General features: G+C 43.9%; 2 protein-coding genes and 1 pseudogene across 4 annotated transcripts; 2 read left to right on the top strand and 1 right to left on the bottom strand.

The window, feature by feature from the left end:
- Positions 1–21,709: 21,709 nt before the first annotated feature.
- LOC147432924 (putative gamma-glutamylcyclotransferase At3g02910) lies at positions 21,710–22,923 on the bottom strand. The gene has a single exon (XM_086492670.1). The coding sequence runs from the start codon at positions 22,839–22,841 to the stop codon at positions 21,906–21,908; it is 936 nt and encodes a 311-aa protein (XP_086348796.1). The 5' UTR covers positions 22,842–22,923; the 3' UTR covers positions 21,710–21,905.
- Positions 22,924–69,457: 46,534 nt separating this feature from the next.
- LOC147432922 (uncharacterized) lies at positions 69,458–135,200 on the top strand. 3 transcript variants are annotated; one of them, XM_086492668.1, is made up of 6 exons: positions 69,555–69,688; positions 70,229–70,379; positions 125,397–125,464; positions 126,319–127,462; positions 131,901–133,640; positions 134,655–135,200. In XM_086492668.1, exons 3-6 carry the CDS (start codon positions 125,462–125,464, stop codon positions 134,849–134,851), a joined length of 3,084 nt encoding a protein of 1,027 aa, XP_086348794.1. In that variant the 5' UTR covers positions 69,555–69,688; positions 70,229–70,379; positions 125,397–125,461; the 3' UTR covers positions 134,852–135,200. The 3 variants fall into 3 exon arrangements, with proteins under 3 accessions (XP_086348795.1, XP_086348792.1, XP_086348794.1); XM_086492669.1 differs by lacking the exons at positions 70,229–70,379; positions 134,655–135,200 and having other exon boundaries at positions 69,458–69,688; positions 131,901–133,088; positions 133,196–133,384; XM_086492666.1 differs by lacking the exon at positions 70,229–70,379 and having other exon boundaries at positions 69,459–69,688.
- On the top strand, positions 93,527–95,879 carry LOC147432923 (uncharacterized; annotated as a pseudogene).
- Positions 135,201–144,179: the final 8,979 nt, after the last annotated feature.

The raw sequence follows: 144,179 nt of genomic DNA, 5'->3' as shown, positions 1-144,179 counted from the left end.
CTACCTCCCAATGTTTCTTGCCTGGGTTTGACATGTATCGACTTACTACTCCCACTGCAAATGCAATGTCTGGGCGAGTAGCAATCATTGCATACATCAAACTACCCACTGCAGACGCATATGGAATCTTATCCATTTCAGCCTATTCTTCCTCAGACACAGGACAATCTTGTTTGCTAAGTTCACATATGGTGGCAATGGAACACTCAATGCCTTTCCCTTCTCCATATTGAAACGTTTCAAAACCTTGTCAATATACTCTGTTTGAGATAACCAAATCAACTTCTTTGATCTGTCTCTCTCAATGCGCATACCAAGTATATGACTTGCCTCACCCATGTCTTTCATGTCAAATGATTTTGCCATCTTTGACTTCAAAGCTAAAATTTCTTCCAAGTGCTTTCCAGCATACAAAATAAGGATCAGCCAACTACCATCCTTAGCCTTCTTTGTATATAGACAGTGATCGAGCTCACTACGTTTGTAGCCTTGAGAAAGCATAAACTTGTGGAATTTACGGTACCATGCCCTCGGTGATTGTTTTAAGCCATAAAGACTCTTTAACAACTGGCATACCAAATCTTCCTTGCCTTTCTCAACAAACCCTTCTGGCTACTGCATGTAAATTTCCACATCTAAATCACCATGCAAGAACGTTGTCTTGACATCCATTTGGTGCAACACCAAATCTAATATGGCAACCAATGCAAGAAAGCATCTCAATGTAGTCATCTTGACCACCGGAGAGAAGACTTCATCAAAGTCAAAGCCTTGTTCGTGCTTAAAGCCCTTGGCAACAAGCCTTGCTTTGTACTTTGGCTGACTATCATGAGCGGTGATCTTATACCTGTAAACCCATTTACAAGGTAGAGCCTTTTTGCCCTGTGGTAATTTAACTAGCTTCCATGTCTAGTTTTTATGCAGAGCTGTCATCTCTGACTGCATGGCCAATTGCCAATTCCCGGAGTCCTTCATTTGCACTGCTTCCTTGTAACATGAAGGCTCATTGCAATCAGTCAACATGACATAGTTCATAGATGGAACAAACCGATCAGGAGGTTGCGTGATACGTCCAGATCTACGCAAAATAGGTGGCTCAGGCTCAGCCACAACCTGTGGTTCCAATCTATCCTGTCCTTGCTCCTCTTGAGCCCTGACATTTTGTCTTGCACGTGCAGGTCCATCTTCTTGGAAGACAACTCTTCTAATATCCTCAACCCTCTCTGGTTTAGAATGATATTTGGATTCATTAAAGTGAACATCATTTTTGCGGATAACCTTTCTGGATTCAGGATCCCAAAGTTTGTACCCCATCTCACCAGAATTACCATAGTCTAGAAAGATGCACTTTCTACTCTTTGGCTCAAGTTTGTTCCTAAATTCCTTTGGAACGTGAGTAAATGCCTCACAGCCAAAGACTCTGAGATGCTTGTATGAGTGCATTTTTCCTGACCATACCATCTCTGGCATTGAATCCTTCTACAAAACCTTGCTAGGAGATCTATTTATAAGATGAACAACTGTTGATACAGCTCCAGCCCAAAACCCATTTGGCAGCTGTGCATTATACAACATACTTCTGACCTTCTCTTGTATGGTCCTATTCATCCTCTCAGCAACACCATTTTGAGGAGGATTGTAAGGAGTAGTAAGTTCACGTTTTATACCTTTTGACTCACAAAAGTCCTGAAAGGCCTTTGAAACATACTCTCCACCATTGTCAGTGCGTAAGCATTTAAGCTTCTTGCCACTCTGATTCTCCACAAGTGTCACAAATGTTTTGAAAACACTAAACGCTTCATCCTTGTGCTTGAGAAAGTAAACCCATACTTTCCTCGAGTAATCATCTATAAATGTCATAAAGTAAGAAGCTCCCCCTAGAGATAGGTTAGGCATAGGTCCACACAAATCACTATGAACAAGTGCCAACTGTGTATCTCTTCTACTGCTTCTATGCTTATGTGGCTACTGTGTTTGCTTACCATACAGACAATGTTCACATAATTCAAAATCATTAAATGAAAAGCCAGGCAAATAACCAGAATGACACAAGATCTCCATTCCCTTCTTGGACATATGTCCTAACCGGCTATGCCACAAAGAAACGTTCGGCTGCTCGGTTACATTGATTACATTTTTAGAGACATTTGATACATAAATCATGTAAAGTCCTCCAGACTTTACTCCATGTGCTACTGTCATAGAACCCTTGGATATCTTCCACATGTTCTGTCAAAAAGTGGTGATGTAGCCAGCATCATCAAGTAAACCTATGCTGATCAAGCTCTTTGTAATTGCGGGAACATGTCTCACATTCTTCAGCGTGAAAGAAGAGCCATTCTGAAACTTCAATTGAACATCTCCAACACCTAAGATTTCACATGTCTGCCCATTGCCTAGTCGAACATGATCTTTAGTGGTCACATAAGAGGTAAACCACTCCTTGTTTGGAGACACATGAAGTGATGCCCCTGAGTCTATAATCCAGTCACTCAGTGCATGTCCATCAGATGTTGTAAGAAGAGTTGAGTCCATTGTATTCTTCAAGAAGTAGATGTCTCCTGACACTAGACTGTCATCCTCTACAACAGTGTTTGTCACATTTATTTCTTGAATCTTCACTGAGGACTTGTTCTTCTCACCATGGTCTTCAGCTTTCTCTTTGCCTTTTTCTGCTTTCCATTCTCTGCAGTCTCTTTTCATGTGACCCTTCTTGCCACAATGGTAGCATTCTATGTCACTCTTGCCTTTAGCACTGCGGGACTCGCTACGAGACTGATTCCTCTTTCCACCTTTGTACTTTTCTTTGGTCCTTCCCCTGACAACTAAGGCTGTTCTTTTGCCTTTGTCCATTTTCTTTCTGTTGGTTTCTTCAGTAAGCAGACTGCCTTCTACACCTGCTATGGTCAAACCATCTGGGGGTGCAGAATTACTCAAAGTTGTGCGAAAAGTGTTCCAACTTTCCGGAAATGTGATCAACAGGAACATAGCTCTAACACGTTCATCAAACTTGAAACCTTGAGCTGACAACTGACTGTAGATGGTGTTGAATTCATTCAGATGATTGGACATAGGTGTCCCTTCTTTCATCTTCAAGTCAACAAGCTTCTTAAGCCAGTATACCTGTGAAGCTGCACTCTACTTCTCATAAAGATCACTCAGCTTTGTCCATGCTTCATAAGCCGACATCTCGTCTGCTACATTGAAGTAAACGCTTTCTGCCAAAGTCAGCATAATGGTAGAAAGTGCCAATTCATCCATTTCGCTCCATTCATCTTCGTCCATATCTTGTGGTTTTATCCCCTTGAGCTTTATAGGTTTTATCTGCTTCTTTTGTAACAAAACGTGCCAAATCTGCTTCTTCCACAATGGAAAATTGGTTTCATCCAGCTTCTTGATATTGTAAAGAGCAGTTTCCTGTGATGCAGCCATAGCTACGCTTCACAGTAGTTTACTTTCCTGGGAAAATTCGGCAGAGTTTCCCCTGTAAGCTGACCTCTGAACCAATATCAACCTGTCAAATGAACCAAAAAAGCTTCAGATTCTGCAAAAATTTTGGCAGAGTCTCCTTTGTAAAATGACTCTGGTGTACTCAAAAAACAGACCAAAAATAGCTCAAAAAACCAATATCTCTCTAACAGTGTAAGCTATGGGTAAACCTGTCCTGCACCTGTACTGTCTCTCACTGTCCTGTAAGCATAGACTGCCACAATGCCTCAACGGCAGTAAAGCAAAGATGCAATCCCAACTGTCTAACTCACAGTCAATACATCCTAGCTGCCTATCTAAGGGTGCTCGAGGGATCGCTCCAAGACCTGTATCACCGAAAGGATCTCAACATTCGAGAATACCCCAGCTCAATAAAACCTCACTCGACCTTCAACAAAGGCTGCAATAAATCTGACAATACATAGACTTCCCACAAAGTCATACATCCACAAATTTCCCATTGTATGTTGTAATTGCTACGGCGGTTGTTTGTTGCGTGACTCACAGCCAGCAAACCCTCAACAGACATACATCATCTCTGACAATACATCCCATGTGGAAGTACCTGCAATGTCAGGATGAAATCTGGAATATCAAGCAGCAAACACAAGCTACCTGATGAACTAGTGGATGTCGCCTACAGTCTGTGTGTAGATGCGCCCGTGTCGTATGTGACACGCCTCCAAGAACTGTGAGCCGTCCTTCGATGTGTAGACAGCCACAAATCAGCACTCTGGGAGTGCCGATATCCTCAACACCTGCAGTCGTAGGCCGAAACCCCAAATTTGCAGAGTCAGATATGCACCCGCCGAGACCACGTAGTCGAAATTGGCCTACGCGCAGAACTTTGTCGAAGCCGAACAGTGGCCAAGATGACCTCAGAATGAAATTCTGAGAACACCAAGGCCTTCGGGCTTGCCCATAGGATTTGGGGCCATGTCTTCGCCTGTCGAATCTCACTCCAATCTGAGCAGGTGACTCTAGCTTCCTGCAATGCTGCCCCCGAGCCTCGATCTGAGCTCTGATACCAGTTGAAGGAGTACGAGCGGAAGTGCGACGCGAGAGAGAGTGCGAGAAGAAGAGCACGACAATATGGTGAACTCGCTCTGTTGTAATGTGTAGAGCATAGTGAGTTCTTATTAGGTTTTTACAAAAGAATATGTGTACACACCTGGCGGCCCGCCCACTTACCTGGGCGACCACATTGGGCTTTATACCCCAACAGCCATAGAGCTGCCAATGATACCATAGAAACTCAATGAGTTCATGAGAAAACCAGAGATAGTGTCTCTCTTGGAAAAGCTGGACTTACACAATTATTTTGAGGCTTTACCAGCGAGAATTGACATTCAAAGAGTCTGGGAATTCGTCACCACAATAAAGTTGCATAGCCAAGGTAACAGATCTGCAAGGAAAGAACAAAGTGATTGTAATCACGCCAGAGGTGGTTGCAAAGGCCTTGAACCTCTCTAATGCAGGAGACAGTGTCAACAAGAGGCGAGAAGAGTTGAAGGTATACAAAGAAACCAAGAAGAACTACACCTTCAAGGATATTGCGAATCCAATGGTGGCAACCATGTGCCAACTTTACAACCAATATTTCCATGTCTGCACCAAAAGGCCTCAAAAGTACACTATGCCACCTGTAGCAATTGGAACAACATTCACATGGGCAATGAAGACAAGCAGGCCAGGAGAGATAGATTACGTACCTACAGTACAACATTGTGAGGATGGGAACCCCGAATCCTACATACATTGCAGCAAAGGAGATGCTCACAAAGGTGATATATGAAGCTCTACATGCTAAGGGCCAGTGGCCTCTTCCTCCATCACACAATGACTGGTTGAAGCTGACAAAGGACAAGGAAGAAGAGCAACCTACAGCTCCCAGGGTAACCACCAAACTGAAGAGAAGGCTAGAGAGAGTGGAAGAAGAGCCGACTCAGCCAAAGAAAGGAAAGAAAGCTACTATTTAGATGCCAGCTAAAGAGACCAAATCCCAAAAGGCTGCTTGGCTAGAAAGGTTGATAGAGAGTTTCAGAGCCCAACGAATGCTTAAAGGAGATCTAAATGAATTATGGAAGCCCTCACTTGAGGCCATATCTGGATCGTCTCGAAGGACAAATAGGGATCGCTTGGAAGACTACATAAAGAATTTTGAGATCCTACATGCGATGGTTGAGAACATTCTAGTCATGCCTTTTACTGAAGAAGAGGTTGATGATGTGAGGCGGCAGCTGCTAGAAGAGCAGGAAGGGGAAGAAAGAGAGAGGAAAACAAAAGCTGACCGAGACTTCAAAAAGAAGCCATCAACCCCACCATCAAGCCGCGAGTCAAGTCCTGCACCATCACCACCTCCTCCTAGTCCTCCTCAACCTCGACAAACTGAGGAGTTGAACAAATCTTAGAGGCAACAAGACTCCAAGAAAGAGGAGAACAAAGAGAAAGAGCAAAAGGCAGAAATTGAACCAAAGGCTAAGAAGCAAGATCCTGAGGCAAAAAATTATGGAATATTCCTGGATCTGCTAGCTGTTGGATACACCCGAGAGGAGGCAGCTCAGACAGCATTTCAATTATCAACACCTAAACCAAAAAAATCCACACTGAGCCCTATTTTGGTGGAGCTAAAGGAGACTGCCACAGATACCATGGATTTGCAACCACAAGCGGAAGACTGGGAAGAAGTTATACAAAGACTGCAAGGATTGAGAGCCAGATCAATGGCTAAAGAAATGGAGTATGAAGGGCTTCTGTTGAGTGAAGAAAAGGTGAAATCTGAAGTGGAAACACTTTAGAAACAAAACCAAAAGCAGATGCATGGCCAAGCACAGATGCAAGCTAAATTAGAAGCAGCACTACAGAAATGTCAAGAGCTAGAAAAGCAAAGCCGGGAAAGCAATCAGAAGCTGCTAAACTCTGAAGAGGAATACCAAAAGTCAGCAATGCTCTTTCTGAAGCTGAGAAGGAAAGGGATGAGCTATCCCTACAATTGGCGGAAGAGTCAAAGCAGACGGAGATCTTGAAAGAGGCTAAGGACAAGGCTGAAATATCATATGAAGCTAGCCAAGATGAGGTAATTGAACTCAAGGATCAAATCAAAGTAAAAGAGCAAACAATTCAGAGGTTGAGAGCATCTCCGGGCAGAGCAAGAGCTGCAGCTGCAACTAGCACTAGCCAAGATAAAGATGCGTTTGAAGCACAGATGATAGAACTTCAAAAAGAGCTGACGCTTGAAAAGAAGCAGAGAGTGATGCTGGCAGAAGGATCAAAGGTGATAAAAAGAAGATTGGAAGGTGAGAACGAATCTTTGAAGGCAGAAATGATGAAGCTTCAGAAAGGACTAGAAGATAATTCACAGATGCTGCAGACAGAGAATGTTGAGATAAGACAGAAGCTAAACGAAGCTGATAAAGTCAATGCAGAACTCAATGACCTATTAGTATCCGTGACAAAACAAGCTCAGATAGCAAAAGACGATTTACAGAAGAAGCTGGACGAACTTCAGAGCCAAAGAGGTGAAGAACGTCAACCAAGTCATGGGCCGACTGCTATGGAAGGAATTGATATAGAGAATGTGTCAGATCCAATGGACACAATAACCCAAGAAGACATTCCTGAGGGATCATTACAAGAGCCCCGGGATTTGACACAAGAAGAAGAAGACAATCTACAGAAAGCCATAGAAGCAGCCATAAAGGACACCACAAAGGAAGCAATGTGATGGGAGCAAAGGATATTGAAGTCGATGACCATTCAGAAATTAGATGCAAATGTCGTTCGACATGAATGGCTACAACCCTCTCTCCCCTATCCTCTTCTCAAATATGAGGCTGCTACAATCAACAAGAGAATCAAAGAGGAGCCCATAGTGCCGATGTACAATGAAGACATCACCAAACCAGAAGGGGTTAAACTCATTGTAGATTCTCAACCAAGATGGAGGAAGGCATAGCTCACTAAATACCCACAGTATTTAGTACATTTGGTAGAGGCACCTAAAATGATCAGAGACGACCTCAACTTTTGCCCTCTACCAAGGATGCGGACATGGAAGGAGCATGAATTGCTGAAGAGAAGCCACCCCACGTGGCTCAACTATCCAAAGCTACCAAGCTTGAAGGCAGGCGAGAGAATGAGTGAGCAATACATGGTGAAAACCCTAACGGGCCCCATTAAATTGTTCACTGGCTTGCCTGACCTCTCTTGCATTATGCTCAGGAAGATATGTAAAACCCTTCTGGCAGTCTTTGAGGTCTTCAAACCTGGACAAGCTACAGACAGCATATTCTTCTTCCAAGATACTTATAGATGTGCTTATGAATTGTCTGCTCAACCTTCCCATGAGGTGATACATGCCCTCTACCAAAGAATAATGTTCTTGCCCTCATGCCACCTCCAGGCCTTTGAAGAAGCCTTCTACACGGCTTCTTCACCATCGACAGATATATTCGACCCTACATTACTGGCCCAGCATGCATGGTATGAGTTTGTTTTGAAGATGCACGACAGCCTCCACTGAAGCACCATCTCTACTGTCATGTCGGGGACGACATGAACTAGGAGGGGGGGAGTGTTAACTGAAGACTGACAGCTACACTCAACTAAAGACTGGCGGAATGCGAAAAGAAAGAAATCCTATGTAGTCATTCTCGGATCAAGAAAACATGTAATTTCATTTGTAAATACTTGGGGCTTGCAGAAGTTTTCAATTTTGTATATTATTTTTGCCATTAGACTGAGTAGGATTTTACTTTGGAACATGAGATATTGTATTTGGAAGGTATTTATACCAAATTTTGACCTTAATGAAAGAAGCCCTTTTGTTCATTTTATCAAGTATCTATGAGAAGCATATTCGGTGTACGAGAGAGAGTGAGAGTTTATCTTGACGCTATGCGCACACTGGTGGTCGGAATTGAGTGCGGAGAAGTGCAGCGTGTTGCCCCCGGAGAGACCTACGCACCAACACCTACATTGCGGGTGTACGGCTCGGCTTCGCGAGATTGAACCGCGAGCTATTTTTAGTGATTCGGTAGCAAATGGTATCTGTTTTCACATTTCAGCATATCCACGCGTTCGTATTGAGTAGAGCTACACATTAAGCACTTTAGTTTTTAGAAACGATGACCTGCAAAAACCTGTCACACATCCTACATGATTCTGCATTGGGTCTTTTTTGGGGTCACGCACCTTAGGGAGAGTGGCCTATTGGTGCTAATAGGATATCCCTCAAGTTTCGTAGCGTTTCGAGAACGTCTTATTGGTATTTGACTCATGGAAGCGTTGTAGGAAATCTCCTCCGATGCACTTTTGAAGGCTGTAAGTTAGACATTGGGTAGAGACCTCTGTAGAAAGTAGTCAATAGTCGATCGAGTGTAAGTTGACACCCTATGCTTGCTTCCACGCACCTACGGGTCGAGCTTTGTCTTAGCTGACAAGTTTTGTTAGGTGAGTTCTCGTTGTGCTTGCGTCCATCGCAACGTATCCGCCAACAACAAACCTTTCTAGTATTTATAAGAATATAAGAAGATGCTAGGGATTAATTTCGATCCGAGGAATGAAGAAGAGGAAAATTTGGTCCCTTTCCCTTTGTCTAGGCAAGCATAAGAGGCATGATTTCTTTAGAAGGTATAGTGGATCTTCGTTTAGGCCCTTGCGTCAGGCGAGCATCCAAGAGAGTGTAGAGTAACAATAGCTTATCCTAAGGGTCAAAGTCCTTTGCCCATAAATTTTACTAAGCCTAGAATCATATTCCATTTTTGTAGGACTATGGAAATACATTAGATCCCCTTGCAACTTTGAGCCACTTCCTTTGTAGGGCCTATATAAGACACCATAAGGCTCCTCCCAGTTTTATTTTGACAAATTTACTTCTATTTTGTACTCAATCTTTAATTCATTGATTTTTTCATTGTGTGAATTTATATATATGATGTACACTTTCTTTACCTTCATGGCCTCTACAATTGGTATCATAGCTACCGCATTCAGGCCATTCTTCTTCCAACTCTAAGACCCATCGTTAGCATACATTGGAATTGAATAAGCTTCTTTAGGTATTGCATGTAAGGGTTTCTTCCTTTTTCAATTTGTGGGCATTGTCCCTACCCTTATTTCTTTAAAAAATCAGGTAGGCGGTTTTGTCTTATTTCACAAAAGAATCGCTCGAAAATGTCTCAATTTTAGTTACCCCCACAAGATGTACGCTTGCTTTCAACTTTGAGTTTCAACAAGAAAAATGTGCACAATATCAAAATGAAACTCTTTGCATGGCCAATTGCTTGGGGTTCAAAAGTGCATTCTACTTTTTGTAGTTTGGGAATAGTCATAGACCATTGTAGCATAATTCTTCTTCCATGTAATAAGTGAACACATTTAAAATACATATGACTGCATTTTGGTGTAAATTTTGTCACACTACCACGAGTTTGATCTTCCCTTATCACAAGAAGTTTTGGACAAATTCTCACAATACTTCCCACATTGTGACTTACCTCAACATCATGAGCTTCTGTGAGAGAGGCTCCGCATACCTTGCTAGGTGCGATTGGGGGCAGGGGACCGCCGGCCCGGTGGGGGGGGCCGGCGGTCCCCTGCCCCCAATCGTACCTAGCTAGGTATGCGGAGCCTCTCGAGCAGAAGCTCATGATGTTATTCATTATATGGAAAACACTGGAAAAGACTCCAAATTTCTAAATCTTCTTGTGTATACTAAGGCTAAACTTTTTCAAGATTGACTGGAAGCTCTATCTTGCAATTTTCCGCTCTTGAAGTTCTCGATCAACTCTTTGTAAGAGGACAAGAAAAAAAAAAAAGCCAATTGAAGATGCATGTGGTAGCAAACCTCAAAGATGAAGTGATTTCATTGTGGCAGAGACATTAACTTAGCCGAGGACCGTTATTTGGTCAGCACATGTGAGCATTGTTTGAACTCATTTATTTTTCCATTGCATTCCAAGGACAAGAATAGACCTAAGGATAAAGGCAAGGGCAAAATTCATGTTGCAAAAGAGCTCCATAAGAGGAAGAAGAAGATACTATTTCCAATTTTTGCTATAAATCAGCTCAAATATGAGATTTGCAACACCTTGTTTATCTCATTACATTTTAATTCGAGGTATAAAAAAATTTAGTTGCAAATAAACCCATTTGCTTAAAAATTTAGTTGCAAATAAACCCATTTGCTTAAAATGCTACACTTCTCTTTGCTCCATGCCTTCTCCCAAAAAGGGACATTATTTGAAAGGTGAGGCCATTTCCCTTCTTTGTTCCCTTATTAGAGCCACTTTCATTGAGGTATCATTTTCAGCAAACAGAAGGCTTCCTTACATGTTTAGATGGAGGTAAATTTATCTGCAACCTTTAAAGGGTGCCACTCCTATCAAAGGACATGATCATTTCCCATCGGTCGGGAATCATTGAGAATGAACAAATCCAGTTTAGAGGCTTTTATTGATGCATCTGTCAAACTTAGAGATGGTGCGAGTTAATGCAAGGAGGCATAGACTATCGTAAAATATGCATGTGATGTAAGAGACAAGACATAGTATGTAGAACCCCAAAATCCAAAAAAGTTTTATCAAATCAAGGCCCTTATAATGGTAGTGCTCCCCCCCCTCTTTTGCTCTAAGTACCAACACCAACAAAATGCTACGGATAGTACATCGGCCACCACCCACCACTAGTTAGCTACCTATGCAATGGTCAAGTTCTAAAGGAAACCACCAACTTGTTTGACTCAAGATTGCAAAGCCAAAAGCAAATATATGAGTTCACTAGAGGACAAAGGCAAAGGCAAACTAGAAACAGATAACAGTGATAAAGAATTCACAAAGGAGATCGGCATGGCACACATGGTGGCGGCCACAATGGCCACGATGCCAAATTTCTACTCAGTTGATAGCTGTCACCACTAGCTTCAGCCAGAGAGAGGCTTGTGAGTGGCAGAGAGGGGCAAGCATTGTTCCCTATAAATAATTTGGACCCTTGTGTTGGAGTTCAAGTTATCGGTTTTTGAGCCCGTGGATTGGAGTTTAAGGCACATGCATATCGCAGGGAACCAATCTTACGTATCTTAAAACACTATGGATGAGAGCAGTAATCCATTGTTGTTGACCCGATTATAGAGAGGATGTGTTTCAAAGTTCATTGTCTGCAAAGTCTCGACGTGATGTGTTCAAAGTTCACGATATGGGGATTCTTGGACATAGTATGGTCTACAGTTCAATTTTCTATGAGGCAAACGGAGCTAAAGATGGCATTCTTCTAAGGTAAAAGATTGGAGGTAACAAATCCTTATACAATAGTGGCCACTGTTAGAGTGCCCATGGTAGCTTCTTCATCAACTTGGTCTCACTATTTATGTCCATACATATTTGTCAAACTCTGGGTAGGGCAATTTGCTAAGGGGACTATATAAGTACACTTAGCCCCCATTGTATAATCATCAATTCATTGCCAAGGTTGGTTTGTTCAGTTATCTCTCTCTCTCTCTCTCATGTATTCTCCCCCTTGCTCTATGCTTTCGCATCATCAACTTTAACATGGTATCAAAGCTCTTGGCTCCTTCATCGCAAGGGAGAGAATTAGCACAGTGTGGAGAAGAGCTGAAGTTGCTGGCGCTTCCCTAGTGGGCGGTTCAATCAAGAGCCCTTTGGTTGTGTTTTATGGTGGCGAGCCGTGTCTCTCATAGGCGGGCGTCCAAGCATTTTTGAGACGCCGTCAACCGGAGGAGGCAAGCACATAGGTGTGTTTTAAAACACTAGTAGAGACCGGCAAGTTCCCAAGCGATTGGCGTTTCGGCAATGTTTCAATATGCAAACAGCATTTTAGCAACGTGCGGCTTGGATTGTTGTTGCGTTTTGAAATGCATACAATGCTAGGAGGCGATTCGCGACCGACAGCGCTTCTTGACGCCTTTTGAGAGGCCCTCCTACTACCACCCCCCATCCCACCCCTTCCCTTGCGCCCAAGGCATTTTGAAACGCTAGCAGTCTAGGGGCCTTGGTGGAGTGGACCGAGGTGCCCAAAGTCATTGAAAGGAGTTCTACGGAAAGTTAGAAAGCTCAAAAGTGTGAAGAGGAGATTGAATAGGAGGAGTTTTTGCAACGACTTGGGGGATTTTTTAAAGGCTTTTGGAGTACCGAGGAGGAAACCCTACTTTCTAAGGAGTGTACCCAAGAGATGCCCCCCCCCCCCCCCCCCAACCCCCCCCCCCCCCCCCCCCCCCCCCCCCCCTTTGCTCTGAGTACCAACACCAAGTAAAGGCTATGGATAGTACATCGGCCACCACCCAGTTAGCTACCTATGCAATGGTCAAGTTCTAAAGGAAACCACCAACTTGTTTGACTCAAGATTGCGAAGCCAAAAGCAAATATACGAGTTCACTAGAGGACAAAGGCAAAGGCAAACTAGATAGAGATAACAGTGATAAAGAATTCATAGAGGAGATCGGCATGGCACACGTGGTGGCGGCCACAATGGCCACGATGCCAAAAATCTAGTCAGTTCATAGCTACCGCCACTAGCTTCAGCCAGAGAGAGGCTTGTTAGTGGCAGAGAGGGGCAAGCATTGTTCCCTATAAATAATTTGGACCCTTGTGTTGGAGTTCAAGTTATCGGTGTTTGAGCCCATGGATTGGAGTTCAAGGCACATGCATATCGCAGGGAACACTATGGATGAGAGCACTAATCCATTCTTGTTGACCCGATTATAGAGAGGATGTGTTTCAAAGTTCACTGTATGCAAAGTCTGGACATGATGTGTTCAAAGTTCACGATATGAGGATTCTTGGACATAGTGTGGTCTACAGTTCAATTTTCTATGAGGCAAACGGAGCTAAAGATGGCATTCTTCTTAAGGTAAAAGATTGGAGGTAACAAATCCTTATACAATAGTGGCCACTGTTAAGAGTGTCCATGGTAGCTTCTTCATCATCTTGGTCTCACTATTTATGTCCATACTTATTTGTCAAACTCTGGGTAAGTACACCTAGCCCCCATTGTATAATCATCAATTCATTGCCAAGGTTACATTGCATCTCTCTCTCTCTCTCAGCTAGAGAGCAACGCGCTCACTCTCTCACAGCAACGCATGGTCTCTCTCTCAGCTGGACTGCGCCCCCCCCCCCCCCCCCCCCCCCCCCCCCCCCAAGCCCGCAGGTACATTACATTGGAGATAGCGCGCAGTCACACCTACAAATTCTTTGGACCTGCAAAAAAAAAAGACATGCAGATTTACAAAATACAAAATTTACATTTTCAAAATTCTCACGAGTTGCAAACCTGCAAGGAAATTTCAGAATTTCAGAATTACATAAATTTCAGCATTGACAGAAATTAGCAGAAAAGGAAAATCAAAAAATGTATGATTGATATGGGGAACACACATGTATGCATTATGCGGGACAGGGATGTATGTGTGATGTGGACATAGTGGGTTGACTTGGCAGAAGTGCAGATTGTATTTTTGATGGAGGTCATGACTGCTTCGCCGGTATGTAAGCCCCATCCGAAGGCAACCTTTGTGCTTACAAACAAGCGGATTACACAAATGGAGAGGGAGATGAAAGACTGGAAAGCAGATATGGAGGGATGGTGGAAAGAGAAGGCCAACCTTCTTCAAATGTTTCTCAACGAAGGCGCGCAGTGGAAGAAAGAGAATGAGGACCTGCACGCAGAGCTACAAGCACTTAAGGCGGACTCCAAAGCACTTAAAGAAGAGGTCTCGGCTCTCAAGCAAGAACTTGCTGATAGAGCGAGCAGTGGACTAGAGGAGGGGGAATTCCAGCCTTCGGTAGTAGAGCAAATCAAGGTCATCAAAGAGCATGTACGGATGATCAAAGAGGAGGAGAAACAAAAGATGGTAAAGACGTCTTCGTGGATGGATGTGATCACGAAGACGCAAAAGAAGGCGGATGAGGCCGAGAAGTGGATAGAAGTCGCTAAGAAAGGCAAAGGGAAAGAAACGACATCTATTCCCACTCCTACAATCATCAACATGACTTTAGAAGAAGAACAACGAAGGAAAACTAGAGCTTTGCATATAAGAGTAACCGGTCTAAAAGACCGAGATGATGTGGAAGGAGAAGTTGAAGAACTTCTCCGCATGATGGGTAGTGAGGCTACTCATACAAAGGAATGGAGGGTGGGGAAGAAGACACAAGGCAATAGGGAGACTTCAAAAGGGAGAGCTCTAATCATCCGTTTCCCATCCATGGACGCAAAGAAGGACTTCTTGAAGAAGAGTCCTACACTAAAGAAAACGGGCATATTCCTTGGAGATGACCTCACTCTCACATAGCTTGCGCATATGAGAGAGGTAATGCCAGACATTCAAGCGGCAAGGGAGAAGGGATAGACGGCCTTCTACAGAGATGGCCGGGTTGTGATTGTAGAGCGGCGCTCCACATGACGGTGCGAGACCCATGGGACCACCCTCAAAGTTGCTACGTGGAATTGTAATGGATCTATGCGACTTGATGTGGGCGTCTTTGAGGATAGTTTCAGGGGAAGAGACATCGTCTTCTACTCTGAGACACATCAAGCCCCTGGGCAGTCTATGCCTCACATTAGTGGATATAGATGGGAGACTGTCTATAGACAGGAGACACGATCAGAGCGCAGAGGGCGGGGATCAGGAGGAGTGGCAGTGTTATTCAGGGAGGAGTTGCAGCCATTGATACATATAGCCCGCAGAGATGAGCAAGCTAGGTACATGTGGGTGAGACTGAGAGCAGAGACAGACAGATATCTTTACATTGCTATTTGCTACTTTCCCCCGAGCACGTCAGTGTATGCACCACCCAGAGGACAGTCCCCTTTCTCTATTTTGGATGATGACATATGGGAGTTCTCTAGAGATGGTGACATCATCATTCTAGGGGATTTCGATGCTAGGACTGCCCATCATCAGACAGTATTTTATGATACTTCAGAGGAGATGCTGAGAGAGTTGGATGTTGCAGAGACAGGCCTATCCAGACTATCACAAGATGGAGAACACACTGAGTATGGACGACACTTGATAGACATGGGGACTGCACATGGATTGGCCATCTTGAATGGCCTACAGAGATTTCCCGCTTCAGGGGGTTTTACATGCTTTCCACACAGACATGGAGCCAGCACAGTGGATTATGTCATGGCAAAGCCGAGCCTCATCTCTAGTATCCAGGATCTCACGGTTGGACCCAGACATGATGGTGTGGCAGTGGATCATGCTCTTGTGTCAATGACCATCTCTTTTCAATTTAGTGTAGCACACAAGCTACGGACAGCAGCCCCTACTCGCTACACCTTCACGCGGGAGACAGACTCTGTATACATAGATGGGATCTACAGACGCCTATGCACAGAGGAGCCAGGGCGACCTCTGGAGGAGCTTACTACTATATTGACACAGACACCAAATGATGCAGCAGCAGAGGCATACCCACATACCCAGCCTGAGCAGAGACGACGTTCGAGGAGCATGCCCCAGAACAGTTGGTATGATGAGGAATGCCGGGACACTAGAGCTAGACTTCAGAGGGAGGTGCTTTTGGGGGACATCACTCACAGTCAGTCACAGATTGACTTCCGACGCCTAGTGCGGCGGAAGAAGAGGGCATTTTTGGCTCGGCTAGAGCAGGATCTATATCAGCTGTTCTTGAGTCAGGACTCACGTGAGGCATGGCTGCTCCCCGCCATCACTTCTACACAGGACTGGTGCCAATACGCATCATCTCTGTACACAGTTCCTGAGCAGCCCCCCCGTCCCGACCCTCCCGATCCATGCCCACACACATGTGCTTTTTTCACCGTGGAGATGGTGAGGAAGGCCATTGACAGGATGAGGACTGGGAGAGCATACGATCATGATGGTTTAGTGGCTGAGCATTTCACGCATGCCAGAGATCTACTAGCAGAGCTTCTAACAGTGATGTTTAACTGTGCCATGTGTGAGGGCTTGCCTGATACTTGGAGCCTATCTACTATTGTACCTATCTTCAAGTCGGGAGACCCTATGGAGCCTGGGAATTATCGCACTATCATGATTGGACACACATTGGCACAGTTGTATGCATCTATTCTTGAGCAGCAGCTGAGTAAATGGGCAGAGAGGGAGGGGATACACGCAGCCGAGCAGGCAGGGTTCAGGAGGGGTTTTTCTACTCTTGACCATATCTTGACACTCAGAGCCATCATTGAGGAGGGTTGATCGGGGGAGACGGATCTATTGTAGCTTTGTGGATTTCCGCAAAGCATTTGACGCAGTGCCTAGAGCTAGATTGATGCGCAGATTACAGCAGATGGAAGTACCCACAGAGCTCATTTGGGGGGTCATGGCATTATACAGGTCAGTAGTGGGGCAGGTATGCACCTCAAAGGGACTATCCACACCAATTCACTCCACTATTGGGGTGAAGCAGAGCTGCCCGCTCTCTCCTACTCTATTTGGTATGTATGTGGATGAGGTTTCTGACTACATTGAGAGAGATGGTGATAAAGGTGCACAGCTGGCAGGGACATGGATTCCATTATTGTTATATGCTGATGATATTGTGTTGATCTCCGACTCTCCAGAGGGGATGCAACGTCACTTGGATGCTTTGAATAGGTTTGCTCAAGAAAGTGGTTTGTCCGTCAACCTTGGTAAAACCAAGGTCATGGTATTTAATACCACCCCATAGTGGATCAGGAGGTCAGCGCCAGCATTCACATACGGCCAGGAGACTGTGAAGTATACAGATGCATACACTTACCTCGGAGTGGTTTTTAGTGGGCCAGCATTTTCATTGAGGAGGGGCAGCAGAGACTAGACTGACCAAAGCCCATGCAGCATTGGGTAGATTGGAAAGGATGTGTTCACAGGTTCAGTTTCAGGAGCCTCGGACGAAGCTCTGGCTCTTTGACACTCTAGTGGCTTCTGCATTGCTTTATGGAGCTGAGATTTGGGGACCTTCATTAGATCATCACGGGAGGACAGACCGCAGTGATGGATGGGGGAACATGGAGAAGCCTCTGGTCTCTATGATCTCGCGGCTCATTAGAGCCAAGGCCTCAGTACCACGTGCTATTGTTCGAGCAGAGCTAGCTACCCCCCCACTAGTGGTTGAGGCGCTCACCAGATCGGTCTCCTTTATACACCGCATGTGGGAACTTCCCAGAGACAGATATGCCCGCCTTGCACTTGAGTCCTCTCGACAGTTAGCCATGCAGGGAGATACAGCATGCTGGTATAGGGAGATAGCATCATGGTTTCGAGCGCATGGGTTCAGCATAGACAGATTGCCTCCCTTCCAGTACTCACTATAGATGCACCCTCTCTGACTCTTACACAGTCCAAGATCACCAGGCTCATCCGCCAGGACTTGACTCAACTAGACACCAAGAGGACATGGATACAGCCAGCACAGGAGCTGGGCACAAAGATGGCTTTCTACAAAGAGCATCTCCTCCAGCTTACGGTTGATGGTTTTGTGACGAGGCCCAGATACATGGACACCCACTTGTCTCATGGGATACGATGTGCTATCGGCCAGATACGTACATCTTCACACCAGCTGCGGATCGAGACTGGGAGATACAGCGGAGTACCAGCAGGGGCCAGGACATGCCCCCTGTGTGACATCGAGCCTGAGACAGAGTTGCACTACACATGCCATTGCCCCGTCTACTACGAGATACGAGGCCACTTCCATTGCTTGTTCAGAGAGGGCTTTGGACCATTCTCCATAGTCATGCAGTACGAGGATCAGAGATGCTTGGGTTTGTTTTTGCTCGAGCTACGTAGACACAGAGAGAGCCTGATGAGAGGAGAGGCTAGCCAGTCCCAGAGACAGATCACAGATTTCTTTAGAGCTGCCACTGGACACCCGTAGGAGTTATTAATAAGAAAACCTCGTCGTCTCACACCAGAGGCACACTGATCGACCGAGCGACTGAGGTGGGAAGATCCAGACACCCACGACTGCGGAGGACTACACAGCATCAACAGAGGCTGCAACAGAGGATTCGGATCACTTTGGCTCGACATGCACGACGCCCGGTCAAACTACTGACCATGGAGGAGATTGATGAGATCCACCAACGTCTGATGCTGGATCTCTTGTGATCTAGCTATCCCAGATAGCTGCTTAGTTCACACCTAGTAGTTTAGGATTCCATAGTATTTTATTGTGACATTTGTCATTTCATTTTTGTCATTGTTGTCATCTTGTTACTCTGACTCTGACTTTGTATCAGATCCACCACATTGTAACTTTCTGGTCTCATAGTTCTCTTTGGCCTTTTGAAGACGTTAATACAACATTTCATTTCATTTCTCGTATCCTCCCCATTGCTCTACGTTTCCGGATCGTCAACTTTGACATTTTCCTATGTCTAAGTTGACATTTTCCTATGTCTGTAGATCCAAGCACTAATGCTAGTAGTCACCACCTGAACATCTCTTGCTATGTCTGTCATAAGCTGACGTCTTCTTTGTATAAAGCTTTCCTTTCCACAGCCAGCTGGACAAGCTACTCTTGTATCATTTCCACTTCTTCCTCTACGTAGGGAGGTGCAGACAAGGTAAAAGAAAGAAGCTGAAGAGACATATGCCTCCAGGACAGGGCTGCATAAATCTGCCCAAGACAGGACAGGACCTGCCACAGTCCCAAGTGAAACAACTCTACCAAGAGATTATGCTTTGTATATTCCACGACTAACTAGTGGCACACACCACCACGACAGCAGCAAGCTGTACCAACACACACCAAGAAGCTCATCCCATACTGAAGATCTTCGCAGGATTGCTTGTCACCTCAGTGTCAATACAATTTTCTTTTGGCCTGTTTAATGTTTCACTTCTCTCAAAATCAAATACATCTACATTGGGCTTGGAGTTGATCAAGCCCATTTGACAGAACTCTTTGGGGGGTGATCCTGTGGATGATGATTCAACAAGACCTTTGCAAGTTCCTTGTCATTAGTTCCTTGATTGCGTTCTCTTGGTCCTGTTCCTGCATGAGACCAATGTTAGGGTCTGTTTCCTATCATTTCTTTCTTTGGTTTCTTTTTCATGACTTGCTCATCAGCGAACTTAGCTTTCTTTTTCCTTCGTAATTCACCTTCCTTTGTAGTATTTAGCTTGAGAACATTCGGCAGTTCCTTGATATAGAAAGGAACACTGTTGCTTTCATTGCGCATCTTCAATGTTTTCTCTCCTGACACACCTTCTGAACAAGGGGGCTCCTTTCTTCGCTTCTTTTTTTTCTTCCTACACGCGTCGTGTTGCTCCTGACTGTGTTAGTCTCTCCTGCAGAAACAATTCCCCTCGCATGGTTTCACAGCCTCTTTTCGAGCTGACTTCAATGCACTTCTCACTACTCTTCTTGGCCAAAGGGGGATCGACCAAAACCTTTTTGAGTGCCACAGTTTCATCACCTGCAAAAGAGGATACTTCACAGTTCTGTTCATCAACATTCAGCACAGTTGCATTTTGTTTCTGCATTTCCTTAGGATCGGCATCGACAGTTCATAATTGAGTTGGAGCATGCTCTTCTAGCAGGTGACAGCTCTCTCCTCCCTTTAATGTTGCATAATTCGTCAGGTTTTCCAACAAAACGGCAATCTCTTCAGCTTTTCTGCGATCTGCAATCCCTTGAATATCTAGGCCAACAAACCTGCAGCCCTCTAGCACTGACACCTTGTCTACCTCGAGTACCTTTTTCCTTTGCGTTTCTCCTTCTTTTGAACTATCATGTCATGATTACCACCTGCATGGGCAATTTCATGCAACTTCCCATGGCACTCCTCATTACGAGCACCCAAAGTTTGGTGTCATCGCCTGCATAATTCATTTAAATATTTAAACTTTTAGAAAACGGATCCAGCGCTACATCACAAGGCTTTGGATTCAAGGTTCCCACACATGCAAGATTTGCAGTGCCATTGTTCCCATCTATGGAAGTCGTAGTTCTCATATCTTCATGCAAGGGCAACTCAGAAAGGCTTCTTTTTAGCTTTTGTAAAATCCGAGCTCATCAGTCACAGGTACCACCGGAGAGGAGGTGAAACTCTTAATCAGATCCCCCACTCTAGGCTGTCCTTGGCGAGTAATCAAGCTAGAAGGTGGTAGTGATCCCAAATTAATCAGAGTGCCCTCACCATTCAATCCACCTCAAACACACTCAAATGACGCAGAAATATTGGAATGGCTGGCAGCAACTGAAGCACTCACTTGCTATGGGGTCACCAGTGCAACCTCTACCAGACAAGTCTGACCCTTCTAATCTAGAGCTCAAGAGCCTAGTAGATCCAAGTACCATTACTTACTGTAAGCTAGACACCAACCCTCCCACTCAAGTGCCTAAGCGGCTACAAGCCTCAAATACTATCAGCCTCACTTCTCTGAGAGCAAGCCTTAGTTCTCAGAAGCAGATGGATTTGGATACCTCTATGTTCACTATATCCCAATGCAGATATGTCATTAAGGGCTGCCACTATGCCTTTCTCATCTATCAACATCTGGCCCTTCCCCTAAAGTCCCAACCAAGGCATCAAACACTGCTAGATGTTGATATTCTTATCCTAAACAAACCCTGGACTGGATCACCATCCAAAGGCACTTGCGGCTGGGCATCATAAGTGGCCTCTCAGAGAAATCTTTCCATGGGAAAACTATGTTGTTACAATGCATAGGCTACGTTGTCAAAAGTCTTATAGTATCCTACTAATTGAAGGCCCATGCAGCAAGCCAACCCCCGCCCAAGTAAGGGCAGGGGTCCTGGCTACCTGGTATCTTGTCAGCTGTCCTTTTCACCAGCAAATAAACTGATGATGGTTGGCTTCCACGTCTGTGCACCCTAGCTGGGGCGGGCGCTGTGTAAGCAGCCTAAGTTCCCAATCACATAAGCACACCAACTTATATTGCAATTTAGATACTAGAAGAAAGAAATGATAAATGTGGATTAGCTGCAATCATCTTTGAAAATCAGGGAACCAAAATCCAAATGACCATGGCTTCATGATAAGGGGTAAAATAACAGACAAACTTGACGACACAACGATCCCACAACTATGTAAATATACCTATCCCAATGCTTAGGAGAAACGAACAGCGATTGGGTAATTTCTAAGCTGTAGGTACGTCAAAGCCAAATTATAGTGATCATTTCACATGCACTTACAAAGGAAAAGCCTCAAAAGCCTACTCCAAACCCACATCCAGAATGTGCGAGAAATCCCCGTGAGCAAGCATAAGGATTCAGACATTTTGCTGATCAATAATTTGAAACCAGAACTGTTCATGATACAAAAAGAGAACGATCATTCCCATCCAGCTCTTACTCTCAAAGCAGACTTCATGCCAAATGAGATGCAGACTACAATGTCATGCTATCATACAATTTGTGAAACCTTCAAAAAGGCTTGCACAATTACTGATTTCATGAGTAAGTGAGGCCCTGCTTCTCTATCCAAGCAAGAACATGCTCTAAAAAAGTCCGATTATGAGGGCGATCTTTTCTGCGAACATATGTCAAGGCTTCCTTTTCAGTGTAGCAGGGAATGTGAGGAGCACGATCTGCCATGCGAAGCCCATAATCAGCACAGGCAAAATAAGCTTCAGCAGGCATGTACCCAGAAACCTCATTAGAAGACGACATTGAGTCTATTTCATCAGGTTCAGGAGGTTCCATGTACATTCTACAAGATGATAAGGGCCCCGCAAGAGTGCAGCATGATGCCGCATCATCCATAGCCCCATTACTTTGATCCACATCATTCTGATTTGTTTCCATATCAGTTTCTGCAACCCCATTCCTTGGATGGGTATCAGCATCAAGCAATGGGGAGATTATCCGAACATAAATTGGGCAGCGCTCATAATGACCTTTACCAACACCCTCGAGCTCATCAAGTCTGGATATGGCCAACGAGTCGACTTGATAGAGCTCCCCGCGCACGTGATGACCAGAAGGGGATGGTGAGTGAAGTAAAAAGGGCACCTGGAAGGGGCCACAGACAAGGGGGAAGCGCCGCTTCGTGAGAGCATATCCTAGGAAATGTGCATGTGACCCGGCCATGAGCTCCTCCATGAGCCAGTGGTTGCCAAAGCCACGCTTGAGGGTACCATAGACAAATGCGAGGCGAGTAGAGGAGGGGGCCGATCCATTGTCACAGGAAACGCGCAGAGGAGCAGGGATCGAGCTCTCTGTGGATGGGCCCTTGTTCATCGCTTGTTGGGCTGCTGCTGCTGCCTCGTGGGCGATGGTGCCCTCCATGCTGCACACGGCGCCTTGAAAGCTTCTCTCGGGACACAAGCGCCTGGCCTCATCAAGCACGGGCTTGGCGCTTAAGGGCAAGAATCCCGCAATTGTCATTTCTGACCCTCTGCGTTTCTGAAGCGACAATGGAGGCAGGCAAGAAAGAGACAGAGGTTCGGGGAGGAGAGTCCTTTGTGCAAATGGAAAGGTACACGAGATAGAGATAAGATTTCTATATAGAGGCGTGTGAGCGATGTCCAACTGGCACTGACCAAAATTGTATGGCTTTCAGAACCTCTTGTAGACTTGTCGTCGTATGACACCGAAAGCAAAAAAAAACTCATCTCTTTGAAAGGGTTCACACGGAAAGTGAGACCCAAAAAAGCTAGCGTGGCTCCAAGATTCCAAACACCAGGGGATAGTAGGACTGAGGACATAGTTTACTGCTGTGACAACAAAATTTTTGCAGCACGCCGCCCAGTGACCAAAGTGTGAGAGAGAAGCTTTTGCGGAAATTATCAAAGCTATGTGTGTTCGACGGCTTTGGCGGCAGTTTCCAAAGCTGAAGGGCTAGAGGCCGCTAGACTAAGGACTACATATAATGCGCTTCATCCTTCCAAGTTAAATTTGTTTGCGAACATAAGGTGTGCTAACGCTAGCCTTGCGAGGTGAGTGGATGGCGAAGCCATTAGAGCTTTGAGGACAAGCCAACCATCATAGTCAAGAGAGATGGAGAGAGCACACGAGCTTTGCAGCAAGGATGATAATGTACCAATATGGGAGGATGGTGAGGTGAGCATAAACCAAAAGGGGATAAGCTGCCATTTCTTCGTGCCATCACGAATGAATGGGTAACAAGATGAAGTGTTCTTGAGGTATCTAAACTTAAAGTATAACAACAATGTGTGTTCAAAGGGCCATGTGTCGTTAAATGCCACCTCCAACAATTCAATCAATTTTTGAGTGAAGGTGGTGGGGTGAGATTTTTGTTTGGGCCCATGCCAAAGGAGCTTGCTCTACAATGTTAATCCAATGCCACCTACTCTAGGCTCCAGCAAACTTCATCGTCAAGGATGCTTATGTGACCCATTCTACAAGAAATCACTTGAAAGTTGTGATCACATGCATGGACACAAAGCCATCTAAGCCTGTTGTGATACCACTCAAAAGACTATTAAAAGGCTAATTAAATCTCCACCCAATAAACTCCTTTTATAGGTTGACCTCGCTCCTATAAATAGAATGCTTTACCTTGTGTGTGGCTCTTAAAATAAGGATACCTATAGGCCCCTATGATTTGGAATAATACATTTTGTTTATGACTAATGTGACAAGCATGCACTGGGATATATTGATGAAATCATTGACTTTGATAAAATTTGATAAAGGACAGGGAGTGCACAAAGCACATACTACTCATTGTGTCCTATTTCTCCCTTAAACCAGATTCTACATGCGTCTATTTTGCAATTTGAGCCACCATTGTAGACTTTATGGGGTATTTGGGGGCCATTTATGTCCTTTTCAGCAATGATGGCAGTTGTCGTGCATAGGCTCTAGCTTGCGTAGGTATTGTAGGTGGCAATGAACAAAGAAGGATCTAGAATCTTCTTCAAAAGGGCCTCATGCTTCTAACAATCTAACTAAGCATTTCATGTACAAAGTTTCTAGATAGTGCCTTGTACTTATGTGTGCTGCAAATTTTGCCATTTGGTTGCAATTGTCTTTAGTCTTGGCTCCATAACCTTTTGTGAGGTTCATGGTGAGTTTTATTTAAGCCAGCAATATGAGCAAGGTTACCCAGTGTGAGGTGAATTAATTGATGGAGCTCCCTTATCACAACCTAGCAAATAGGACATGTATAGGAGAATTAGATGTTGATAGCCAAGTTGGATTGACACTATATTGAGTCATTTTAGATTTTGATTATGCCAAAATTTTGATACACGTTTCTACTCATTGTTTATGGTTGCCATAATTTGAGATTTATGCCAAAATACTGCAAAAAATTGATTCAGTAGTTTTCTACTTGGTTTATGCATTTGTTTTAGCAATTTTTGGTTGAGATGTTTGTCCAATTACTCTTGAAAGTCTGAAAAATCCATAATCTTGTCTTCAATATGGCAACTTTTGCATCAGATAACAAGCTTTACAATGTACGTGAGTTAGATGGTGACAGTTTTTCCTTGTGGAAAGAGAAAATCCAAGTTGTTCTTGTCCAAAAGAAGTAGTTGAATCTTTTGTTTCGCTTGTTATCCAAGCCCAATACTATGTTTGGCAAGGATTGGCTTGAGTTAGATGCACATGCAAAGTTTACAATTACATTTTACTTGGTAGATTTTGCTTATTTCATAATGATTAATGAGAAGACCATTCCATCCTTATGGAAAACGCTTTGTAGCACTTATGAGATGGAAACTGTTTGAAATAAGGTATATCTTATGAAAAAACTCTTCCATTTGAGAATGAAAGAAGGTATCACGATTGCTTCTCATTTTAATGATTTCAATGTCATTCATGCTCATTGCAGAGCCTTAATGTATGCACATTGCATGTGTTGGCTCTAGAACCTTTAGAAGCAGGTCAACTTTAGTAGAGTACATCAATATTTTTGAAGGCAACTTGGTGCACTCTATAACAGTAGTGCTAGGAAAAGCCACTCAATAGATATGTTTATAGGGTAGTACACTAGTAAATTGTTGAAGAAAGCTAAATTAGAGTGCTTTCGAATAAGGTTTGGAAAATAGCAGCTCCCTAGGTATGTTCTGTAAGAGATGATGAACTGCCACATGCTCTTCTCCACCAATCCATGCCATATATAGACCCTTGGCTTGCTAAATATAGGCCTTCATGTACCGCATGCGCGTCCTGGCCCTTGGCGTGCACAGCCTTACCTTAGGCTTGACATTACTCCCCCCTTGGAGATCGTTTTTGTCCTTGAAAATAAAGGTGGTGATAACTTCATAAGAACACTAACGTTTTCCATAATGGCATCCCTCACAGATCCAACTATCCATTTTATTGATACACAAGTCAGTAGGAAGTTCAATGAAACCAAGAACAACAACTTGATTTTCCAAATTGTGGTCCCTTTGTAACTGTTTGTGCAACTTGAGTATTTTAAATGAGTTACAACAACTAGAGGTGTCTAAATGAATGACCAAGTTTCAGACTTTCTGAAGGTATTGGAACATGCAAGTACCTCTTCTCAACTTTCCATGAAAGTGACACGCTGACATAACTTATCAGCAAAGATCAAGTCCTTGACTTGCTATCATTTCTTATCAATAGGCAACCCCACTAGAACTGGTGATTGAGGTTGACAACTTGACCTAAACATGAAGAAACTAAACCTAGTCGCAACATATATTTGCACCATGGTAAGAAAACTCCAACTAGAGAGATAACCTTTCAGATTTGATTTCTTTTTGCTAATGTATGCTCTTAACATATCCTCTAGTAGGAGATTAACACTTGTAAACTCCCTATCTGCATCTAGATGACTGGCAGCACTGAGTTGTGTTTCCCAATCATTTACAAACAGTCCTCTAGAAATGACTAGTAAACTTGGGTCAATTACTAGCAACATTGCTGAGTAATCAACAATGTTATGAATGGCCAACTTGGTTAACATTAGAGATTGGATAGGGAATTGAACAAATGTTACAAAGTTTAGTCAACTGATCTACAAGCACCCAAACCAATACATGACCGCTTATGGTGATTGAAAGATCCACAATAAATCTCATAGACATTATGCACATATGGTGTGAAATGCTTCAAAAGCTATCTGCATGCCGCTCCAAATTTGCCTTTGCTAAACACTAGGGCCCATAATACCTAGTGTGCATGCATTTAGCAAAAATTGATTTGAACCTACATTTTCATGACTATAGTTGCCAATACTCATGGCAGATGTATGCTCATAGCACACATGGAAGAGGAGGGTAAATAGTTATATGAAATGAAAGTAAATGCTTCCCATTGCAATCACTTGAAATCCTAGCTAAAATATTTGGACCATAATAGGATGTGAAAATTAATCACATCTAGGTAGCAACAATGAAACGTTTTCATATCCATGCTATATGTGTAAACAACCACCCATTAATGTTGTTCAAGAGTACTTGTAACCGTACAATTCTTACAAAATATCCGAAAAAATTTTCCACTAAAATTCTTCATGATATGTAATGCTCAAAATGGTCAAATTAACGAATTTGACCAGCACCAAGGGACTTTGTCGTGACACATAATTGGGAAAAAAAGCGCTAGTGTCAGTCCCAGAGACTCATATTCTCCACATGTGGAATATGCCTCATATAATGACGTTAAAACGAATGACATCAATCAAGTATGAGATGAACTTGTGTGTGGAGGTAACTAAAAACACTTAGCGACAAAAGTGAGAGGGGCCCTCATAAACCTTGCTCTACACTAGCTAAACTGAACTCTATGAGTTCCTAAACCATGTTGCACACCTTGTGATGATCACAACATGTGTCAAACAAAATCCTACCATGTAGATCTATAATTGTAGGGTGCAAAAATGGAAGGACACTACTTGCCCAAAATTCTTTGCTCCTACATGACTTTGTCATGTGTTTGAAGAGTGAAATGAATAAAAGCATTTCATCATATGCATCCCACTTGGAAAACTCAATCAAACATTTACAAATGAAACTAAACCAAATCATATGCTTACTAGGAGGTGGAAAATCTCTTACACTTACCCGAAGGTGAAGTGCACTTTTCAAACTTGAAAGGTTCCTTACCAAAAGCCAGTCTCAAAAGGTCCAGTATTTTGTTGACCTGTTAAACACTAAATTAGAGATTAGTGAAAAATAAACCAATATGTAACTAATGATTGTGGATGTTGCCTTGGGAAATCGAACCCCTTGGTTAGGTTCTGTAAATTAAAACCCCGTGGTTAAATTCTACATGGAAATTGATTAAACCATCAGTTAATTATGGCCATTATAGTCTATCATGTCGAACAGTTGTCATACGTAAAATGTGAGCTCATATCCACTTAGTTGCCCAATGTGGAAAGGAGATAGCTCAGGATACTTTGTTATCAAACTTCCTCTCATTGCAAAACCCTTCTTGATTGAAGCAACTTTTTCTTGCCAAGCTGGCTTTGTAGAAATTTCTGCAAGATCTAATAAGTTTAAAATTGTAAATTGTAAATTTAACTGGCTTACCAAATTGCTGGAATCACCGCCCTTGATCGACCTGATGAACTCAAAGTCTTGTTGATGATAAATACTGATCATGGTTGTTTTTTACTCCATCTAGTTTAGAAATTTGCCTAGAAGCCATGCCCTAGGACAAAGCAAAACTCGAACACGGAAAGTGAGAGACTCTTGTTGGCTTTGTGAACTGTAACAAATAGCTAGTCATGTCGAGCATCTTAGCACCTTTATTAATTCTAGCAACAGGCCTTGCCTTTGCATCAAAAATGAGCTTTTGGAAACCTCTTGGAGACATCATACAATATGAAATTATCATAAAGCTAAAAACCCACAAAGAACATGAAATCTCAAACCTTAGTATCATTCGTCGTCGATGTTCTCTACTCGATGCCATGCATAGGAGAAGTCACTCTTCTTGTGCAAGGAAATTGAAGAAATTTTCTTTTCAGAAGACTGTGTTCTTGTCAAGATTCTTTATCGAGACCACTTTGCTAAGATCTCTTGCCAAAATCTCTTTGTTGTTCAATAATTGGATGGATATCCGTAACATATGTATCCCACTTAGAAATCTCAATCAAAGCATGTTCAAACAGGAAACAAAACCAAATCATATGCTTACTATGAGTTTGAAAATACCATATATTTACCTAGAGGTCAAGTGCAATTTTCAAACCTCTAAGGTACATTACCAAAACTTCAGCCTCAAAAGGCCCAGTATTCCTTTGACCTATTAAACACTAAAGTTAGAGATTAGTGAAGATATAACTAATAACTTTGGTTTTTGCCTTCGACAAAGAAACTTATTAAACTATTATTTAATGAAGACTAGTTTATCCTACTGTGTCACCAATAGTGATTTTGGTAGGGTGAACTTATCTACTACCCCTTGGTAGAGTGATAAATTCTTCCTTGAAAATACAACCGTGAAGAGGCCAATCAATGAAAAACACTTATGGAGTGATTTTTCATTAGTTGGGTCATACCCCTAAAAATACCATTCCTACAAGCACAAACAGTGTTATAAACTAAGCAACACATCCTCTCAAGTTAGAATCTTATTCACAACTGGATCTTGAAACATATCTCCTCATGAAAAGAAGAGAAAGATTTTCAACACCAAAAAGAAGTTAGTCATACTAGATTTTCTTTGGTTTTTAAAACAAGAGATTACCTGCCTTGAGGCTCTCTTAGCAGATTCAAGATATCTCATGAATTAGTTGCTTGATAGCGAGGCCATGTTTGCCTACTACAGATGAGAATTATCATCTGTAGTGCATGGACCTTATGCATAGAACCAATGATATAACATTTAATGGCCTAGTAACTTGTGTGTAGCAGAAAATAGCATGAACATAGTGAGCATTTCATTAGAATAGATTCCTAATGAGAATAACAAGAGTGCTTGGGTGGAGAGAGCAACAAAAAGTATAACACCTAGTTAGATAGCATGAACAATACTTCAAAAGAGAGAGAATTTAAGCAATTGACAACAATTGAGGACCGGATTTGCATGGAGCCGGTCCCCCCTCCAAAAGGCTTTGTATTATGGTTTCTCCCATCAAGACATTTTACAATACAATTTTTTCTGTTCCTTCAATACTAGCTAGTGTTATGAAGATGGAAACTTCAAGCACTAAGCACAACACTTATTAAACACAACATCAATTCCCTCATGGTCTTAGACACAAGACCTCACATACCTTCGAAGATGGTGAGAGCTAGGGGGGTATGAGAGTAGATTGAGAGGAAGAAGGAGTATTCTTACGAGAAAGATATACATCTCCTCATATAATCACTCTTATTAGCATAGCTTAGCTTAGTTATTAGCATGGTACAGGAGATGAGCATGCATTGAAGCTTGGCTCTTGGTTGGATCTGCATCACAAAGCCAAGAGTTGTTGGTGTAGGTCTCCCTTCTCAAGAGCTTGGAGTCGGTGATAAGCTTTCCATTAAAGCTTGAGAAGGAGAGAAAGAGAGAGTCTTTTTGCTTCACACATAGATTGTGTGAGTGTGTAAGTCAATAATGCCTTTGAAAAATCAGCACCCTCTCTCTCTTGGTCGACCCCTCTTGCTATTTGCTCATGCTCACATCCTATTCGACCTCCCCAGCCTCAGCCAATGGAAATTAAGCAGCATAAGTGATAGCCTTCTGACATGTGTCCCCCTTTCCCCTTTTGTGAGAGCTTTAGGTAAGTAATATATGCAACTAAACTCTCATTGGACCCCTTTGCCTCCTGGCCAATAGGAATCAGGCAAGCCATTGGACTGTTGAATGCTCATTGTGGACCCCTTGGGAGACTGTCCAATAGTCTTCTAGAGAGATTAATTCTTATTGGTTCTTTTATTAAGTTTTTGTAAATTGATTAAACTAGATTTACTCTAGCCTAATTCTCATTGGTCCACCTCCAAGGTCATCCAATAGGATTTGAGTACAGCTTGTGGGCATCTGGGCTAGGGAGCTGACATGTGTCCCTCATTCCCTTTGTGTAAAGGGAGCTTGTGTGTGTGTGTGTGTGTGTGTGTGTGTGTGTGTGATTTTCTCTCTCATCTCCTACAATTAGGGCTTGCCCCCTCCTATGTAGGGATGCATGAAGACTTTTGGGACACACACAAAGCATCCAATTTCCCTGATGTTTGACCTTTGGACACAACCTTTGAATTTTGGAACCTTAGCATTTTGGAAGTCTTAATGGGCTGAACCTTAGGGTCTTTTAAGCCCCTTGTTGCATATTGCTCTTTTGTAGATGGCCCCCCCTTTGGATCCCTATTTTCCCTCCTTTGGATCCCTACTGTGGTCGGTCTACCAGCTTAACCAATATTCTAGCTTTTTCTCCCCTGGCACTTCCCCATATTAACTGATCAGTTTAGCATGAGAAAATCATTTAGGAGAATTAGATATTAGTTTTTATGACATTACCTCTCTCTTGAAATCATATTCGTCCTCGACTATGGGGTAGAGAAGATAAAGCATTTTCATTTTTCCTTTTTCTAGCGGGTAGAGAATCCCTATGTTACCCTACGACATCGTTCCAGAATGGATGACTAGTCCATTTGGCGCTTGAGAGCCTAAGCTGCCGTAAGCATGTCTGCACATTAGTCCTATCAATCTTCCATAGTAGAGTGACAAGCTCTACTTGGTGTTTGGGAGACGTCGTCTCCGCAAACTAGATCTAAGCATGCATACTAATTCATTTTTGTGCACAATAAAGAAAAAGAGAGTCTTATAAGACAAAAACTTTGTTCATTTTTAACATTTGTACATTTGCTTACTCTAGGGAAGCATTGTAAGCGTTGACAAGGTTTAGGTTATCCTTTAATTGCATGCCTTGCATCCATCTAGCATCTTCAAAAGGATAATTCTTAAACTTAATAAGATATCGTTGGATAGTCTTACCATCTCTTAGTACCTTGTCTTCATGTCGGAGAATGGACTCGAGCTACAGCACCTCTTCTTGGTCCTCGATCTCCGGTGGGTCTTCAATAGTTGATTCTTGACGTGGCTCTCCTTTGTAAGGCTTTAATAGGCTCACATGGAAAGCATTGTGTATGAGCCAATGGTTGGGAATCTTGAGTTGATAGGCCATCTCATTGATTGGCCTAAGAATCTGGAAGGGACCATAGTACCTTTTTGCTAACTTGGCATAGTACTTTTGGTGTTCCGTAGGATTCTTGCCCGTCGTGTTCCTTAATCAACCTTGGAAAATTTGAGTAAGACCCAATCATTTTCTTTAAAGGCTTGGGCTCTTTTGTCGACGGCTTGTCAGCAGCAGCCTTTTGCGTTTGCTGTGAGATAGAGATACCATCCTTAATCTTTTGGAAAGATTCTTGTAGGTCTCGGCTATACTCATCTACAGTGAAGATCTTCCCGTGTACCTTAAGTAGCAGGGGACTTTTTTATCTTCCCTCAATTACCTCAAAAGGTGCTTTTCCCGTGGAAGTATGTATAGTGTTATTGTAGGCATACTCCACTAAGGGTATGTACTTCTCCCATTGGGATCTTTGATCTACTTCCGTTACATAGGCTTTTAGTAGAGCGAGAATTGTTAGGTTAGCTATTTCACTTTGGCCATCCGTTTGCGAGTGATAGGCCGAAGAGAAATTTAGCCTTGTTCCTAAATTCTCAAAGAGACCCTTCCAGAAATTAATGGTCATTCTAGGATCTCTATCCGACACTATAGACATTGGCAAGCCATGGTACTTGAAGATTTGTGAATTGAAGAGGGTTGCCATTTGATGGGCTTTGATAGTCTTTTTGACAGGTATAAAATGAGCTTGTTTATTGAACCTGTCTACTATCATCCATATGCCCGTATTCCCATGGATAGACTTAGGCAATCCAAAGATAAAATCCATGATATGCTCTCCCATGGTGAATTAGGGATTGGAAAAGGTTGAAGCGATCCAGGTTGCTTCCCTCTATCAAACTTCGTCTTTTGGCATACCACACATTTAGAAACATACTCTTGTATGTTTGCTTTCATGGTAGGCCAATAGAAATATGTTTCAATCCCCTTTAGGGTAGACTAAATCCCTCTATGGCCCACATAAGGAGGAGCATGAGATTCATACATTACTTTCTCATGGAGTGAGTTAGTAACGCATAGTCTATTGTCATAGAGAAGATAAGCATCTTGTAAAGTAAATGGTTCCTCTTTCTTCCCTAGTGCAAGGGCTGAAATCACATCTCTAAAATCGCGATCAATAGCATACTCATCTATCATAGAAGATAGATCATTGTGAGTTGCTATGGAAACCATTCACTCTCGGCCGTCTTGAGAGTGCATCAGCTACTTGATTATGCTTGCCAGCAATGTGAGCAATATGAAAATGAAATTGCGAAAGGAAATTTTCCCACCTCATTTGTTTGTCGGAGAGCTTGGTATGCGTCATGAATTACTTAAGACTTTGGTGATCCGTTCTCAGAATGAAAAGAGTCCCCAATAAATAGTGCTTCCATGAGTTCCCAATAAATAGTCCCCAATAAATAGTGCTTCCATGAGTCTAAGGCATGTAGAACTGCGAGGAGTTCCTTTTCATATATGCTTAGAGCTTGCTCAACAAGGTCGAGCCTTTGACTTTCATAACCTATGGCGTGCCCTTCTTGGAGCAAAACAGCTCCAAGGCAATCATCACAAGCATCACATTGGACCTCAAATGGCTTTGAGAGATCCGGTAGTGTAAGCACAGGTTGAGAGATAAGCTTTTCTTTAAGCTTTTCAAAAGCATTGTTCTCCTTGGCAGACCATGTATACCTAACATTTTTCTTTGTTAGGTCATGTAATGGTCATGCTATTAGTGAGAACTTTTCTATGAAGCATCTATATTATGCACACATACCTATAAAGCTTCTTAGTTCATGAAGATTCCTTGGTTTAGGCCATCCTTTTATTACCTCTAATTTTGATGGATCCATTTGGATGCCATCTTGAGAGATAATGTGACCTAAATACTGAATCTCTTGTAAGAAAAATTCACTTTTCTTTCGATTAACATAAAGTTTATTCTCTCTTAGAACTTGAAATATTACCTGGAGGTGTTTCTTGTGTTCGTCTCATGAATTAGAGTAGATGATGATATCATCAAAGAACACTCCAATAAAGGTTCGGTGAGGCCTGAATAGCTTCTCCATCAAGCGGTTGAATGTGGTTGGTGCATTGGTCGCCAAAAGGCATGACAATGTGTATTTGTAAAGACCAAAGGTAGTGCGAAATGCGGTCTTTACAATGTCTTGATCAACTATCCTTATTTGATGATAGCCACTTTTTAGGTCGATCCTATTGAAGTAGGTGGACCCTTGTAGCTTATCAAATAGGTCTTCTACCCGTGGAACGGGAAACCTATTCTTGATAGTGATCCTATTTAGTGCTCTATAGTCGACACACATGCGATATGTGTTGTCTTTCTTTTGCACTAATAGCACATGAGAACAAAATGGAGATGAGCTAGGCCTAACCATGCCTTTCTCAACTAACTCATGCACTTGCCACATAATCTCCTCTTGTTGAGCTTGGAAACTCTATAAGGAGGTTTGTTAGGCGGCGAACTTCCTGGTAGAAGTTCAATTGCATGGTCATCATTGCCTCGTTCAGGAGGTAGCTCACAAGGGATGTCATCAATAAAGACATCTTGAAATCCCTTGAGAAAATTGGATAACTCTGATTCTTTTGATTGTGTATATTTTCTTTTGCTAAAACATTAGGTTCATTTTGAGAGTCTTTAACAAAAATCATGTACACGGAAATAGAGATCTTTATTGACTTATTGAAAGCTTGTGTATGTACAATGGGTATGGTGTTACCCATTTGCTTAGCATCTATGTACATATCTTTTTCCCTGAACTTAAAGGAGATTCTCCTTTCAGGGAATTTAACATTGGCAGCCATGTGATCAAACCATGGTGCCCCTAGGATTACATCCTCATACTTGAGAGGAGAGATAAAGAAGTCCTCTTTGTCCACATAGCTTTGGACATGGAGCCTCAATTTCCTAATTAAGGGAGTGATTGAAGCTTCTTGCCCCTTAAAAAGCATCGTCTGCGGGTAGGACATCTCCCATGTCGTAAGCTTGTATGCCTAGCTTGGTGGCCAACTTTGTGGATATGAAATTGTGAGTAGAACCAGGGTCAAAGAGAATAAAAGCATCATGTTCTCTTACCTTTCCCCAAGCATGGCATAGAGGAGATCCTTTGTGGTGAGTTTCCTCCTCTTGGATTTCGACCAAGGTAGCTCTAGGAGGCTCATGGAGGGTGTTCTTTTGGGGACAAGCGCGGTACGCATGCCCTTGCTCGCCGCACTTGAAACAACGGTTATCCTTGCGATAACGCTCAAGCTCTTGAGGAGAGAGTTTATTTTTGCCTTTATAAACTCCCTTCTCTTTACCTTTGTTGGAATTGCCATTAGGAGACTTTTGGACATTGTCCTTCCCCTTAGGCTCATTGGAACCCTTGTTTTCCGTGGGCTTAAAATTTCTTTTAGCCCCCATTTGGAGATTGATTTGAGAAGCCACCATAGTATGGTGTATAACTGCCAATATGGTGCGTGGCCTTTGGGAGTTGACATACTCCACCATTTCTTCAGTTAAGCCCGCACAAAATTGTTGCTTTTGCTCTCCAAAATCCAACTTCTTGAAGACAGTGGCTTTGAGTTAAACTTGTCTACATATTTGTGGATGGATTCATTGGGAGAGAGCTTTAAGCTTCGCCATTCGGTGAGTACTTTGTCTTTGGCATCGATGGCCAAAAACTGCTTCATAATGGAAGCTCTTAAAGATTTCCATGTTTGTGGAGCTTCACCATTGGCCCGTAGTCTAGACAACCATTGTCTGGCGGACTTTTGAAAGTGCATAGCTACATGGCATAGCTTAGAGGACTCCATGAAGCCCTCATCTCCAAACGCAGCATCAAACTGTTGGATAAAGGCCAAGACTTTGTCCGTAGCACCAAAGGTGCCATCGTAGGTAAGGAAAGAGATGCTCTTCCCTCCCTCTTTGAACTTCTTGAGTTTGGACGACCTCTTCCACGTGGCATAGGATTTCCTATGGCCTCTTCTTTTCTATGGTTCAAAGGTTGCACCATCACTTTCTTCAGAAGGTGAAGAATTTGAGGAAGATGGAGAAGAGGGTGACCTCTTTCCTGCCTTTTTCTTGCCTTGATCTTCTTGGTCTTCACCATCACTTTCATAAGAGGAAGAGCATGAAGAAGATGGAGAAGAGGGTGTCCTCTTTCTCGCCTTTTTTTTCTCTTGCTTTTTGCCATCCCTCTTTGAAGTAGGGTGTGGAGAAGTATGCGATGGTCTTCTCCGTTTTGGAGGTGATGGAGAGCGTTTAGCCCACCGTCTTCGTGGAGCCATCTCCGTCGAGGTGGCGGGAGACTCACATCTTTCTCGTTCCTTCGGCGGAGGCTCTTGATTTCTCCTTTGAGAAGGAGATGCATCATCAAGGAGTAAATTTTTGAGCCCTTCGTATGAATCCTCTTCTTCTTCCCGAATCGGAGAGAGGCCTCTTTTGGAAATCTGGCAAGGAGGCTTCCTAGGTGCTCTCTCGTCATGGTGGGGAGCTTGGAGAATCCCATGAGCATGCAGCTACCGTTGCACTTTACTTTGGAAGTATGGATTGCCCATGGCTTGTTGAAGCTTAGAAACAAGATAGTTAACAAGCATCGGGGCATCATTAGTAGCCTGTTCATTAGCAAAATCAAAGTTATCAACATTAATTTCACTCTCTTTACTATTGTCAACCATTCTAACAAATTTAGGTGTAAACTTTTAGGTGTACTTTGGCACTTCAAGCCCTAGTTGCTACTCCTCTTTACCCCTTTAGAAAAATGACTCAAGCTACTGTACCCGTGGCTCGAATACCATTAATTGCAAGTAATAGAAGAGAGGGTCGTTCAACACCAAAACAGCACCGGCTCCTGTCAAGCTTCTAATAGCTCAATAGTGGTTAAGCTGTAGGCAAGCCTTGTAGGACTCCACTATTAAGACCATAGCTCTCAATGGTGATGCCTCATTATCTGCACGAAGACAGGCGCACTGTAAGGCTGAAAAATCCCTATTCTACTTACTCACATGCAATTAATAATACCAACCATTTATAGCTAGCTTGAGGACCTCCCTTCTTGAGCAAGAAAAGAGAAACCTTGTGCTCTAATACCAATGTAACATTTAATGGTCTAGTAACTTGTGTGTAGCGGAAAATAGCATGAACATAGTGAGCATTTCATTAGAATAGATTCCTAATGAGAATAACAAGAGTGCTTGGGTGGAGAGAGCAACAAAAAGTATAACACCTAGTTAGATAGCATGAACAATACTTCAAAAGAGAGAGAAATTAAGAAATTGACAACAGTTGAGGACCGGATTTGCATGGAGCAGGTCCCCCCTCCAAAAGGATTTGTATTATGGTTTCTCCCATCAAGAGAGGCATTTTACAATACAATTCTTTGTGTTCCTTCAATACTAGCTAGTGCTATGAAGATGGAAACTTCAAGCACTAAGCACACACACCTTTTAAACACAACATCAATTCCCTCATGGTCTCAGACCCAAGACCTCACACACCTTCGAAGATGGTAAGAGCTAGCGGGGTATGAGAGTAGATTGAGAGGAAGAAGGAGTATTCTTACAAGAAAGATATACATCTCCTCACATAATCACTCTTATTAGCATAGCTTAGCTTAGTAATTAGCATGGTAGAGGAGGTGAGCATGCATTGAAGCTTGGCTCTTGGTTGGATCTGCATCACAAAGCCAAGAGTTGTTGGTGTAGGCCTCCCTTCTCACGAGCTTGGAGTAGGTGGTAAGCTTTCCATTAAAGATTGAGAAGGAGAGAAAGAGAGAGTCTTTTTGCTTCACACATAGATTGTGAGTGTGTAAGTCAATAATGCCTTTGAAAAATCAGTCCCCCTCTCTCTCTTGGTCGACCCCTCTTGCTATTTTCTCATGCTCACATCCTATTGGACCTCCCTAGCCTCAGCAAATGGAAATTAAGCAACATAAGTGATAGCCTTCTGACATGTGTCCCCCTTTCCCCTTTTGTGAGAGCTTTAGGTAATTAATAAATGCAACTAAACTCTCATTGGACCCCTTTGCCTCCTGGCCAATAGGAATCAAGCAAAGCCATTGGGTTGTTGAATGCTCATTGGACCCCTTGGGAGACTGTCCAATAGTCTTCTAGAGAGCTTAATTCTTATTGGTTCCTTTTTTAAGTGTTTAAAAATTTATTAAACTAGATTTACTCTAGCCTAATTCTCATTGGTCCACCTCCAAGGTCATCCAATAGGATTTGAGTACAGCTTGTGGGCATCTGGGCTAGGGAGCTGACATGTGTCCCTCATTCCCTTTGTGTAAAGGGAGCTGGTGTGTGTGTGTGTGTGAGTTTCTGTCTCATCTCCTACAACTAGGGCTCGCCCCCTCCTATGTAGGGATGCATGAAGACTTTTGGGACACATAGAAAGCATCCAATTTCCCTGATGTTTGACCTTTGGACACAACCTTTGAATTTTGGAACCTTAGCATTTTGGAAGTCTTAATGGGCTGAACCTTGGGGTCTTTTAAGCCCATTGTTGCACATTGCTCTTTTGCAGATGGCCCCCCTTTGGATCCCTATTTTCCCCTCCTTTGGATCCCTAGTGTGGCCGGTCTGCCAGCTTAACCAATATTCTAGCTTTTTCTCCCCTGGAACTTCCCCATATTAAATGATCAGTTTAACATGAGAAAATCATTTAGGAGAATTAGATATTAGTTTTTATGACAAATGGTATAGAGTGCTCGCCACTTGTCTTAAAGAATCATGTGATTCCATTGCATGTGGAGACCATGACGATTTGAATCCACCATGGTCAATAGGTGAATAATGATGTCCTTGATAGAGTAGTTGGTGTTACAGTGAAAGCGTAGACAATGATGGGGTGGAATCAATTCCACCTTACTAGCATGCCATGCATGCAAATCAACAAAATAAAGGGATAAACCCTTGGCTACAATGATGCCTCAACAGTTTGAGCCAATACCATAAGTGCCTTGCACAATTTGTATTGGCATGGATACTTCACAATTTGATGTTACCAAATTTGAAATGTGAGCTTATATCCGCATATTATCAATGCCTCAAACTTTCTATGATTGCCTTTAATCCTAAGTCAATGAGCAGTATCTTGGCATGGGTTAGAAGCGTGTTGCTTGTTTTGGCCCTCAAAGCAAGAGCAAAGGGTCTTTTCCAACTTAAAGGTTAAAACATAGAAAAACAATAATAATTTGAAACTGCCTAACCTTGTTGCCCATCGGTGGCCAATTGTCAAAAAATCTAGAAACACATGCATGATCAACAGTGAATTTCAGTTTGATTTTGTTGCTCTTCCTTAAATCTGGCTCATAGTCATGTATGTTGATAGATTACGAGCCGTCGTTTATACCATGGATGCTCCATGGCTTGTTCCATGTTGACACCTGGCCAAAGACCATTTAGACTCATTCCAACCCCAAGTTCGTATGCTCATAGCATATCTCAAACATTGGAAGCTACTATGCGAAACTCCAAAAATAGGAAGTTTTGCTTCTAATAGTGACATCTCAATTGGAATCATCTAGGATTATTATTTGGGACCTTTCCCGACAATAACAACCGGCCACTTCACAATGAAAATGAAGAGACTATGCGTACCTATTTTGTGACATCCTGTATATCATCTCATAGACTAATTTGTGATGGAAAACCCCCAACTTCAAAAGAGCCCTTGTGAATAGTGTGCTAAATTTTCCTTGCCGATATTTATTGCCAAGACAACCTTGATGAGAGCTTTGTTCAAGACCTTGCTAGCCTTGATCTTGTTCCCCTTCTCGATCTTGAAGTCTTTTTGCCCCAATTCTAGAGGAAATTTTATTGCCTGCTTTGGATTCAACTCGTAGTTGTGTTTTTTTTGTTTGCAATCCTGCAATCTTTATATGCTTTAGATTATATATATATATATATAGATAGAGAGAGAGAGAGAGAGAGAGAGAGAGAGAGAGACTGAGCGTCGCATACCACCCGGCCTCACCTCCTTGAGGCAACTTGGTGTAGTCCTAGCCTCTCGGGCTAACCACTGGCACTCTGCGAGTGGGGGTCGATAACCTCGTGATGAGGAACGTCTGAGGATGTAGGTGTGCACATGTAAGACCGAGCATCCCATACCACCCGACCTCACCTCCTCGAGGTGACCTCACGCACTCCTAGCCTCTAGGGCTAACCACTGGCACTCTGCCAGTGGGGGTCGATAACTACAAATGAGGCCTAACCCTCCCTTTTATAATAAGGGCCGGCCACATTGGCCGCGTTCACACTACGTCTGCCCGGACATCGGACACCCATTCCGACGGTGTCTTAGACCAGATCCCCTCTCCTGTGAATGGGACATAACAGGAGCTTTCATGAGTTTAGCAATGCCATTTGGTTTATGTAACACTCTAGACGATGTATGATGGAGATCTTTAGTGAGTTTTGCACAAATTTTTGGCAATATTTGTGGACGATTTCACAATTTTCTCATTTGAAGACATACATCTTCCTATTTCTAGAGATGTTATTTGAGAGATGTAGAGAGAAAAAGATATGTCTGAATCCTTTCAAATTAGTAACCATGGTCTACAAGGGATAGCTATTGGGATATATTGTTTCCGAAATTGGCATAGAGATGGCTAAAGATAAGATCCAAAGTGTCTAGCAAGCCAGAGCATCAACGAATGTGTTTGAATTGAGTTCAGTCTTAGGGTACATCAACTTTTATCGAAGGTTTATTCATTACATATGTGTGTGTGTGTGGTTCTCCTGAAAGCCTTGCTTTCTTGTCCTTCTCAAGTTGTGGCTTTGATGCATATAATTTCCCTTGCCAAAGTCATGAGGAAACGACCCTTTGCTAGCCAAAAGTTTCCTTGACAAGCACCCCTTGGAGAAAGCTCCTTGAATGCAAGCAATAGCCTTGAAGCCCGCTTTTGCTTGTGCAAAAGTTTTTGCAAAATTGAAACGAATGAAAGATATAATTTTAAATTTAGTATGCTTATTGGTCATCAAAAAGCTTTGTATCAAGACCTCTACGACATATGAAGTAACTCTCTTGAAGGGTGTCACTTGTATGACTAACGATGGCCCTAAAGTTTGCATGGCCATTAATCTTTACATGGCATTCACGAGCCCTTTCAAATTGAAATGGTTTTGCATGGGATTCCTCGGCCATCATACTCAAAATTGGCTGCGACTTTGTCGAAACTCGTGAGCCCATGCAATCGTATGCGATGTCTCATGCTCTTGGTGAAACAAGGGGGAGTGGGAAACACTCTGAGCAAAGGTCATAGCCCCCAAATCTTAAGGGTAATGGCCCTTTGAGTATGAACTCAAGGGCCCCTATGCCAAAGGGCAAACGATGAGAGAGAGAGAGAGAGAGAGAGAGAGGGAGGTGGGTAGGGGCGAGGGAGAGACAAGGGCTGGGTAGTGGCTAGAGAGAGTGTATAGGGGGTGAGGGTGTGGGTAGGGGCAAGGGAGAGGTGGTGGGTAGGGGTCGAGATGACGGCGCCTCGGAATGGCCCTAGCACACAACATTGGGTGCAGGTGACTTGCACTAAATGAACCAAGTCTTGGCTCGACTGATTCACCACAGGCTAGTCTGGAGGGTGTTATTCAATTATGCATCATGTCGAGGAAATCGACATCTCTCTCTCTCTCTCTCTCTCTCTCTCTCTCTCTCTCTCTCTCTCTCTCTCTCTCTCTCTCTCTCTCTCTCTCTCTCTCTCTCTCTCTCTCTCTCTCTCTCTCTCCCCCACTCACTCTATCTCTCTCGACTTCACCTACCCTCTCACTATTACCCACGCTATCGCCTCGAGTCTATCCACGTTCTCCAACCATCCCCTCACAGTGTTCTTGCAGAGCAGGTTCTCTCCAGTGTTCTCCTCAAATAGAATCTCTCCCCCAATAGGTTCTATACAAGAGTTCAAGCACGACAAGGTCTACACACTTTGTAAAGCTCTCCATATGTATGCTAATGTGGGGTTTTGACACCATCTGAGAGTGTTGTATGTAAGCTTTTGTGATCTCAACACCATCTATTGTACATCAATCTTCCAATGAGTTTACAGTGTGTCAGTGCACTATAGTCTATAGTGTGTTCGTGTCCATATGGCAAGAAAAATAGGGAGTCGTGCAAGGAAGCCTTGAGGAAGAGGCTTACCCCTGCTAGAAGGAATATTAGTTTTGGAGATGAAGAAGAATCCGACCACGGTAGCCATGGCCTTACAGAAATGACCTCGAGTGCCCCTAGTGATGAAAGCTATAGGGCGTCTTCATAAATAGACATGCTCAGGAATAGGCAGCTCCACCACTCATGAAGAAGATCCCAAAGGTAAAAAGAAAAGAAATACTAGCTGGCCTACAAAAACCAAAATCCAAGCAAAGTTCTCCCTCAAATTTCATTGGCAACCACCTAGTCCATCCCTTCACAACGTCCTCTATAGCAACCAAAGATGGCTATGCTGACCTACCAAGTGATATACTTGTAGGTATGGTACATGAGCTTCTAAATGCCTTTCCAAAAGTATGAGTCCACACTCTTATTGCAATATGAATTGGTCATGCCATGGGGATAACAAGCTTCCCAACTTTGAAGCCAGCTACACATACATACTCGTAGCTCTCCAAAGCTTTTAGTGGTTTTCAAATATTATTTTCTAGTTAGGGAAGCCAAAGAGCCAAAAGGGGGATGTGATGGCCCCACTACCTTGCCACATTGTGATGGCCTCTATTGCCTAATGAACACTATACCTTATGGGTTTCATCAGATATTGTATCATCACCACAATCAAGGGCAATGAGAGTTAGAGCCCAGGTGTAGTCCACTCAGTCGAGCTTCCAATGTTCTACCACCGCCATGCTGGGATGGTCATCAACATTCATGTTAGCCCTATAGAACTAGATGATGATACCCGATGATTGACTTCAAAAACAAAAAGAAATTCTCCTTAAAGGGCATAGATCAACCACGAGAGAAAAATAAGAAAGGGCCAAAGTGGTGAAAGACATGGCAGAGCCAGTACTTCCTTTGCCATTCTCAGATAAATTCTCCTTAAAATGCATAGATCAACCACGGGAGAAAAAGAAGAACAGAGCCAAAGTGGTGAAAGACATGGCAGAGCCAGTACTCCCTTTGCCATTCTTGGAGATCCAGACTAGGGTGACGCACATTCCATGACGCTCTCCTTCTACTTCTACCCCTGGCTCTATTATGCCGGTGGTTAGCTCTGCCATTCCCGATCCACCTCTTCGTGTTACATATGTGGCCTCTCCCTCACATGCACCTCTACCTACTACTCCCATCTTCACTCCTACCACATGTACTACTTCCCACATATCACCTATAATTCCTTGTCATCTCCCCTATCTCAGGTTCACCCATTGAGCATGTTACTAGCTCACTATAGTGCTCATTAAGAGCCCTACACCACCAAGCACTATTGTTGGATCTTCAATTGTGGCAGACTCTACTTTGCTATTTTGGCTATCTGAGGACATCTTGCAGGAGTCAAAGAATGTCATCGTTGCCATTGAGTTTGGAGCAAAGTGGTTGGTTGCTACTCACCAACGCTACTCATCCACATATGCGACTATGGAGGGATGCATGTGTATCGTTGAGAGTGCAATAGCGGACAGAGATGCTACAATCTTTGCTTTGCACCAAGCCTTGAGAGTGAAATGTCAAATCATCAACAACCTAAAAGCTCAAGTTCAGGGATTTTGAGAGATGCTATTATAGGGAGATATGGGGACTCACAACCCAACCCTAGAGATTGGCATACCCAGGTTGCTATGCACTATGGATGGATTGGTCCAGTGAGATAGTACATACTCCTATGGGTTTTGGGCAGCCAGTACTTCTACATAACTTATGGGAAGTGCTCAGGCTCAATAGTTTGACTAGTATCCTTAGGGGTTTCAATAGCCCGCCCACATGACACATATGCAATCCACACAAAGAATTCTTTGTGAGAGATTTTCTAGCACATGTCTCCATGGTTGTGTCCATCGGCGGCCTCAATGCCATCGAGGATAGGTGCTTCCATTTTCTGCTCAGTAGGTGACAACTACTTTCATAGCGGGCTAGTTTGTAGAGATCAAGGTGTAGCCACCTCCTTTAGTCCATCAAGCTCCTACGATTGATGCTTATGGCTCCACCTCCAGAGGCAAACTCTTCTGGTGCTATGATAATAGCGATGACACTCTCTATGTTAACACAATCAGGAGAGGGTAGCTTAGCGTCATTGTATGTAGATATGCAGATCTTTTTTGGCTTACTCAATACATGCAATTTTCTTTCATAGTTTTCTTTGAATGAGATGGTGAGTGGTCTTATGACAGGAAACCTATAGCAGGGCCACAACCATGTGGTTCACAATGGCATTGTGAGAGTCGACTCTCACCCCATAGGTAGTGAAACATAATAGATATGGGTGGTGGTCTAGTGGACACCGTGGCTAGATCACCATCACCATATTTGGAGATAGACATAGGTAGAATGTAGAGGATATTTTGCTACCCGTTGGTGGCTCTTTATGATTGTATATATGTGTATTTGGTTCTAGTTCTCGATGCTTCACATAGTTTCAATGGTCTAGTGTCTTGAGTCTTGTGTTCAACAGCGCACATTTGCACTCTTTCTATATATTGGAGTGTCATAAAATCTAATATCTACCTATTCCAAAAAGACTTTCTCATATTGAACTGATCATTTAATATGGGGGAGATGAATGGGAACAAGAGGTAGAATATAAACATGTGCATATAATGGAGCTTAGAAGACCTTAGGGTTAGCTTCATTAAAGACCTCCAAAGGTTAGTGTTAAAAGTCCTTAGACCTAGGGCCTTAGGCAAGTTGGGGTTGACCTTGAGGTGCTTGTCGTGCTTGCTGACTAAGGTGCTTAAGGTGTTTGTGGGAACCTTGCCCAAGCTTGAGGTGGTTGTCATGTTTAAATGACTAAGGTGCTTGAAGTGTTCAATTCGAACATGATCTCTCAAAGGGCATAAAAGATTGTCATGCTTAATTGACTAAGGTGATTGAAGTGTTCAATTCAAACATGATCTCTTAAGAGGCATAAAAGACACATGTCAAGATCCTTCCCATTTTGCCCTCATGATGTGCTTGAATCCAATAACAGGCTTTAAAGGGGTCCAATGAGAATTTAGATGCATTTAAATAAACAATTAAGCTCTTTCTCTTAAAGAGGGAAAAGAGCACACTTGTCCAAATGATATAATTAATTAATGAGAGAGAGAGAGGGGGGGGGGGGGGGGTCAACCAAGCATGAGACGGGGGACTGTTTTGGGCATCCTTATTCTCATTCACACACACACACACACACTTTGATGGTGTGAAGCAAAGAACTCCATGTCCTTCTCCAAGCTTGAGAAGTTGAGAGCCTACACCAACAAATCTTGGCTATGGAATGCAAATCCAACCAAGAGCCAAGCTTCAATGGCATGCTCATCTTCTCTACCATCTATATTACTATGCCAGGCTAAGCTACAAGAGTAATCTATGGTGAGGAAGGTACTTCTTTCTTGTATGTTACTTCTTCTTCCTCTTCCCTACCCTCATTCCCTGCTAGCTCTCTCCACCTTTGAAGGTGTTTGAGGTCTTGGGACTGAGGCCGGGGACAAGTTAATGCTTTCATTAAGTTGATTAAGGATATAATTTTGATGCATGAAGCTTTCCATCTTCATTGCATCGATTAGGTCTTAAGGAACACAAAGCTTCTATTGTACCAAGTCTCTCATTATGGGAGAATCTATAATACAAAAGCCTTTTGGAGGGGGGACTGGCTCCAAGTAAATCCGGTCCTCAAATGTTGTCTACTTCTATAATTCTCTCTCTTGCAAAGTATTGTTCAAGTTAAAAAAAGAGATAATTCCTTTGAATTTTGTGAAGCTCCTCTTTACCGTCGGTGAAGCCCCTCTTCACAAAAGTTCAGACCCGAAAATTCAATGCAACGCGGTTGAGTGCCTTTCTTCAGATCCGCCAGTGGGTGCCCCAAGTGTGGCCTGTCTTCAAAAAAGTGGTCAACTTCTAAAAACAGGAGGTTCCCACACAGTTTGTTGGAAGATTTGCCTCCTTAAGACAAAAAAAAGGAGTAAGTTCCTCTTTGGCATTAAATGCACCACACACACACATACACACATAAAATTATGAACTGTTGCAGGGATTAGAGAGACTAAGAATGCACTTTGAGTGAAAAGTTGATTAAATGAATAAGTGCTCTAACGGAGCCCGATTTGAGCAAGGAGATAGTCGGTAGAGAGCTCTTGCGACAGGCTACACACACACACCAATCGTAAATGACAATTTCACTAAAACAAGGAGCAGATTTTGGATGCAAAATGCAAGTTCCTAATGGCAAATTAATGAACTTTGACGCTAATTAAGCTTCCAATAAGCCAATGAGTAGTGGCTCAAGAGTCTTTAGCTCAAGAACATGCTCATGCTAGCCAATGGAATACTAATTAGGCATGCATTATGCAATAAAGGAGCAAACCTAATGGATCTATCTAATGATGATCAATGAATGCTAATTGTACAAACATGCCAATGCATAATAGCAAGCCTAGCTAGCGTACCCAAGCTCTGATACCAAATGTTAGGAATTGGATCATGCTAGCTATGGTGGATGAAAGAGAAACATAGCATCAATGTGTGAGTGTGTGTGTAAGCAAGGTTATCACTCAAGTGAATTAGGTTCCAAGATAGAATTAGCTTGGACTCATAAACACAATCTTGAGTATTGACTTAGCTTAGCACAAGCTCACCATAGACAAGCATGTAGTGCAAAATGGAGTTGTCATTCATGAAATGAGCTTTAAGTAGCTCTATAGCCTTGCTCCACAGCATGTGGGATAAATCCACTCTCTTCTCCTTGAATCACACTTGAGGACAAAGCTCACACTTTACAGTTCATGCCAAGCTAACTAGGTATAATGAATATGTTGCTATCTATCATCAAGTCTTCTCTTTATGCTCTTGAAGAATTCTCTTAAAAATGATAACTATAGTTATTTTAATTCTACTACTTTCCATGTTACAAGTCCAATTCCGTTACATTGGTATCAGAGCTATTGGTTTCTCTTTTTTTGCTTAAGAGGAGAGGTTCTTAAGTTGTCCACGAAAGGTTGGACTTGTTAATTGCAAGAGGGTAAGTGGGACATGGATCTATTTTCTCGGTGGAAAGAACTTAGTTCGAGGTACACCGTTGAGAACTATAGCCTTAATAATGGAGTCTTTCGGGACTTGCCTTTGGCTTAACCATTATTGAGCTAATAGAAAACTCGATAGGAACCATAATCCATCGGGTAATGTTAGACCCTCTCCACTAGTCTTTGCAATCAACAATCTCTAAACCAAGGGTGTGGTTGCTTGAGAGCCGATTTTTAAGAGTCGAGAAGGGTAGCAACTACGGTTCTGAGGGTACCAAAGCACAAAGTACTACTTACATAAGTTCAATTAGCATGGCTGACAATAATAAAGAGAGTAGAATGAATGTGGATAACTTTGATTTTTCACATGAAGGTGCTACTGAAGATGGCCCCATGCTTGTGAACTACCTTGTCACTAGGCTGCAACAAGCTATGGGCAACCCCTGCCCTACAAGCCGAAGTTATCCAGCAACTTCGCAGCTATGTCCTCCTTCAAACTCCCCAAGATGAGAGAGAGCTTAGGAAGCCTCTTAATGAGACTTCCAAAAGAAGACTCTCTCCGATGCGGGAAGAAGAAGAGGAAACCATTGAAAGATAAAGAAGTGATTTGGAGGATGTGGCTCCTCGAAGATGGTGGTCTCAACAATTACCAACTCCTCCTAAGAGGAAACGATCGTCGCATAGTCCTTCTCTTCGCCATATGGACAAGGAAGGTAGGAACCAAAGGAAGAAAAAAACGAGAAAGAGGTCACCCTCTTCTCCATCTTCATCATCTTCCTCCTCTCCCGATGAAAGCAGCGGCTATTCTCCTGAATAATATAAGAGGAGAGGACATCGCAAGTCCCATGCTGCTTGGAAAAGGTCTTACAAGCTAAAGAAGTTCAAGGAGGGAGGAAAGAGTATCTCTTTTCTCACTTATGATGGCACATTTGGTGCTACAGACAAAGTTTTGGCCTTCATCCAATGGTTCAAAGCGGCCTTTGGAGACAAGGGATTCAAAGAGTCCTCCAAGCTACGCCATGTAGCTATTCACTTCCAAAAGTCTGCCCGTCAATGGTGGGCTAGTCTCCATGGGAATGGCAAAGCCCCAAGAACATGGAAGACTCTACGAGTTTCCATAATGAAGCAATTCCTTGCAACCGATGCCAAGGACAAAGTGCTCACCGAATGGTGAAGTTTGAAGCTACTCTTCAACGAGTCTATCCACAAATATGTAGACAAGTTCTGGGATTTACATCTAGCTACAGTCTTTCAAAGGATAGACTTCACCAAACAAAAGCAACAATTTTGTGCGGGGATTATCTGAATAAATGGTCGAGTATGTTAACTCACAACGGCCTAGCACTATCACCGAAGTCATCCACCACACTATGGTTGCTTCAAGGATCAATTTCCAACAAGGGGCAAGAAGAAATTTCAAGCCCATGGGAAACAAAGATAAAAATGAAGCTAAAGGGAAGAGTAATGCTTAAAAATCTTCCCAAGACAACAACAATAAGGCCAAGGAGAAATGAGGTTACAAAGGTGAAAAATAAGCTCTCTCCCGAAGAATTAGATGCCTTTCGTAAAGACCATAAATTCTTTAAGTGTGGGGAGCAAGGACATGGTTATCGTTCTTGCCCCAAAATAAATGCATGCAATGACACTCCTAGAGCTTCCAAGGTTGAATCTCCAAAAGAGGATACTCATTGCAAAGGCTCACCCCTTTCCTGTGCTTGGGGAAAGGTGAGGGAGCATGATGCCCTTATTCTCTTTGACCCTAGCTCTACTCATAACTTATATCAAAGGAGTTGGCCACCAAGCTGGGCATACAAGCTTTCGAGATGGGAGATACGGTCACTGCTAATGAAGCTTTTAAGGGACAACAAGCCTCTGTCATGCCCTTAATTGGGAAGTTGAGGCTTCATGTCCAAGGCTCTGTCGACAAAGAAGATTTCTTCATCTCCCCTCTCCAGCATGAGGATGTTATCCTAGGGGTACCATGGTTCAATCGCATGGCTGCCAACATAAAGTTCCCTGAAAGGAGAATATTCACCTACAGGCAAAAGAGCATGTATATAGATGCTAATAAGTCTAGTCGTACTATACCACTTGTAAATTCACCTGCATTTGATAAGTCAATGAAAAGCTTGGTTTCTACGTACATGATTTTTGTCAAAGATTCCACTAATGACCCTAATGTTTTAGGTAAAGATGATAGGAATCAAGAGGAATTAGAGATGTCTAATTTCTTAAACGGATTCCAAGATGTTTTTATTGAAGACAACCCTGGAGAGCTACCTCCAAAATGAGGGAATGATGACTATAACATAGAGCTTCTACCTGGGAGCGCACCACCTAATAAGCCTCCTTATAGAGTTTCTCAAGCTCAACAAGAGGAGATTATGAGGCAAGTGCATGAACTGGTAGATAAAGGGATGGTGAGGCCTAGTTTCTCTCCCTTTGTTAACCCTCACGGCTCACGGACACCCCATCACCTACGACGGACGTGTATTATGTATTTGGTAGAGTCAGGTACCGGGCTTGTCGGACCAATAGGAAAAGGGTAAGAGTGATCGCCGATGAGAGGCGCACTCTAACTGGGACATTCAAGGGATTAGTTGGCTACGCATGGGCGCCCAAGTGTGAATGGGGTGAGCTCATATAAAAGCCAACTAAACCTAAAATTCATTCATTCTCTCATTTGTGCAATAGAAGAGTGCTCTTGCTCCATCTCCATCTCCATCTTCTTCTTCTTCACCTCCTTGTGTGTGTGTGTATGTGAGAGAGAGAGAGAGAGAGAGAGAGAGAGAGAGAGAGAGAGAGAGAGCGCGATCGAGCATTGCGGCGGTACGACGGCGGTGAAGCGGTTGAGCGCGACGTAGCGGCGTCTTCTTCTTCTTCGCGGCGAGGAATCCTCCACGGCAAGAGCATAGAGCGGTGAGTGACACACCATTGCCCTCTTTTGAGCTTACTAGTTAAGCTAGTTGTGTGCTTGGAGCCGTCTATGGCTCGCACACAGTGTTAGGCAAGGCCCTTGCTTCGACAGTGCGGCAAGGAGCGCACATTTTTGGCGCCATTGCCGGGGAATCGACCTGCACTAAGCCCAAGAGGCACTTTGTGCTTCTCCTATGAGTTGTTTGTAGTAGGAAAGAAGAGGAAGAGGAAGAGGAATGAGTTGTTTTTCTGCAAGTTGTTAATTTCTGTGTTGTCTGCAAGTTCTGTGATTTCTGCATAATGTTGTGTTTTCTGTTTGCACACAGTCTTTGCACAATTAGTAGTCGTTAGCTTGTTTGCAGTGAATGAATAAGTAGGAAGGCAGTTAGCAATTTCTGCTTGCACACAGTCTGTACACAGTTTTCTGTCAAGGTTTGCCTGCACAGTCTTTGCACAGTAAGGTAGTGAGAGAGGAAGTAGGTGGACAGTTAGCTCACTGTCAGTAAGCAGTTAACAAATTAGTTAGTAGATTAGTTAGTGGTTAGCAACACTGTTAGTAAGTAGATAAGGTAGTGAGCTGTCTGTGAGCTGTTGACTGGGAGGTTAGGTAGGTGACAGTGTGTGTGGCCAAGAAAGGGTCACCAAAACCGCGCGCGGGCGTCGCCCAAAAAAAATAAAATTTAAAAAAAAAATAAATAAAAACCGAAAATATTTAAGCGTGAGTGACTGGGGGGCTACACTAAAATTTTGATCAGGATCGGGATCACTTGCCCAAGCCCAGGCCCAGGCCCAGGCCTCAGGCCTCAGTCTTATGATATATACTAGACTCACTCTTATATATATACCCTACCCCCTCAAGAGGGAATGAGAGCATGTGGGGCAAGTCCTCCACTCTCCTCCCTTCTCTTCCCACTTGCACCCTTAGACTTTCTAATTTGGGCCTAGTTCCCTACTAGAAATTGACGGTTTTTGGAATTCCGAGGGCATAAAGTGACCAAACGGAGGGCTGTAAAGCACGGCACGTCCCTCTGACCGAAACGCTCGTTTTGAGCTATCATACGTTCTATTCTATAGCTGGGTCAAAAAAAAAGGGCCAAAAAATCAATAAATAAATAAATAAGAAAAGACTTGGGTTGCAAAACACCCAAAATTACTAGGTGAGCAGCCTTCACGGGCCCTCACTGACACTTCTAGGGGATCCAAGTCATATGAACCTACGCTCTGGACGAGTGTTAGAGCACGAGCATATTGGTAGTGCCTCCATTTACGCGGGCACCCATTATTCCTCCACCCTAGGTTCTGGACCTTCGGCCGGGACTCAAGGTAGCGCGACCCAAGATCCTCATATCGCGTCTAGTGATTCTTCCTCTGACTACGAAGTCATGGAGGGGTATCCTACACCAAACCCTGATAGTTCAAGTCAAGACATGCATGCCATGGGCCCACGGCCCGGGTCCAGCGTGTTTAGCCGCTTAAAAGAGACCCTTAGTAGAGCTACTCGCTTCGAACATGCGGTTAATGAAATAAATGAAGGGAGTGGGGAAGTAAATTCGTCATTCATGCCTAAAATGGACCCTATGCTTCTTGAGAGTGTGCATGTGAATGTTCCATCCACTGCACCTCCTGATCCTTTAGGACTATCTCCCTCTGAGGTTTTACTACCCAATGGTAGGAGTCTTGCCGAAGTGCAAGAGATCGAACGCTATATGCAAGCAACAAGGGAGAGGGAAATTGAGAACCTACGAGGGCTAGAACAAAGTCGAGCCCTGAAAGCAAAGGATCCTATGACAACAATCATGCCAGCCGAGCAATCGAGTGCTCCCAAGGTAGCAGTCACGGAGGGGCAAGCTATGGGGAGCAATAATGCTTCCACTTCAAGGGAAACCTCCAGCACGCCAGGCCTAGATGGGATATTCCTAAACGAAAATTGGGAGTATGACCTACAAGCAGAAGCTTTAACTGATCGGTACATAGGACACACCTATCATGTGGGTTGGTTAGATGTTCTACAATCCACATCGGGTGCTACTAGCATAGATGAGCAACAACAGAAAGTTTGTGATGTCCTCCATAGGATTGTCGAGTTAGAAAGACAGAACACAGGGATCAACATGCCTTCAACAGGCCTAATGAGATTCTTGGATACGGGAAAGGCCAACCAACCAACCCTGTCACAAATGGAGACTCCCTCAGTGAGCCCCATTGATCCTCCATATGTTGTTTCGCCAGGAGCCTCAGTACAATCTGAGCCCACAAGTGGCAGCTTTACCTTCCCAAATCTACCTCATCTTTCTCTTAATGACACTACGGCTACCATGCATATCCCAATGGTGAGCATGACAAGAAGTACACCATGGAGTTCATTTGTTAACACTGCGCCGATGCCTAGTAGCACAGTGCCCCCAACTATACCTACATGTATGTATCAATCATGTGCACCTGTCGTACCTCAGCCTCATGTAGCTCCTACACCTCCGATTATTCCAAGAGCTTACAATCCACAATGGAATTATCCAAGCTCTTATACAAGTGGAGCCATGCCATTTAATAATAACATGCCATATCAGGCACCCCCTATGCCTAGGGCCACGCCTGTAAACTTTGGACCACCGTCTGGTACACCACCATACGAAATATGGGACCCAAGAGCCGCGTGTATGCCAAGGCCAAGGCCAACTCCCATCTCACATGTGGTTCCAGGAGCACATACACCCATTATACCTGCTCAAATAGGAGATTTGGCAGCATTTGCTCAAACTATCAGTCGCTCTATTGCGGAAAACATGCGTAGTGCACCTGATAGAGAGCCTAGGAGCAAGGCAGTTCAAGTAGCTAAGCTCACACAGAAATTCAATGGAGACGGAGATGCTAGAAAGCATATAGAAGTCTTTGAACATGTGTGCGATTCCTTGGAAGAGCACAATGAGCTACATAAGTGTAAGGCTTTGAGTTTGACCCTAAGCGGAAAGGCTGGAGATTGGTATAGAACCTTAAGAGTAGAAGAGAAAACGATCTACTCTACTCTTAGGAGACTGTTCTTAAAAGAATACATACGAGAGGGAGTACTCTGGGGTGTAGCCTCTCAGCTCCAGAAATCCCAACAAGAAGAAGGTGAATCCGTGAGAGACTTCATTAGTCGCCTAAAGAATTTGAATTCTCGATGCAATCCAAATGAGCGATTCAACAACAACCAATTGCTCGATAGATTCATTAGGGGACTACGACATGAAAGTATCTATAATGGCCTAATCATTAGAGGTATCACTACTTGGGAAGCAGTCACCATGAATGCAATCCAATTGGAGGATAATTTAATGATTGCAGGAGAAAGAGTGTCTGCCGAGCCGAAGTCTAGTAGCTCGCAAGCATCAGGGCATGAGCCAATGAAGATTAAGCCAATCGTGAAAGAGCAAACGATATCTGAGATGACTTTGGCAGATCTCACAAAGGCCATCCAAGAAAGCCTTAGGGGTAATCGTGCTCCACAAAACACTCATATGTATCCAAGAAGGGAGCAACAATGGTGCTCAATTTTCTTGGGCCCACATACTACGAGTGAATGCCCTACTTTCAGAGTAAAGTTTAACGGGACTTGTAACGCGTGTGGTAGGTATGGCCATCAAGCAAAGGATTGCCTAATGCTTAAACGCATCATGGAAAATAGACCGCCTATAGCTTGGGCAGACTCACCTCGAGTTCCTGCATTGATGCCTACCCCACCCATGGAGCAACAGTGGCCATTACAGCACATGGTCCCTAGAACCTAAAATGTGGTCCAAACCACACCGTTGCCACCTCCAGTGCTAGGACCGCAACCCCCTCATCCAAGAGTTACACCTATGAACCAAATAGGTTGCGAGTCATCTAGTACTTATGTAGATTGCGAAGAATACATAGACTCTAGTATCACCTATGGAGTCGACATGCTTGAGGAGTGTCCCATGTACTATATGGAAGACCATTGGGGACAAATCAAACCGGTATATCAAGCTACTGCGCTAGCAGCAAGAGGCCAAAACATTAATAGTTTTACCAAGAGACCACCTCTTCAGTGCTACGAATGTGGTGGACCACATCGAGTAGTTGAGTGCCCCATTAGAATGCAAAAGAATGCAGCACTAATGCAAACAAGTCAAGGGAGTGCATTGGCAATGCCAATACTCATTTGTAATCGTTGCGGCATAGATCATTTGATCGCACAGTGTCCTAACAATCCAAACGCACCGAAAATCACACCATTGAACATAATAGAGATTGTTGATGGGACACCACCAACTATAAACATAACACCAGTGAATGCACTCACACGGTCGATGCTCCAAAAGAAAAATTACATCCTCGGAGAGAGAGATGCTGCATCCATTGGCCGAGCGAGAAAGAAGAAAACGCGAAGAAAGAAATCCCTTAATGCTTCTAGCTCAAAACCTAGTTCAAAGACTAACATAGGGACAGCAGGAGAGGATCTTGTGTATATGAATGACCCTGAGGATGACTCAGATTCGATAGAGACCACGGAGACCAAAACTGTTACTACAAAGGAAAAAGCTAGTGAGGAGGATCACGAGAGGGAATTACGATGAACACCAAAAGAGTATTCAAAGTTAAACTACCCAGTTGTGAACCCCCAAGATAATCCACGAGAGACAAAAAATGAGGATTGCAAGAGAAAGATTGGAACCTATCCAAACCCAACAGTGGAAATTGAACGAGAACTGAGGGGTTTGGTGGAAGAAACTCAACGAGAATTAGAACCTGAACCCAAACATATCCAGATGTCGGACACAGTGTTTCCCACACAAGTTCAACCTCACAAGAACTACAGGCCGTTAGCTATACCCAGTATCATTCGGGAAGAGAGTGAGGGTAGGACATCTGAAAGTGGAAACACACCTTTCCTACTAGAGAGAATGTTTGGTGAGGGAATGCCCGAACCCCTTGAGGAAGTGGAGATTCCATCTTCACCATTCTCTTGTCAGGGTCCTACGTCCCACAAGATGCCATTAAATGTTGCCAAATTGATGGATTTCATGTCTTCAGAAGTTAGAACCACCATCATGTCCAAACTATATAAAGACCCCGAGCTAGTCTTAGCTCTTCGAGCCTTCCTCAATGGAGAATTACAGGCCGGATTACCACAGTTTGCACATATGAACAAATCTGACTCGGTAATGAATGATGAGGAACATTTAGCACCACCATCTGACCTAGCGGGACATGAATCTGTAATTGAAGTACTCGTTAACAAGTTGGGGCAATACTTTGAAGGTGATGAATCTAATGCTACTCTACCAATCACTACTAAAGGATTAACTGTAAAGGGGGTCCTTGACGGTGGTGCGGGAGTCAGCATGGTGACAAAGAGTTGTTGGGAGTCTATGGGGCGACCTCACCTCGAAGCCACAAGCGTAGTGGTAAAAATGGCTAATGGATCTATTGTTATGCCTATTGGAATGCTAAAGGATCTCAGAATCAAGGTCTTGGGACACAAGGTAAGGCAAACTTTCATTGTTATGGATTTTTCCAAGCATCCTATGTCATTTGAGATGATCTTAGGGCGTCCATTCATGAGGGAAGCAAAAATGGTGCATGACTGGTCCAAAAACCACGTCTACTTACAGTTCCAAGACTCTGTCATTCGAGTTGATCTTTTAAGTGGTCGAACGCATCCTCTAGGAAATAAATTCATCATTGATAATCGATCAGACACAACAATTCACTGAGCTCCATTACAGTATTGTTACACGTGTAACGAAGACACGGATATTGGGGAGAACTCTCCTTATATGGATATCCTACCCGGAATGGTTGAGTCAGACAATGTCGATTGGGTACACCTAGCGGCAACTATAGATACATGGGGAGCTAGAGGAACAACCTGGGTAACACCAGATGGGGAAGAGATACCACACATTGCACCAGTAAACATATTAGGTGTAGCGCATGTAACATCCGATGATAAGAAAGAGGCACACCTACCTGAGAGTGAAACCGATGATTCCTCAAAGGCTCCAGGCCAATACACATCGGAAACGGAATCTCAGAAAGAAATGGATTCAGAACCTGAGGAAACATCGAGTGAACCAAGTATAGAAACTGAACACTCAAGGCCTAGTACGACCATCTATGGTAATTCATATGAGAGTGAAGAAGATACAAGCGAAGACCTATCAGGTGAGTCGAGTTCAAACATTTACCAAAATCAAAACGTTAACAAGAAACAAAGGTCATATAAGAGACGACGATATCGAGCAAATGTGAGAGCTAGGATAAACAAGGAAAGATCTACTGCAGAATGGCATAGCTATCTAGGGGCATGTGATGCTCATCGAAAGCTAGTAGAAAATTGGGGTGAACATCTCCAGAGTGTCATGTGGTGCAGCCCGCGACCCATTGACCTCGCTCAATTGGAGGTTACAGAGCCGAAATTGAGTCGAACTATAAGAAGACGTCAAAACCGAGAGTTAGCTCAACAACAAAAGGAGGCAGAACTAAAAGAAAGGTCTCTGTCAGTACAAGAGCCTGCTGACTTACATACGTCTCCTGAACATTTTAAATCTTATACCACGGGGGAGCGAAAGGTTGTGTATGCCAAAGCCCAATGAATACCTACCAATGGAAGCAGTGGAGTCTATGATGGTCCAGTGGTAGTTAAAGAGATAGAATTAGCAGAACCAGGTGAGGAGTCTAAACCAGTCTTTATTGCTCAAGACCTTACCGAAACTGAAGAGGCTGTACTTAAGGAGCTCCTCAAGGAATACAAGGATATCTTTGCTTGGACATATCATGACATGAAGGGCGTTCCACCTTCTGTGGTGCAACATACAATTCCCATGATCAACACTGCTAAACCCGTCCAGCAACGACCCTATCCAATGAATCCTAAGTACGCCAAAATTGTACAAGAGGAGATTGAAAAACTTATCCAATGTGGATTCATATACCCTATTGAGCATTCAGAATGGGTTTCTCCAATAGTCATTGTGCCAAAAAAGAATGGGAAACTAAGAGTGTGCGTGGACCTCAAGAAAGTTAATGCAGCCACTAGGAGAGATCATTATCCCTTACCATATTCAGAACATGTGCTTGAAAGAGTTGCGGGCAAGGAAGCTTATAGCTTTTTAGATGGGTACTCTGGTTACAATCAAATCACAATTGCATTAGAGGACCAAGCTAAAACTGCTTTTATCACAGAGTTTGGAGTGTTTGCATTTCGTGTTATGGCTTTTGGCTTAACAAATGCCCCTGCTACATTCCAACGATTAATAAACACTACGTTTAAAGAATTTCTAAGGGAGTTTTGTGAAGCTTTCCTAGATGACCTTTGTGTTTATTCTTCTTGGGAGAAGCATTTGTTATATCTACGAAAAATATTTGAAAGGTGCAGATTTTATCGCATCTCATTGAACCCTTTCAAATGCCAATTTTGGGTTAAGCATGGAGTCATTCTAAGGCATATAGTGTCCAAGAACGGGATATCCACAGATGAGAGTAAGATTAAAGCCATTGCCGATTTGCCACCACCTACTAACTATAAAGGAGTTCAAAGATTTATGGGCCATGTTGGTTATTATCGAAGGTTTATTTTAAACTTTGCCGAGATAGCGCGTCCATTGTACAAGCTTCTTATCGAGTTTCACTGGACGGAAGAATGTCATCAATCTTATGAGTTATTAAAGAAGGCCCTAACAAGTGCTCCAATCCTGCGAACACCTGATTGGAATGTACCTTTTCATGTGCATATTGATGCATCAAATTTTGCTATTGGGTGTATTCTAACTCAACCAGGAGAACATAAATTGGACTACCCTATTAGCTTTTCAAGTCGCCAATTAAATGATGCCGAGATGAACTACACTACTACAGAGCGCGAAGGTCTAGCTATGATTTACGCAGTAAAGAAATTTTGCTATTACCTTCTTGCTACCAAGTTTGTGTTTTATGTTGATCATCAAGCATTGCTATATTTGGTAAACAAACCGTGTTCCACAGGTCGAATAACACGATGGTTGTTAATTCTTCTTGAGTTTGACTTCACCGCTGTTGTGAGGCCTGGGAAAAAACATGTCATGGTGGATCATTTATCTCGTATCCCTAATGGCAAAGCTTCTACGGGGGTTGATGATGAATTGCCTGATACTTCTTTGTTCATTGTTGAGACAATGCCTGAATGGAGTGAAAAGATTGTTAACTTCTTAGTCAATGGTTTTCCACCCAAAGAACTGCGAAAAGATATAGCTCGAAAATTAATCAAGGAATGCGAACCCTATTGCTTACTGGCTCGAACTCTCTATAAGAGAGGAAAAGATGATGTTCTTAGACGCTGTGCCCGCGAGGATGAGTATTTATATATTCTACAAGAGGCACACATGGACGTAGCTGGTGGTCACTTTTCAAGAAAGTTGACTGCCCGAAAGATCTTACAGTCAGGCTATTGGTGGCCCACTCTGTTTAAGGATGCATCACTTTTTGCAAAGGGATGTGATGAATGCCAATGCTTCAAGAAGCCACAAAGAAGTGATAGGATGCCTCTACATCCCATCAAGGTAACCCAACCATTTGAAAAGTGGGGCTTAGACTTTGTAGGACCGATTAGTCCGGCTGCACGTAACACGCAATCACGATATATCATTGTGGCTACCGACTATGTAACCAAATGGGCTGAAGCAAAAGCAACACGAAAGGCGGATGCAAAAACAACAGCTAAGTTCCTCTTTGAGAACATTATCACACGTTTTGGATGCCCCTTTGAACTTGTGAGTGACAATGGAACTCATTTTATAAATGAAGTAATAAAAGAACTCACATCAAACTTCATGATATCTCACCACAAGTCTACACCCTATTATCCCCAAGAAAATGGCCAAGCTGAGAGTACCAACAAAACTCTCATCTCCATTTTGACAAAGACAGTTGAGGCTCATTGCACTGATTGGGACCTAAAGCTTACATCAGCTTTATGGGCTTATCGTACTGCGTATAAAGTTGCTATTAATTGCACACCATTTAAAATGGTGTATGGCCAAGAAGCAGTTATGCCATGGGAGTTTGTCATTCCTAGTCTTCGAGTAGCTTCTCAAGAAGGTTGGGATGGTAACCCCTTAGTGGAGCGATTATATATCCTGGAAAGGCTAGATGAAGAAAGGCAATTAGCTGTGCGAAATGCTCTAGTGGAGAAGGATAGGAGAAAGAAGTGGTTTGATAGCCATTTAAAGGATAAAGACATCAAGGTTGGTGATAAAGTTCTTATGTACGGGGTACGTAATGAAAAGAAGAAATTGAAATACGCTGGTAAGGGACCATATCGAGTGTGTGAAATTACTCCGCAAGGTACCATTCGTGTGGAGACTCTAGATGGAGTTGAAACCATTGGATTCCTTAATGGGAGTAAATTCAAAAGATATTATGATCCTCTAAGCCAGGAAGAGTTGCAAGCCATCCATCAAAAGAAGGCTGCCAAGGAACAAGCAGAGCTTAAAAAAATCCAAGCAAGAGTTGAGGCTCGAGAACGACAACAACGTCTTAGACGCCAATGAGAGGCTAATCTGGGAATCACGCAAGCATTTTTCGAGGACACAGATGACGACTCATTAGAATCTGAGCCACCCCTACGATACCCAATTGAGCTAAATAGCCCCTATGGGAAAGTACTATACAATGCCTTATTAGATACGGGAGCTAAACACAATTTGTTATCCTATGGAGTTTGGTGTCAATTAGGGAAACCGACCCTATCCCCGAGTACAATGCAAGTCAAGGGCATTAATAAAAAGAAAACTGCTATTCTTGGAGTCCTTCAAACCCCTATTGTCTATGACAATGGAAGCATAGTGCAGAGGTTTCTAGTCATGCCCGCGGGAGCTATGGAAGGCAACGTAAACCTGGGACGCACGTGGATGTTGGCAACCAAATGCACTATTGATTGGGATACTGGTAGTGTCATGACGCGACCACCGACTCTTACCCCTATCATTCAAGCAAAGTCACCTACGTTGCAAACTCTAGCAAAGTTGAAGGATAGCCAACATTCACAAGCTAAGGTGGTTAACTCGTCTTTGCCAGCTACCCATGAACCTAGCACTTCAACACTTGTAGTTGCAGCAAGCAGTAATATTGCAAGTACTCAACTTGCACAACCTAAGAGTACATATCAATGGGTCCCCAAGGCCTTACTTCCAACTACCTCAACCCCCCCATCCATTCCAAGAAAAAATTTCCCCGGAAAACCAAGAGCACGCCCTAGGAGAGTCAAGACCAAATCACGATGGATTCCAAAACAACTATTTGAAGCCCAAGGCTACTATGATGGAAATGAGCAAATTTGGGTACCTAAACGTAAAATGTGTCCTTCCCTATCGACAACAAACCTATATGAGTCAAACAGTGTAACACTACCAATGGCAGACCGTGGGAAGGGAAAGATCACAGAATGCTACACACCTAGTCCAGAGCTAGTTTGGGCTCCACGGCAAAACCAATTTATTCCACCTAGCTCAAGAAGGGGGGAGTTCCCTGAAGCTTCTAGCTCCTCATGTAATTCATCCATAGAGGTAAAAGCTTCTACACAGCCTCCATCTATAGTAGTGGACCTCCATGAAGCTACCAAAGAATCCACACCTCCCAGTGTTCAAGAATCACCTGATGAACCACTTCAAGTTCGATCCTGGGAGAGTACCTTACCACCCTTGCAACTTGACAAGGCACCTAGGGTAATAGAAAACTACTGGCAAAAATCCTCACCTATTACCAACTGGAACAATTGGTTTCAAAGGGTGACGACATCATTTCAAACGGTATGATCTATGCAAGGAAGGGGGGAGTGTTTGTGGACATCCATCATTCACTTGCTTCCCTCTCAACCTTTCTCCCTGACCTCTTAATCTCCGATCTTAGGGAATGTATATATAAAGCCTTATAATCACAAAAACAAGATAAAAAAGTAAAAGAGCAAGAGCCATAACACAAATCATAAAAACAAATTATGCACAAGAACACGACCCTTGTAATATTTGCAGTCTAACCATCATCTATTTGCGTGTACAGATATGGCTAGTACGCTAGAGTCATCCAATCCTGCCTTGGGTGAGAGGTACCCTCGTTACTTTTCACAAATATTTCACATGGTCTTTCCAGTGCTTGCATGTGAATGGGATTTGATAGGTACACTAGCATGTGAGAGAAATTTTGAGGAGTTAGAATGGCTGATACGTCTGTTGACCACGTCTGATCCATACTTAGTAGAGAGCGTTTCTCCCATTGCACAAGCCTACCCTTTTGACCAAGATGACTATAGGCGTCTAGTGACCTTCTTAGTAAACATGGGCACCTATGATGAAGAAGAAAATTTACACGACTACACGGATGGCACATATGGTCTCATGGATGATGACTTTGTTTATCTCGACGACGAGGATAGAGGTTTAGCCTTAGGGTTTCCCCCCAACCTCTACAATATCCTATTCCCTTGACTCTCTAGGGGAGTGCAAATAATTAGGTTAGGGTTCCTTATGTTTTTTGTTGTGTTCAATAAGTGTTGGTACCTTTTCCACTAATGTGCCTCCTGGAGGTATTCCTTTTGTTTCCTAGTGTGTACAGGAGCATGTTGCTATTGGTAGGATTTGGACCTTCATGGAATCTTTATCTCGACTCACTCTTCAAATCAAGCGCGACCATCGACACAAACAGGTGTTTCTTGTCCATTAGCATTGCCCCTTATCTTTTTTGCATCTATGATTGTCTGCTTTAATTGTGATTGGTAGGATAATATCCAACACATTTGCTTAGTAACAAACATTTAATTCAATGTAATTTTTTGTGATAATCACTTGTCTAGGTTTAAAAATCAAGCAGTCCAACTAAGCTAGTTTGACCAAGTTAGGTGTTAGAGATCTTCTCTTAATACCATGGGGAATGCCTTCCTAATAATCAATGGTTACTTAGGTTCTTAATCTGATTTAGGAAGCATTGTGTGAAATGTACTAGGGCTTTCTAGTGGGCTTGACCCTATTGACCTTTAGCTTAAGTATTATAAAGGGAGTTTACTAGTGTGATGAGCCTGGGGAGGTGTATCAGTGTTATATGACCCCCCAAAGTTACAAAATTAAAATGCTGAAAATGAACAAACAAAAAATCAAAGTGCCACACTGTAAAATCTTAAGCTGGAAGAGAAATCTCAGCTTGATTTGGTACTTCACTCACATGTATTGCCGATGGTACTAGAGCCCTAGAGGTTCCCAGTGTGGGCGCTTTTCCTTGAAAAGCAAAAAACCCAAGGCATACAAAATAAGCACACACATCAAATTGAATCACTGTGAAAAGACTTTGGGGGGTCAAAGAAAAAGTAATCAGTCAGGCGATGATTTTATGAGAAATTCCTTTTATGGTAGCTTAACTATAAGGTCTTCTAGATATAGCCTCTAGTCAGCCCTCGAACATGAATACTTGGCTCTCGCGATTAAACAACTTAATTAACCACAGAAAATTAAGAAGCTTACCCATGGTATTAATATTCGATCTCTAGTGCCTTTCGACCGTCAAATTAGCGACCCCATACTTGTTTAATTTTTTACCTTTACATATGTTTATGCATTTGATTACATTGCAATTTAATGTTCATTGCTGACAAATTGTTTGAAATTCTTTTACCAATCAATTTGTCTACCTAAAACTGCATATGCTTTTTACTCACTTATGAGAATGCAATTACTGTGCCAATGTTGTTTGATTTTGCAGTGACTGAAGAAGGCTAAGGACATTCATCTCAAATGCTCTTCCACCTTGACGAACGAGCTTCAACTCAAATAGCTTCCGAGGACGGAATCTACATCAGGAAGGGGGGCATGTTAACCCTCACAGCTCACGGACACCCCATCACCTACGACGGATGTGTATTATGTATTTGGTAGAGTCAGGTACCGGGCTTGTCGGACCAATAGGAAAAGGGTAAGAGTGATCGCCAATGAGAGGCGCACTCTAACTGGGACATTCAAGGGATTAGTTGGCTAAGCATGGGCGCCCAAGTGTGAATGGGGTGAGCTCATATAGAAGCCAACTAAACCTAAAATTCATTCATTCTCTCATTTGTGCAATAGAAGAGTGCTCTTGCTCCATCTCCATCTCCATCTTCTTCTTCTTCACCTCCTTGTGTGTGTGTGTGTATGTGAGAGAGAGAGAGAGAGAGCGCGATCGAGCATTGCGGCGGCACGACGGCGGTGAAGCGGTTGAGTGTGACGTAGCGGCGTCTCCTTCTTCTTCGCGGCGAGGAATCCTCCACGGCAGGAGCATAGAGCGGTGAGTGACACACCATTGCCCTCTTTTGAGCTTACTAGTTAAGCTAGTTGTGTGCTTGGAGCCGTCTATGGCTCGCACACAGTGTTAGGCAAGGCCCTTGCTTCGACAGTGCGGCAAGGAGCGCACACCCTTTTGTTCACCAGTCCTTCTAGTGCAAAAGAAAGATGGCACGTACCGCATGTGTGTGGACTATCGAGCACTACACTGTATCACTATCAAAAACAGGTTTCCTATACCACTGGTAGAAGATCTGTTCGATAAGCTACAAGGCTTGACCTACTTCAGTCGGATTGACCTTAAAGTGGCTATCATCAAATAAGGATAGTGAATGAAGATATCATAAAGACCGCGTTTTGCACAACGTTTGGTCTTTATGAATATCTTGTCATGCCTTTTGGCTTGACAAATGCTCTAGCCACGTTCAACCGCCTGATGGAGAAAATCTTTTGACCCTATCGTATGTTTACTGGAGTGTTCATTGATGATATCATCATCTACTCCAGCATAAGCAACACTTCAAGCTTTGAGGGAGAATAAACTTTTCATTAATCCAAAGAAGAGTGAATTTTTCCTTCAAGTGATTCAATACTAGGTCACATTATCTCTCAAGATGGTATCCGTATGGATCCAACAAAGTTAGAGGTAATAAACAAATGGCCTAACCCAAGGAATCTACATGAGCTACGAAACTTTATTGGTATGTGTGCATACTATAGACGGTTCATAGCTAAGTTCTCCCAAATAGCGATACCATTACATGACTTGACAAAGAAGAATGTTAAGTACGTATGGTCTGCCAAGGAAAAAAATGCTTTTGATAAGCTTAAAGAACAGCTTACCTCTCAACCCGTGCTTACACTTTCGGACCTCTCCAAATCTACCCTTGTGATGTGCTTGAATCCTATTGGATGGGCTTTAAAGGGGTCCAATGAGAATTTAAATGCATTTAAATAAATAATTAAACTCTTTCTCTCAAAGAGGGAAAAGAGGACACTTGTCCAAATGATATAATTAAATAATATGAGAGAGAGAGAGAGAGAGAGAGAGAGAGAGAGAGAGAGGTCCACCAAGCATGAGAGGGGGGCTGATTTGGGCATCCTTATTCTCATTCTCTCTCTCACACACACACACTTTGATGGTGTGAAGCAAAGAACTCCATCTCCTTCTCCAATCTTGAGAAGTTGAGAGCCTACATCAACAACTCTTGGCTATGGAATGCAAATCCAACCAAGAGCCAAGCTTCAATGGCATGCTCATCTTCTCTACCATCTATATTACCACGCTAAGCTAAGCTAAAAGAGTAATCTATGGTGAGGAAGGTACTTCTTTCTTGTATGTCACTTCTTCTTCCTCTTCCCTACCCTCATTCCCTGCTAGCTCTCTCCACCTTTGAAGGTGTTTGAGGTCTTGGGACTAAGGCCGTGGACAAGTTAATGCTTTCATTATGTTGATTAAGGGCATAATTTTGATGCATGAAGCTTTCCATCTTCATTGCATCGATTAGGTCTTAAGGAACACAAAGCTTGCATTGTACCAAGTTTCTCATTATGGGAGAATCTATAATGCAAAAGCCTTTTGGAGGGGGACCGGCTCCAAGTAAATCCGGTCCTCAACCGTTGTCAACTTCTCTAATCCTCTTTCTTGCAAAGTATTGTTCATGCCAAGCTAACTAGGTATAATGAATACGTTGCTATCTATCATCAAGTCTTCTCTTTATGCTCTTGAAGAATTCTCTTCAAAATGATCACTATAGTTATTTTAATTCCGCTACTTTCCATGTTACAAGTCCAATTCTGTTATAGGAGCCTCGATACCCTATTGTACCTGTGAGTCCGAGGGTTGGAGCTGAGTGTGTTGCCAGTCAGAGTTGTATTGGTTCTTGAGTTCTAAGTCTATCATTGTGGCTTGAGTTGTTTGTTCCATTGCTATGTTGTGTTTTCTTTCTGTTGGAGTGAGGTTTCATGTATATTGCACTGTGGAGCACCCACAATAGAGAGCATGACACACTTTTCTCGCTACAAGTGCCCTTTTTTAGAGTTCACACTGTACGGACTCTAACCTAGTTGGTGGCATGTGATAGAGATATGGGTGGTGTCTAGAGGACACCATGGTGAGATCACCACGACCACAATTTGGAGATAGATGTAGCCAGATTATCAAGGATATTTTTCTAGCCATTGGTGGCTCTTTATGATTGTATATATGTGTAGTTGGTTCTAGTGGTGGTATGATTCATCTACTTTCTATGATCAAGTATCTTAGGTCTTGTGTCTTATGTCCAACATTGCACATTTTCACTCTCCCTGCAAGTTGGAGCCTGGACACCTCCATTGTACTTGTGAGTCTTGGGCTAGCCCGAGTATATACTGGTTCCATAAGTTCATCGAGCTCCATTGAGTTCTATATCTGTTGTTGTGCCTTTGAGTTGTTTGCTCCATTGTTATGTTGTGTTTTCTTTCTTTTGGAGCGAGGTTCATGCAAATTGCACTGTAGGGCACCCACAATAGAGAGTATGACACACTTTTTCTACTATAGGCGCTCTCATTTTTGGCATGCCTAGTGGAACATGTAGTTACAATTACAACTGTGTGGGGTTCACACTTGACGGAATTTACGCTCATGTGAAGACTTGTGATGTTTGTCAACATTGTGCACCTAAGCCTAGCATGCAATTCAACCATCATTTACAGGTTTCAATGGCATGGGTGCCATTTGAACAATGGGATTTAGATTTTGTTGGTCCAAATCTCTCCCCCTGATCAACCAAGCAATGCAAGTATTTTCTAGTCGCTATCGATTATGCCACCAAATGAGTAGCAGTACTCACTACCATCAACTGCATAGGTAACACAGTGGCTACGTCTTTGTATGAGGCTATCTTCTCTCTCTAGCTCTACCCACCCAACTCCCTTTAGTGATACCCACCCCCTCTTCTCTCTCTTGCCCTCACCCACCCACTCTCGCCCCTGCCCACCCTCTTGCCATTACCCAAACCATTGCCTCGCCCCTATCCACATTCTCTAGTGATTGCCTCGCTATCCAGTCCTCCAGCATTCTTTCCGTGTACGTTCTTTCCAGTGTTCTCTTCGAGTAGATATGTACAAGATTTTGGAGTAGGATAGTAGGTCTACACACTTTGTAAAGCTCTCCATGTACGATAATGTGGGGTTTTGACAGCATATGTGAGTGTTATATGTAAGATTTTGTAGTGTCACCAATTTGCAATGAGTTTACAATGTGTCAATATACTACAGTTTGCAGTGGGTCCTTGTCTTATGGTAGGAGCAGTAGGCAATCGTGCAGGGAAGCCTTTAGGAAGAGGCCTATCCCTGATGAAAGACATATTAGTTCTAGAGATGAAGAATAATCCAACCACAATAGCCATCGCGTTACATACATGACCTCTAATCCCCCTAGTGACAAAAGTTATAGGGTATTTGCACAAGATTTGGATTTGGATTTGAGCTCAAAATCAAGAACAAGATCCCAAAGGTAGAAACAAGAGTAATAATTACTTATTAAGCCATGAGATCAGCACGCCTACAATCCCCTAATCCATCTCTTCACAACATACTCTCTCGTGATCAGCTTTAGAAAATAGCTTTAATGGCATTAATTGATGCAAACTTATCAATTTTTGTCCCTATCGATATGGTTCATGAGATTTTATACCTTATTTACAAAAATACAAGGGCACGCTCTCACTACAACATGGATTGGTCATGCGCTAGGGATGACAAGCTTCCCATCTTTGAAGCCAACTACACATACATACTCTCAATGCTTTAAAGACGCTACAAACCAGCCATGTCAGGATTTGTTTCAATCTGATCACCCTCACTATGTGAGGAACAAAGCACTTGTGGTAGTCTTCAAATATTAGTTTCTAGGATGCCAAAGAGGTGATGTTCCCACAAATTTTCCACTTTGTGATGGCCTCTGTTGCTTGATAAACACTATACCTTGTGGGTTTCATCAGGTCAGGTGTAGTCCACTCAATTGAGCTTCCAATGTTTTGCCACCCCCATGTTGGCGTGAGTCATCAACATCCATGTCAGTCTTGTCGAGGTGGATGAGGATACACTAGGTGAACTTCATAAACAAAAAGAAAATCTTTTGGAAGTGTTGCAACTCAACCACATAAGAAGAAGAAGAACATGGCCAAAGTGGTGAAAGACATGGCAAAGTCAATGCTTCATTTGCCATTTGCAGAGAACCAGACTAGGGCGACACACATTCCACGACGCTCTCCTTCTACTTCCGCCCTTGGTTCTATTGTGCCAGTGGTCAGCTCCGCCATTCTCGATTCACCTCTTCCTGTTATACCTGCAATCTCTCCCTCGCATGCACCTCTACTTATTTCTCCTATATCCACTCTTGCCACAATTACTATTTCCCACATACCACCTGCAGTTACCTCGCCATCAAGATAAGTACAACCAATCCAGACTTTCTCTTTGTCAAAGTAGATCTCGACAATGACTATGATCGAACTGAATGGGATTTCATCATCTAATCCCTAAGAGATGTGGGCCTTGGCCAAGGCATGATCATGGATATCCTAACTCTTCTAGCTCTTGAATATGTATCAATGGCAAGCTTTTTGCATCAATCAACCTTGTTCCATCATTCAGGCAAGGATGCCCACTGGCCCCACTTCTCTTTGCAATAATCACTGAAGGTCTCACCAGTCTAGTCTAAGATAGAATTCGTCAAGGGAAAATAAAAGGAATCATTCTCCTAGGTAGAAATTAGTTATGGTTAAAAATCTTTGCTAATGATACTACAGGTCTTCTCCACAACAATGATTAATCCATTTTGGAGTTTTGGACCCGTCAGAATAATTTTTGCACGGCCTCGATTTTGGTCATCAATCACACTAAAACAAGTATATAATCATCCATAAAGGTATCCTCTACTGAGCTCCAGTCATATGGATGCCAAATTATAGAGGAAGGGTAATCTTTCTATCTATGGGGCATCCCTATGGGCATCTCTATGAATAAAAAACAAAGATGGAATTGGGTCCTCAACAGATTTTTGCCCAACCTCAAAAGATGGGATGGATTTCTATCCGAGGAATTTCTGTCCATCCGTAAGATATGTAGAAACTTTCTATGGAAGCGAGATCCCTCAAAAAAAGTTATGGCTAAGGTCGGAATTTTCTCTTCAATCTAAAGACAAAGGAGACTTAAGGATCATTGATATATCTATCTTTGCGGTTGCAGATAAGCTCATGGCTAAATGGATTACGAGGTCCTTCTTCAACCCTCACATCGATTGGACACAGCTCATTCATCGACATATCAATCACTTCTCTTTGAAGCACTCTTCGTCATGGTACCACGTCCCCACCTTAACCATCGTTGCTTCACCCTTTCCAATCAAAAGCAAGGGTTTAGAATTGGTTAGACGTTATGGAAAGCGTGGAATGAATACAAACCTCACCTCATCTTGGACATACACAACAAGGGGCAATGGGACAAGATTTATTTTGATTGCCCATTGTGGTAAGCACTAAACATTTCTACCCTTGCCCCCCACGACTTTTGAAAAGCTCACAAGATGTATTCTGCACTTGGCAGGACTTATGGAACATGGAAACAATAGGTTTTGGTTTGTTGAGGAGCTGACATCCTTATTTGGTATTTCAACCAATGAAGCATTCTTTCTTGATTCAACACTCCTCATAATTCCCTAAAGGTCACAGATGGAAGATAGGATGCAGTGGCGTTCTTGATTTAAGGAAACTTTGGTGGCTAGGTTGGCATCCCCTTCCCAAGATCCCTCCCCTCCACCAATAAACTACAATACCAATCAACACCAAGCTTAATAAACGGTCGGCCACCTACAAAGACGCCCACTTGTTTATTAGTTTCTAAGACAACAAAAAGGATTTTTTAATTCTAGCTCAGTTATGCAACCTTAAATGCAATGACTTGTCATGGTCACATATTTTACTAGCAGATTTCATGGAGAGAGAACTCTTAGCAATGATTCATGCTTTTAGTGAGTGGAAGCATACTTATTTGCTTGGCACATACTTTACAATGCACACATATCATCAGAGTCTAGTATTTCTTGTCTCAGCCAAACCTACCATAGAAACAAATGAGACAGACAAAAATATCATAGAAACAGGTAAGACAAATAAAAATTTGGTCTCAATTATACTAGAATACTTATGGCATATTTGTATTAAAAGATGTAATAAATTTTTTTCTCAATCATAGCCAGTTGGCAATGAATGGATTGCTAATGCTATTTCGTAGGCTTTTGAAGCAAAAAGCCGGTTGCGTAATTAGACCCTCGTCTGCCCACCTCGAACGGTATGTCGCCAGCGGAGGTGAAGAAATGCGAGAGAGGCACCATTGAGCACGTTGAAGCATTTCTTAAGCCAATCCATGAATGAGAAGGGGAACTAACCAACACAGCGGAGGCCCTTCTGTTGAGCTGGACATCATTCAAGAACACTTGAAGAAAGTCTGTGCTGCTATATATGCCCATCTGTTTGAAAGTGTGAAAGCCAACTAGTAAATGTATCTATTTTGCCAATTTGTGTCTGGATCCACTATGTTGCCTATTTGAGTGAGTTCGGACTCCATTTTTTAATGTACCTCTGCCTTATTAAAAAAATAAAATAAAAATTTGCTAGCATTCTCTCTCTCTCTCTCTCTCTCTCTCTCTGTGTGCGCGTGCGCGTATGTGAAATTGGCGCATGGAGAGGCTCTTTGCAAGAAACGGTAGGCTGATGAGAAAGCAAAGATGGAGAGGATGAAGCAGAACAGGATTATTGCAGTAGATACCAATCTCGGAACCAACTTCCTTTTATCCGCATGTGACGATGCAACTGTCTCTGAACTGCGAGGTTAGCTTCTTACCTCAGTGAGTTCTAGCTAAATGAAAACGACCTCGCATGAGGGGGTAGCTTCATAGACATGAAAACACTAAGGTCCTTTACTGTTGTTCAAGCGTAGAGCCGAGGTAGATCCATAATGTAGGAGCTAAAATGCCAAGGCTCTTAGTATTGTCATCAAAGCTCAAACTTTTAGCTCGTGCTGACCTGACAATCAGATTTGGGCTGATAGTGCTGGCCATGATCCAACTTGCATTCTTTGTCCACTAGAGGAGCCCAGAGTAGGAGAGCATATGATGTCATGTACATGAGCTTTGTGTGCCACGTCCCATGCTTAACCTACTTCCAGAGCCAAACAATGTCATAGAGCCTAGGGGATTTAGTACCAGCAATTTTGTCGGCTTGTTCGTAGGACATGCATGTTTGGACGATTAGGTTTTTGTCACTCGAAACCCTTTTTGCATAAATGATTTGTACTTGTGTTCGATGGATGTTGCTATACTTTGACAACATGTAGCCTAGTAAAGCGTATCGTTGTGGTTCACTTCCCAGGTTCAATGGACTACTCGTAGAAAACCATGTGGAAGATTCCAAGGGACAAAACTTCTTGGGAGGTCACTCATCTCAGTGTTGTCGCCGTACATGCACACTTAACTAAAGTTTTCTCAAGGTGGTCTAGCCATCTAAACCCCAAAAGCTTAAGGTGATGGGAACCTCTTGTATATCCAATTTCAGTTCTTTTACATGTTGACGACATTCCCCCGTGGTGCCAATTTGTCCAAGATTATTAGAAAGGATACAATGCAAGAGGCCACTTAACTAGCCGATGAGTTTTATTCTATGTCAACGATGATGATGTCAACAACGGTGTTCTTGATGGGCTTGTAGATCTATGTCGACAACGAGGTTCTTGACGGGTTTGTGGATCTTTATGCCGAGCCAGGGCACACAAGGGGTACTAGGTGCTGGGGTACTGTGACGACGATGACGGTGTGGATGAATGCCCGAATGTGCTAGCGGTGTTGATGGTAAGGGGTCTGCAACCACGACGAGGCTAGGCTGAGGTTCTACTGGCTGTTCTGGGCTGAAAATGTTGATGAGAAGAGGGCTAAAAACGCTGGCTGGCTGGCTGGTCTGCAAACGTTGGCGCTGTAGGTCTTTTGCTACTGCTCCCTCTTGTGCTCCTTGCGCCCAAAGGGCTGCCTATATAGGAGGCATAGTCTGTGTCGAGTAGGGACATAAATCAGCCCATGACCAACTGAGGAATGGCTGAAAATCCCTTATTAAAAAATAAGGTAGTAAGGGGTGGTTCACGCGGTAAAATTACCTGCATGCTGAAATGATTGTACTGTGCAAGAGAGGGTATACAACTATGACCGGCCTGGGCATGCATGTCCTGCTAGAGGCTCACAAAGGTGCCAGGCTCAGTCCTAAGCTAAGACTCATGCTAGACTGTAGCCCCAATAGATAACATTTATAGAGTAGATTCTAAATATCCAACCTACGATAAATTTGGATCTTAGTTGCAAAAAAATTACTAGTCCCCACTTTTTGAAAGTTGTGCCACATCAACAATTTCTTACAAGGCCCAAAAATGAGCTCAAAATTTCCATAATGGGACTAATTGTGCTATATAGCACAACTAAAGAAAACTGTAAGGGACCTGTATGCAAAAAATGCCACTAACATAAATTTTGCATGTAAGGACAAATTTGCCTACGTAGTAATGCTTGTAGTGGAGGTTGAAATGAGCCCGAACTTTTCATGTGTGCTACTTATAGACTTAACAGATATCTGACCAAAGCCTTGCAATCATGACTCCTTATGAAGCATGGCATGATAAGAAGCCATCTAATGATCACATGCACGTTTTTTACTGTTTAGATTGTGCTTTGGTGTCACAAACACAGTGCAAAAAATTGAATGAGAAGGACGTCAAGTGCATTTTTGCTGGCTACAATTGTGAAATCAAACGTTACAAGTTATATCATCCGCAAAAAATTGGATGATAAGGACGTAAGTGCATTTTTGTTGGCTACAATTGTGAAATCAAATGTTACAAGTTATATCATCCGCAAACAAAACATATCTTGCTTTCACGAGATATTGTATTTGTGGAAGATTGTGTTCAATCTTTGTTATCATGTACCAGAGATAGTAATTTACGATCACAAGACATTTATGACACCTTGTTGGCTCCTTTTAGTAGTGGAAACTTGAATGTAAGGTCCACGTAGCGCAAGTGAAGTGTGCACGTGACAACGATGAACTAGTTTGCTCAACTATCAAGAAGGTCACTGATTGATCTAGTATCCGGTAGTTTTCTAATAGATTACCTGCTATTGTGGGTAGGACATTATGAAGGAACCATTTCGAGCTTTCAAGCAAAGAAAAAAAAACTTTTATCAAGCATGAGTACCCTATGAGCCTACACCCCCTACCCGTTAAAGGAAGATATGGTAGTGCTTTTTGCACAAGTGAATGAACACTCTCTTTTTGAGGGAAGGAGCAAGAAACGGCTATGGCGTGTGCTCAAGGAATCCGAGATTTGAAATCCCAATTTATCTGATGAGCGGGTTTGCTTTGGAACCAAGTCGACCGAGGAAAGGAAGGAAATCTTCCGAGTTCACAAAAGCTGTAATACAATATTATGGACACCTTCGGGTACATGGATAACGCATGAAGATGCAGACCTTGTTGTCAAGGCGAGTCGACTACCATTCAAATTTTTTTCTGCTAACCAGACTGAGATGAGTCAACTTCCTTTTCAGGAAGTGAATTGGCATTTGAGATACCTCACTCAAGCGCCTTTTCGCGCGCAATGATATTCTGACACGAGAATCTCTATTTCAGCCGTGTTCGGTTGCTCCGAGTTTCTATATTGAGAAGGGGTATTCTGATGGTCGATGATCAAGTACGCTACGTGGATTGCCCTCTATAGTAGCAAGTTATGTTTGTAGCATATGCTTCTTCATAAGTAGGTCAAGACTCAAGTACCATTGGCATACTGTCAGTATGAACATGAACTATTTTCGTGCACATAAAGATCGGCCAAGACGGAAAGAGACACCTTAATCACATATGGGAGAACATCCTTGAGAATCAAAGCCAGTTCACTCTATTGTGAACCGAGTTTGAACATACGTTCAGAAAATGCTATGATTATCTCAAAGTTACCCGGAACGTGGAACAGGAACGGCGACGGGGACCCCCGCGGAACGGGGGAACGGCCAGGGGTCCGGAACGGGAGGCATAAAAGACACCCAAATAATGCTTGAGAAGGGAATGGGTGTGAGGGGGTGCATTTTAAATTTTGAGTCCTTGCACACTTAAAAAAACACCTAATGTTCACTACAAATTTGCAAAAAACTACCTATTTCTCCCCATTTTTGAGAGTTGGCCGTTCCGGTATCAAGTGGTCACCCGGAACGGCAAAACGTTCCGGGACGTTCCGACTTGGCAGAGGGGGAGGTTCCGGCGTTCCAGGGCCTAGGGAATGCGTTCCCTGGTAACTATGTCTTATCTGCCTAAGATTTTGCAAGCCGTTATTGATGCTTGCAAGGTGAATCGTTTTTTTATGGCCTCTGCAAGAAAGACACGCTAATTGGCGTTAGGAAAACACTGTTGGTGGTAACACCCGCAGGAGGAAAATGCGGAAAGAGGTGCCGTAGTGCACAAGGGATCTTCGGATCAGAAGAATCGTCCTAACTGAGCAAAGGTCCAGAACAAGAACCTTCTCTAGTAAGATGGCAGACTCTATTTGCCAAAGGAAGCCATGCTCACGAGATGAATGCTCTATGATTAAGACATGCCCTATGCGGTCAAATCCAAGAGGTTTAATATCCTCAGGACTAATAGCACAGGATTACGAGCAATGAGAGATACCTAGATTGATTTCTAGGAAGATTATTCTTCTCGAGGTTGAGAAGGCGGAATTGAGTTAATAGACTCTCGGATAAGGAAACTTCCGATCTGTTGGTAAGACACCAATAACGAGTCCTACATGACTTGCAAGATTGATGATTGGTGAAGGTTATCCTCGAAGTACTTGAGGAAGGACAAAAACCGGAAAGGTAAGTATTGAATTATTGAGTTTTTGTTTAATTTATTTTGAAGTTCTCTTTTGAGAAAGAACCAGCTCAACTCACCATCGAACAAGATTTAGAATTTTTCCCGTTTCTCCCCAGGCAGTAGAATTGAACCTCTACAGTTGAGGACAACTGTTTATAAGTGAGAGGGATGTTGCTAAATTGGCTTTATTTGACAGGAAAATAAATGAATTATAGGATTTATAAGTGAGAGGGTTTTCTCGCTTGGGACACCAAGAAAAAAATAATTCTAAATGAATTATTGGAAATTTAAGTGAGGGTTTTCTCATTGGAGACATCCGAGTACAGATATTTCTAGTGCGTCATTCAGAGTAATGACGGGAGCACTGTGAACGGGAATATCTGCAAGGCCACCACAGGAACGGGTACTTTTGATGTGTCACATTAAATGGGTGACAGGGAGTGTCGGGAAATAGTATTCGACCATCCGGGAATGGATATCTTTGATGCGTCATAAGATGGGTGACATAGAGCATCACGAAGGAGATTGTACTGTAAGTTCGGTAGGAAAGGACTACGTGATGAGTATTCTTGATGTGTCACATGGTGGGTGACAAGGGCATCGGAAAGGGAATATTCCATAGTCGGGAGGAAATTCTGAACTGTGTTAGAATTATGCACAAGGATGAGCAAGCACTTGAATGAAGATGGGTTCGGAGGAAACTTTGAGAAAATACAGTTTCTTTTCGGGAAAGCAGATGCTATCGTGCGAGGAAGTCTATGTTTGCATTGCATATGTGCATGTGGTTGCATCCAAGGACGCCTGGGAAGTGTTGTGTATGCATTGTTTTCAGCTTATAAGGTTTTATTAAGTTTTTGGGCAAGTTCTGACATTTAAAAAAAAAAAAAAGACCGTCTGCCCACTTAATAAGTGGGCAGCCCTCAACTTAATAAGCCAAAAAATTCAGTGCTCTCTTTCTTGGAAGCCCACAATCCTTCTGTGTGTGTGTGTGTGTGTGGCAGAACACCAACGCTCTCTCTTTGGTGTTAAAATAGTTTCCTACGATGTTAAAATCCTCTTCTTATTCTTCTCTCTCCCCTCTTTGGCGCCCCTCTCCCTCCTCTATTCCTGCTGGCAAGGTTGCCTCTATTTCCGCCGGCTGCCAGGAGCAAATAAAGCGAACCCCTCTCACACACCTAGTCTCACAGAGAAGCCAGCGCTAGAAGAAAGAAGCTGCTGCAGCAAGTTTCAGCCATGAAGTCGACGTCGTCGGAGATGCCCATGGCTGCCCCGAGTGTACCAGATGTCGCCAAGATTCAATGCACGAATTCCATCGCGAAGAAGTGCCTACGAAAGTGTTTCCATCACGACAAACTACTGTTTTTCTCTGTTTTCATCCCATAAACGTCATAGACGGGGCTGGTTTACGAGAAAGAACCCGAGAACACACCTCTTTTGTGTGTAGGATTGGAAGAGAGGATTCTTTGTGTAGAGATCTCTTTCGGGGAATTGCTTTTCGTGAACCGAGTTGCGTTTCGAGCGTCAAGACTTTGAAGGTAACGATTTTCTTGTTATGATCTCTGAGTATTTTTTTGTAGGTGTACTTCCTCTTCGTGAGGGAGTAGGAGCAGGGGAAGGCATAAGCATCTATAGGGTTTGAGGAACTAGAGCCAGATCAGCCCAAGGGTTTTGCACCCTGAGCTTGGGAGTAGATCCACTGATCGGAGAGTGGTAGACCCTCGCGTTGGGATCGGCAAGTTGAGACTCTCAAGAAAGGACTTCGCGTCCGTAAAAGCAGAGTTGTTTTGCAAGAAGAGGACTCTTGAAACAGAGTCGGAAAAGGGTTGCAGGGATGCCATGTGTTAGGTGCAGCGGAAATGAATGATGAGTGCTCCGTTTGTGCTCAAGGTTCCTTTTACTTACGGAAGGGAGAGCCTTCCGGTCCTTTAATGAGAGAGTGCAGGTGATCACAAACAAGTGGTAGACACTGTGCGTGAAGGTGCTGAGACTGAGAGATAGAGAGAGAAGTATACGACACCAAACAAGTTGTCAAACCCTCCTCTGAAGGCCCTTCTCTCGATGGCGAGAGAAGTCTATGCTATTTATTGCACAATCTGGTACAAGATGTTGATGCAAACTTGAGAGGCTATGATGCAATGTGTGGAGACGACGGTGAAGACGACGAATGCTGAAAATGCTATGTGCTGCGGTATATGCTGCTGATAAAAAACTCTGATCTACTGTCTTTTAAAACGCTGATCTGCTGCCTTAAAAAAGGCTGGTTCTGCTGCCTCTAAATCGCTGGATTTGCTGGTTCTGCAAGCGCTGATGTGAGGCTAAAAAGGCTGAGGTTTATGACTTGAAAACGTTGAACTTAGGGCTTGAAAAATGTTGACATGCTGCTGTCCTAGGCTGTTGAAAACGTTGGTGTAGACTTGTGGATCTGCTGCAGAACAGGACTGAAAACGCTGTCCAAAGGGGGGATTGAAAGCGCTGTGTGTCCAGACTGAAAATGCTAGGTCTTCAAGGGTGAAAACGTCAGGTCTTCACGGTTCTTGCTTGAGAGAGAGGGAGAGATGCCTGTTGCAAGCCTGTTGCCTGTGCACTTCTTCCACTTCTGCCAGAGAATGCTAGCGCTAGGTTTTCTTTTATATTGCCTTGGCTCATTTGCCCTACCCAGTTCCCAACAAAAGTCACTTAAAAATAATAAGTGAAAATAGGGAAAATAGGTTTAATGCATTGGAAAATGCTCCTGATGGATTCTGATGGTAATGCTGACGATCATGCTGCGTGTAACCACAGGATATGCATCTACTCTAAGTGCCTGGTCATGAACGGTTTGCGAACAGACTCACAAAAGTGCCAGAACACTTTCTAAGCTAGGCTAACTGAACCCTTGTCATGAAGTAGCTTGTCCACATGCACATAGGGTTAGATGTGCACGTGTCATCCCCTCCTTTTTAAAGTGAGGTATTGGTACCGAGCTGCATGGCATGCTTGTAGTCTGCCAACAACTCTGGATAATCTTTGAAAAACTCTTCGTCGACCCACACTGCTTCGTGGGTTCCTCGATCCTTGAACTTCAAAAAGTACTGTCTCACTTGCTTCTTTGAACCATGTCCAAACCGATGCAATAACACTTGCTCCGGCTCCATGACTTTAGCTTCATCGATGATCTCTGGCTCTTCTTCTTCCGAAATGTCCTTTGGAGGCGTTCCCTGAAACACTTTCAACCAAGAAACATGGAAAACGTTGTGCATTGACCACGAGTTAGGCAATTGCAATTTCATTGAACCCTCATTTATCTTTTTAATGACAGGAAATGGACCATACATTCGACAAGACAACTTGGGACACTTCTTTTCAACTTGCTTAAGACGCTGCTTCATGATTCTTAAATACACCCAATCCCCTTCCTTGATCGAAACATCCTGACGATGCTTATTAGCCTGCCGTAAATAAGATTCCTGAGCCTTGCTTAGCCGAAGCTTCACACTCTCAGAAATCTCATCCAATGATTGACTTTCAGCATTGGCATCATGCATTTGACTGACCGAGTGAGTCAAAAGTGACTGGAACAGAAGGACAAAAGCTGCCTCATACTGAGTTCGACCAATGGCAGAGGAAAAAGAGTCATTCAAAAATAGCTTGAACCAATGGGAGATAGAGCTCCCAATGAGACTGCTGATCATGCACATATGACTTTAAAACATCAAAAGCCAACTGATTGTAAATCTCTGTCTGACCATCTGACTGTGGATGGAAAGCCGATGAAAAATTCAACTTAGTGTCGAAATTTTCAAAGAGTGTGCGCCAAAAATTGGACGTGAACTTAACATCCCTATCTGAAACAATCGATTTTGGCAAACCACAGAGAGGGTACCAATGCTTAATGAACAACCGTGCTACATCTTGTGCGGTGATTGTGGTTTTACAAGGAATCAACACGCAAAACTTGCTGAAACGATCAACAATTGTCAAACATTGAGTGTTCCTTGGATGCAAACTTGGTGAAAGGTTAGTCACAAAATCCATGGAGATATCCTGAAAAGGTCCATCGGGAATAGGCAGCGGAAGCAAGAGGCCTTGCTATCAAAGTGGTGTTCATTCCCCTGTGCCCACCCGTGAGAGAATCACGTGCATCATGCAATATGGTTGGCCTGAGAGAGGGCAACACACATAGACGTTGACGAAAATACAACAAACCATCACGAATGAGATAGTTGCTTGGTCCTTGCGAAGCAAGAGCTTGCAACCACTGCTTACCAAACTCGGAATCCGCATATTGGTTCTTCATGTTGTCGAAAGACACCCCTTGTATAGAAACTGTGGATCTTGACTCAAGAGCCAAAATCTGTCCTTTGCGACTCAACGCATCTGCAACAGGGTTAGCTTTTCCAGGCACATACTCAATCAAATCTCCAAATTGCTCAAAAAATTGTGACCACCGTGCTTGGCGATCACTCCAATGTACACTAGGCATAGATTGGAGTCACTTGAGGGCTTGGTGATCTGTGCGAATTGTGAACTCTCTACCGTAAAGAAAATGCTTCCAATGCTTAAGAGAGTGAATGACAGACAAAAGTTCTTTATCATAAACTGAATAGTTCTTTTCTGCACTATTAAGCTTCCGGCTAAGGAAAGCTACGAGACGATCATGTTGTTGAAGCACAGCGTTGATGGCGACATTGCTCGCATCCGTCCATACCTCAAAGGGGTCATTCAAAGAGGCAAGGATAAGACACGGTGCTTTTGTCACCGCAACCTTGAGAACTGCGAAAGCCTCAATGGTTGCCTCGGGCAAGTCTACGCGCTGACGGCGAGTCTTTACCCCTCTCAAAACAATCATAGGTGCGGCAATGCGTGCAAAATTCTCTATTTGCGGACTATATGCTTGACATAGACCAAGAAAAGAACGCACATCATATGTAGTTTTGGGCAAATCCCAATCACGTACCTGTTCCACCTTCGCGGGGTTTAGCTTGACGTCTTTTGCAGAAATGATATAACCCAAATAAGTAACTTAAGTGAGAAAAATCTCAGATTTCTCAGCTACAATGTACAAGTGACACTCATCTCAACGGGTTAGTACCCTTTCGACATCTTTTTCATGTTGCCCCCACGATGCAGAAAAAATGAGAATATCATCAAGAAAGATGAACACATATACACCAACCATATCGCCGAAACGGCCTACCATCAGACGATTAAATGTACCCACGACACTTGTCAATCCAAAAGGAATAACAACATATTCCCATTGCCCTCGCTCTTCGGACGTATGAATCCTCGAGCCACCAACTCTGTGAGTTGCCGCTCTAACTCTTCCTCCTGTGTCTTGTTCAAACGGTAGGGAGCCTTACTGACAGGTTGTGCCCCTTCCATAAGCTCGATGCGATGGTCCTCCGGCCGCGCGAGTGGGAGACGGGGTGGAAGATTATCTTGCAAAAAGAGATGCTTAAACTTGGTAAACAAAGCTGAATACGTGTCTGGAGCCTGAATGCTCTGGGTAACTGGAGCAGCATAGATGAATGCCGCTTGTGCTTCTCGTCGTAATTCACGCTTTATTTGCACATGAGAAATGAGAGGCAAAGAATGCAGACCCTCCTCAACACGAATGATCATGGGAGAGTCAATCTTGGCATTTAATGTGAGAGTGTTGGCCTCCCAATCAATGAGAGGGTTATGCTCATGAAACCATCTAATGCCCAAAAGCATATCACATCCTGAAAGAGGAGACACGAGAAATTTCCTACGGAAAGCAGCTTGTTGAACTGTAAACAACACATCAAGGCACTCTTTCGTGATGAGAGAGTCCATACCGGGAGCGAAGCCAGACACCTCGAGAGGAGATTTTTGACTAACCTCTAGGCGGGCTCTCTCAACAAGAGAGACACTAATTACATCATGCATATGTCTGGATCAAACAAAATGATAAAAAGTTGACCCTTTACATGACCATAACACTTCATGAGAGACTCATCAATGTGTGTGTCAGAGACATGAGAAGATTCAGCTTGGTTCATTAAAGTGCTTGTGATTGCTGTGGGTGCCTTAGGTTCTTTAGGTGGGGTTGTCTTAAGACAAGCCTTCTTAATGTGACCCTTGACGTGACATTGATAACATCTACCTTCCTTAGCATAAATCACTTGTTCTTCAGCCGTTATGTATACTCCTACAATTCCTTGTGCAGCTTTTTCATCCGGGGCTAGCTTAGGTTTTGCAGGTGCTTTAGCTTTACCCTTAGATTCATTGTTACAGTTCTTTGCCGAAGAATTAGAGAAAGATTGGCTAGAAGAGTTACCGTTCTTACCATTCTGAGGGTTCTAAGAAGTCTGGGAGGTACTTTGAGATGACTTGTTCTCCTTAGGCTTGCCCTTGTTGTGCTTCATCTCTTGGGAGAGAGCAATTGCTACCGCCTCGTTGAGATCCGAGGGGTCGAAGACTTCTACATCAAACTTGATATATTCGTCCAACCCAAAAAGGAAAGTCTCTTTGCGCTCATCATCCGATTTGCGTAATTGGGTGCCGAGCTGCAAAACACGGTTAGAAAAAGACATGACTGGCATACCATGGTGCTTGAGATTGCGCCAATCCTCTTTCAATCGCGCTAGGTATTGTGGTGGCATAAACCGCGCCTTGAGCTTGTCTTGGAAGTCAGCCCAATTGAAGGAAAGAGGCGCGCGTCTTCGTCGTCTTCCTCTAGGTGCGCGGCCAACTGTGCCTCTTGCCATGTGTGGTACCAATTAATGGCATCACCGGCAAGGTACATGGCTGCCGTCAAAACCTTGCTATTGCCTGTCTTCTTAGTTGTCGCAAAAATAAGCATTAAATTGATGCAACCAAGAATGAATAACAATAGCATCCATCTTACCATCATACTTATTGAAAGTCAGCTTCTCTGTGACTGTGTTGTTGGAGTCCGAATCTCGGCTTGCGCCACTTGATGAACCACCAACATCTTTGGCCGGCTCGGACTTCGAGGTGAGAACCTGTCGGACCAACTCTTGCATGCGTAGTTCTCTATGTGCCTCACGCTCGGCCTTCGAGGCCGCTCGTCTTTCTTCGGCCGCCTCCTTCCTTTGTGCTTTTCTTTCTTTTCGTTTGTCACGTGACACATCCCAACCCTATGTGTTCGTGGACAAGCTACACCACAGCAGGGTTCAATCAGTTCAGTCAAGTCTAGATTAGCAGTGATCTGGCACTTTTGTGAGTCTATTTGTAGACCGTGCATGTCCAGTCACTTAGCATAGATGCATATCCTCCGGTTGCACACAGCATGATCATCGGATTTCCCATCAGAATCCATTAACATCTGTTAGGGGAATTGTCCAGTGCATTTAGCCTATTTTCCTATTTATTGGTTATTTTCACTTATTATTTTTAAGTGACTTTCCAACAAAAGTAGGTAGGGCAATTTTGCTAAGTTAATATATAAGCAAACCCAAGTTAACACTTTCTGGCAGAAGAGGCAGCAGGAGCACCTTGCTCAACAGGCAACTTCTCAGCAAGACCAACCTCCGCGACTACTCTGGCGTTTTCTCCACAGAAGACCTAGCGTTTCTGCATCAGATCAGCCTTGGCGATTTGTGCACAGCAGATCAGCCCCGGCGTCATCACGACACAGCAGATCAGCCTAGCGTTTTTGCATTTGCAGAACCCCGGCGACAAAAGGACCAATTTCAGCCCCTGGCGTTTTTGGATTTCAGCAGCAAATTAAGACCGGCATTATTCACCTAAAGTGTAGTAGATTCAGCCCGTAAAGACCATCAGTTTTCAGCCCTAAGAAACCTCATTTTTCAGCCAAGAAAACGCAGCCAAAACAGTCATTTTCAGCCACCGAACTTCAGTCCCAAAATTCAGCGATTAGAAGATCTCAGATTTCAGCCATCGTCGTCATCGTCGTCATCGGCATAGACCAAGTTGCATAGTCCATTGCATACGCATTGTACACCTTTGTGCAATCAAAGAATAGACCACTCGCCGACGAGAGTGGGGCCTTCGGAGGAGGGTTTTACAACCCCTCGGTGTCGTATCTCTTCTCTCTCCTTCTCTCAGTCTCATTCATTTGCACGCACTAGATCCACTCACTTTGTTCGTGATCACCACACTCTCTATAAGACGGAAAGCTCTCTTTCCCTAAGAACTAAAAGGAACCTTGAGCAGTAAAGATCACTAATCTTGAGAAAATACAACATTCATACCGTTGCACCTAACATCGTTCCTCGGCCGCCAAACGCGCTTTGCGGTCCAAGGTTTCCTGTCTGGTTTGGCGTTCACGCTCCATGGCAATGCGATTCGCTTCTTGTTGTGCCATCGCAACGCGATTCGCTTCTTGTTGTTGAACCATCACAACGCGATTCGCTTCTTGTTGTTGTGCCATCATGTCCATCATCGACTTGACCAAAGCCTCCATAGGATTTGGTACAATCCGTGGCGTAGATGGGGAAGGAGGAGGGTCAGAAAAACCTCCTCGGTGGTGAGATTCTTCTTCGCTACTGTCATGGCCATCACCTCCATGCGAAGTATCCATTCCGCTTCTGGTGATGACAATACATTGAAAGCGTGGGTTCTTAAGTCCCTCCTCTTGGGTTCTTGTGGGTCTTGGTTCTTGAGTTCTTGAGGGCCTTGAGGGTCTCGAGGTTCTTCTTTAGCTTGCAATCTATGTTAGAGAAGGATCTTCTCTTCACCCGAGTTTTGCTCTTTTCCGTGGGCGCATCCCTTGGCGGCCTTGCGCTCACACCAAGGTTGCTTTTTCCCACCTCACGTCGATTGGCCGGCCGCTAAGTGCACGGTCCGCTCTCAATGAGTGAAAAGAGGCACAAGGGGAGGCTGGACAAGCCCTTCTTTCTTGGGTTTCTTGTCACTCTTCAAAAACACGATTAGGAATTTACACGCCCAAGAGAACTTGGGTTACGTGCGACCACAACAAGCAAAAAAAATTCTGTGGTTCTTTCCTTGAGTGATACAGAACACTGCCAAAGCTCTGATACCAATGTAAGGTGCAACGGAAATGAATGTTGTTCTTTTTCAAGATGAGTGCTCCGTTTGTGCTCAAGGTTCCTTTTACTTACGGAAGGGAGAGCCTTCCGGTCCTTTAATGAGAGAGTGCAGGTGATCACAAACAAGTGGTAGACACTGTGCGTGGAGGTGCTGAGACTGAGAGATAGAGAGAGTGGTGACCATCTGTTGAGCTTCATGAAGATATATTGGGAGGGTGTGCATACCCCAACAGCTACCGATCCCGATCTTATATTCATGTGTCGATGTGATTTTATGTGTGTATTACTTTTATCCCTCATTTTAAATAAACTTTTTCAAAGTAATGGGTCTCTTTGTAATTTTGGTTGTATCATGATTTATTGTGTAGAGCTTCTTTTCGTTTTGATTTTGGTTTGTTTGAGTGTTATGTCTTTTATATTTTAATTGTCTTGATTTATCTATTTGTTGTTTTTTGTTTTTGATTGTGTGTGTGTGAGTTTTTTTGTTTTTTTTAATTTTTCGTTTGTTTGTTTGTTTCTTTTTTCCCCCGGTTGTGAGAAAGTTATAAATATAACTTTGTAGAATGCACGTGTTTAAGAAATAACGGTTTTCTCTTAAAATTCTTAAAAAATAATAATAACATCTTAATTTATTATTTGGGTCCCTTGGATCAAGGGTTTCTTGTGTGGTTTCATGAAATATCTCATGTGAGACGAGAGGTTGAGTAGTGATTCTAACAAGGGATCACGGGCACTCGATTGCACGCTATTGTCGATGATCTTTTGAGTGTAGCAAGCAACCTTATTTAAGATCCTCACTGCTTGGCAGTAGCCTTGCTATACAAATGAGGGTGTGGTTAACACCAATCTAGCCTTAGGATCTTTAGCCTTGAGGCGGGCATTGATTTGAAACACTGACCTTAATACAAAAATGAAAAACACTTGTACTTCTTCTTCAGCTTCAACGAGCAATGTTGATGACTCTCAGGTACGTCTTTTCGACCCTTTTTTCTTTTCAGTAGCTAGAAGTAGTCATAATCTGTATCAAGAAAGATTTAAGTTTTTAGCTAAGTCGAATTTGAAGAATTTGCATGTTTTTGGTCATGGTCCTATTCGTTGGGCTTCTTTCAAGAATGTCTTAGTTATTACTCATTACACAAGTTCTTTCATAAAAGCCCTCAATGGTTTGAGGCGTTTAAGGGAAAAAAATCTTGTGGTAGATCGTCCTTTAAGTCCGGTTCATACCTCTCAAGTTATTTATGTTATTTATAGTATTCATGATAATTCTATGATGTATATTGGCAAAACCTTTCGAACAACTTTTGTCCGTTTTCAGGAATATGTAAGAGAGGCGAGAAAAGTTCAAAGTAAGAGCATCGTATGTGAAAGTGTGAAACCCTTGTATGTGGCAATAGCAAAACATGGCTTTGAGTCTTTCCGATGTTTTCCCATTGAGCACATAGAGGGTAATTTTAGAAACTCTAAAGAGTTCTATAAATCAGCGTGGCCTCGAGAGTTGTTTTGGATGAGAACTTTGTATACTTTTTTCCCTAAAGGTTTCAACTTGGAAGGAAAGTCTTCTTTACGTAAAAATAAGACAATTTACCATAAGAAACCTATGCTTTGGCGAAGGCATCCCAAACCCGAGTTAGTTTTCCCTTCAAGTCAGTTTAAAAGAACTTGGATTCCTAAAGGTTCTTGTTCAGATCCACCTTCTATCCCTGAAATCAATCCGGTTGTCTTGCATAACACTATTTCTAGTAGAGTACAAGGTCTCCTTAGGGCTTCAATCTCTAGAATTGAGAGTGATGACCCTTCTAACCATAGAATTTTTGCTTATAAGGATTTCAAACGGAGATTGATTTACCTATCTAGAGCCATGGAGTTGGGTTCTTTTTCTTATAAATTATTTGAAAGGTATAATATAAGGATCCTATTTAAGCTGTTGTATACCCTTGAGAACTACTCTTATGAAGATTTGGAGCTAAGAGAGTCTCATTGTCACGTGACACATCCAACCCTATGTGTCTGTGGACAAGCTACAACATGATCAGGGTTCAGTTCAGTCAAGTCAGTCTAGAATAGGAAGTGATCTGGCACTTTTGTGAGTCTGTTCGCAGACCGTGCATGTCCAGACACTTAGTGTAGATGCATATCCTCTGGTTGCACACAGCATGATCATAAGCATTCCCATCAGAATCTTTCAGGGGAATTTTCCAGTGCATTTAGCCTATTTTTCCTAGTTTTGACATTTTTCACTTATTATTTTTAAGTGACTTTTGTGGGAAAGTAGGTAGGGCAAATTGAGTAAGTTTGTATATAAGCAAACCTAGACTAGCACTAATTGGCAGAAGAGGCAGCAGGAGCTCCATCGCTCAACAGGCAACTTCTCAGCAAGAACCCCCTTGGTGGTCTCCCTCCAAGCAAGACTTCCCCTAGCCTAGCGTTTTTCCTCCAACAAGCATCCCTAGCGTTTTGATCAAGTAAGCCTCGCCAAGACCCCCCCTGCTTTGGCGTTTTTGCATCAGCAACCCATTGCCACACACTTCAGTACCTAGCGTTTTCTCAAGCAAGCAACATCGCCCAAAGACTTCAGTGTCTAGAGTTTTCAGCCTTGGCAAAATTTAGCAAGAAGAAGCTTTTGCAGATAGCATTTTCAACCCCTTGAAAACCTCAACCCTGTAGCGTTTTTCAGTCTCATTACATCAGCGATTTCAGCCATAGAATACTTGCAACTTCCGTCCGTGAACCTCCATTCTTGGGGCAGCAAAACAGAGTTTTCCAGCAGTCACAGATTTCAGCCCACCAGCGTTTTTGTACAGCAGATAAGGAGTAGCAGTTTCCAGCCATAGCGTCGGTCTCGTCGTCCCTGTCGTCGACCTCGACATAGCCTAGAATTGCATCAATCCACTGTCATCCACTTGTACGAGTTTGTGCAATCAATAGTAGACCACTCTCGCCAACGAGAGTGGGGCCTTCGGAGGAGGGTTTTACAACATCTCTGGTGTCGTATTCTCTTCTCTCTCTATCTCTCAATCTCATACACTTGCTCGCACAGTGTCCATTCATTTTGTTTGTGATCATTGCACTCTCTCATTAAGAACGGAAGGCTCTCCCTTCCATAAGAACAAAAGGAACCTTGAGCACAGTTCGGAGCACTCATCTTTAGCAAAGTTCAAACATTCATTCTGCTGCACCTAACACTCATAGTACTCAACTTCGAGTACTCTTAGGCAAATTTCTGAAGTCCAAGTGTCCTAGTCTGAAAAATCCCTTGGTTGGAGAGAAAGATTTGTTGATAACTATCTTTACCTCCCCTGACTTAGACAAGATTGGAATTAAGCTCTATTTTGCGATCTCAAGAAGCTTTGGATTCTCTCCCTCCTTGTGTCAGAAAGATATGGAACCATCCCATCGTAGCTTTCAAATATGTGAAAACTTTAGGACAAAAAGCTTTCAACTATAGTGACATCGGACGTAATCTTAAAAAGCAAGAAAGGCTAGTAATCTCAAGTATTGATTGCCCTTGTAGTAAAACTGCCTTTTCTTCTTACGTAAATGGAGCTTTGGGTCATGTAGTTACTGCCGATTGTTCTATTCTTTCTTTGGATTCCTTGAAAGACCTTTTCACAAGAGGTACTAAATATAGGGTCCCTTCCTCGAATGACTCTTGCCTTCTCAAAGCCATAGAGAAAGGAATTTCTAGTTTCGTAGTAAAGTTTGAGGAGTCTTTAGAAGTTCAAGGTGTTTTTTTACCCATTGGAAGTCTATAGTCCTCAAGAAAGCTTCTTTGAATTAGCATCTTGCTCTAGGAACATTTCTTCAGGAAGGAATAGGTTATATCTTCTTCTGATCGTGATGCTCTTAGGAAATTTCATCGTGATTTTGTAATCTCTTACGTAGATAAGTGCTCTAATAACTTTGTTGTTACGTGCAAAAAGTTCTATTGAAAATGCTTGTTAGGTGAAGTAAACTCTCAGACTTACAATGATTGTGATCTTTCGATGCAAGAGGTTATCTTGAAACATCAAGACTTTTCTAAGTCTTTTGGTTTCAAGTGCTAGCTTAAATTACCTTTTATATACCGTTTGGAAGTTCCACAAGAACCCTATAAAGCCTAGATTTATAGCTGCTTCTTGTAACACCTCTTTGACCGAGGTTCCCAAATGGCTTAGTTATTGTTTTAAAGCCATTTTACCTAGCGTAAATGAATTGTGGAAAAATATGCTAAAGGAAGCAGATGTACCTACCGATTCAAGTTGGATTTAAATGATTAAGTAGGTCTGATTCCTGTTATAAAGTTTTTGAACTCTTCAAGAAGCCTTAAGGAGAAATCTTCTCCTTTATGTCTCCAAACTTTTGACTTTACAACGCTTTACATGAAGCTAAATTTGGAGGACCTTAAATTTAGAGTCAAGTCTCTTATTTCAAAAGTTTTTGCGTACAAGCTTGAGAAGGATAGTCACAAGGCATTGCTAGTAGAAAAGTTAGCCTTGAACTTTGACTTCTTATGGCTGAAAAGTAAGAATGTAGAGGTAGACAAAGGAAGAAAGAGATTCACCAGGATTGTAGGTGACATTGACATCATATCTTGGTTAGATTTTCTTTTGGACAATTTATATATAACCATCGATGACTCTCTTTTTAAGCAAATGATTGGTGTTCCTATGGGCACCAATTGTGCTGTTTTTCTTGCTAATTTCTATCTTTTTACTTATGAGTTTGATTTTATGGAGCGTCTTGTCCTTGCTAACGCTTGCCCACTATTTTTGCACAAGTTATGTAATGTAAGATGTTTTGTAGATGATCTTTTTGTTTCTGACGTTCCTTCTTTTCAAGATTTCATGTACTTGAATTCGAGTTCTGTAGGCAGAGGAATTTATCCTAAGGAGTTTTGTAAACTTAACTGTACCACAAATAGTGATTGTTCTGCCTTTTTAGACCTTAAGATTTTTTAGACTCCCTTAGGATTAGAAGTAGATATTTATGATAAGCACCTTGAACTAGAATATGCCAATCTAAATATCATCCGTATGCCTCACATTTCTTCGAACATTTCTCTTTTAGCTAAGTACGGTGTCATTTGCTCTCAACTATTTAGATTTTCTCGTCTTTGTTCTAGTAAATCTGCTTTTGTTGTTCAATCTTGTCATCTTATTTCTTTACTAGTTGAAAAAGGATACTCATTCAAAAGAATCATGAAAAACGTTCGTTCATTTTTGCATCGTAGTAAGTTTATTTTTAATGTTTCTTCCTTTGGAATGTTCAAGATAATCAGTAGTAAATTCAATAGAAGTGGGGAGCTAAAAAACCCACTTATTGTTTGACTTAATAACACCTTATGTTGTTGTTTTGATCTCTAACGCTTCTAGTATTTTTACTATAGCTTGACAAATGCTAGCCTTTAACACGGCTGAGTATGCCCATCACCTCCAGAGGGTGATAGAAACTCAGCTCGGTGGTTTTGTAGAGTACGTTCAAAGCATGAATGACCTCTATATAAACCTGCAACTACTCTTGGGCATTGACGACATGAGTAGGGATGTCATAGCTGTTGTCCAAGCTATGCATGATAAAGGTGATAATCTTATTCTTCCTGTTTGGACAAGCAGCGAAGTTGCGGTCACATATTGTCAAGTTTGGATCTTTGCTCTTCGTAGGTTTGTAGTAGTATTCATTTTTCTATTTCGTATTTAGCTTACCTGAGGATTTAAGAATGTGTTCCTTTAGAAGTTGTTGTGTGATTTCTAAGATTAAGTTTTTAAGATGTCTTATCCTTTTTTTGCTTAAAGTTGAGTACTTGTTTTAAGCCAAGCAAGTTTGCGTCAACTTTTTTACGCATGCCTTTTCTAAAAACATTTTTAAGTTGATAATGTTTTGTTTTATCTAGTTTTGTTTCGTAGCAAACAAAGTGATTTAGTTAGTTTTTTTGTTTGTTTTTGTTTTTTCTTTTCTTTTCTTGTGTCCCTTGCTTTTATAGTTTTATGAGTGCTTTATTCCCTCTTATATTTCGTGAGTTCAGACTATTCTGAACTTATGAAGGTATATAGAGAAGTATATGACACCATACAAGTTGTCAAACCCTCCTCCGAAGGCCCTTCTCTCGATGGCGAGAGAAGTCTATGCTATTGATTGCACCAATCTGATACAAGATGTTGATGCAAACTTGAGAGGCTATGATGCAATGTGTGGAGCGACGGTGACGACGACGACTGTTGAAAACGCTATCTGCTGCGGTATATGCTGCTGATAAAAAACGTTGATCTGCTGCCTTATAAAACACTGGTTCTGTTGCCTCTAGAACGCTGGATTTGCTGGTTCTGCAAGCGCTGATGTGAGGGTAAAAACACTGAGGTTTATGACTTGAAAACGCTGAACTTAGGGCTTGAGAAACGCTGATATGCTGCTGTCCTATGCTGTTGAAAACGCCGGTGTAGACTCGTGGATCTGCTACGGAACGGGATTGAAAACCCTGTCCAAAGGGGGACTGAAAGCGCTGTATGTCCAGACTGAAAATGCTAGGTCTTCAAGGTTGAAAACGTCAGGTCTTTAAGGTTCTTGCTTGAGAGAGAGGGAGAGATGCCTGTTGCAAGCCTGTTGCCTGTGCACTTCTTCCACTTCTGCCAGAGAATGCTAGCGCTAGGTTTTCTTTTATATTGCCTTGGCTCATTTGCCCTACCTAGTTCCCAACAAAAGTCACTTAAAAATAATAAGTGAAAAATAGGAAAAATAGGTTTAATGCACTGGAAAATGCTCCTGATGGATTCTGATGGTAATGCTGATGATCATGCTGTGTGCAACCACAGGATATGCATCTACTCTAAGTGTCTGGTCATGCACGGTCTGCGAACAGACTCACAAAAGGGCCAGAACACTTCCTAAGCTAAGCTAACCGAACCCTTGTCATGAAGTAGCTTGTCCACATGCACATAGGGTTAGATGTGCACGTGACACCATGCCTTGAGTCTGGAAGGTGAGATTTAGAGGTGAGAACTTTGTTCTCAAGGATTTGGAATAAGGAACGGAAGTTCCTTGGAAAAGGGTTTTGCCCCAAGAATAGGAAGCAAAGGCTTCCAGGAACCATCGAGTCTTATTTTAGAACGACGTGGTAATATGTTCGGTTCAAGTGCTTGTATAGATTTCTCCTTAGTAATAAAGATACTATTATGGGGCCCCCCCCATCTGCTGTCCCAGTACTGTGTCAATCTTCTCACTCTCTCTCTCTCTCTCTCTCTCTCTCTCTCTCTCTCTCTATATATATATATATATATATCTTTTGGCTTCAGTATTAAGTGGTAAATTCTATTTATCCGAGTATAGTTTATATTGTTATGCGCTCCCGTTTGTGACACTCAACGGGATACCGAAGGTCCGTGCTGTAGCAATGGGATTAGCTTTAGCATATCCAAGCAATCTCCAGCGAGAAAGTGAAAACGTTGGGGGCTGATTTGCTGCTTGTAGAAACGATGGGGCTGATTTGCGATGTGGAGCAAGAAGATGCGAGGCATGCATATGAAAAACGCCTAGCTGATTTGGCGCTTTCAAACTTATGAAAAAAACGCTAGGCTGAGGGTTTCCTTTATATTGACTTTTTAGGTCAAGTCAGGAAATTTGTGCCAAGTCGGGAAAATGTGCAAATGTGTGCACATGGGATTTTTTTGACGATAACTCACTATTTTGTGACCCATTTGACAAACAAATTGGACCGACACGTTCCTCTAACCTAGACCTACATGCTCGTCATGGCAGATGCCCACGGAAGTGTGATAACATTTGTCAAAATGCTTGTACAAACCATTTATGCAAGAGGGTTCCAAAACTGGAAAACCTAATCTAATGGACTCGTCCAACTCCCAAGATTGCCGGTACTAATCCTCTTAGGATTCTAGACACTCCTATCTAGGGATAGGTGCAAAATTGGCTCTTGAAGTCGATTGTGGCCTGCATGGAGTTCGGCACCCGCACCTCACCTTAAGCAGGAGGGGATGTCACATGCACATGGCTCTATGTGCTACGTGGATGATCTCGAATGAATGGCCTTCCAGATGATGTTCTCCACGGCTACTTTTGAGAGAGAGGCTCCCCCAGGTGATGTGGAATTATCCAAAACACAGGGATGGTGTAACAGACTTGGACACTCCAAGTCAAGATTCTACTGCGACACGACAAGAATTCACTTCAAAACAGTTCTCAGTCACAATTGATTTGATACGGCCCGACAGAGTTCCGTGCCAAGAGATATTGGCCCCAAAGACTGGCGCCCCTTTCGGTATTTCCTTTTGTATCAATCTGCAACTCAAAGTACAAGGGAGTGGGAGGCTCTCACTCTCAGACTCTGCGTCCAGATGTCCCTGAGAAGTGGGAGGCCGCCCGCACTTATAAAGGTTTTACAAGGGATGCCAAAAGCAGAGCCCCAAAAGCTATAAATAGAAAGCCTTGTAAAAATAAAGCAACTTTTCTCTCATAGCCTTGCTTGAGATAAATAAAGCTATCTCTCTCTCTTGCTTATTGCGTAGAATAAAGCAAAGTCAAAAGCTGCCGCTGTCTGCCGTAAACAGCGTCGCAATTCACGGGCTTCCGTACGGCATGCCACGTCAGCAGAGCTGCGTAATTTACGGATCTGTACAGGATTGCCACGTCATCATTTCAGCAGGCAGTGTGTGTGTACCGAGCAACCACGTCACCAATTTGTGACATACCCCCCTCTTGAAAGCATTGTAATCGCCCTCGATTAGGCCTGCAAAATAGACGGAGGCCATAAACTGTCTTAGCAGACACTGACTGTTAGTACCAACGCACTAGGAATACACATCTAGCACAAGTACCAATCGACAGTCACATCACTTGACATCACAGGACATCACTTGAGAAATCACATTCAACATTCGTTCGGATCTCAGACCATGATTTATCGGCAACATATTTAGCAATCGCATCTAGATCCAGTCGGGACCTCATCGATGCCCGATTGACTAATCCTTATTGCAACCATGTCTATCGAGATCATTCAGACCAAAATGCCGCAGTCATTTCGTCTATCAGTTCCTCCACTTAAACAAGTCAAGAACAAATTAGTATCATATTATCAGGAATTCCAGTTCATAAAGTCATACAGCAGAATAGTGTCAGCGCACAGTATCCCTGAAACTCAAAGAGACATCAGTGACTTTAATATCAAAAATCGAGGCAATCAGTTGACAAAGGAGTGGAGCGACTCCCCTCTTGTGCATACCCACTGCACCAGATTCCGCCCAAGCTGAGTTTGGGGTTCCATCTAGAATTGACTATGCTAATCCAAATGCTTTAAGGTAAAGATTCACAAATCTGAGGAGTATCTGCTAGGGCCTCCTCCTCCATCCACTTCGCATCCAACCAGGATAGTTCTTGAATTTAAGCAAGAACCGCCTTATCACTTTACCTTAATCTTTCTGTCTTTATGTGCCAATATCTGTTCTGGAACAAGGATCTCCTCATTTTCTTTCACTTCGGGTTGCTCATCAGGCTCCCCATCTTCGGTCACATCACCTTTAAAAGGCTTCAAGAGACACATGAAGAGCATCGTAAATCCTCCAAGTGTCGGGCAGCTTCAGTCTAAAGGAGACATCATTTATCTTTTTGGAGATCTGGAAAGGTCCGTAGTATCGCATACTAAGCTTTGGAAAAAGCCTCTCCTTTCCCTTTTTCTTTCTTAGGCGTGCCTTCTCAAAACGTAAGAGCACCCAGTCGTTCTCCTTCAATTTCAAATTGTGACTTCTGTCTTTCTTGAGATTTCTGCAAAACCTTGCGGATCTTGGCAAAAGCCGTGTCCAAGTCACGCGTGTACTCATCAGCTTCAAAAATTTTATCTTTCGTGCTTAGGAAGGGTGGAACCATTGTAGCACCTTCAATAATTTCAAATGACGCCTTCCCCGTCGAAGAGTGTATCGTGTTATTGTAGGCAAATTCCACCAAAGGTAAATACTTTTCCCATTGAGTCTTCTGATTCGAGATGTAAAGACTTCAATAAATCTAGTATCATTGAATTGGCAATCTCAGATTACCCGTCAGTCTGTGGGTGGAAAGATGACGAGAATTGCGACCGCGTGCCAATGTTCTCCCAAATAGCCTTCCAAAACAAACTTGTGAATCTGGGGTTGTTACGTGACACATCCAACCCTATGTGTCCGTGGACAAGCTACAGCACGACAAGGGTTCAATCAGTCCAGTTAGTCTAGATTTAGAAGTGATCTGGCACTTTTGTGAGTCTGTTTGCAGACCGTGCATGTCTAGACACTTAGTGTAGAGGGATGGGGGGACGGGCCCTAGGGCCGGGGGACGGTCGTAACCGGGCCGGGGACGCCTTGGGACGCCTTGGGACGGTCGGAAGAGGTGCCGGACGGGCAGGTCGTAGGGGGACGGACCGGGGACGGACCGAACGGCTGGGAACGGCAGTTTTCAGGCGGAAAAAAATAGCCGTTCGGGATTGTTTTTGACCGTTTTAAACGGCTATTTGCAGCCCAACTGTCATATTTTGGGGGGGGCTTGGCCCTTGGGAGGCTATAAAAGCCCCCTTGGGCCTCTTATACTTATTCCCTCAAGGCTCAAGCTCTCCTCTCTACTCAAAGCCTCATTGCTCAAGGCTCAAGCATGACTACGCGCCGTAGCCCGTACGCTCTACACTCAACCCTTGAGTCTCCATTCTCTCCCTCTTCTACCTACTTTGAAGCTCTCCTCTCCCTCTTCTATCCACTTTGAAGCTCTCCTCTACTCTCTCTCCACACAAGCTCTCCTCTAACTCCTCTAACTTCTAAGCTCTACTCTCTCGAGTCTCTCCACCATCATGTCATCTCAAGGCAACTCCACTTCTCAAGCCGGTTCTTCTCGAAGGAGACCCGCCGTGGAAACGTGGTCGTGGTGGGATGAAGTCGACTTTAGCACGCGTGGCAAAGGTGGCGGTGCAAGACCATGGACATGCAAGCTATGCCCATACAAGAGAACGGGTGGCTCAAACAAAGTGTGAGCCCATCTTCTTCATGAACCCGGTCACGAGGTGAAGTTTTGCCCTCATGTAGCTCCCGAGAAGAGGTTGGATATTCTTGAGAAGCTCACGGTGTATGAGGTTGCGGAAGCGGCCAAGAGGGGCCGTTTTGTTGCCGTTGATCCCTCCGCCATGGCGACACCGCGAAAGCAAAGGGAAGCCAACCTTGACGACATCTCTCGAAGCTTCAAGAGCCATGCATCTACACCGTCCTCTTCCGTTCCGCATCGCCAAAGCACTCTCAACGAAAATTGGAATCCTAAATTGAAGGAAGAGGTGGATATGTCGGTTGTCCGATTCTTCTTCCACGACCACATTGCCTTCCATGCTTCGCGGTGAGTTTCCCTTGGCATATGCACATTGCAATCTTCCATTTTGTATTCATAATGGGTTATAACTTCTTGACTCTCGACTCTCCGTACTAACATAACATGCTCTATTTTGTGTGGATAGGTCTCCATACTTTCGAACCATGGTTACGAAAATAGGGGAATATGGCTCCTCTTATGTGCCACCTTCATCGGAGAGGGTTCGCACCACCCTCCTTGACAAAGAGAAGCTTGCCGTGGAGCAAGCAGCCCAAGCAACAAAGGATTTGTGGGAGACCAATGGCGTCTCTCTCCTTGTAGATGGATGGAGCGACACCCGCAAGCGGTCTATCCACGGGGTGGTGGCCTACTCTCGGGGGGAGATGTACTTTGTGGAGTCACATGATGCATCCGATAGTGGCAAGGCCGCCGAGATGCTTGCTACGGAGTGGACAAGCACCATAGAGATCACCGGCCCAGAGAATGTGCTTTGTATGGTTGCAAATGGAGAGGCATCAAATAGGGCAGCCAGAGCTATCATTGAGGGCATGTATCCCAGCATCCATGTCACAATTTGCATGGCGCATTGCCTCAATAACCTCCTCAAGGACATAGGGAACTTGTCATGGATTTCACCCACCATTGGTGACGCCTCTCGAATTGTCTCCTTTGTGCTCAACCATCAAAAAGTGCACCATGAATTCTCAAAGAGGAGCCACTTGTCCTTGCTCAAATATTCAGAGACAAGATTTGCATTCAATTGGCTTATGCTAGGCCACTTGTCTACATGTGGCGGAGCCTTAAGGGGCCTCTTTCTCAGTGATGAGTTCCAGGCCATGCCGGAGTCTACATCAGCAACAGGATTGAAATGCCGAGAATGGGCCGACGACGCCGCTTGGTGGGAGGAGGTGAAGACTCTTGACACCATGGTCAAGCCTATTCTACACCTACTTCGAGTGGTGGATGGCTTACAGCCATGCATTGGCAAAGTCTATGAAGCCATGGATCGGATGATAGAGGCACTTGAGAAGCTTGTGCCTGACCCTGTTCAGTATGCGGAGATTCATGGCTTGTGTGAGTCGAGGTGGAATGGATACTACTCTCCACTTCATGCGGCAGCTTATGTGCTTGACCCTGAGTTTTAGGGAAGGCGTCAAGAGACCAACAAGGAGGTGAGCAAAGGATGGCGACTTGCATTGGAGCGCCTTGAGCCTAGCAGTGACATTAGGCGCAAGATTAGAGACGAGCTACTCAACTACAGGTAAAAGAAGGGCTACTATGGATGTGTAGATGCACAGCTTGATCGCAACAAGATTGGCTTGGTTTTGTGGTGGGAGGACTATGGAGGAGATGGCCCACATTTGCAGCGCTTGGCTGTTCGTGTCCTTAGCCAAGCATGTATCACTAGTTGCTTGGAGCAACTATGGAGTGTGTATAGCCACATTACCTCTAAGAAGAGGAATCGCCTTGGGGTTCAGAGGGCCAATGATTTGGTGTTTGTGAGGGCTAACTTGCGCATGCTTGCCAAGAGCGTCACACACAAGGAAGATCCCTTCACTGAGTGGGAGATGGCACAAGAGAATCTATCTATGGCCGATACTCTTTTGGAGGAGCTAGAGGAGGACTTCAAGCCTCAATGCAAGCCTCCCGAGCCCTCATATGTCGCTGACGACCTCGACTACGACGATGATATGGAGATTCAGCAGGCGAGCACTTCTTGAGTTTGATGATCATTGATCACTCGACTCTCGAGTCTAGACTCTTGAGTCTATGACTCTACCTACTACATAGCCCTTTGTACTTTTTGTTATCCTTGAGGCCTCAGGCTTGTCCTAAGTCCTTTAGGCTTTTTGACTCTTGAGCCCTTGTGGCATGCACTTCTCATTTTGTATCCATCGATCATCGATGTTTTATTAGCACATTTCCGCCTATGTGTTCTTTGGTCTATTTAGTGTAAATTTATGGTCAAAGTGATGCTCTATGTGTGTGGCATGTGTGTAGGTCAAAAAATGCCAAAAAAACTCTCTTTTTTTTTTGCCGTTCTGATCCCCGTCCCCGTTTCTTGACTTTTGCCGTCCCGTCCCCGTTCCTGACCCCGTTCCCGACCCGACCCGCCGTCCCATGTAACTATGGTGGGGCCTTCGGAGGAGGGTTTTATGTCTTTGGTGCCGTATTCTCTTCTCTCTCTATCTCTCAGTCTCATACACTTTCACGCACAATGTCCATTCACTTTGTTTGTGATCATTGCACTCTCTCATTAAGAACGGAAGGCTCTCCCTTCCATAAGAACAAAAGGAACCTTGAGCACAATTCGGGGCACTCATCTTGAGCAAAGTTCAACGTTCATTCCGCTGCACCTTACAGGGGTCCCTGTCGGAGACAATCATCTCGGGCATGCCATGTAATTTGAAGATCTGGGCCACAAACAGTCTCTCTACTGATCCGGCTTGACTGTTTTCTTCACTGGAATGAAATGAGCTTGCTTGCTAAATCTGTCAATAATAGTCCAGATACCATCGTGACCACTTTGTGTTCTCGGGAGATAAAAAATGAAATCCATTGCAATACTTTCCCAGGAGCGGGTGGGTATGGTCAAAGGCTGTAACAATCCCTGTGCTTTATGCCTGTCAATCTTGACCTTCTGGCATACCAAGCAACTGCGCACAAAATCGTCCACGTCCTTCTTGAGTCTCGGCCAAAAGAAGTATCTCTCTACACCTTTCAAGGTGATAGCAATGCCGCGGTGACCCGTAAAAGCTGGACAGTGGCATTCGGTCATAACCTTTTCCCTCAACTGCTGTGTAACGCACAACATCGTTTTCCTCATCAAGTAGCCATCCCGAATGGAATATCCCGCTACTATCTGCCCATTCCGTATCCGAGTGAAAATATCTGCAAAATCTATATCCGTGGCATACTGATCGACCATATCCTCGAAGCTCTTATGATGTATCGCAGAAATAGCCATAACCAATGGCTTCCAAGACAAAGCATCCGCCATCAAATTCTTCTGTCCCTGCACGTGGACAATCTGGAAGTGAAACTGTGACAAGATGTTCGCCCATCGCATCTGCTTTTCCGATAGCTGCTTCTGTGACAAGAAGTAGCGTAAACTCTGATGGTTTGTAAAGACAGTAAAATCCGCTCCGAGTAGGTAATGTCGCCACCGAGTAAGAGCATGGATAACCGCCAAAAGGTCTTTCTCATAAATCTGTGCTGTCAATTCTGGCCTTGAGAACAATCGGCTTTCGTAGGCAATGACATGGCCTTCTTGCATTAAGACTGCACCCAGACTACGACCACAAGCTTCACAATATACTTCAAATGACTTCTGCAAGTCTGGGAAAGTCAAAACTGGTCCTGTAGTCAATTTCTCTTTCAGTGTCTGAAAGGCAATCAGCTCTATGGATCCCTGCGACAAAGGGACTCCTTTCTCCGTCAACAAATGCAAAGGAGCAGCAACCTCTGCAAACTTTCTAACGAACACAAGCTCAAGAGCTTCTAACTTCATGGACATTCTTCAAATCGGGCCAATCACGGATAGTCTCTATTTGGCCGGGTCCATTTGCACTTCTGCTGCTGAGACAATGTGTCCCAAAAAGTGTATCTCGGGTAGGAAAAATTCACTTTTCTTCGCATTAATCACCAACTTGTGATCTCGTAATGCTTGAAAGACCTGTAGCAGATGTTCTCTATGTTCCGTCTCATCCTTGGAGAAAACAATGATGTTGTCAAAGAAAGTGCCAACAAATAGTCTGTACTCTCGAAAAATCCTGTCCATCATCCGGTTAAACGTTGCAGGAGCATTGGTTAGGCCAAAAGGCATCACCGAAAACTCAAATAACCCAAAAGTCGTCCGAAAAGCTGTCTTGTAGACATCTCCCGGCGCGATTCGGATCTGATGATATCGCTCTTCAAGTTGATCCTGCTAAAACACAAGGATCCCTGTAGTCGGTCAAGAATATCACGATCCTAGGAATCGGAAATCTGTTCTTGATGGTGATTGTGTTGAGAGCTCTATAATCGATGCACATTCTCCAAGATCCGTCTTTCTTCTAAACCAACAACATTGGAGAGCAATATAGTAAAGTACTAGGCTCGACAAGACCCTTTTCCAAGAGGTCTTTCACTTGGTTCATAATTTCCTCATTCTGGGCTCGGCTCACACGGTAAGGTGGCCGGTTCGGTGGTGTGCTTCCAGGTATTAGATCAATGGTATGATCCTGAGGACGAGCGGGTGGTAACTCGCCTGGCAGGCCCTCTGAAAAGAATCGGCATGAGCGTGGAGAAAATTTTGGTGTTCTTCATCAAGTTCAGACATATTCATCCTATTCTCATCATTCAACTCTCTCAAAAACAGCCCCATGCCCGATCATGGACATACAAAATGCAAGTGGACAAGAAAAGTAGGTATGCAGAACATCTAGACAATGCACTTGCTCATGTACCCATACCATCACACATCGCACAAACATGGCCAATTTTCAAACAAGCTCTATGTGACGCTGTGGAACAAACAATGGGAAAAACGCATCGGCGAGGAAATCATGTTAAAGGGCTACCGCATAACTGTAGCAGGCTACAGTGTCACTTTCACAGGACACTCAGTTAGTACGGTTGGTCTGGCCTGGTTCACACTAGTCGGACTCTGGACGGACTCTGTGGGCTGGGCTGGGCAGTGACACGTGGCAGGATACGGATGGTGGTCTAGTGGACATCGTGGCTAGGTCACCACCACTACTCACTTTGGAGATTGGCTTAGGTGGCTGACATTTATAAGCCGTTGGGTCATTATCATCATCGGCTTCACCTTTGGTCCAGCATCGTCGTCGAGAGCAGCGAGTCTTGCACAGAGCATTGCTTTACCATCCCTGCACATCTGAGCCTCGACACCCCCATTTGTACCTGTGAGTCCTGGGCTGGAGCTGAGTGTGCTGCCACGCCAGAGTCTGTACATGGTTCTTTGAGATAGTCGAGTCCACATGTTCTGGTCCACTGTTGTGTCTCTGTTGTTCTGTTGTTATTTTTTGTTTCTGTGTTTCATTCTGTTTGAGTGAGTTTCCATCTGTTGAGTGAGATTGTCACGCACATTGCACCGAGGGGCACCCACACTGTAGAGAGCAGGACACATTATCCGCGCTACAGGTGCTCTCATTTTGGCGATCACTGTGGGACCTCAACTGAAGTCTCACTCTGTTGAGTAGCTGGTTTCTTCGCTTCGCTTGTGCAGCCTGTTGGTCTGGTCCAATTTCACCCTTGACAGCTTAATCTAGCTGGTCTAGTCTCTCGCCTTGCTGGTCTGGTCCTCTCTCGCCCTAGTCCACCCAATCCTCGTCCTGGTCTATTCCTTCTCGTCCCTGGTCTAGTCCTTCCTCGTCTTGGTCCAAGCCAGGTGGTCTAGTCACTCGCCCTGGTCTAGTAGAGTCTAGACCAATGTTCAGCCAAGTGAAGGTTGTCTTGCCCAAGTGAAGGTCTTCTTGCCCAAAGCTTGGTGGGGTTGGCGGTTACTGCATGACACATACAAGGAGGTCATTGGAGCGTCAAAGTGCACTACTGAGCTCTGAAGTACTACCACAGACGGCGTCAACCCTTGGTGCCCAGTAGAAGCATATTAACCCCATCACCCATACCTACTCATACGGCTACCTCCATTCCTTCGACCGGTTCTACATCCTCCAGGTCACCTTCTCCGGTAAGGCTCTCCCCCAAGGCTTTCCCCCATCTTGTTACAGCAAGCTAGTGAGCAACAGACGCAGGAGTAGGAGGCCATGGAGGAGCTCACAAGTGTTCTGGCAAAGGTGAACATCAAGTTCCCTACCTTTAAGGGTCTCTCCACAGAGGAGGCAGACGACCATGCTCGGAGGTTTGTCTCTCTTTGTAGAGGTCGTGGCCTCAATAGAGAAGATGCATACCTGGTGCTCTTTCCGTCCACCTTGGATGGTCTTGCAGATAAATGGTACAGTCAGTTTTCTAAAAACCACTTTACTACTTGGACCATGTTAAGACAGCAGTTCTGTGAAGCTTTCCGACCAGGGGTTTATCAAGAGAAGATTCTAGATGAGTTGGCCAACCTGTTGCTCCAGCCCAAGGAGACATTTGCAGAGCTCATGACCAGAACAAAGTCCCTGGTCGCCAAGCTGCCTCAGCAACCAGGGGAATTCATGGTGAAGAAGTCGGTAGAGAAGGCTCTGCCTAAGACTTCTCAACAAAAGCTCAGAGAAAGCCTCCGTCCTGAAGCCAGTCTGGAAGACTTTGTTGCTACTGCTACTAGAATAGAGGGAGCAAGAATGCAGTTCACTGACTCTCCTAGGTTAGATACTGCCCCTGTACTCGTGGACAGTCCAACAGACCCCTTGACTTCTTTACGAAGGGAACTGGAAGCCCTAAAGTTACACCGGGTCCTGCAAGAAGAGAGATCCTTCTCTCTCAGACAGGAGAAGCCTCCACATCAAGAGGCTTATGATCAACTTAAAAGAGAGTTAGAAGAGCTCAGGTCTCAGCAGGAGACTAAGGCTATGGTATGGTGTAGTTCATGCCGCTCTCTAGGACACCCTCCACAGGACTGTCCCCTTCGCTCTTATTGCCACTTCTGCGAAAAATCGGGTCATGAAGATAAGGATTGCTACTATATAAAGGGATTGCACAAAATACAGCAAAGTCTTGGTCCTACACTCCAACAGGGGTTAGCACCAGCATCCAACATGGTTTCCCACTACGGCCATCCCAACTACATGCCACCTTTGCTCAATAACCCTGCTGTCCAAGGTATGTCAAGTACTTTCCCGACTCAGTTTTTATAATGCTAATGCCACCTCAACCCCTCAGAGCTTCTACACTTCAGCCTCCAACTCCATGCAGCAACCACCTCGTCCCCCGTTTCGTCCTTCCAATCGGCCCATACTCTGCTACAGATGCGGAGAATATGGGCATTATCAGAGCAAGTGTCCTTTACCTGAGGGGTCCCTTCCTTGTCGTCATTGTCCTGATTCGAAGGATCACTACAGTAAGGATTGTCCCACGCAAAGGGCATCCACGTCTTCAGGCTCGACTCAGAACCAGCAAGATTTCACCTTCCCGAAGATAAATTTGATTACTGTGAACACCGTGCCTCAACCATCACCTGCTACTCATGTGGTTAAGCCACTGCAAGTGGAGGAGCCTGCTGGTGTCCTTACTCAGGCACAAAGAGCAGCTCTTAGTCTCAGTCTGCCCATAGGTCCACCTCGCCAGTTCCCACTTCCTCAATCTGGTCTACCTGACCCAAAGGACGAGTCCTTCAAAATTGTTCAGAGCAAACCAACTTCCCTGTTATCTGACATTGATGGAGCCTTCTTGGAAGCAGTGACTGACTTGGAACAGATTAAGGTCCCAAAGGGAGCCCAGTTCGAAGGCGACAAGCCCACAGCAGAAGCCATCTTGAAAAATACTTTTCAGCAGGTGTCACTATACGACATGCTAAGGCTCGACGCAACACTTAGAAGTGACACCCTGTCAGTCATTCAGTCTCTGTACCCGGGGGCTGGGCCTAGTGGCGGGCACCTCCCTGTACAGCCCTCAGAGTCTTATTTGATTTCCTATCCAACTGCTCCCCTCACCGATTATAAAAGTCCTCGTCTCACTGTATCTATTCTTGGGTACCAGCTATCCGGCTTGATGCCCGAGTTCACTATGTTAGCTCTAGGTCTACAACCTACTCGCCCTGCCCCCTTCACAGTTACATTGGCCGATCAACGAACAGTATACCCAGTGGGCATCGTGGACAATGTGCCTCTGTAGGTACAAAACTTTACTTTTAACTTGGATTTTATGGTGGTTCGTCTTCCCCAGGTTGAGGGCGGATTTCCTTTGCTCATTGGAAGACCATGGCTGCGACACACTAAAGCACTTCATGATTGGGGAAACGACGCAATGTGGATACAAACTTCTGGCTCCCCGATGCAACCCATCCTTTTGGAAGGAGGTATGGATCCAGCGGTGCAGCAAGTTTCTTTGTCAATGGAAACCAACCCTGCACGAGAACAGCCTACTACACCTGAAGGGTCACACGAAGATCTGCTGGAGTGGATGGAGGCTACCAAATCTATGCGTTGTTATGGAGTCTCTATTCACTCTTTGCCTAAAGGAACACCCTCTTCAAATGATTCCACAGCAACTCAATCTAATGTGCCACCTGAGCCTATGAAGAAGCATAAAAGCAGTAAGAAATCTCTTCTACAGCAGTTCACCCCCCTTCAAACATCAACCCCTTTGGTGTCTGCTTCTCAGACCAGAACAAAGCTCTCCTCTGTGTCTAGCAAACTCCCTTCACCGAACCCGTCCTGCAAGATGAATTCCAAGATCATGATATCTCTCTTGCTCATGATAGCTGCGTGCTCTTTATTTGCACCCTACCCATCACCCTACCCTCCCCTTCTCCCCCTCGCCCTCGCCCTCGCCCTCGCCCCTACCCTCACCCTCGAGCTAATCCCTCCCCCTCCCCTCGCCCTACCCTCCCCCTCTCCCCCTCGCCCTAACCTTCCCCCTTTCCCCTCGTCCTCGCCCTTTCCCATCCCCTCGCCCCTCGCCCCCGCCCCCCTTTCCCCCTCGCCCCTCGCCCCTAGCCCCTAGTCCCTTGCCCCTAGCCCCTGGCCCCTAGTCCCTCGCCCCTAGCCTCTAGTCCCTAGTCCCTAGCCCCTCCCCCTAGTCCCTAGCCCCTAGCCCCTCGCCCCTAGTCCCTAGCCTCTAGTCCCTAGCCCCTCGCCCCTAGCCCCTAGTCCCTTGCCCCTAGCCCCTGGTCCTTGGTCCTTGGTCCCTGGTCCCTCGCCCCTCGCCCCTAGTCCCTAGTCCCTAGCCCCTAGCCTCTAGCCTCTAGTCCCTAGTCCCTAGCCCCTCGCCCCTAGTCCCTAGCCTCTAGTCCCTCGCCCCTAGCCTCTAGCCTCTAGTCCCTAGTCCCTAGTCCCTAGCCCCTTGCCCCTTCCCCCTCGCCCCTGCCCACCCCTGCCCTATCTAATAAACCCAACCTCAGCAGCAACCGCTTCTGCCTCAGCAGATGATTTCTCGTGGCGGAACCGGGCACTACGCTACTCTCAGACGTCTAGGAATGGCTAGGAAGTATCTCTTCAAGGAGCCAATAGCTATGAAATGGCTGGAATGCCTTCGAGCACATCTGATACAAGCTTTATGCTGATTGCAGCTTTGGCATCAGCCTTAGCATCAGCTCCTCCTCAACAACAGAGATTGATGTTGGGCGAGAAGTTGTATCCGCTTGTAGATCATTTAGAACTGGATCACGCAGGAAAAGTTACCGGCATGTTACTGGAGATGGATCAGCCAGAAGTTTTACATTTAATTGAATCTCCTGAGGCGCTGAACTTGATTCTTCCATCTTCAGAACCCACAGAGTAGGTATCAGAAACAAGAAACGGGATCATCTTCAGGAGCCTCAAGCTCCCTTTGCAACCCAAAAATTCTCGTCAAGGAGTCTGTGTTTCATTCTGCTTCGTGTCAAGAAGTCTGCATTTCAATTTGCTTCGTGAACCCTTCATGCTCTTCCTCAACAACTACTACTGGCCTCTGCAACTCCTTCAAGAGCCTCTCATATGCCTCCTTTAGAGCGACTACACTTCATTGGTTTTCAGTTTGAGAAGTGCCAAGAGTTTGCTGCAGCCCTTCACACTCTACTTGGAACTTCTTTAAATTCTTTGTCATCATCTTTGCATAAGAATCCGCCATCCTGTGTTGTGATCGAGCAAAGAAACCTCCTCCTCCAAAGTTGAATTCTCTTGCCAGCTGCAATCATTTCTTGCATGGGTGGGCCAAGCACCTGCTTCAAGAAAGATGTACATGCAGTACCGATTGGTTTTATTTCACATTTTTTCAGTATCTCCTAGTTTTTCAATATTTCCTCTCACCGAGATGGTGAGCGGTCTTGTGGCGGGCAACCTGTAGCAGGCTACAGTGTCACTTTCACAGGACACTCAGTTAGTACGGTTGGTCTGGCCTGGTTCACACTAGTCGGACTCTGGACGGACTCTGTGGGCTGGGCTGGGCAGTGACACGTGGCAGGATACGGACGGTGGTCTAGTGGACATCGTGGCCAGGTCACCACCACCACTCACTTTGGAGATTGGCTTAGGTGGCTGACATTTATGAGCCGTTGGGTCATTATCATCATCGGCTTCACCTTTGGTCCAGCATCGTCGTCGAGAGTAGCGAGTCTTGCACAGAGCATTGCTTCACCATCCCTGCACATCTGAGCCTCGACACCCCCATTTGTACCTGTGAGTCCTGGGCTGGAGCTGAGTGTGCTGCCACGCCAGAGTCTGTACATGGTTCTTTGAGATAGTCGAGTCCACATGTTCTAGTCCACTGTTGTGTCTCTGTTGTTCTGTTGTTATCCATTGTTTCTGTGTTTCATTCTGTTTGAGTGAGTTTCCATCTGTTGAGTGAGATTGTCACGCACATTGCACTGAGGGGCACCCACACTGTAGAGAGCACGACACATTATCCGCGCTACAATAACCCATGGTTTGATGAAGAGTGCAAGTATGTCAAAAAACAATTGCGGGCACTGTCAACGACGAACACGGAATGGGAAACTCTATCAAAAGACTACACAAATCTCAAGAGGCGGAAAAGAAGAAACTATGAGCTACGCACGGAGACACAAGCCATAGCCAACTTCAAGAAAAATCCCAAGAAAAAATGGCTGAAAATAAAAGGACGGAGACATGACATTATGGGGGACATAAGCTCAGATGACATGTACATGTATGTGGAACAACTATATGTGCATAATAATGCGGAAGAAATGCCACACATGCAAACCGATCTCCATGCCCAAGACCACTTTGATCCCGAAACGGTTAAAAAAGGCATACAGAAACTTGCAAATGGGAAAGCTCCGGACATACTACACTTGAACTCAGAAATGCTTAAATGGTCAGGTATGAGAGCCAGAGAGTGGATAATAGAATGCTAAACCAAGCCATTGTTCAAGGGCTACCCGAGGATTGGCAAAAGAACTGGATCAAAGCACTTTACAAAAAAGGGGATGTAAATCAGCCTACCAACTACCGTACCATTATGGTTGGATCTTGCATGGCAAAGCTTTTGGGAAGCATCTTAGAACAAAGCATAAGCACATGGGCAGAGACAAATGGAAAACGAGCAAAAGAACAAGCAGGTTTTCAACCAAAACATAGCACCATTGATCACCTTGTTTCACTCAGGGTATTAATGGAAGAGAGTCGGCTAAAGGGAAAAACATTATACTGTTGCTTTGTAGATTTCACCAAAGCCTTTGACACGGTCCCGAGAATGGGTATATGGAAAAGGATGGAATGCATAAAAGTACCGATGCATCTCAGGAGTGCGGTAGCACGTCTCTATGACAGAGTCATATGTCAACTAAAAACGCACGAAGGGCTGTCCAAAGCTTTCTCAAGCAACATGGGGGTCAAACAAGGATGCCCTCTCTCCCTTACTCTTTTTGGATTGTGCATTGATCAAATAGAAAGCTTCCTCCCTCAACTAGAAGGGGATGAACCAGCCATCGGGATGTTTACACTTCTCATGCTCATCTATGCAGACGATGTGGCTCTTTTCGCCCATGATATTACAGCTCTATAGAAATTGGTCGATGCGTTACATGCTTTTTGTGAAAATGTGGGTCTATCAATCAATGTAGACAAAACAAAGTTCATGATTGTAAAGACTCGTAAGATGGATATCCACGCCCCCCTCATGTATCAAGGGAAACAAATTGAGAAAGTCGATAGTTTCAAGTACTTGGGGATTGACATCCCGTCCAACTATGCTTGGGGACAATGTGCACATAATAGAATTGACATCGGCCTTGCCAAGCACTATCAATTTGAAAACATGTGCACACAAAGGAGCATAAAAAGATGGGAGATAAAAGCGACCATTTTTGAGACATGCGTAGTGCAAGCCATCCTCTACGGAGTGGAAATATGGAGAGCAAGCATTTCAGCCCACACATGGAATGAAATTGAAAAAATTCAGAAAAAATTCTATGTTGACACATGGGGGTCAAAAAGACGACACCATACTCCGTGCTACTCTTGGAGACAGGCAAGAGACCACTAGAAATGAAAGCATTGCAAAAAATGTACACGTATATCATGAAGGTCAAAGCGATGCCTACTACTCGAATCCCCCGCATTGCATGGGAAACGGGATGTGTGCCGCAAAAGACAAAAAAAAGCAAATTTCTGTCATCGAGCCTCATAAAGGACATTAAGAAATGGTTCGCTAAATGGAATGTAGAGGCATATGTGGACATGCTTATTGAGGAGGGCAAGGAGGGAGAACACATGCTGAATTTTGAAATTGCATTACTAAATAGCCTCCACACCAAGTGGAAGACAATGCAACACCGCTCGAAATTTGAATACTATTGCAAGTGACGGGAGCAAAGTGAACCCCGAACCCCCGACGGCCTCTAAAACACCGGGGACCGAATGGCGCGCCTCGAGCCTGTCATGGTAAAGCAAACAGGGGGCACCACCTAGCTTCAGCGGCTAGGACGCAAACAACACACCACCATAACAAAGTTTTCATCCAAGAGAGATGGATTCTTGGGATCAATGATGAAGAGGAAAGGGAATGAGATCAAGTGAGAGAGAGAGAGAGAGAGAGAGTGAGGGAGGGGGTATAGCGGCTTAGTACTTAGGCACCACAAAAGGATGGCGAATCCGCACACCCTTCACACATACACAAACTCACTCCAAACACAAGACTAGGTGGCGATTCCGCACATCTCACATGGGCAAAACATTGCAAGAAAACATACTCACAAAACCTCAAGCTTTATTTAGAGAATAAGGTGATGAAATGGGGAGCATAGGGTAGGGGAATGAGAAGGGAGAGAGTAGTAGAGCACATGGCGGATAGGTGGGAGTTGATGGAGAAGACTCGCACGAGGTTTATGGCCATCATCTTTCATTTAGTTGCCCTTCATCTTCCATAGCCAAGGGTGTAGAGGTCATGCTCAAGACAAGCATGGTGATTGCGGTGGTGGTGATGGTGTGGGTGTGTGTGTGCACTAGGCACACACAGTGCATAGTGTGTTCTTTGGTGATGTTGTGTGTGTGTTTAGTGTGATGGTGACCCCTCTTTATATAGGGAAGGAGGGGGGAGGAATTCTAGAATTTAGAAATGAAGAAATCATTATCTACATAGGCCATGTGACTGTGGGCCCCACTTGTCTGGCTGTGTGTATATGTGCCAGAACAGCAGTCTCATGAGAGAGAGACTAAGAGAGAGAGATGGGTTGATGAAAAAAAGTGAGAGGTGACATGGAGAATAAAGTAATTACAAGAGGGGAGAGAGGGGAGTGTGTTAAGAGGTGAATCTGTGTGCAGATGTGTGTGAACACAAGAAAATCAGGTAACCACTGGGTGGGGATGGGTCTGTGGGCACCTTTTTCAGTGAAACTGAGTGTGTGTGAGTGTGGGGGAGGCCATCTGGCTACAAGACAAGAGAGATTTCGAATTTTAGAGAGAGAGGGGGGTATTTGGATCATGGGAGAGTGTAGGAGAGAGAAAAGGGGGGTGGGGTATACTGTTTTGGAAGATAGCATAAGTTGCATGTGAGTTAGGGTGCATTATTGGTGAGTTATAATGCATTATTGGTGAGAGGTGGGGTAGCTTGAGGGGAGAGAAAAAGGAGAAAGGACAAGGGGAAGAGAGAGGGGGTTGACCTTTTGAGTGGAGGAGAGGAAAAGGGACACACGGTGGGGCATCACTGAAGAAAAAGGAGGCAAGGTGGGGATGGGCTGCCCCGCAGGCATGAGGTGGCCTATTTTACCTTTCTCATATATTTACATAATCATACTTTATTTTCTTCTTACTTTTCTAATGCCTTTTATCACTCCCTCCCTAAGAGGAGGTTTCCATGGGGTGGGGACGAGAGAAGAGGGGTATGGGAGCTTGTCTTGTGAAAAGCCCCCATCATTAGCCCTCCCCTTTTGGCTAGAGGCATTCATGTCTCTAGCTCTGTTTCTTCTTCCGCTTAGCTGTAGGATCCGATATCGAGTTGCCTTCTGAACTAGCCATTCCATTTGGCCATTGGTGAGATTTCTGGGATATTCGTTAATCTGTAACAGGTCCGGGTGATAGCTTGTTTCTTGGAATAGTGTCGGTTGATTAAAGGGGAAGCCCATGGCTTCCAGAACTTTGTGCTAGTGTCCTCCTGGATCCCAAGTGAAAAATAGGATCATTGTCTGCAGTGTCCGAACAATAAAATTTGCATGCCAAATTGGACCAAATTTGTAACCATCAGTAGCGAGAGGGGAAATGAGCATCTTGGCTCCTGCAAAGGCAGAACTGGAAATTATGATTCCCAAGAGTGTACCAAGAATCCACCATATATGGCCGCCTTGTTGGTGTGGTGAGCTCAAGTTGTCTTCAGAGTCCTGCTTACTGCCATGACTAGAAAAAACTGCAAGCATATCATGCTTCTTTTGGGTGTGCTCAAACATGTCAGCTTCCTTTATTGATGCTAATAGCAAGCCATCTACCTTGCGGCTTAAATACAAGCGTAATTCACTTACCTTTCTCCAAAGAGAGGATGCACTATTTGTAAAAAATTGTACCAAATTGCGAATGAGGTCTTCATTCTTGCATTCTATTAGGCTTTTGTCTATCCATGGCTCCTTTTCTCTTATCTCCATGCTGATCTTCTCTCTATATGTTAGAGCAGCTAGCCATAGCCATAGGTCTGATGCATCCCATGCAAACACAATGCTGTGTTGTGGAGGAGTTTGGAACATCCTTAAAAGGTTGGCAGCATATTGATCATCAAACTTACTCTGAACACCCTCACATAAACTGGAGGCATTACCCATCTCCAAGTTTATAAAACCCTTCAGTAGACTAGAGGCATTACTCATCTCTAAGTCTATAACACTACACAATAAAGTCTTGCTCGACTGCCAAGCCTATGGAGAAATATCCAACTCCAAACCTTCAATCATACTTACCTCTTCGTTATGGTCCTCAAGTGAAACTGCCTCGATGCAAGATTCCTTTAGCTTGCTACGCTGTCCTGGGTCCATGCTGGTGCACAGGCTTCCGTTTTCAAAGCCCTCCCCTTTGATTGATATGTTGTCCACCTTCTGCAAAGCCTTGTTAGCAAGCTGGTTTTCCTCTTCTCTTTTATCTTTCATGCCCTTTGCATTCCTCTTACTCTGACGAGGCCTAATCAACACTTTACACCTTCTTACGCTTACTGCCCAATGCTGTCGATTGATCGCTTTGGTGTCTATTTCATTCAAGGTTAAAGATGTACTCATATTTGTAACACAATTTTCTTGACTTACCTCCCCCACTTGGGTAACATCTTTTGATTCTTTAACCTCTTGTTCCACTGCTTCAGTTCTTTGAATAAACTTCTCGCTTGATCCTTCTTCGGTTACCTTCATCTTGACCTCTTCTGCAAGACCAATGATACTTGGTGTGCGGGTACCAATTGATGGTGGGCGTAGGATGATTGTAAGTGGTGATTGTGGTGGTGGTTGCATTGGTGACTGGCGTTGAACTGGTGTGGCTAGCTGTGGTTGCACCGCTGGTGGTGGGATTTGAATAGGTGGGATTGGTTGCCTAAGTGGCGGTGGTGTTCTTGGTGGAGAGATCTGATTCTGTCTCCCCCCTCTATTGAAATTCTGCCTCCTCGGGTGTGGGCAGTAGTACATTCCACGGCCATCTTCCCCGTAGTTGTAACAATGATACTCTGGGTTCTGCCTTCGTTGTCCTCTTCCTTGTTCTGGGTTCCTTCCAGGTGTATGCCCTTGCTGCACCAGATGCATAGATAAACTCTCTAGTTGGGTGGTGATGCGACTCAGCAGGTCTTGCTCTTCTGATGCCTCCTGTGGTTGGACTCTATGATTGGCTGTTGCAGTCACTGGGGTTGGTTGGGCCGAGCTTGTTTCCTCTGACTCGTTTACTCTTGCTTGCATGCGCAGCTTCTTGTCTTTAAGGCGGGCTACTTCGACTGCCAACTCATATGTTGCAGGAAACCTTCCCTTCACCTTCTCTCTAAGCGGCGACCATAGACCAACAATGAAACGGTCCTTCTTTAGGAAACTAGGCGCTCCTTCACCTTCCTCCAGCGAGGCAACCCATCTCTCCCATAAGTCCACAAATTTGGACTCGTAGGTGGCATACTCCAGCAGGCCTCCCTGCTTTAATTCTGTAAGTAACTGCCATAGTCTCTCCGAGGTTGTGCCTCCACCAAACCTCTTTACAAAAGCAGCCATTAACACATCCCATGCATTCTTGGTGGCCTGGGGCAATGCATTATACCAGGACTTGGCCTCTACTTTCATCAGTAGAGGAAAAATTCTAAGTCGTGAAGCGTTGTCATCTTTGTTGGAGACGATACAAGCAATGTTGAAATCATCCAAAAAGTCGGTGGTGAGATCCTCTCCCTTCTTTCCACTGAACGTGGGGAAAGAAACACTTGCCATGGTAGTGACTCAGGAAATTACAAACCTCTTTTTCTTTTTTTCTTTTTTTTAAACATTACATTAACAGTAGCGGCTCATAGCAGCTTTTTTTACAAGGGTGGGTGGATAGGTTAACAAGATAAAGATAGAAACATTAAAGGAATGATGGTAATCTAATATGGGGAGAATGATAGGGTTCGGGGAATTGAGGATTTCTCCTAGTACCGCCGCACCGAATAGGTGTACGATCTTCTGTTGGTAGAAGACTTTCCTATCTACATAGATATTCACATGTATATGCTGCAAGAATCTGAATGGGAATGCCGTTGGCCCATTTTCTATCATGCACAGAGGATGAAATACTTACTTATACTCTTATCGTGCCAGTGTTGATGAGTCGGCACATCCACAAGAGGTCGTCGCCTTTCATGGGCTCTACCTTTCCTTCGTTGCTCAGCACGTACGGGGTGATGGCGACGCGTCTGACCACTCCCAGCCTCTTGGCTAACAACAATTGCAGGTAATTTCCGTAGTCGGCGTGTTGCATGAATTCTACTCCATTCAGTTGCAACTCGTCCCCAGCCCACTGGGTTTCTCCCGTGGTAGAGAGCTTCTTCAGGATAAGTTGTACAGGGAGAGGAGGAAGATCCTCCACTCTCTTTCCAAAACAGCGAGAGCAGTAGCCGAACCACTCTTCTCTAGGACATGGGAATCTTCTTACCACTTCTTCTTCCGGATTGTCGAAGTGGATTGGTAGCACTCGCATGCGTCGTGCAAATCGGTAGGCGACCTTTCGCCGCTTAGCTTCGGATGACTTTCTCTTTGGCAAACTGGGTACAACCCGGCTTTCTGAGCTTGAAGCACTTGCTTGGCCGGATGCTTCTCCCTTCGGGGTCATGTGTTTCCAGACTGGCTTATCTTCTCCTTGCCTTTGGCTCGAGCAGCCCCTTTAGGCCACTTTGGAGTTATAACTTTGACTGTAGTTTCTTTAGGGAAAAGAGGTCTCACCGTTTGCTTCCCTTCCTTGATGTGAATGACTTCTTTGCGATGAATGTCGATGTAGATGACTTTAGCCCTTTCGCTGCCTTCGTTGCTGGCACTCATTGACAGTGTGCCTTGGTTGACAACAGTGATGGCACTTCACCGACCTCCCACCTGATGCTCTCAATTTATAGTTAGAACGAGCGACACGAGATGGAGAATTTACCTCTTGAATGCTGACGACACTGCAGCCTGGCAGTAGCACCTCAATGAAGGCGGCTAGTGCCTTCTTCGTCTCTTCTTCTTCCGTCCTCCAGTTAAAAAATTCCTTCAGCCATTCGTTCATGATTGATAGTGGGCGTCACTTTCAGCATTGTAAACTGAAGGGTCTTAGAAAGTCCTCCTCCGTGGGGGCACCAAATGACGGGAGCAAAGCGAACCCCGAACCCCCGACGGCCTCTAAAACACCGGGGACCGAATGGCGCGCCTCGAGCCTGTCATGGTAAAGCAAACAGGGGGCACCACCTAGCTTCAGCGGCTAGGACGCAAACAGCACACCACCATAACAAAGTTTTCATCCAAGAGAGATGGATTCTTGGGATCAATGATGAAGAGGAAAGGGAATGAGATCAAGTGAGAGAGAGAGAGAGAGAGAGAGAGAGAGAGAGAGAGAGTGAGGGAGGGGGTATAGCGGCTTAGTACTTAGGCACCACAAAAGGATGGCGAATCCGCACACCCTTCACACATACACAAACTCACTCCAAACACAAGACTAGGTGGCGATTCCACACACCTCACATGGGCAAAACATTGCAAGAAAACATACTCACAAAACGTCAAGCTTTATTTAGAGAATAAGGTGATGAAATGGGGAGCATAGGGTAGGGGAATGAAAAGGGAGAGAGTGGTAGAGCACATGGCGGATAGGTGGGAGTTGATGGAGAAGACTCGCACGAGGTTTATGGCCATCATCCTTCATTTAGTTGCCCTTCATCTTCCATAGCCAAGGGTGTAGAGGTCATGCTCAAGACAAGCATGGTGATTGCGGTGGTGGTGATGGTGTGGGTGTGTGTGTGCACTAGGCACACACAGTGCATAGTGTGTTCTTTGGTGATGTTGTGTGTGTGTTTAGTGTGATGGTGACCCCTCTTTATATAGGGAAGGAGGGGGGAGGAATTCTAGAATTTAGAAATGAAGAAATCATTATCTACATAGGCCATGTGACTGTGGGCCCCACTTGTCTGGCTGTGTGTATATGTGCCAGAACAGCAGTCTCATGAGAGAGAGACTAAGAGAGAGAGATGGGTTGATGAAAAAAAGTGAGAGGTGACATGGAGAATAAAGTAATTACAAGAGGGGAGAGAGGGGAGTGTGTTAAGAGGTGAATCTGTGTGCAGATGTGTGTGAACACAAGAAAATCAGGTAACCACTGGGTGGGGATGGGTCTGTGGGCACCTTTTTCAGTGAAACTGAGTGTGTGTGAGTGTGGGGGAGGCCATCTGGCTACAAGACAAGAGAGATTTCGAATTTTAGAGAGAGAGGGGGGTATTTGGATCATGGGAGAGTGTAGGAGAGAGAAAAGGGGGGTGGGGTATACTGTTTTGGAAGATGGCATAAGTTGCATGTGAGTTAGGGTGCATTATTGGTGAGTTATAATGCATTATTGGTGAGAGGTGGGGTAGCTTGAGGGGAGAGAAAAAGGAGAAAGGACAAGGGGAAGAGAGAGGGGGTTGACCTTTTGAGTGGAGGAGAGGAAAAGGGACACACGGCGGGACATCACTGAAGAAAAAGGAGGCAAGGTGGGGATGGGTTGCCCCGCAGGCATGAGGTGGCCTATTTTACCTTTCTCATATATTTACATAATCATACTTTATTTTCTTCTTACTTTTCTAATGCCTTTTATCACTCCCTCCCTAAGAGGAGGTTTCCATGGGGTGGGGACGAGAGAAGAGGGGTATGGGAGCTTGTCTTGTGAAAAGCCCCCATCACAAGCATGTCAACACAAAGTATTGGGAAGGCTATAGCACAAACCCAATGGAAGCTCAGGCCCACATATGAACACCCATGCCCCACATGGCACGAAGAGCCATCTCTTTGATGCGCACAAGGTCACATATGCTCAAAATAGAAACAGAGGGCTGGCTGAAAATTGATGTTTCTAAACGGATATGCACATCATGTACAATGCAAGCTCCCGAAGATGAAGCACATGTGACATTGGAATGCCCAGAATACGCTTACATCCGGGCTAACTTTCAACCACTTCTAAGCGGTTGCTCTACCTTTGCGGACCTATTATCCAAGACAGACCCCCCCCCTACAGCTCTCGGCACATACCTCACCCGCATACTTGAGCATCAAAAGACACTCATAGGAACACAAAAAGAGAATAACACACACCACACCGTACACCCCCGTGAGGGGAGACTATGTATCACTTTGAGTTCCCATGGGTCATTTCTGGCCCCCCGCGGACGTTAATACCAAATCAAATCAAATCAAATCTCAAAAAGATCGAGTAAACAAATAGACTGGATTTCATATATTTTGAAACGATCGAAGCCAATACAATAGGGATGGACTCGCCCTTAAGTTTTACATCAAGTACAATAGTTCGGCCCTTTTCTGTAGTCAAAGTCGCTTTTCTCGCCCGATAGTCGACCACGGCGTTGTTCTTATGGTACTAGGGAATTCCCAAGAGGACATCACAACCTTCCAAGGGCATTATGTAGAAGTCCTCATGCTCCAAATACCCTTGACAATGCAACTGAAGTTTGCCAATGACAGGTGTAATGGCTACGTCCGTGCTGGGTGCCGCTAGAACTGCCTCTGCTAGTGGTCCCATCCGATCAGGTGTGATCTCGAGCCGCGCCGCCAATTCAGGTGAAATGAAGTTGGCCTTGGCTCCTCCATCAAAGAAGACCATGGCTTCTTGGTCTTTCACTTTGCCCCAAGCTCGGCAAAGTTCTGTACTCTTGTCAATCGTGCTTGGGTCAGTACCCATGCAATCTGGAACCAGTCCTGCTTTCATCTTGCCTTTTCGTCCACGTTCCTCAGCTGATTTCGAATCCTCAGGCCTGTCTTCATCCTTGTCGTTCTATTCTTTCCGTGCCTTTTTAGGGCACTTCGCAGAGATATGCCCAGTTTCCCCGCATCCAAAGCACTTCCCCTCTTTGATGTAGAGAGCTCTCTCTCGAAGAGTGAGCTTGGGTCATGCATCCTTTTCTTTCTTTTCTGGGTTGCTCTTTCTCTTTCTACTTTCATTGTTCGAAGTTTGCTTGGTCCTTTGCGTCATGATTTCATCTGTGGAATAGGTCAAACTGCCTGAATGAATGGCAAAACCCCGTTTCGCATGACGCATCAGTTCCTGATTGGAATTTGACTTTTGCTCTAAGCAGTGATCTCGGATCTCCGTAGGAAGTCCCAGCGCAATCTGTTCTTTGAACGAGATCTTCTTAAATGAAGAGGTTGGTAGAAAAGAGCTCCAGAATCTCTCGCAATATGCGTCCAATGTATCCTTCTTGGTCATCCGAAGATGGTTCCAAGCAGTTCGTTTGTCGCGTTCATACTCTCGAGTCAACCAAGAAGAAATAAAAAGCCTTTTGAATTTCAGCCATTTAACTGGCGCTGTCTTGTTCAATAGAAGCGTGGACCACCAAGTTCGGGCATTTCCCTTGAAGTAAGAGGTAGCCCTCCGAATCTTGAAGTGCTCTGAGTAACGCCCTCTAGAGAAAGCTATGTCAAACTGCTGTATAAAGGCCAAAGCCTTCGAAGCATCTCGATATCCAGAAAACGTGTCAAATTTAATTGACTGTCCACCTTCTTTGAGCTCTCGGACTTTCTTGCTTTTATCTTCCAGAAAGTCATATTGGTTGGCTTTATAAAAATTCTTCTTTGCATAAAAACTGCTGTCGTCAGAGTCCGAACTATCCAAAGACGAGTCCTCTGTAGAACTGTCAACGACTGGGCGAGATTTAGACTTCTTTGCCTTTTTCTTGCCCTTTCCGAAGCTTTGCTTTTTGCTTCGCTTTTTCCCTTTTCTGTCTTCTTTGCTTGAGTCGGAGGAGCTAGAAGAACTGTCAGAAGAAGAAGAAGAAGAACTGGGTACGCATTCAAATCGCACATGCTTCTTCTGCTTTCTTGCCGAGGCAAATGTAGACTGACGACCCAAATAACCAGGGAAGTCAATGCCTTCTTTTGCTTTTTGTCGTGCTTGTCGGCTTTGTTCTGTGCGTTAAAAAGCTGAGAAATCCGTGCATCAACCACCTCTTCTAATTCTTGCTATGTAAACATCCTTGGAGAAGGAGGTTTCTTGAGTGCCAGTTTGAGGGGTGGTTCTATGGTTTGCCGCCATTGTGAATGCACCTCGTCGAAGGAGGTCCGAGTCATAAATATTGCAAATTTCAGGTCTTTCGCAAAATTTAGCATCATCTTTGTTGCATCGTTGATCAATCGTCGACGCTCCATCTCTTCAACCTCCGCATGAGTAGGCCAAGGCGGGCCGTACTCCTTGCGTGAATTTTCTTCGTGATCTCTTCCCGCATCTCCGGATGCAGAGGAAGTCGAATGATCTTTGTCTGAATCCATAAGTGCTGCGTAAAAAGGATTGGATTTCCCGGTAGAAGAGAAATCGGCCGTGGTCTGATACCACTGTAACCATAGTTACCAGGAACGGGAAACCGGAACGGGAACGGGAACACCAAACAAAATGCCATTCCCTGTTACAGGTACTCACGTTTGAAACACAGAACGGGGATTCGGAACGGGAGCTTGGAATGGGAACGGGGAACGGAGACCTGAAAACAACCATTCCCTGTTACTATGACTGTAACAGACTTGGACACTCCAAGTCAAGATTCTACCCCGACACGACAGGAATTCACTTCAAAATAGTTCTCAGTTCACAATTGATTCAACATGGCCCGGCGGAGTTCCGTGCCTAGAGATATTGGCACCAAAGACTGGCGCCCCTTTCGGTATTTCTTTTTGTATTAATCTGCAACTCAAAGTACAAGGGAGTGGGAGGCTCTCACTCTTAGACTGTGTCCAGATGCCCCTAAGAAGTGGGAGGCGTGCCCACTTATAAAGGTTTTACAAGGGATGCCAAAAGCAAAGCCCCAAAAGCTGTAAATAAAAAGCCTTGTAAAAATAAAGCAACTTTTCTCTCTTGCTTATTGCATAGAATAAAGCAAAGTCAAAAAGTTGCCACTGTCTGCCGTCAACAGCACCGCAATTCATGGGATTCCGTACGGCATGCCACGTCAGCAGAGATGCGTAATTTCCGGATCTGTACAGGGCTGCCACGTCATCATTTCAGCGGGCAGTGTGTGTGTACCAAGCAGCCACGTGACTAGTTTGTGACAGATGGTGATGATACATCTACTTGCAACCAATGGACTGCCTCTTGGATCAACGATTCCCTTGTTGGTTACCGGTCAGCCTTTGCTGCCCGGTGTGAACCAAATTGCAAACCCGATGGATGCTCGTAGAGCGAATGACTGGATATGCAAAGGCTGATGTCCACGAAGGTTATCGGCCAGCCTATGCTGCCCCTAAGTGAGAAGATTAGCAAGAGCAAGGCCGAATGGGAGATGAAGATGGATGTCTTTTGGAATGCCTACGAACCATGGCAAGTCCTCTATATGATGTCTCATGAAACAGCCAAATAACTTCTCAAAGATAGAGGCTTCTCTTGGGAGGGACATGCACATTGCCCAACAAAAGATCACTAGATGCATACGGAGGTGTGTTCTAGAGATTTTGGATGGAGGTGCAGGACCTTACGGTGGCTTTGCAGCATGTTCATGTGCTCTTGCATGTCACGGATATGGAGGGCTCGACACTAGGGCTGGTTTACATTCGTATATGCAGATGAAGAGCCACATTGCGGAGTGTACTTTCTTATCTCCACAGCGGATGTCACAAAGTGATGACGTGGCTGCCCGAGAGCAAAAACCCTAACTGTTGCTGAAACTCTAATTCTGGAAACCCTAACCCTAAAACCTGCAAACCCTAAAATCTGCCAAAAACCCTAAAACTGCAAAAACCCTAACCCTAACCCTAACCCTAATGGCAGCAAGGGAAATCCCGGAAAGTGCGGAGACATGATGACGTGGCACCTATGGCAGAATTCCGCTTTTTGCGGCACATTGTACGACAGAATTTCCAGAAATTGCGGAGACTTGCTTTTACGGCAGTTTGCTTTTATGCTATGCAATTTCAGAGAAAGAGAGAGAGAAAATCTTTTGCTTTATTTTTGAAGCTCCAGAGAGCTTGTGAGAGAAAGAGCCTCTGCTTTATTTTTTAGACTTTTGATTTTGAGCTTTTGGGGCTCTGCTTTTGGCAACCCTTGTAAAATAAATAAGCGGATTGGGCTCCCACTCTGTAGAGCATGTGGACGCAGAGTCTGAGAGTGAGACCCAACCACTCTTGTACTTGAACTTTGATTAATACAAAAAGAAATACCGAAAGGGGCGCCAGTTTTTGGGGCCAATATCTCTAGGCACGGAACTCCACCGGGCTCGTGTCAATCTATTGTGAACTGTGAACTGTTTTGAAGTGGTTATTTGGTGCTGTCGCGATTGATTCTTGACTTGGAGTGTCCAAGTCTGTTACAGTGGTATCAGAGCACGGCCGATTTCTTTTCTACGGGAAATACGATCCCAATTTTTTTTTCCGGGCACCAACGGCTTCACGTAAGGATCAATCGACTCCCTCTGCATCCGGAGATGCGGGAAGGGATCACAACGAAGATTCCTGCAGAGAGTATGGCCCGCCTCGGCCTACTTGGGCGGAGCGACGAGAGATGGAGCGTCGTCAATTGATCGGCGTTGCAACAAAGATGATGCTCAGTTTTGCGAAGGACCCAAAATTGGCAAAATATATGAGCGAGACTTCTTTTCAAGAAGTGCATGAGCAGTGGCAGAAAACCACACCACCAACCCCGAAACCTGCTCTCAAGAAACCTTCTGCTCACAAGACATATTCAGGGAAGGAATTAGAAGAGGTGGTTGATGCACGGATTGCTCAGCTTTTTGACGCGTACAACAAAGCTAAAAAGCACGGCCAAAAAGCAGAAGAAAGGCACTTCCGGGATATTTGGGTCGTCAATCGACATTTGATAAGGCAAAGAAACAGAAGAAGCGTGCTCGATTTGAAGGAGTACCCAGTTCTTCTTCTTCTTCTTTTTCTTCTGACAGTTCTTCTAGCTCTTCGGATTCGAGCAAAGAAGACAGAAAAGGCAAAAAGCGAAGCAAGAAACAACGCTTCGGAAAGGGTAAGAAAAAGGCAAGAAGTCTAAATCTCGCCGAGTGAGTGATAGTTCTATAGAGGACTTGTCTATAGATAGTTCAGACTCTGATGACGGCAACTTTTATGTGAACAAGAAGAATTTTTATAAAGCCAACCAGTATGACTTTTTGGAAGATAAAAGCAAGAAAGTCCGAGAGTTTAAGGAAGGTGGACAGTCAATCAAATTTGACACTTTTTCAGGATATAAAGATGCTTCGAAGGCTTTGTCTTTTATACAGCAATTTGACATCGCTTTTGCGGGAGGACGCTACTCAGAGCACTCCAAGATTCGGAGGGCTGCCTCTTATTTTAAGGGGAATGCTCGAACTTGGTGGTCTACGCTTCTTTTAAACAAGACTACGCCAGTTAAATGGCTGAAATTTGAGAAGCTTTTTATTTTTTCTTGGTTGACTCAAGAGTATGAAAGCGATATGCGAGCTGCTTGGAACCGTCTTCGGATGACCAAGAGAGATACAGTGGACGCTTATTGCGAGAGATTCTGGAGCTCTTTTCTATCCGCCTCTTCATTCAAGAAGATCTTGTTCACAGAACAAATTGAGCGGTTTACCTTGGGTCTACCTATAGAGATCCGTGATCACTGCTTGGAACAGAAGTCAACTTCTATTCAGGAGTTGATGAGTCATGCGAAAGGGGGTTTTGCCATTCACTTTGGCAGTGTGACCTACCCCACCGATGAGGTCATGACACAACGAGCCGAACAGACTTCAGCGAACGAAAGTAGAAAGAGAGAGCAACCCAAAAAAGAAGGATGCACGACCCAAGCTTACTCCTCAGGAGAGATCTCGCTTCATCAGGGAGGGGAAGTGCTTTGGATGCGGGGAACATGGGTCATATCTCCGCGAAGTGCCCTAAAAAGGCACAGAAAGAACAGAATGACAAGGACGACGAAAGGCCCGAGAGTTCGAGAGCAGCTGAGGAACGTGGAAGAAAAGGCAAGATGAAAACAGGACTGGTTCCAGATTGTGTGGGTACCGATTTCAACACCATGGACGAAAGTACAGAACTTTGCCGAGCTTGGGGCAAAGTGAAAGACCAAGAGGCCCTGATCTTCTTTGATGGAGGAGCCAAGGCGAACTTCATTTCACCAGAATTGGCGGCGGGACTCGAGATCACTCCCGATCGGATTGGACCACTTGCAGAGGCTGTTCTAGCGGCACCCGGCAGGGACGTAGCCATTACACCTGTCATTGGCAAACTTCGGTTGCATTGTCAGGGGTATTTGGGGCATGAGGACTTTTTCATAATGCCTTTGGAAGGTTGTGATGTTCTCTTAGGGATTCCTTGGTACCACAAGAACAACGCTGTGGTCGATTATCGGGCGAGGAAAGCGACATTGACTACAGAGAAGGGCAAAACCATTGTACTTGACATGAAACTGAAGGGCGAGTCTGTCCCTATTGTATCAGCTTCGGCCATTTCTAAATTAACGAAATTCAATCTGTTTGTTTACTCGATCTTTATGAAAGAATTGAGTGATAACGATAGGACAAATATGTCTAAACTTGATAAAGAAGGCCAAGATTTTCTCCACTCTCACGCCGATTGCTTCTCAGAGGGCCTACCAAGCGAGTTACCACCTGCTCGTCCTGAAGATCATACCATTGATCTGATACCTGGAAGCACACCACCGAACCGGTCACCGTACCGCGTGAGCCGAGCACAGAATGAAGGATTATGAACCAAGTGAAAGACCTCTTGGAAAAGGGTCTTGTCGAGCCTAGTACTTCACCGTATTGCTCTCCAATGTTGTTGGTTTTGAAGAAAGACGGATCTTGGAGAATGTGCATCGATTATAGAGCTCTCAACAAAATCACCATTAAGAACAGATTTCCGATTCCTAGGATCGATGATATACTCGACAGATTACAAGGATCCTTGTGCTTTAGCAGGATTGATTTGAAGAGTGGATATCATCAGATCAGAATCGCGTCGGGAGACGTCTACAAGACAGCTTTTCGGACGATTTTTGGGTTATTTGAGTTTTTGGTGATGCCTTTTGGCTTAACCAATGCTCCTGCGACATTTGACTGGATGATGGACAAGATTTTTCAAAAGTACAAGCTATTTGTTGGCACGTTCTTTGACGATATCATTGTTTTCTCCAAGAATGAGGCAGAACACAGAGATCATTTGCTTCAGGTCTTTCAGGCATTACGAGATCACAAGTTAGTGGTTAATGCAAAGTAAAGTGAATTTTTCCTATACACTTTTTGAGACACATTGTCTCAGCAGCGGGAGTGCAAATGGATCCGGCCAAGATACAGACTATCCATGATTGGCCCGATTTGAAGAATGTCCATGAAGTTAGAAGCTTCTTGGGGCTGTGTTCGTACTACAGGCGGTTCATTCGAAAGTTTGCAGAGGTTGCTTCCCCTTTGCATATCTTGACACAGAAAGGAGTCCCTTTCTTGTGGGGACCCACATAGGTGATTGTCTTTCCGACATTGAAAGAGAAATTGACTACGGGACCAGTTTTGACATTGCCGGACTTGCAGAAGTCATTTGAAGTATATTGTGATGCTTGTGGTCGTAGTCTGGGTGCAGTCTTAATGCAAGAAGGCCATGTCATTGCTTACGAGAGCCGATTGTTCTCAAGGCGGGAAATGACAGCACAAATTTATGAGAAAGAGCTTTTGGTGGTTATCCATGCTCTTACTCAGTGACGGCATTACCTACTCGGAGCGGATTTGACTGTCTTTACAGACCATCAGAGTTTGCGCTACTTCTTGTCACAGAAGCAGCTTTCGGAAAAGCAGATGCGGTGGAGGAACATCCTGTCACAGTTTCACTTCCAGATTGTCCATGTGCAGGGACAGAAGAATGTGGTGGCAGATGCTTTGTCTCGGAAGCCATTGGTTCTGGCTATTTCCGCGATACATCATAGGAGCTTCGAGGATATGGTCGACCAGTATGCCACAGATACAAATTTTGCAGACGTTTTCACACGGATACGGGATGGGGAGACGGTAGCGGGATATTCCATTCGGGATGGCTACTTGATGAGAAAAACCATGTTGTGCGTTACACAGCCGTTGAGGGAAAAGGTTATGACTGAATGCCACTGTCCACCTTTTACGGGTCACCGCGGCATTGCTACCACCATGAAAGGGGTAGAGAGATACTTCTATTGGCCGAGACTCAAGAAGGATGTGGAAGAGTTTGTGCGCAGTTGCTTGGTATGCCAGAAGGTCAAGTTTGACAGGCATAAAGCACAGGAATTGTTATAGCCATTACCCATACCCACCCACCCCTGGGAAAGTATCGCAATGGATTTCATTTTTGATCTCCTGAGAACACAAAGTGGTCACGATGGTATCTGGACTGTTATTGACAGATTTAGCAAGCAGGCTCATTTCATTCCAGTGAAGAAAACAGTCAAGCCGGATCACTTAGCGAAACTGTTTGTGGCCCAGATCTTCAGATTACATGGCATGCCTGAGACGATTGTCTCCGACAGGGACCCCAAATTTACGAATTTGTTTTGGAAGGCAATTTGGGAGAACATTGGCACGCGGTTGCAGTTCTCGTCATCGTTCCATCCGCAGACTGCCGGGCAATCTGAGATTGCCAATTCGGTGGTTCTAGATTTATTGAAGTCTTATATCTCGGATCAAAAGACTCAATGGGAAAAGTACCTACCTTTGGTGGAATTTGCCTACAATAACACGATACACTCTTCGATGGGGAAGGCGCCATTTGAATTGTTGAAGGTGTTGCGAAGGTTCCACCCTTCCTAAGCACGAAAGATAAGATTTTTGAAGCAGATGAATATACGCGAGACTTAGATACGGCTTTTGCCAAGGTTCGCGAGGCTTTGCAGAAATCTCAAGAATGACAGAAAAAGGCAGCGGATCGCCATCGTCGCGACTTGAAATTGAAGGAGGATGATTGGGTGCTCTTATGTTTTGAGAAGGCACGCCTCAGAAAGAAAAAGGGAAAGGAGAGGCTTTTTCCAAAGCTTAGTATGCGATACTACGGACCTTTCCAGATCTCTGAAAAGATAAATGATGTCTCCTTCCGATTGAAACTGCCCGACACTTGGAGGATTCGCAATGCATTTCATGTGAGTCTCGTGAAACCTTTTAAAGGTGATGTGCCTGATGATGGGGAGACTGATGAGCAACCCGAAGTGGAAGAAAACGAGGAGATCCTTATTCCTGAACAAATTTTGGCACATAAGGATACGAAGAATAAAGGTAAAGCCCGAAGGCGGTTCTTGGTTAAGTTCAAGAACTATCCTGCATTGGATGCGAAGCGGATGGAGGAGGACTTAGCAGATACTCCTCAGATTGTGAAACTTTACCTTGAGGCTTTTGATTTAGCATAGTCTACTCCAAATGGAACCCAGAATTCAGCTTGGCCGGAGATCTGGTGCAGTGGGATGCACAAGAGGAGAGTTACTCCGCTCCTTTGTCAACAGATGCCTCGATTTTGATACTAGAGTCACTGATGTCTCTTTGAGCTTCAGGGATACTAAAAGATGACAGTATTCTGCTGTATGACTTTATGAAATGGAATTCTTGAGTATGATACTGATTTGTTCTTGACTTCTTTTTAAGTGCAGGAACTGATAGAGGAAATGATTGCAGCATTTTGGTCTAATTGATCTCGAATAGACATGGTTGCAATAGGGGTTAGTCAATCGGACATCGATGAGGTCCCGATTGGATCTAGATGCAATTGCTAGCTACATTGCCGATAAATCATTGTCTAAGATCCGAATGAATGTTGAATGTCATGTGATGTCCTGTGATGTCGAGTGATGTCCTGTGATGTCGTGTGATGTGACTGTCGATTGGTACATGTGCTACATGTGTGTTCCTAGTACGTAGATGCTAACAGTCAGTGTCTACTAAGACGGTTTATGGCCTCTGTCTGTTTTGCAGGCGTAATCGAGGGCGATTACAATGCTTTCAAGAGGGGGGTATGTCACAAAGTGATGACATGGCTGCCCGAGAGCAGAAACCCTAATTGCTGCTGAAACCCTAATTTTGGAAACCCTAACCCTAAAACCACAGAAACCCTAACCCTAACTCTAATGACAGTAGGGGAAATCCCGGAAAGTGCGGAGACATGATGACGTGGCATCGTACGGTAGAATCCCGCTTTTGCGGCACAATGTACGACAGGATTTCCGGAAATTGCGGAGACTTGCTTTTACGGCAGTTTGCTTTTATGCTACGCAATGTCAGAGAAAGAGAGAGAGAAAATATTTTGCTTTATTTTTGAAGCTCCAGAGAGCTTGTGAGAGAAAGAGCCTCTGCTTTATTTTTTAGGCTTTTGATTTTGAGCTTTTGGGCTCTGCTTTTGGCAACCCTTGTAAAATAAATAAGTGGATTGGGCTCCCACTCTGCAGAGCATGTGGACGCAGAGTCTGAGAGTGAGACCCAACCACTCTTGTACTTGAACTTTGATTAATACAAAAAGAAATACCGAAAGGGGCGCCAGTTTTTGGGGCCAATATCTCTAGGCACGGAACTCCGCCGGGCCAGTGTCAATCTACTGTGAACTGTGAACTGTTTTGAAGTGGTTATTTGGTGCTGTCGCGATTGATTCTTGACTTGGAGTGTCCAAGTCTGTTACAGCGGCTGGTAGTTTATGAGAGTTGTCTTCTCCTCAAAGTAAAAAAGGGTTGCACAGATTTACGAGAAGAGGCTCTTAGGAGTTATACATGCTTTGAGCTCCTAGAAGTATTATTTGCTTAGTCTAGACTTTACTAGTGCACACTGATCATCAGAATTGGCGATATTTCTCATGTCAACCAAAGTTTCTTAACCAAAGTTGTTGGACAAGCAGACGAGTCTGGCAAATTTGCTGTTGTAGTTTCAATGCGATAGTGCGTATCACTGACAAGGGGATAGGCTCAATCATGTAAGTGTGAGTATTGTTTCCCCTTTCAACGAAGAACATGGTTTTGTAGTTGGGGGAAATATGGGTGGTGTAATGTATGAAGCGTAACCCACCAGATTCCTCCCAAGCCGTAATGCATTGGTGTTGTAGAAAAGCTTCATTCGCTTGCGAGTCAATTGAGGCATCATGTAGCAAGGGTAATGCATCCCATCCCAAACCACTTCTTTATGTCTTGCATCCATCCTGTGCTCAAGATCTTGCTTTTATACGTCTTTTGAACTTTTTTGCTTGCTTCCCATGCAATTGTAGGAAATCGATGTGAGGGGTTTTGACGCATCTTTATCATGTACTACACAACCCTTTCCATGCCTATTTTTCAGACTGTTAATGCTAACAGCAGCAAGGACGTTGTTGCAGCTGCTCTATCTCTATACATGCACACAGGCACACGCACACCATTTTTTGTTAAATTAGTTTGAATCCTCAAAACTTTGAAAGCCTGAAACTTTAAGCTTGAGATATCATTCTGAACACACTCTCCAGAAGGAAGGAGATAAAGTCTAATAACCTAGAAATAGAGCTTTTGTTTATGTTGAATGCTGGTTTTTAAGGAGCTGATTCGCTGTAATTGAAAGACATCAGTGAAAAACATAACAAACTTATTTATTGCAGTGCACTCAGGACAACTTTGATACGAGTGTCAAAGAAGTGCAGCCTGTTTGTTTGCATGTGAAATGGATTTTATTGATTACTGGATTTGCTTTCTTTGCAGGGATTATTGAAACAGGACACTTCTCGTGTTTTCCAGAATATGGATCAATCAATATTCTAGCCTTGATGGTAAGCTTCCTCCACCCCCTTTGTCAATGTTTCTGAAATAAAATTTCTGGGTGATTGCGAAAGCTCTTTGCTACAGTTCCCGCACTTTGAAATGCCTGCTAGCTTTTTCTCACCTATGCATAGGTGAGGCCTTTTTCTATTTGCTTTATCTATCAGAAAAATGTTATGAAAATGACAGATACAGCTCAACAAAGTCTATACCCTTTCTATTGTTTCCTTGTCAAAAAGATGTATTCAGCTCTTTCGCTCTCGAAGAGCGCGAAGGGACAAGTCCACTAAATATCTCTTATGTACATCTGTTGTCTGCATTTTGAAGTTTGCTGGTTGTTATTTCTGCCCGCAGTTTGTCTTTTACATCTGGCTTCTTGTGTGGGTCTGTGTGCATGCATGCCTGTCTTGGGGGGGCAGGGGGCGGGGGTGGCTGTGTGATTGCCTGTATTCTTGTATGGTTTTTTTTTTTAAAATTCTTGTTTGGTCCTACCCCTGTTTGTACATACAATATAGGTGGCTTGGGCACTCTTTGATGGGATGTAGGAAAACAAGAAATGCCATGAAGTGCATATGTAGTTCTAGTGCATGCGTCACCATGCATCCAAAAGCTTAGCTTATAGCATAAAGTTGCCAGTTAAAAAGGGAATAATGATTTGTGAAGCATACAAGGGGGAGTTTCGAGCATGAACAGACAGATGTTGTTCTTGTCAAGTAGAAAAAATAGAGCATGGATGTTTTATGCTATGAACAAATATTCAACTGAAGATGAATCTAGCAGCCATCAGCTATGCTCTATATCTGGCAACTCTGGCAGCATGGTCACTTGTTCGCAAGGCTTACCAGAATGATGCTGCTTTTTGTAGGTAGAGTACAGCCAACGGCAATATCGTGTGACAGATTCATTGCTCATTGGACAGATCTTTAGGAAAAGATGGAACAAGTTACACGCCGACGTGTCCTCAGGGCCTTTGAGGCCTGCCTCAGCTCTACGTAGTTCCAAATCTGCTGAAACTGGAAGCCTCGCAGATAAAAAGACAGGGAATCAATGTGAACCTCAGAATGGCACGTTATTGGCCAAGTCTGCTGAGACTAAAAGTCTGGGTGTTGATAGAAATAGCAATGAGGATCTTGCACACAATTCAAGTCCTATTTTATGTGGAGAAAAGGTTCTCAAAGATTACAAGGACAGGGTTCCACTGATATCAAACAGTCAGACTTCTTGGATAAATCATGAAAATTTTAGGTGCCCGCTACTTTCCACAGAAGAAGCTCCTTATACACAGTCTCATTCACAACTGAACTTAACTAAAAGAGCTGCTGGTAGTAAAGGGGTGGTGGATAAGGGCCGAAAATGCAGAAAAAGGAAGTGTTCTCAGGAGGAAATACCGGGTGGGAAGCGAAAGAAAGCGGAAGTTAACAGACAAGCCAATTATCATCCTGACAGCGATGAAGATCTGAGCTCTGGAACAAAAGGGTTTATCAGCAGAAAAGGGGACATAAACACTCAAGAACATACTGGTGAACAGTCCAGGCAAAATAGTGTTAGCAGACATGAGTTGACTGAAGAATTGGCACTTATAAAGGGGGACGAACAGTCTACAGAGACGTATAAAGAGTCAGAAAAAAGGGGAGATGAACAGCTTGCAGAGACTTACAAGGAACCAGAAAATATCAAATCACAAGCAGACAATATCCTCACCACCAACATGTGTATGGCAGATGATGGCATTCAGAGAAAACAGAGTAAGGATTCCCCTTCTCCAATTGAAGAAACTTCTGTTGATAATTCGTGGAAGCTAGAAACAAGTCCAGCAGTTTGTAAATTACTTCACAATCATAGAGAGGAAGTTAGAAGCTGCCATGCGAATTTGAATGCTTTGAAGTCTTCTCTGAATGAAAAGGAATACACAACTATGGAAGAGGAGGGTGCTCATCAAACATTGGGTAAAGCACCAAGAGGAGGAGGGCTTCCCTGCTCACAAATATCAGCTGAAAACGGGGCAGAAGGTAAGATTTTATTTCAAGTTACTCTCACAAAATTTTCCTCTTGAGCATAACCAAGAAAATCACTTGTTTTGAAGCTTTTTGTAAGTTTACTTGCTCATTCAGTAGTGTTTGTTTGTGCATAACCAATAGCCTCCCTTAACATATCCTTGCACAACTCATAATATCCTCTGGCATGTCCCAAGGGTCTCAATGTGCTAAAATTCATGTGCGAGGACCACAATGTGTCAGCTTTCTTTGGTCCTGATCGGGTTCTCTGAATATTGGGAAATGATCTTCATAAGAGGGTTGTCCTGATATGTCAAATTTTGGATAACCATACTACTGGGGCTCTCTTTTTTGTTTTTCTGCATTCAATGCTTCAACTCCTGTTTAGGAAAGTAAGTATCAGTAGTATCCTATAGCTACAGCAGTGAAAAAGTTACGTTATGAGATTGCTGAGCCCCTGCTTTTTAGGTCTCTCTCTGTTAGATATGCTCAATGCTCCACCGTATGCGGTGCCTCCAATAGTACACGGAGCTGAAGTTGTGAGGTCCCCATTTCAAGTTAGATGAGGTCTATCATGTTTGGTTGATAGTTAAGAGGTGACAAGGTGTGTAACCAGCCTGTGGGTCAGTTTAGAAAGAGCAACTAATGTTTCTAGCGATTTGGAACACAGATCATTGAGTTGCACATTGAGAGATTATCTGGATGGGGCCTCTTTGAAAATTCCTCTTTGACGAGGACTATTGAGGTCACTTAAGGAGGTACCGACCAACATGCAGTAGCTTTATTTGTTCCTGATCTGTTTCTTTGAATTTTGCGGAAATGATCTGCATAAGAGGGTTGCAACTTGTCCTGATATGTTAAATTTTGGATTACCATAACTACTGAGGCTCACAGGTTGTTTGGTTTTACTGGATTGAATGCTTCAGCTCCTCGGGACCCTTTCTCCTCAATCGACCATCCAGGTGACCCTTTCTTTCAATACACTGTTCAAGTGGGACATCACATACTGGCAGCACAGAGAGAGGCTCGTCCTGCTGCAGCGCCTCATTGGCAGGAGGAGGGTCTCAGAGCTGAGTTCTTGTCAGCTTTTTGGGAGAGGTTGTGGGACTCCAGACAGCCGCGGCGAGTCACTTTGTTCCGGTGGCTGGTTGCACATCGAGCTACAGCTGTTGGGAGCTGGCTTGTACATAGTGGTCTCTCGGCAGCTTGCGTAGCTTGTGACCATCCTGTGGAGAGTCAGCGCCATTGTCTTTGGGATTGTCCTTTGGCACAACAGGTTTGGCTTCGTGTCCTTCGGCTGATGCCAGCTCTTTCCACGGCACGGCAGTACACTTGGGGGGCAGCTGCTTGGTCCACTCTCACGGGCCCAGCACTTCAGTTTGAGTTATCCTCCACCAGCAGGATGATAATGATGCAGGGGGGTCGACCTACACCCCAGCCTGCTACAGAGCTTACTCCACAGGAGTGGTGCAGTGAGAGAGAGGAGTGCTGGGAGCTCATCTGCGGCCTGACACTCTGGTTCATCTGGCGGGCCCGCTGCTTCCGCATCTTTGAGGCTCGTCCTGTACCACCAGCAGAGACTGCTGGTGATCTTTGGCTAGAGCTGATCCATACTCTCAGAGGACAGTTCGAGAGACTCCAAGGTAGCTCCGACCGCATGCGGGAGCGTAGAGAGGCTTTCCTTCGACTCTGGCGCCCTGGGCCTTTCTTCACCATGGTCCAGGGTGTGCTGAGATGGCACTACCGCCCACCTGTGTGGCTTTTCCCTCCTCCCATCTCTTGATTTAGCCTCATTGTACATATGTTGTTTTTCATTGGGAGAGTCTCCCCCTTATGTTTGTTGTAGCCCTCTCTTGCAGAGGTGGTTGTAGCCCCATGGGCAGTTTCAGTAACTAATAGAAGGATCTTTTTCTCAGAAAAGAAATATGCTTCAGCTCCTCTTTAGAAAACTAAGATATTGGGCCTCATTGGTTTGGTTTTGCTGGATTGAATGGTTCAACTTCTCTACAGAAAAAGGAAGATTTGAATATTTGCAGCAATGAGAGAAGTTACATATTCAGCTAGCTGAGCCTCTGCTTTCTAGGTCTTTCTGTGCTAGATATGCTCAGTGCTCCACCGTATGTGGTGCCATCAAGAGTCCATGGTGCTAGAGTTGTGAGGGCCCCATTTCAAGTTAGATGAGGTCTATCGTGTTTGGAACGATTTGCTGCCCTCTTTTCTGTCGAAGGGCTGCCCACTAAAAGTGCACCGCTGTATTACGTAACATATGTAAGGACTTTAGAAACTCTGCAAAAATCACCATGTGGATAACAGATGCTTGCGCACACAATTTCCAAGCATCCCCGGATGCACTCACATGTACAGATGCAATGTCGACATAGACTTCTTTGTGGAAAAAGCAACTGCTTTTCCAGAAAGCAACCAAATAGCAACTTGCTATTTTGGAAAGCAATTGCATCTCCTCAAGCTATCGAGAACTCATCTTCATTCATGTGCTTGTCTCTTGCACGCTATTCTCACTCTGTTTGGATTCTTGCTCCGACCATCTTTGTGCTGGTGTCACCCACCTCGTGACGCATTGAAATATTCATAACACCTGTTCGAGGATGGTCCTAGGGATATTCTATCTCCGATGCTCTAGTCATTGCTGCCGCAACCGAAATATACTCACTTATGAATCTAGTTATTTTGACAATTCATTTTAGAAGTATAATTCTTAAGCTATAGCTAATTTAGCAACATTGACTACATGGAAAGAGAACAACCCATCTCTCTTCACAATGCTAAGAATAACATTAGAGCAAATGAGAACATGGGAGTATCAAGTACATGTAATTGGGTGCGCACACTTGAAACACATGCGACATGGCAGAAATGGAAACAGGGGAGACACAAATGGGATGACAGAGACACGCTGGTTGAGAAATTTGAGATGAGATGGGATGAGAGATTTCAACGTCGTAAGAACAATTGGGAGTTGGAGAGCTGATGGCCAGCTTGGGTGGATAAACATGAAAGGCTTTGTAGAGAAGGGTACAAAGGATAATTGGAGCTTGAAAAAGCTGATGGCAAGCTTAGTGTAGCAAGTGCTAAGGGAGGGACTTGTGAGTCACAACATAGTCTGTGCATTGTAACAACATAGTTCTCCCATGGAAAGGTTGAGTCCTATGTTCAATGGGCACGATGATCTTGCCTGTGTTCTTTCTGCCTAGGTCATGTTTCACTTTGGCATCATGATTTAGCTTCAGCTTATCTTTGATTGATTTGGTGCTTTGCTAAGCGACTTGTATGAAGGCTGAGGACGAATTTGGATTCGTGTTTCTTTGAAATCAGGGGTTTAACTGCTAACGTGACTGGAAGGGGAGAACATGGGATTTTTTGAGAAGAAAAAATAAAACAACCAAAACTCACAAGGAAGCGACATCAGGAAAAAATTTGGGAGAATTTGAAAGATGTCTCCGAGAGATCAGCTGCAAGTGCCTTTGGTTGGTGATCCAGTCAAGGGTTTGTTTAGGATAAGAATTATATCAACATCTAGCAGTGTTTGATGCCTTGGTTGTGGGTTTTAAAAGAAGGGCCAGAGGTCAGTAGACGACAAAGGCATAGTAGCGGCACTTAATGACACATCTGCACTGGGATATAGTAGACATAGAGATATCCAAATCCATCAGTTTCTGAGAGCCAAGGCAGATAGTATTTGAGGCTTGTTGCCTCTTAGGCACTTGAGTGGGAGGGTTGGTCGCAAGCTTACAGTAAGTGATGGTGCTTGGATCTACTAGGCTCTTGAGCTCTAGATTATAAGGTTCAGACTTGTCTGGTAGAGGCTGGATTGGTGACCCCATAGCAAGTAATTGCTTCAGTTGCTGCCAGCCATTCCAGTATTTTTGCATCATTTGAGTGCTCAGGAGGGTTGTTTGAGGTGGATTGAATGATGAGGGCACTCTGATTAATTTGGGATGAATACCACCTCCTCTCTGGTGGTACCTGTGACTGAAGAGTTCGAGCTCAGAGTTTACAAAAGCTTGAAAAAAAGAAGCCTTTCTGGAAAGGATACCTACTTGTTTGATGGTACACAAAGGAGTTGTTGTGCTTGGAACTATCCTTGGAGATGCCATCTCCTAATGCTTCATGGCGAATGTCTTTTGTGAACAAAGATATCACCACACATACTGGATGACATCATAACCCATCACCATAATGGACATCGTAATTCATGTATTGCTGATATGACAAGCCTTCTAGTGGATGTCTCTGCTTATCACAGCCATGTAGTGAAGTGAGTAGTGTTGACGTCCTTTCTGATATGATGAGCATCTTAGTGGATTTGTTTTCCTATTCCTTTGCTTAGCACAGCAGTCATGTAGTTAAGCCGTTTCATTATTTGTGTTCAGGTTACACAGTTAGTGCACATGACCAGAGGAGAATTTTTTTTAATGTGTATTGGCTATGGCAGGTACCGAGGAGGTTATTCTTAATAGTCGTGACAGATTTGGTGAAATGGACTTGTCAATGGGTTATCCAATCCAGCTGAATGACCACAGTATTCTTCTTGTTGCTAGTTTGTCAGCAGAGGTAATCCCTGAGACACAGGAAAGTGAAATACAAAGCCTGGATAATAAAACTGTAGAAGGTGAGGAAGTATTTCTCCCAAAAAGGAGTCTAGATATTTCAGAACATACTGCCATGGAGCCCCATTCTAACTGCTTCAGACAGGACTCTTTGGTGCCTCAGGACATTGTGGCCCAAGGGTTGCCCTTGCATGAAGATAAGAGAACTCTGCCTTCCATAGATGGGAACGATGGCACTGGAAATCTTGCATGTATTGCTGAGAAGAAGGGAACCTCAAATCCAAAACCTTGTGGTGTAGCGGTGGATCCATTTTCTAAAAGTTTAAATACTGAAATGAATTATGCAAGCGATGACACCAAAATTTTGGGTGCTCGTAATGAGGATTTCCATGGGCAGTTGCATGAAATTGGCCATGCAGGTGGTAATCATGACATGACAGTTCAAAAGAAGAAGAAACCTAGAAGGAAAAAGGTACTCAAGGTAGACAAGGTCTCAGTGCTAGAGGGTAGCAGGTTTGTTGGCCAAGATAATCAAGGGATTGCGGATAGCAAAAAAGCTGAAGAAATTGCAGTTTCTTTGGAGAACCCGACAGAAACATGCAACCATTTAAAGGGAGGAGAGAGCTATCACCTGCTAGAAGAGCATGCGCCAACTCAATTACGAACTGTCGATGCAGATCCTAAGGAAATGCAGAAACAAAATGCAACTGTGCTGAATGTTGATGAACAGAACTGTGAAGTATCCTCTTTTGCAGGTGATGAAACTGTGGCCCTCAAAAAGGTTTTGGTCGATCCCCCTTTGGCAAAGGAGAGTAGCGAGAAGTGCATTGAAGTCAGCTCAAAGGGAGGCTGTGAAACCATGCGAGGGGAATTGTTGCTGCAGGAGAGACTAACACAGTCAGGAGGAGCAACTCATAGGAAAAAAAAAAAGAAGCGAAGAAAGGAGCACCCTTTGCCTTGTTCAGAAGGTGCGTCAGGGGAGAAGACTTTGAAGGTGGGCAATGAAAGCAACGGTGTTCCTTTCTCTATCAAGGAACTGCCGAATGTTCTCAGGCAAAATACTACAAAGGAAGGTGAGTTACGAAGGAAAAAGAAAGCTAAGTTCGCTGATGAGCACGTCACGAAAAAGAATTCAAAGAAAGAAATGATAGAAACAGACCCTAACATTGGTCTCATGCAGGAGCAGGACCAAGAGAATGCAATCAAGGGACTTGCAAACAGAAATGACAAAGAGCGCCTGTTAAAAGATGGTCTTGTTGAATCATCATCCGCAGGATCACCCCCCAAAGAGTCCTGTCAAGAGGGCTTGATCAACTCCAAGCCAAATGTTGATGTATTTGATTTCGAGAGCAGTGAAACGTTAAACAGGCCAAAAGAAAATTGTATTCACACTGAGGTGACAAGCAATCCTGAAGCGGATAATTTGGAAAAGCTTTGCTCAGTTGCTGTGAAACTTGTTGAAGATAACATCCTTAACTCCTCAGAGATGACCTCCAGAAAATCAAGTAGAAAATCTGTTCATCCAAAAAGGTGGATAACAGTTCTTTCAGAAAGGCTTAATTGGTCGTCAAAGAACAACTCAAAGCAGCAACGTACCTACAAGAGAAGAAAACCTACAGCAGAAGGTACATGGCATTCACACCCTCCTCAAACTCTTTGCAAGTGCTTGACAGGGGTGTTCAGAAATTGGTCAAAAGTTCTTGGAAGTGGTTCAAAAACGGGTTCATGCCCTCCATCATTGTCGCTTGCTGCTGCATGCTTGTCGCAGACACCCCCCCCCCCCCCCCCCCCCCCCCCCCCCCCCCCACACACACACACACACACACACACACGCCCTGCTACTTTCTTTTCATTCTATCTGCTTTTTGTTTCGTTTATTTCTTTTTGCTTCTGTTTTCTTGCTTGCTTTGTTTCATTTGTTTTCCTATCCGGTACCAAACTTGGCGTGTACTATGGCATGCATAGGTGGGTAGGGAGTGAAGAGTTCCCGCAGCATAGCGGCAGGGTCTATGAGGGCCCATCTCTCTCTTTCTATCTGGTCTGCTCATGTCGTAGTCAGATCTCCCAGATGGCCTTGTGAAGGGAGATAGAATATCGCAGGTATGTAGAACACAGAGATGTTTCAAGATCTTCAGTATGGGATGAGCTTCTTGGTGTGTGTTGGTACAGCTTGCTGTTGTCGTGGTGGTGTGTGCCACTAGCTAGTCGGGTCAGATACAAAGCATAATCTCTTGGCAGAGTTGTTTCACTTGGGACTGTAGGAGGTCCTGTCCTGTCTTGGGAAGATTTATGCAGCCCTTCCTGGAGTCATATGCCTCTTCAGCTTCCTTTTTTTACCCTTTCTGCACCATTACCTATGCTGATCAATCGATTTTTCCCCTCGGCTTTGTGTTTCCTGGAGATCTGGAGGCGTTTTTTCACCATTGGTTATATCTTGTGATGTGGCTTTATCTGTAATGGACTCTGCCTCTTGGTATAGTTTGTAATATCAATAAAGTCCAAGCCCTATTTTGTGTACAAAGAAAAGGAGAGAGAGAAAAGGGGGGAAGAAGGGGGGGGGGGTGTCAAGTGAATTGTTCAGGGTGTGGATAGCACTAATATGCTTGTTTTTTAAATGCTTACTGTTGAGTTGATCATAGGTACTGGACTGCCCAAAGATGGCGAGCTCAATCCTGAACCTCCCTACGTAGAGGAAGAAAAGGAAGAAAGCAGTCAAATAATCGTTAACGATACAAGAGTAGCTTGTCCAGCTGGATGTGGGAAGCTCTATACAAAGAAGACATCAGCTTACTACAGACATTGCAAGAGATGTTCAGGTGGTGACTACTGGCATTAGTACTTGGATTTACAGAAGGGGCAAAAGGGTGCAGGTAGCAACTTCCATTATAAGGGCTTCGATCTGATAAAACTTATTTGGGTTTTGGGGTTGTACATACCATGTCTATCTCTGACAAGACACGTGTATTTTATGGCAGTCAATGCCTTCATTCACTCTCATAATTATCGTTTGCTTGTCTACTAAATTTACTGTCTGGTACCCTCCATGATTCTATTTTGTTCATTCTCGATGATTACCCCGCCGATGGGAATGGTATTATGTCCTTTGACAAGAGTGGAAGCTTGACCTTCTTTTTGTTGAAAATGCAATGGTAACATTCCACTGTCTTGAAGGACTTTTTTCTTCTTCTGGAAATTGTTATTTATGAATTTAATGCTCAATAAGAAGAGAGTTTTTTCATGATGTGATTTGTCATTAGGGTAAATATATATGCAAAATATGATGGAAAAAGCGTGCTGTTAGTCCTTTCAGTGTCATAGGCAATCAGCCATATTGCCTCCAGAAACTATAAGGTGACTTATGACTGTATTTTCTTTCAGACATATGCACAAAGGACAATGAGAATGGCTATGATAAAGGAACAAAGAAGTGAAATTGTCTGGGCTTTCAGAAAGCCTCCAAGATCGAAGCGAAAAGCCACAAAAGTGTTGATAGAGTTCTGTGTGTTTTCATGTCTCGACACGATTTTTTTTGAAAAAATGCAAAAGACTACCAACATAATATTTATACAAATTATGAAAACTCCAATCAACTTTAAAAGTAGAAAAAGTAGAGTGAACAGATTTAATCTAAATCTAAAAAATGATATATTATTTTATTACCTAATTAAATGCAAGAATTACAATTTCAATTGAATTAAATATTTGTATCAAATATCACACTTATAGTTTAGAATGCAAATGTGTTGGATATAGCTTTACTTGGACAGGAGATCAACTTTTTGAGCATTCTATAGGTACTATAAAGCTTCATTCATTGTGAGGGGATGTGTTTATATGGACACGCCGAATAAAAATCATCGTTTAAAAAACACTTACAAGTGCCTCCAAATGAGTTCAACCATTGCAAAACCTTAATGGTGATAGTTTGTATAACGTTTTCCTGATCAATAGTTCTTACTTTTTGTACATTGTCTCATACTCATCAATATTCAAATCACCATTTTGTAACTACAAAAGCAAATTATGGGAAACATCACAAGCAAGAGGTTAATGTATGGTTGTTTGTGAGGATATGTAGCTGATTTTGTAGGAACAATTGTTTGGCCTTCCATCGTTGAAGTTTTCCTGATGTTGTTTTTGGGAGAGAACGGGGTTTAAGAAGCCCAACATAAAATATATGGCCATTAGTAATATCACCTTCTTGCAAGACTTCACAAATTTTTTGTATCACTGCCTCTTTGGATTGTGTGCTCATGGTCTCATCAAGCATCTCGGCAAGCACCACCAATGCATAACTAGACTCAAGCGAGAATGCCACCGTGCCACCAGGCCGTAAAGCAATGTTGGCACAATTGTAGACTAGTTTCTCAATGCCATATGGATGCAACCTTTTACCATTCCACATCAACATATCTTGTACTCTACCTGTGATGTATATAAAGTCTCCTTTTCTTATACCTGTATCTCCTGTTCTCACAAAATATTTCAACCTAGCAAGAGGTGCATCGTCATTTGCATGAAGAGTTGCCTTAAAGACTTGGCTTGTTAGCTTTGGCAAACCTAGGTATCCCTTTGCATTGCTTGGGGAGGCCACCCAAATCTCGCCTTCTATTTCTTCAACATCCACACCTGCTTGGAGACTATTCATGTCAACAACCCTCATGTCCACTTCATCTGAACAATTGTTGCTCAATCTTGCACTTGGTAAAAGGCCATTGTAAGTAGGATAAAGCTCAAGCTCTTCCTCTCTGGTCCATGAGGTGGACACAAATGTACAATTTTCTGCCAATCCATAAGAGGGTGCAATGGAACCTTGATTTAGCCCATATTTCTTGAATTTAGCTAAGAAGGAGTCAACTACATGTTTTTCTATGGGCTCATTCACAATAATAAGATTTTTTAGAGATGATAAGTCAATAGGCAATGTAGTAAGCCCACTTGAGAATGCATGCTCAAGCTTTTTAGATACCAACGCTAAGGCAAAGGATGGCATAGGGGTACATGTAGCTCTAAAAGCAGAAAGCATATGAAGCCATGTTAGTGGATCCTTTGCAAAAGTGAATGGAGACGTGAGGATGGAAGTTGCTCCTGTGATTATGGAAAGATGGACAAACATGAGCCCACAATCATGGTATTGAGGTAGCCATGATACTATGATTGAAGATGGACTCAAATCATAAGCTTTCCTTGCCATTCTTGCATTATGAGCCGTCGCCCCCGTCGTTATCAAGGTGGGTTTGGGGGGGCCCGTGGCTCCAGAGGTATATTGCACAAGATAAACATCTTGAGCCATGCACCCCATGTAGCTGCTACCACCCACATCAAAACCATACGATTGCTTATGAGGTAGCTTAGTTTGGGGAGAGACTGTGATCGAGCTACCCTCAAAGTTGTTAGTATGACTCATTAATAGTGGACCTCTAGTCTTGATGTCAATGTCGTCTATATGAAGTCGACGATGAGAAAACTGATTGTGAGGTGTGTTTGTGGTATGGATACACACTTCTTTGCATGGGATCAGGCATGGAGGGGGGAAATTTTGATGGCTAGAAAGGTTATTAACATGCAAGCTTACTGAATTCACTCCTCTAGTGTCATCATATGAGCTATACTCCACTTCCTCACCTCTATAAAATAAGCTATGCTCCTTATCGGAACTGAGCACACTTGCATTTGGCAAGTTGGTCACATTGTCACTTGATAAGCTGGCTTGCTGATCACACGTTAAGCTGAGTTCCTCATCACATGATAAGTTGTATGGCTTTGTATCAATGGGCCTGGCGTGCAGGTTATCCTCATCAATGAAGATCCATCGGAGATGCATCAAGCTTTCATGGGTGAGCAAGTGTTGGGTGTAAGAGGGAGAGCAAGAGGAGGGGGCTAAGACAGCAGAGGGGCGGATATGGTGGATAACATGCAAGAGGCGGGCAAGCTCTGCAGGGGAGATGGACGTGGAGGGGGAGGAGAAGAGGGAAGGAGGGGGAAGGAGAGGCGCGATTATGAGGCCAGCACGCAGGCAGCCGAAGAGGAGGGTGATGAATGGGAGGCCGGGGGGGTAGAGGACGAGTAGGATGTGGTCCTGCTTGGCTTGCAGGCCGTGAGTTTGGAGGAGGTGTCTGGATATGGAAGAGGCGGCGGTATCGAGAGCAGAGTAGGAGAGGGAGGAGGTGCGTCTGCTGGCTATATTGATATTGTGGCCGGTAGAGTTGTCCGCTGCTGCTTCTTCGTCTTCGTCTTCGTGTATCCAGATGAATGCTGGCTTGTTGGAGAAGGCACGATGGCGCGCCCAGACACGAAGGCTCTGGTCTGTTACAGGGTGGTCAGGGTACAAGGGGTCGTAGTTGAGATTCATTGTGTGTGTGTGTGTGTGTGTGTGAGAGAGAGAGAGAGAGAGAGAGAGAGAGATGCTGCGTGCGTGTGTACTGTGAGAGTGCGCGCTTCATGTAGCCGCGCATTCTTTTTTTTTACGTTGGCACCTCCAAGTATATCCGCGGGAATATGAAGCTGAAAATGTAGTTCTCTCCGCCGTCCCATAATACATATCAGACAATTTAGATTCTTTATCCCTTACAATTTCGACTATCTGTAAGGCCCAAAATAACGTCACACACTAGTGTGTGTGTGTGTGTGTGTGAGAGAGAGAGAGAGAGAGAGAGAGAGAGAGAGTTGTGTGTGTTTTACGAGAGAGAAATGAAATGTTATATTATATTAATGTCTTCAAAAGGCCAGAATGACCTATGAGACCAAAATGTTACAACGCGGTGAATCTGATACAGTGTTCCATTACCAAAAATAAAAAGGTAGTGAAAAAAGGGGTACTATAGAATCCAAAACTGCTAGATGTGAACTAAGCAGCTAGCTGGAACTGTGTAGGATATCAGTTGGGGGTTGAAAGTAGTGAATGAGGGCTAATACAACATAATGTAAGAGCTGATACAAAGGTTGGTACAAGATGTGCAGGGTGTACAATCGTCAAAAGAGCTAAATCATAGGAGATCATTATCGGTATGGCGGATCTCATCAATCTCCTCCATGTTCAGTAGTGTGACTGGGCGTCATGCATGTCAGGCCAAAGTGATTAGAATCCTCTGATGCCTCCCCAGTCGATGCTGTGTAGTCCTCCACAATCGTGGGCGTTTGGATTTTCCTAGCTTGGTCGCTCGATCGACCAGCGTGCCTCTGGTGTGAGGAGAATGTGAGCTCTGCTGTCGTAGCTGCTCCTCTAGTTGCCCAATGTCCACTCTAAAGAAGCATGTGATCCATCTTTGAGACTGGCTAGCCTCTCCTTTCATCAAGCTCTATTTGTGTTTGCGCAACTCGAGCAAAAATAGTCCCAGACATCTCTGGTCCTCATACCCCATGACTCTAGAGAGTGGTCCAAAGCCCTCTCTCAACAAGTAGTGAAAGCGGCCTCGTATCTCATATAGTAAAGTGGGTAGTGACATGTGTAGTGCAACTCTGTCTCAGGATTCATGTGACACAAGGACATGTCCTAGCCTCTGCTGGTACTCCGCTATATCTACCAGTCTTGACTCGAAGCTGGTGTGAAGATGTGTGTATTTGGCCAATAGCACATCTTATCCCATGAGATAAGTGGGTGTCCATGTATCCGGGCCTCGTTACAGAATCATCTTCAATAAGCTGGAGATGCTCTCTCGGTTGTATCCAAGTCCTCTTGGTATCTAGCTGAGTTAGGTCGTCCTGGCGGATGAGCCTAGTGATCTCCAACCGTTTGAGAGTCAGAGAGGGTGCATCCAAAGAGTACCAAAAGGGGGGCAATCTGTCCACGATGAACCCATGTACCTAAAACCATGATGGTATCTCCCCACACCAATGCCATGCTGCATCTCCTTGCATGGCTAAATGTTGAGAGGAATCATGTGCTAGGTGGGCATATCTATCTTTGGAGAGGTCCCCTAACTGGTGTATAAAGGAGACTGATCTAGTGAGCACCTCAACCACTAGTGAGGGGGGTAGCTAGCTTTGCTCTAATAATGTCATGTGGTACTGAATCCTTGGGTCTAATAAGCCACAAGATCATAAATACCAAAGGCTTCTCCATGTCTTCCCATCCATCAGTACCTGATCTCCCATGATGGTCCAATGAAGGCCCCCATATCTGAACTCATAGAGCAATGCGGAAGCCACCAGAGTTTCAAAAGCCAGAGCTTTGTCCTCTCCAATCCACCCAATTCTGCATAAGCTTTGGTCAGTCTAGTCTCTACTGCTCTCCTCAATGAAAATGGTGGTCCACTAAAGACCACCCCAAGGTAGGTGTAAGCACTGGTATAATCACTGTCTCATGACCGTATATGAATGTGGGTGCTAATCTCTTGATCCACTGTGGGGTGGTGTTCAACATCATAACCTTGGTTTTACCAAGATTGCCAACCAAACCACTCTTGTGGACGAACCTATGCAAAGTATCCAAGTGACATTGCATCCCCTTCGGAGAGTTGTAGATCAACACAATATCATCAACACATAACAGGGACATAACAATAGTGGAATCCATGTCCTTGCAAGCTATGCACCTCTATCATTAGAAAAAATATGAACCCCAAAAGGGCCTTGTAAGGATCCCTAATTTTAAGGGATTAAGACTAAAATTGTGTGTGATTTAGGGGACAAGGCCATTGAATGAGAAAATTCTCATAGGCTTTTTATTAGGCTGTCATAGGATTTTTGTAGGATGAAATAGAGGCTAGGGAGGGAGGATAGGTATGTTCTCTCTCTACTCTAAAGAGTGGTGGCCCTTATGACAATGACTATCCTCCCCCCTTCCTTTTGCCACATCATCAAGGGCGTCCACAACCCCAGCCCAAAAAATCACTTTTCCAAAATAAAATAAAATCAAATAGACCTCATTTTTACTCAAAAATTCTCCCCAACTTATATGTATACCCAAAAATTCAATTTTGTCTCTCAAAATCTCACTGTTGCTACACCTACAAAATGTCAAACTTCCCACCTTTTTTCCCTTCAAAATCACTCCCTTCTCTCTGACTTCTCTCCCTCTCTCTTCTCTCTCTTACTTTTCAGCACCACACACTCTTCCTCCTTCCCTCTCCTTGTTGCAGGTCCACTCCATAGCTCTCCACTCCATAACTTTGTTGCAGCTCTCCCCCCCATATCTCTCCTCTCCACTCCATAGCTCTATTGAAACTCTCTATCCCATAGCTCTCCCCTCCATAGCTCTCCTCTCCACTCCGTAAGCTCCACTACAACTCTCCATGCCATAGCTCTCCACTCCATAGCTCACCTCTTCACTCCATGGCTCTGCTGCAACTCTCCATCCCATAACTCTCTTGCTTGAGGCTAACTGTATTCCCCTTACCATGCAGCTAAATGACATTACAAACCTTCCATCCATAGCAAGATCACCAATTTCGAAAATGGTGTCTCTACATGTTTGACTGCCAACGGAGTTCGTACCCTCAAAGCGTCATTACTTGCAAACTGCACAACAACGCCGTGATGCAAGTCACACCAGTGTGGACCTTTGGGTGCATGGTTGCTTGTACACTCATGATCCAACCATCAATGTGTATCCAACATTCAATAGCCTTGCAATATGTAGGTAGAGGGGAGCAAGGTTTTCTTGGATACTGCAAGCGATTTTCGACTACTAGAGCTGATAGCGCACAATGGTCTTTGCATAAATGCCAACTTCTTTGCCATACCACTAGTGGATTGCGCGAAAGGATTGTTCACGCAGAGGAGGAAGTGGAAACTCTTAAGCTACAGGTGGAAGACAAGGATGCTAAGATTGTAAAGCTTGAAGATAAGATTGTGCATCTTAAAAAGACGCCCTTAGGTGCAAGGAAATGTAAGAGGAGCTTCTCAGTCATAGAGGCTTTAGCCTCCAAAGGTGGTGCTTGAAAAAGAAGGATTACAGCTACAATGTGCATTTTGCTATGCTCCAATCAGTTCTTTAAGTTGTTTCTAAGGTAATGTTTTTCTCTTCTTGTAGGAAGTTTATCCAAGAGCTGTGTGATGGCCACAACCAGGAGGATCGCATCCATTGGTTGAGTTTTTGCCTCAAGAAATTGGATATCGTAGCCTTCTACGAGCACCAAATGCAAAACATTTAAACAATGATGTTACAAAGGAGGTGATACAAAAGTTTCCAAATCTTGTGTGAGCGATGTTGATGTACAAAAGGCTTGTGAGATGAAGTGGGAATTACTACTAAGGGTTACATTGCCTTTCCTTGCTTTAAGGGAAAGAGGAATTACTGAGAATGTTTTCCCTATACCACTTAAGGTCAAAATCTCGCTAAGAAGACTTCAAATGAGGATGCGTATTTTGGAATAGGGGCCTATTTGTACATAATTAGAGGAGATAATTCCTTCATCAATCTTTACCAAGCGGTCAAAAGGAGTAAGGAAACATACCAATGCAAGCGTAGGTACAGGCAAAGGGGAAAAGGGATTTCCTTACTCAATGTCAAATAATATCTTTGTTGATTTGAGAAAGCTTCAAATGGCAATGGCACATTCTTATGGTGTACCACCTAATGGTGAGGCTACAATAATGCATAGTATTTTTTTTTTCAAATTATGGTTTTTAATATGTTATTTTGGACATTTTGTAGTGCTAGGATCAAAATCAGTGTTTGTGCTCTAGCTAGACGAGTGTCAAGTTGTGAAGAAACAAAGACTAGAAATGATGAGTATTACTCTCATGAACAAGACATTATATCATGCAAAACGTACAACTATGAACGAGGTTTGTGCACCATCTTTCAGTGTCCAATCGGAGAAAGAAATTTTGTGGCTTGGTGCTATTGAGGTTCCCAAGGAGACCCATGAAGTGCTTGCTTGGATTTTTGAACACATTCCGTGGATAATTAGATGTTATTAATGCACAGCTAGCTGGGAAAAAACTCCAAGTAGATGGCATAAGGGAGTTTGAAGTTTCTTAGGTGGAAATTGAAAACAATCAAGTACATTTTAGGGTGCAAACAAGGGGCTGGAGCTCTGTATCCTTGTCCATTCTACATTAAGGGCTATAAGGGGAATGTATGCAAAAATGTAATAGTTGACAAAACAGAGGAAGAGGACAATTCACGAATTACACGTGTGTGAGAGCATTCGATGCTACAATATCCTATGTTGGAGGAGCCCAATCGTGTCACAAAAGATAGTGAATGGAACCCTATAATTAACTTCCCTCTAAAAAATGTGCATTTTTGCACACTTCATGCTTCTATGTGCATCTTTGATTATTTACTAAAGCTTCATATTGATTATGCCTTTACAATGAAGCCTACGGAGAGTTTGCTTGATGCTATCTCAAAAGTGGATGGGCTCTTAAATTCAATAGGTTGTCATGGGACTAACACCTCCATTGTTGCATAGAAGAACAATGTAAGCACTCAGGAAGTGGCCTAACCAGTGTCTATGTGTGGACTAAAGGCAAGGGACTCTTTGAAGAGGGTTCTGCCCAAGGAAAGTAGTGCACATGCCGGATCATCAACATCTGAAGGTGGAGGGGAGTTGTGGAAGAATCTTTGCAAGTATACAACAAACAATGATAGCAATGAAAGTGTTGTGCTTAGCCAACAACGTGTTTGGACGGTATTCGACAAGATGATGAAGATACTACGGCTTGCAAGCACAACTAATGAACAACAATAACAATTCCAAAATTTGGGGTGGAGTTCACAAAGGTGGTAGTCACAGCATGGGGTGAAACAAACATTACACACTATATGGTGAGTGCTTGCTAATCTGCCTTGGTCTGTTCTATGCTTTAGTTTTAATTATTGATGTGTTGTCGCTTTATAGCCATCATATCCTCTGTGCAAATGGTGCATACTTTATGAATATGTATGGTTCATTGGATATTTGGAGCATGCAACGTATGGAAAAGTCACACTATCATGCCAAGGGGGGTGTCTACTTCAAGAATACAAAGACATGGAGGGGGTTTAGTGCGCTCATGCAATGTTCAACTGGTTTTACCATACCACTTTTGGACGCAAAGTGTCGATTGGATGTGCAAGGTCATCGTGTTTGGAAAAATAATCCCGTTGATGGCCCATGCTCGTTCCTCAGAGTGCTGGAGATCCTCACAAGGTCCAACACAACATGCAATGTGGCGAGCATCAAGGACTAGGGTGGAAAAAATCTGGGCGAGGAGGCAGTGGATGTACTTGG

This window comes from Adiantum capillus-veneris, chromosome 20 (assembly GCF_014529385.1).
Source record: "Adiantum capillus-veneris isolate H3 chromosome 20, ASM1452938v2, whole genome shotgun sequence".
NCBI classification, from domain to species: Eukaryota; Viridiplantae; Streptophyta; class Polypodiopsida; order Polypodiales; family Pteridaceae; genus Adiantum; species Adiantum capillus-veneris.
Note: the sequence above shows the minus strand (reverse complement) of the source record. Positions and strands in the feature narration are given on the sequence as shown.

Excerpts from the sequence above, each read along its gene's own strand:
- LOC147432924 (XM_086492670.1), bottom strand. The coding sequence starts at position 22,841 with ATGACAATTGCGGGATTCTTGCCCTTAAGCGCCAAGCCCGTGCTTGAT.
- LOC147432922 (XM_086492666.1), top strand. The coding sequence starts at position 69,586 with ATGGAGAGGATGAAGCAGAACAGGATTATTGCAGTAGATACCAATCTC. Across the intron at positions 69,689-125,396 it reads AACTGTCTCTGAACTGCGAG|GGATTATTGAAACAGGACAC; the intron begins GTTAGCTTCTTA and ends CTTTCTTTGCAG. Across the intron at positions 125,465-126,318 it reads TCAATATTCTAGCCTTGATG|GTAGAGTACAGCCAACGGCA; the intron begins GTAAGCTTCCTC and ends TGCTTTTTGTAG.